This window comes from Numenius arquata, chromosome Z (assembly GCF_964106895.1).
Source record: "Numenius arquata chromosome Z, bNumArq3.hap1.1, whole genome shotgun sequence".
In the NCBI taxonomy this organism is placed as follows: Eukaryota; Metazoa; Chordata; class Aves; order Charadriiformes; family Scolopacidae; genus Numenius; species Numenius arquata.
Window position 1 is genome coordinate 44644111 of NC_133616.1, and position 144179 is coordinate 44788289.

At 40.0% G+C, this 144179-nt stretch overlaps 4 protein-coding genes across 5 annotated transcripts; 1 reads left to right on the top strand and 3 right to left on the bottom strand.

The window, feature by feature from the left end:
• Positions 1 to 457: 457 nt before the first annotated feature.
• Positions 458 to 31596, top strand: NAA35 (N-alpha-acetyltransferase 35, NatC auxiliary subunit). 2 transcript variants are annotated; one of them, XM_074165842.1, is made up of 23 exons: positions 458 to 534; positions 2480 to 2621; positions 3703 to 3736; positions 5581 to 5695; positions 6790 to 6864; positions 8094 to 8261; positions 9076 to 9142; positions 9785 to 9828; positions 10430 to 10480; positions 11305 to 11388; positions 13216 to 13330; positions 13858 to 14036; positions 17335 to 17394; positions 18559 to 18665; positions 18895 to 18961; positions 20233 to 20331; positions 21667 to 21845; positions 23628 to 23764; positions 25139 to 25206; positions 25454 to 25594; positions 26656 to 26778; positions 30383 to 30463; positions 31095 to 31596. In XM_074165842.1, the coding sequence occupies exons 2-23, from the start codon at positions 2498 to 2500 to the stop codon at positions 31152 to 31154; spliced, it is 2178 nt and encodes a 725-aa protein (XP_074021943.1). In that variant the 5' UTR covers positions 458 to 534; positions 2480 to 2497; the 3' UTR covers positions 31155 to 31596. The 2 variants fall into 2 exon arrangements, with proteins under 2 accessions (XP_074021943.1, XP_074021944.1); XM_074165843.1 differs by lacking the exon at positions 458 to 534 and having other exon boundaries at positions 2466 to 2621.
• Positions 31597 to 32155: 559 nt separating this feature from the next.
• GOLM1 (golgi membrane protein 1) lies at positions 32156 to 60156 on the bottom strand. Its single transcript, XM_074166559.1, has 9 exons — positions 60028 to 60156; positions 57454 to 57633; positions 48762 to 48816; positions 47616 to 47718; positions 42562 to 42697; positions 38579 to 38708; positions 37071 to 37355; positions 35034 to 35147; positions 32156 to 34713 (listed from the first exon to the last, which is right to left on the bottom strand). Exons 1-9 carry the CDS (start codon positions 60154 to 60156, stop codon positions 34649 to 34651), a joined length of 1197 nt encoding a protein of 398 aa, XP_074022660.1. The 3' UTR covers positions 32156 to 34648.
• Positions 60157 to 94384: 34228 nt separating this feature from the next.
• On the bottom strand, positions 94385 to 102603 carry ISCA1 (iron-sulfur cluster assembly 1). The gene is made up of 4 exons (XM_074166116.1): positions 102457 to 102603; positions 100757 to 100810; positions 98922 to 99027; positions 94385 to 97007 (listed from the first exon to the last, which is right to left on the bottom strand). Exons 1-4 carry the CDS (start codon positions 102535 to 102537, stop codon positions 96859 to 96861), a joined length of 390 nt encoding a protein of 129 aa, XP_074022217.1. The 5' UTR covers positions 102538 to 102603; the 3' UTR covers positions 94385 to 96858.
• Positions 102604 to 105469: 2866 nt separating this feature from the next.
• TUT7 (terminal uridylyl transferase 7) lies at positions 105470 to 137062 on the bottom strand. Its single transcript, XM_074165742.1, has 28 exons — positions 136573 to 137062; positions 131385 to 131560; positions 130704 to 130820; positions 129528 to 129705; positions 128947 to 129035; positions 127879 to 127930; positions 126005 to 126074; positions 125007 to 125133; positions 124185 to 124304; positions 123042 to 123173; positions 122105 to 122285; positions 120599 to 121737; positions 120326 to 120476; positions 119470 to 119556; positions 118515 to 118615; positions 117929 to 117986; positions 117096 to 117199; positions 116133 to 116222; positions 115914 to 116027; positions 115728 to 115805; positions 114912 to 115089; positions 114156 to 114203; positions 113952 to 114043; positions 113364 to 113479; positions 109747 to 110072; positions 107817 to 107893; positions 107578 to 107641; positions 105470 to 106489 (listed from the first exon to the last, which is right to left on the bottom strand). Exons 1-28 carry the CDS (start codon positions 137060 to 137062, stop codon positions 106422 to 106424), a joined length of 4623 nt encoding a protein of 1540 aa, XP_074021843.1. The 3' UTR covers positions 105470 to 106421.
• Positions 137063 to 144179: the final 7117 nt, after the last annotated feature.

Sequence of the window (144179 nt, forward strand, 5' to 3'; positions counted from 1 at the left end):
GGGTAGCCGGGCCGCCGCTAGCCGCAGGCCACCGACGCCATTTGGGACAGGCCTACAGGACAGACTCTGCGCCCTCGCTGAGCGGCAGGGTGTCTCCCCTGGTCCATCCCCAGGTCCATCCCGCCCGCCCCTGGTCACTGCACTCCGCCAGGCCTCAGGCCCCGTCTTCTTCCTCCCAGCCCGAGCCGGGCGTACTCGACCCCGCTCTGCAGAAAGTCCTGGGGCTCCCCCCGGGGCTCCTCCCGCTGCCTTTCCGACGCAACACGGGGCTCAGAGCACCCTCACCGGCACCGACCGCAGCCGAGCCGGCACCGCCTAACGCTGCGGCGCGACCCCAACCCGCCGTTGCTCCCCTTCCGCCCCGCCCCGCGCTGTCAGCGGCGACGGGCGCATGCGCGGCTGCGGAGGAGCCCTGCGCCTGCGCCGGGAAGGCCCCGGGACGGGTTCGCGGATCGGCGGCTGCGCGGCAGCGGCTGCGGCCCAGGCAGACTCGGAGGGCCGGAGGGAGCGGGCCAGTGGCGTGGGAGGCGGCGGGTGAGGGCCCCAGTGAGGCCAGGCAGAGCCAGCCCCGCAGGGGGAGGGCAGGGGGGAGTTCTCGGCGGCGGGCGGGTGGGGCGCGGGTGCCCCGCGGTGGGGCGTAGGAGCCGCCCGGCCTGCCAGCGGGCGGCCTCTCGCTGTACCCGGTGGCCGGGGCGAGCTCGGCTGCCTAGCGGCCCCTGTGCCATAGCAGGGCCCGGTGAGCTGCGGGCCGAGACGGCTCTGGGTGTGGGAACGGGGGACATGGTGGAAGAGGAGAGGGCGGGGAGGGCGTCTGGCTGCGCGAGCGTTAACGTCTGAAACCTCAAGCGTGATTTCCATTTATTTTAATCAGTTTCCCACGTATCTCCTCCTGTCTCCTGCCTGCGGAGCCCGGCAGTCCCCGCGGCCGCCTGGGAAGGGGTGACGGGGGGCGAAGGGAAGCTGAGCATTCCTTGGGCGAAGGAGCTCCCGGAAGAGTTTTCAAAATCCGTTTAATTGCCTCCGTGCCCCGCTTTATTTTTGTTAATTACCGTCGCCTGGGAGGTCCCATGTCACGGAGGCCTTTGTTTAAAGATGCGTGGCGGCTTTGATGAAGCCGTGTGGATCTCCCCGGGCTCGTAGGTGCCTCTTGCTGGAAGATGAGGAGAGATTCAGCGTTGCTTCTGTCTCAAAGGCAGGCTGACTGCCCAAACATGAGATTCTTCAGGGCCACCCTGTGTACTGTGAGATTGCAGAAGCATGAAAACAGTTCGAAATAACTAGTCCGTGAAGTTTAAAAATTATATTCGGGTCTGGTGTTGCTTAACATGGCTACTGTAATTTTGATATTACTATTCTGCTGAAGAAGTCAGAGGAAACACACCCATTTCCACAAATTTGTTTGGATATACTTTGTACGAATATCAAATGTGTGTGGTCAATGTTTTACAGCGCCCTCTTAAATTCCTTCACAGAGGAGGCATATTTCTGATGGTGTAAAACAAAAACAAAGTGATTTCAGCGTCTGCTGTAAGAAGTGATTTCTTGACGTTATTTCCCATTTTCCAGCTCTGTATTGCTAAAGTTTTGGTGTCCTTCATTGTTGTGGTTTGACAATATATATTGTCAAATTATAACAATTTATTGTCATTTAGACAATTATTCTGTCACCTGATGACCCCTCCCCACCCGGGAAGGGGAATCAGGGGGAAAAACAAAGAAACACAAGGGTTGAAATAAAATACGTTAATAGAATCAGACTAAGTAATTAACATCAATAATACTAAAGAACCAGTATTGATCCTGATACCAACATAAAATATGCAAGGATTATACTCAGCTAATTTTATCAGTAGGAAGCTGTGCACTCCCAGCAGTGGACAGCAAGTGTTTTGACACTCTGAGTGCTACAGCTTCAGGAGGAAGAGGTCTGGGACCAGGGTAAGAAGTTGCCTGGACTGCTGGCATTGAGGGAGAGAGAGAATTATGCAGAAAACTTTCTAATTGATATTGAATGTGACATTCATGGTATGAAATAATCCTGTTGGCCAGCTTGGGTGGCCTGGGTCTCGCTCCTCCTCATCCCTGCAGCTGGCATGGTTCAAAAACACTGAGACTTTGAATCCCACATAGCCTAGCTAGCTATAAAGTAAATATTTTCACAAATTCAGACACTAGAGTTTTCTAAAACTGCAGTTTTTCCAAGCATCAGAAGAGAAGTTAGTTCTTTGTGGCTCAAACCAGGACATTAGTTTTTGAGGTTTTGTAGCCTATAAGCTAGCTGTAGAGAAACGGTGAATAAGAGAACTTTTTTTTTTTCCTAAAGAATTTTTATAAATAAGTTTTTCTGGCTGTTTTTATGTAATGATAGCTGTTTTAAATGAAATCATAATCTCCCTTTCTCACCTGATACTTGAAAAAAAATTACTCCCATGAAGCACTTTCTCTAATTTGTGCATAATGTGCAGTGTCTCTGATGCAGATTTAAAGGTGCAGTATCATGGTTATGAAAGCTTCAGTAGAAGATGATGATTCAGGGTGGGAACTTGGGATGCCTGACAAGATGGAAAAGAGTAATACAAGCTGGATAGATATAACTGAGGATTTTGAAGAAGCTTGTAGAGGTGAGTTGTACTGCCTGTTTTCTGAGAAAACTTGGAATCCTTCAGAGGATTAAGCATAGCTCTTTGAGGTATTTTAAGCAATAGTTTGACCCGGGTTCAAGCTCCAGATGAATGGACTACATTGATTCTGTGTTTCCCTCTGTTTAACTTACTTGTGATGTTGGAAATATCAGAAGAAGCTGACCTTGCTTCGTCTTCTAGATTACATAAATTATCTTTCTAAAGTCATGTTTTTTCATCTTGTGCATTTTTGCACCTGCTTTTTTTCTTTGCAAAAGTTTCTTCCTATCTCTTCTGCCAAATGGAAACCTCATTCACCCATGCAAAATCAATGCTCTGTTTTTTCCTGTACATTTTTGGGTCTTTAGGGTCCAATGATTTATTCATTTAATTAGTCAGTGCATCACTTTTCATCTCTGAAACAAGGCCAAGCTTCTGAGGACATGCAATGCCTCCCGGTCATAGGGAAGGATCCGTTTAAGTAGTGCCTTTGTTGTTATTAAATATTAGTGCTAGTTTGCCATGATAGAGAATTTATTTTTTATGATGATATTAGGGAAATATAAAACTGCAAGTTACAGCACACAATATTACATAATGATAAACGCAATTTCCTTATGCTGTCAAATGATTCTTGTGTGTTAGTCATATAGTGTTTGTGTACACATCAAGTACATCTGAAGGCTTCATTAAAAATAATAAAAAAAAAGCAAACCTTTCAGTAAACTCCCCTGGAAAAAATTAGACATCTGCATAAAGGAGGAGCACAGAAAACTGCTGTTCTGTGTTCCAGGCTATTCAAATGCTACTACTTGGTACTTGTGAAACCCCTTCAATGGTTCAATGGTTGGTGTAACAGAGGGATGAGGAAAGACTGTGAACAACGGGGTTTTTTTAGCCTTTCAGTCTTGAAAGTGCTTTGTAAGTAAAAGGAAGTGAAGGTGGAGCAGAAATGTCTGGTCTGCTTCCCACACATTGTTCTCTTGTCGCATAAAACAGTTTGGTGAGAGACAAGACTATCCTGGGAAAGTTGCACTAGTAGGATGATTCTAATTATTTATCCTGTTCTGTTCCTTTGTAGAACTGAAGTTAGGGGAACTGCTTCATGACAAGCTGTAAGTATGCCTGTGTTCTGGTTTTTACACAGGATTGGTGCAAATATATTAATGTTTACTAATAAGCCATGTAGTATCAATGAAGCTTTTTTAAACTTTTACTTTAAATAAAAAAGTTGAAGTATTCAGCACTTCATTTGTCCTCAACAGTATGTGTATGATGCACCTCTATGAATACTGAACATTTCTCATGATGCCAGTATAACGTTGTATTTTCAGTTGATCAATGTAGTTAAGAAGTTTATAGCACTTATGGTCAGTGGTGTTGACACTGATGGGCCTACTGAACTATTTTATGTGGACATGCTTTTATAAAAAAATGCCAGAAAGACTTGTAAGCTTTTAAATTGTTGGCATCAACTGTCACTAACAAGTTTAGGATAAACAATCCATGTGCTTTAACGTAACTCTAAAATGACGTGCTGTCATGGTTTAAGCCCAACCGGTAACCAGGACCATGCAGCCACTCGCTCACTCCCCCAACTTGGGATGGGGGAGAGAATCGGAAGAGTAAAAGGGAGAAAAAGCCTCATGGGTTGAGATAAAGACAGTTTAACAGGTAGAGCAAAAGCCGTGCACGCAAGCAAAACAAAACAAAGAATTAATTCACTGCTTCCCATGGGCAGGCAGGTGTTTAGCGATCACCAGGAAAACAAGTCTCCATTACAGTTATTTGCGAAGACAAACTCCATCACTCTGAACGTTCCCCACTTCCTCCTTTTTCCCGCAGCTTTATGTACTGAGCATGATGTCATATGGCATAGAATATCCCTTTGGTCAGTTGGGGTCAGCTATGCCACGACACATGCTAAAACAGAAACTGAGAGCACTACAGACTAAGAAAAAATATATTTAAAAAAAAAATGACGTGAGATTAAAATATTTTAAAGATCAATGTAAATCGTTTAGCCACATGAGTCTGTTTACTTCCATAAAGGGAAAAATGCTTGTTTAAAACTCATAGCTCAGAAAACAGAAGCACACTACTAAATGCAAACCTGCTTTAAAAAGTGTGCTAGGATGTCACCGAGTATTTACTCAGTAGAATCAAAGCACTTTTTTTGAGGTGTAATTTTATACATTGGAGCATTTTAGAACAGATATCCTTTTCAGAATTAGAATGCGCCACATGCGATAACCTTTTTTATATAATAAAGGCTTGTGCAGAAGTTCTGATGAATATTGTATGTGCCAAAGGTGAGGCACTATATCCTCTCTTCTGTAGACCAGTCTTCATTTGTTGTGGTTCTCCTGCGAACTTTTATGCCCTGACTACAAGTGATCTGTTGTCACATGCTATGTTTTTTTTTAATCAGTTTTCTTAATGTGCCCATTTTAAACAAAGTTGGTATATTAAATGTATATTATTGTCAGTCTGTGTCATATATATTGTCTTTAGTTTGTGGGGGACGTATCTTACTTGGGATTTTGGATGTAGCATAATAAAGAACAGTTTGGTTAATAATCAGTTTATTATGTTATGTGAACTTTAGAAACATGCTATGTCAGTATGAGGTGTATAGAAACAAGATAGATTTACATAGATTTAGTAATGCCATATTTGGCTCAGAAGTGTACTTCAGCTTTAAAAAAAGGCTGAGTTTTGTTTACTTTTAGGCGTCTATTTTCTTACTTAGTTGTTGAGAGATCCTCAAATTCCTGAGAACGATGATCTCTGAAAATCAGTAGTAATGTTCACATACCTTACCTTATTGTCTGTAGTGAGAACTGTCTGTAGTGAGTGTACTCAGTTTGCCATCATATGTTTTTTTACAGTCTTTGTGAAGACTGTTTTATATAACACAATTGCATTCAGAACATTTTTTTTTTATTATTGTTCTTAGTTTTGGTCTGTTTGAAGCCATGTCTGCCATTGAAATGATGGATCCCAAGATGGATGCTGGTATGATTGGAAACCAAGTTAATAGAAAGGTTCTTAACTTCGAGCAAGCTATTAAGGTACACATGACTTTCCTGTTTTTGCCTACACTGTCTGTAAAAGCATGATGTAGTTTTATCAAATTGCAGTTATGCACGATTCAACACGTTTTCAATCTTTACTTACAATTGATTTTTTCTTCTTTATTTTGGACAGTTAAGTAAGAAATAGCTTGTGATGTTTACCTTTTTTGTTACCTACATTATCACAATGATGCTAACTCTTCCAGTGAAAAGTACTGTGAAATTGTTGGGTATTGATACCTCACAAAATAAATTTCAGAAATGGTTTTGCAAATCACCCTGTGCTTCCCCAAAATGTGTTGTTTATATGAAAACGTATTGGTTAGTCCCTCTTTAAGCTGAATGAAAATGAGCTTCCCTACAAAAGCTGGAAATTAACACTTCATGAAACTAGCAGTTCATTAGCATTGAACAGAAGCTGGGTAATTTAACAACACTGACAGTAATGGTTAACTTTTGATGCTTTGTCGAGATAAACTGGTGGAGGGAGGCTGAAAGAATTTCTGTTACTTTGGAAAAGTAATACGCTAACAGGGGAAAAAATATTTTTTTACTGTGGACCTGGTTTTGAATGGACTAAGAGAATTCTGTGTAAAAGATTGGCTAAGTCATGTAAAGTGTATGCAGAATCATATACACTGGACAAATAAAATGAAAGAAGTAGGGTTGCTGCCTTCTTGGTCCTGACCTTGAAGGCAGTGAAACTCTGCAAGGGTCTGTAGTGTAAAAAGCGGTCTTCAAAGAATGGGTCCTGCATATTTTTCCTTGTTCAATCTGTATTATGACTGTATATATTGTGTTGTAATTTAAGTGTTGACTGTTAACTGGTATTAAACCTTCATTGGCTACTTATAGATCAGAAATTTTATTTTAGCTTTCTCTTTGAATAGCTTTATATTTGGTCAGTGTTCAACAAAATGATGGGAAAGTTTTTCAGAATTTGAGGCGCATTATGAAGCTGAGCAATAAAGCTAGTGATATACAAATATTCTGAAGTCTTAACCAACAATTTCCTTTTTGGCTGTACAAATAATAAGTTGGATTTTGCCAATAGCCTTCAGGTTTTTTTCTTTTTTTTTTTTTTCCCCAAGGATGGCACCATTAAAATAAAGGACCTCACTTCACCTGAGCTGGTAGGAATAATGGATACATGTTTTTGTTGTTTGGTAAGCATTTCTCTACTCTTAATGTTAGATGGTTTTGCTTACAAAATATAGTCCTTTAATCCAGTTTAAAAAGGGGAAAAAACAGTAGAACTCAAGAAAAAAGATTCACCAAGTGGAAAATACATACCTAGTGTTTTAATTTCAGTTTACATACTTGCATTGTCTATTATAAGAGGCATAATTTTTATTTTTGGATTTTTTTTATTAAAGAAATCACTGTGGAGGAGAATTTGGTAGCATTTTGAATGATGTAAAAAGGTTTTGTAATTTGTGTTCTTTAAATCTATGGTGTCTGACCATCATACCAGCCTGCTGTATATTGGTGTTTGACTGTTGGAAAGTGAGTATGTAGTAACCTACAGCAATCTGTTGCTCACTCCTGTACAGCCAATATTGACACTGCTTACAGGGGTATTTTGAAGAAAGAAAAGAAAATACCTAAATCCATTCAGAAAGAAAATAAGTGAATTATCAGTTATTTGTTAGTTGGGATTTTTTTCTATGTATATTTCTTAATTTCCTCAGTAAATAATACGAATTATTTTCAGTTATTTTTTAAAATGACATCAGTAAAATTTATTGGGTTTTTAAAACAAAATTTCAAATTAATTTAGTCTAAAAAGACAGTAAAGACCACTGTATATTTGTTATGGTGTAATGTGTTTAGTCGTCTTCTTCCCCCCTTTTTTTGAAAAGTGACAGTGGTTCTATTAAAAATCTGATCCTACTGTCTTTTATGCTATTTTAAGGTAGAAGTAATTGTTTGAATTATAGAAGCTTTCCCTGTAACTTAAAGAGCATGTAAGTAGTAGGGAGAGGGGATTGTGAAAAGAAGCTGCAAATTGTAGAAGAGAACGTGCAGAATACTGCTGGGTTGTTTCATAGCCACTAGCATTTTTCATTCAGTATTTGTATAAAGGAAGCTTATAAATCTGATGTTCTCTTAACTTAATGTCATGTCTAAGTCACAGAAATTAGACCTGCACTTTGTGGAACAGGTTTATCCAACATCAGAATTAGTGTTCTCGGGTTTAGTAACGCACTGCCTGCCACAGCCAGCAGATGGACCAAGGTTAAAGGCTGAGAGACCTCGTGCCTTTTTTGCTAGATGGAAGATTGCCATGATAGGGACTCGATTCACTAAAGCACAGCAAGATGGAAAAAGAATGGATATAGAAAAATGAGGACATGGCTGTCATGAGTAAAACATTTTATTTTCTTTTCCCTAGATAACATGGTTAGAGGGACATTCCTTGGCACAGACAGTATTCACTTGCCTTTACATTCATAATCCAGACTTCATAGAGGACCCTGCTATGAAGGCCTTTGCTCTAGGGATCCTAAAAATCTGCGATATTGCCAGAGAAAAGGTTAACAAAGCAGCTGTTTTTGAGGAGGTATGTGTTTCCGTATCTCCTATGGTTAAATATGTAGCGTTATATGTAGGCTCCATAATGCAAAAAAACCCAGTATATTAGAGAAATTTATTACTGTTTTATTCGAGGATGCTGTAGGAGCATCAGTTCATCCTCCTAAAAGTATTATACTTGATCTCTTCAAAATGCTGTTCTCTTCAATGAAGGTGTTGCGTGATCTTTTCTGTATTTTGCTTGAGTATTGGAGTCACATAAATATTTTACTCAAGAAGCAATGGAAGTCTTGTGGCTAACCATTTGAAATCAGTTTTGTGATTTTCTTACTGTTTAATTTTTTATTTATCTACTTGAGATAACCATGATTGTCTTTTCTCTAAAACGTCCATCTAGAAAGGGAATCAGAGTATGGTTGTCCATGCTCAGAGAAATTTTTGTTTCATCTGAGCTTGGACAAGTCACTTCTTACTGACTATATTTAACATTGATTAAATAGTACTTTGCATCTCTAGTTCTTGTAACATTTTGATAGGGTGGCACTTGATGAAAATGTGAAGGGCATACTGGTATAAAGGATTTATGCAGAAAATAATTACCCCAAAATGGATTTGGCTAGGAAAGTCACACAAACCATGGGTGTATTCAGTTGTGCAGAATAAACCCAGACTTTTATACTTGGTGGAGTTAAACAAAAAGCACCCAAACAAACAACAAAACAAACCAAGAAAAAACCCAACAACAAACTAAACAAAAAGAAAACCCTAAACCCCAGCTTGAAAATGTAACCACTACTGTTTCTATTTCACTACATATTGCTGCTTTGATTTTTATTTTTTAGGAAGATTTTCAGTCAATGACTTATGGATTTAAAATGGCCAACAGTGTGACAGATCTTAGAGTTACAGGTACAGTTGGTTTTTTTTCTGTGTATCTGTTCATCAGTCTCTTTTGAGCAAGTTGGTTACTCTCAACCAAACCTAATGATTTGATAGGAATCTCAGATGTTGAGGTTTTTTATTAGTCTTGTGAAAATTGGTGGCTTGGTAAAAAGAGACATCAAATATTTTTCCTTGAAGAAAAGGTTCAGCTATTTATTTGTTAAATGCCTGACAAACAGAAAAAATGCTTTGAGATGTCCAGTCAGGTGGTGCGGCATGAGCTCATCCAGGACTGCTTGAATTCTGCTTCTCTGCCTCACAATTTGTTGTGATCTAAACAGATTGCTTTTGAAGAAAAAGCAATCTAGTAGTTTTAAAGCTATGAATACGTATGATATTAGGTACATACGTATGTATGTGAGCCTTTTGGTACATGCTTTTGTGTTTGTGAACACTCTATCTTTGGATCAGTCAGCCTATACTCTGATTTACCTATTGTTGCAAGACATCCTCACCATCCGTCACAAGAATATTTTTTGTCTGGTCTTTCGCTAATGGATAGGTAAAGCACTTCAAAACTTGATTTCTCCTCAAAACCTTGTACCTCTGAGTGGTGTAGTTGTACCTAGGAATGCTTCTCAGCTTTTAATTGTACTGTGACTTTTCCAGGTATGCTAAAAGATGTAGAAGATGACATGCAAAGACGAGTGAAGGTATTTTTCTCATGTTTGCCTTGTCAATTGTACTTCAAGTGCACTTAACATAGGTTTGGGGGAGGGAGTTGGATAATGAAGAACGCTGGGGTTTTGTATCATGGAATGGTGAGGTATTTTTGAAGAGCTGCTGTACTGGTTTGTGTAACATGCTGGTGGTTTGCCTTCTAGCTAAAGATGCTGAAGTCTTCAGACTTTTCTAAACCCTTTAATAGTTGCATCATTAGTAATAGGTGGAATCATGATGTAGAAGACAACACTGGGCCTGGGGCACAGAAAGTATGTGTTTAACTTCTGGCTTTTATGGAGATATACTTTGTGATGTTAAAGAAGTCACTTCATGTTCCTTTACCACAGTTGACAATATAAAACGTTCATACAATTTCCTTGCCTATTTGCAGAGTGGACTGAGATAGGTCTTATTACTGGAGGAGAGTCTTGAAACATTCAAGTACCTATATTATGCATTAAGAGGTTTTGAACATGACAAGTGATTTTTAGGGTTATTTAACAGATGTTCTGGAGAGGGTAAAGGGATTTTATATCAGTAGCTTCCCTTTGTGTTTTCTAATAAATTATTTGAAATTCCTTTACCTTGTAGAGCACTCGAAGTCGACAAGGAGAAGAGAGAGATCCAGAAGTTGAACTTGAAGTAATTAATTGTTTACTTTTTTTTCCCCTGGATTTCATGGATTAGTACATCATTACTTTAATCAGTAGTTAACAGCTTGTGAGCAATATATGGCACCAGTGTTGCTACTACTGTCATATATAAAGTGCTTTAAACAAGGCCCTGAGCAAATCTCAGATTAGCAGGTAGGCTTTTATGCTCTGAAGGGATAGACTTCTCAATTGATCCCAACAGCGATCAGAATAGCGATGCTGCTGCAGTTCTGCGATTTATACACCTACCTCTCAAGAAAAAGCCATTAGCGAAGTAGGTGGTCTTATCTGTGCTGTGCCTTCTTACCTCAGTTCCATCCCAGCAGCTTGTACTGCTGCTGGCGGTCTCACTGTCTGGGGAGAAAGTAGAAGATAAGGGGAAAGCATTGTAGCTCCTTCTAGAAGAAGTGGTAATTGATGTAATTGATGTGGTTGATATAGAAAGGGTGTAGGTTTCCTTTCCCGGTAATGTTATCTACAGAAATTACTTCTAACATAAATCTTCAGCAAAAAGGAGAGAAAATGAGTTTAATAATTTGTGGTTGTTCACTTAAGCTGAGATTTGAATGGCATTTGCATAGGAAGTAGCTCTACAGCCAGTGGTTATACTTCACCCAAATTATCTTAGTATTCTTTATGTTAGTGTTTTTCTGACAGCAGTACAGATTTCTTCTATAAATTCTATAATTTTTCTTCAGAATCATACTAGGTAACATTTTTAAGACTAGAGAGCATAATTCAATAAAGTTTTTTTTATTAAGTTTCAGGATTTAATACGTATTGCATAGTAATTTGCAGTATATTTTATTACAGCATCAACAGTGCTTAGCTGTGTTCAGCAGAGTCAAGTTCACCCGGGTACTACTGACTGTTCTAATAGCATTTACCAAAAAAGAGGTACGTTCATTTGGTGTTTCTGTGGGCGCATTGTGATCCTGTGAAATACTAATTTTTCATTTTCTAATATCAAGCAATTACTCTGTAGATTTGAATTGATATTGCTGCAGGTAAAGCGTTGGATAAGGCCTTACAGCGGCAACCATTCAGTTTTCATTCATTTTTAAAGATAACACAGGGTTAGTAGCTGACATTATTATGGCTGGCCTTTCAGAGAGACAGAATATTCATTCTAGAGCAGTTAAAGAAAAATGTTTATGGGTTTTGGATTACTCTTTCACACACATGAGCAAGACTTTTCTTTCTTGCGTTCAGTCTACTTCTGTGGAGTTACCTGACGTCAGGTGGTGTTGTGTCCATCTCTAAAGAATTGTTACCTTTTCCTTCCATGTGATACTGAATTTGTATCTAGACTTTTTTGGTCTGAGAAGAGGAATATAACAGCTTTCCATGCAATTTGCTTGCTTTTTTGAATATAAGATTTCCTGATTGTTGAGGGGGGAAGAAACTGCATGTTTTAAGGCAAAGAGGGTAGAATCATGTTACATAAGACAAAGCCTTTTGTTTGCATAGCTTTTTCTTTATATAAAGCATAAATATCTGTCTGTTGCTTATTATTATTATTTTCATTTTCATAAGGAAATAAACAAGTTTCTTGCTTAAGTGGCATGGAGTCTTTCCCACATATTTTGCTGTTGAAGCAGCTGCATACTGTACAGTTTAAAAGAGCTTCATTAAATTGAAAGTCAGGTGCAAGTATCATTGATAGACGTCAGTGTTGAGGAAAAAGCGATTAAGTGGTTGAGAATAATTGCATTCTGAGTATAACCAATAGTTATATCAGAAATCGAACTGTGACATGGCAGTGATCTACACTGAGGTACAACCAAATTCTGCCTGTGTTAGCTGCTCTTAGTTAATGATCTGTGCAAACGTAAATTAATTTAGTGTCACTAAAGTCTGATTACTTAAAAGTATAAGTTATCTACATCATGGACTGCTTTGATTTGAGTTAGATCTGCTTAACAGCATATTCTTCTAGTAGATTTATGGATCCTATAATACATGAGCATATATTATGCAGAATTACAGATCTTGTTCAGCTTCTGTTAGATGTTCAGGGGGTTTTAAACATCTTTTTTTCTGGGTAAGTCAAGCTTCAATTTGAGTTGAGATTTCAAATATTTTAAGTTCCATCAGGGTCTTTTAGTCCGGTATTTTTTAAAAAAATTTTAGATTTTACAGACAGCTATTTTCAATGGTACCCCGTTTGCTAACAGATTTGGATTCATAGGACATCAAAAAATTCAGTATGTCAGCAAATCATGAATCAAGATTTCTGATGGACATGTTCTAATGTCATATAGTGATTTCATTTCAGTTGATAGGTTGTGTTTGTCTGTATTCTCAATAATTCTGCATTTACTAATGACAGAAGATTTGTTTCCTCTTTGCAGTTTGGAGTTTTACCTCATTTGGCAGAAGAGTTTTGTGGGTTTTTTTGTACACATACCACCCTGCTCCCCACCCCCCCCCCATCAAAAGTAGAGGACTTGCATATAGTGTATACTAGACTTCCAGTTGTAGTTATTGTTAAGGCTTATCTTATACAGCAAAAAAATACAGTACAGTATTAAATGTATATATAGATATTTAAAATATAAAGACCAATTTATTGCATAAAAATATGTTGGATTTTTTTTTTTCCAGAACTGGTTGCATACCAACATTAGAATCCTAATATCATCCTTTTTTCTGATACTAGCATTAATTCTGTAGTCAAAATATGTTGCTTCATAATGTGAATAACTGTTACCTGCCTTTCAGACGAGTGCAGTTGCAGAAGCTCAGAAACTGATGACTCAAGCAGCTGACTTGCTTTCTGCCATCCACAATTCATTGCATCATGGTATCCAGGCACAGAATGATACCACTAAAGGAGGTATGTATCAGGTTTTACCATTTTTTTCCCTTTCTTAAATATGCTGTCTTGATGAACTTTTAAGATCTACATGTATTTTAAAAAAAAAAATCACTATTTACTTTGAATTAATAATACTTGTTATACAAGCTGTTATGGATTTGCATTGTTTGATCTTAATTTTATTTCACCAAATGATGGTTGTCCTGGAAGCAATACTGTCATTTCAAAGCCAGAGATAATGTGAACTTTTGATTAAGTCCATTGCACTTCAAATCAGCGTATATGCCATTTTAAAATAGGGAACACCACCTCACTGTCTGTACAATTACATACTGAGGTGTTGAGGCCTGGCTTTTTTTAAATAGTAGTCATGGTCTCAGTTGGGTAGTTAGCATCTTTGGAAGTTAACTGTCAGTTAAAAGCTCATTTTGGCTAATTTAATAATTTGTATTAGACTTTCAAGTTTGAAGTGAGTTCTGAAAACACAGCTTATATGCACCTTTTCTCTTTCTTCCTTTTTTCTCTTTCCCCTCCTACTTCATTAGATCATCCTATTATGATGGGCTTTGAGCCTCTTGTTAATCAGAGATTGCTGCCACCAACTTTCCCTCGGTATGCAAAAATAATTAAAAGGGAAGAAATGGTCAATTATTTTTCCAGACTAATTGACCGGATAAAAACTGTATGCGAAGTAGTCAACTTAACTAATTTGCACTGTATTCTGGTAAGCAATATTTCTTATTTATAGACAAAAATAAGATCTTAAAATGTAACTTGAAAAAATCATTTCATACATACGTGCTGTTGCTCACTGGAGAAAAAAACTGAGTTGTGTGTATAAACCTTCTGGTGTTTCTCATCATTGTTCTGTCTTTCCTGACACTTAGTATTTTTCTTTTTTTGACAAAGACCTTTTCTCCTCTCAAACCTGCAGTTTTTCCCATAATTTGTTAGATATTATGCATTTTAGTGGCAGAGCCCAAGCAAGTTAATTTCCTTGTAACTCTTGTCTTTGGTTGAAGAGCTGCATCTGCAGTAGCAGAACATAATTCCTTGCTGTATTCCTGATTTTCTCAGATTCAGTAAGCGGTATTCTGCATATGTGCCTGTAACACAAGGGAGCACTTAATACATGTTTAAGTATGCTCTGAATAGGCATAAAGTTAAGTACTTGCTTATGTTCTTCCCTGAATAAGGAATGTTATTCTCAGTTGCTGCCTACATCTATTAGAAGACACTTAAATGCTTGAAATACTTTTTACCATACACACATTCACTGACTGAGAGAAGAACCACCATTACATCAGTTTGAAGATCAAGCAAAAATCTGTCTTCCTAATTCCTGTTAAATTAATTAAAGCAGCGTTTGCATGAAGCATCTGCTACCAGTGAAACATTGCAGTTTTGTTACATACCTAGTTCAGTTACGTTGTGATTTTAAGTTTCACAGTATCTGTTTTCTACACTATAATCCTTCTAATTGTTGCATCTGACGTGCGGAAACAAACCTTACAACTCGCAGAGAGTTATAAAGCAGGTATGTTTATTGCGGCGCCGGGTGCAAGGGGGATTGCTCCTCCAAACTTGCACACCGGTTTGTAAAACAAGCGTCTATTTATGATGAAAAGCATACATATTCATTAATGTGGGCTGGGTTATTATAATTGATTCTAAGAAAAGGCATTACTATTCTAATTATTTCTAGGAACTCATTATCATAAGTCTCCTCCCCTTGCCGCATGCAGACTGTCACCTGGTGGTCGTGGGCTGGGGTCTTCTGGAGGAAGGCTCGCAGTCTTCTTCACCGTGTACCTTTACCTTTGTCCTAGAATGCTGGGTTGGCTGGACCCCAAACCGCAAAACTGGTCCCGACCAGATGGACACTTTACCCAGCCAGTTAGGTTCTTCCTTAGCATGCAGGCTGTTCCCGCTATCTTATACACAAGGCCATTTCTTTATCTTGGAATGCTGAGCTCCTGGGCTCCGAGCTCTGTTCTTTGCCAGGCTGTATTAAATCCACACTAACAACCTTTAACCATTCATTCTCTGAATTAAGTCCCCCCTTTTCTTTCACCTTTGTAAATTCTTTTACAATTGCCTATAACACATTTTCCTTCTCCATCTGATTTCTAAAATACTTCCCTGACTCCACTCGTTCACGGAGCTGATGCTTCTTCCATTGAATGTATTCATCTTTGGCCCCCCTTTTCTTGGAAGTTCTGAAAAATCAATTTGCCGGATAATTTCCCTTCCCTATTTGGCCAAACTGGACTCTGAGACCTGTCCTAGGGTTGTTCTGTAAACATACCTCATACTGCTGAGTGACTTGTTTGACAGTGGCATATAAATTCCAAGCACATATTAGCCTACTCAGGTATCTGTAAAGTGCCTCTGTTCCCCAATGGGATTTCTTATGTTCTGCCATGACTACAGCCCATAGTAACGAGAAAGGCACTATTATTTTTCCCTGTGGGGTTCTGGCCCATTTCCCTTCAATTTTCCCATTTAAGTCTTTGATCAATTTGTGATCGTCCTTAGAATATCTAGGTTCATTGTCAATTTGTATCTTACCATCTGGGACCAAGGATTGTACCTCTGCATTACCCATCTCTGCTGCTCTTTTGGCTTCTCAGTCCGCCAGTGCGTTGCCCAGTTCCATAGTGGTGTTCCCTTTTTGGTGAGCTTTGCAGCGCATGATAGCTACTTTGGTAGGCAGTAATACTGCATCTAAGAGCTTGAGAATTTCTTCAGCATGTTTTATGTGTTTCCCTTGTGTAGATAAGAGTCCTCTTTCTCTCCAGACCGCCCCGTGAGCATGCACCACCCCAAAAGCATATTTAGAGTCTATCCAGATATTTATTCGTTTTCTTTTGGCTAGTTCCAGTGCTCAGGTTAGTGCTATTATCTCAGCCTTTTGGGCTGATGTATTTGGGGCCAGGGCTTTGGATTCTGTTACCTTCTCTGTGGTGGTTACCGCATAGCCAGCTTTGCGTATCCCCTGTTGAATGAAGCTGCTCCCGTCGGTGAACCAGGAATCCTCTGCATCTTCCAGTGGTTCTTCTTTCAGGTCAGGTCGACTGGAGTACACAGCCTTGATTGTTTCCAAGCAGTCGTGGGTCATTGATTCTCCTTTGGTTCTGCTGAGGAAAGAGGCTGGATTGACAATATTAGTTACTGTTATTTCTACATCATCTTGCTCTATCAGGATAGCGTGGTACTTAAGAAACCTCTGAGGTGAAAGCCAATGCCCCCCTTCTAGTACTGCTGAGACGGTATGTGATACCATAACTGTGATTTTCTGGCCTGGGGTGAACTTACGGGCCTCTTGGATGTTTATTACCACTGCTGCCACTGCTCGGAGACAGCGGACTGTCGCCTGGTGGTCGTGGGCCAGGGTCTTCTGGAGGAAGGCTCGCAGTCTTCTTCACTGTGTACCTTTACCTTTGTCCTAGAATGCTGGGTTGGCTGGACCCCAAACCGCAAAACTGGTCCCGACCAGATGGACACTTTACCCAGCCAGTTAGGTTCCTCCTTAGCATGCAGGCTGTTCCCGCTATCTTATACACAAGGCCATTTCTTTATCTTGGAATGCTGAGCTCCTGGGCTCCGAGCTCTGTTCTTTGCCAGGCTGTATTAAATCCACACTAACAACCTTTAACCATTCATTCTCTGAATCACACCTGAAGAAGAAAATTCAGAAACCATTTGTTCTGTTAAATAACAAGTAATTGCAGAGAAAAATAGATTTTAGCTTCATAAGATGTTCCGTTTTGTTCAAATTACTCATGCATATTTTCTTACAAGTTATGTAAGCTATGCTATGTGTATGTATGTGTATTTGTGTTTACACAATATAGGTGTATTTACATAATTGTGTATATATGTGTGTGCATATATAAAAATGAAAATGCGTATGTGTGTATAAAACTATAAATGTGTGTGTGTGTAGATATACATATTTTTTTTAAATGGATTATTAAACTGAATTGTCTTTTTTTTTTTTTCTCCTAAATGTAAATTAGGATTTTTTCTGTGAGTTTAGTGAGCAATCACCATGTGTTCTTTCAAGATCCCTATTACAGGCAAGTCTTAATATATGTCTTTGAATAAAATACTTCTGCATTCATTATAAATATGGATTCATCTTCTTGTTTCAAATATTTAAATTATTTAAGATATAAATGGTAAAAAATCCTCTGGAGATACTTAAGTATTAGGCATATGGAGGCTTATGTTCTGATCTAATTTTTTTAAGCATTTTTAAGTACTGTTTTTTAGATCATGTTATTACATGCTAAATAAAATAGAAAGTGTTACCTTTTTTACCTGCCCTAAAGCTGGGCCAGTGCACACATTTTTATGTTGCTGTCCGTATGCTGTTTCAGTTTGGGTCTGATATTTGCATTCATCCTCCCTGTTTGGACTGGATTTCATGTATAAACTGGTTCTATTGCAACAACAGTAAAACTGATGGTTAGGGCAGAACAGGCTACTACTTTTGTTCTCACTGCTTCACTTACCTTGAAAGTATATTATATACTCCTTAATTCAGAGTAAAATATGCTTCCTTATAGGATGTTTTGATTTGATTAGGGTGTCCCTGGATGTCAGAACTCCTTTACATTTGATTCCAATTAAATCATATATAGAGCTGATGAATATAGCTATTGGCAAGCAAAATGTGTTCATAGAGTGTGTGTTCTGACTTTCCACTCCATGTTGTTTGTGCAATCCTGTGGGTGCTTGACAGCAGAGCTTTTTCTCCAACTGCTGAAGGACATGTAAGAATGGGACACGGCGCTTGTCGGGGAAAGTGAAATGGGCATCAGACACGACCAATGAAAGCAGTAGTGTCTATAGGGTTAGAAAAAAGTCTGCCTTAATCTGAAGATTTGCCTTTGTGTGCCTCCAGGGAATCCACATAACCTATTTTATGTTAGTCTTCGGAAGTATCTGTCTGATTAATCATCTTTAAAGTCCAGGAAATTAAAAAATTTTGCATACGTTGTCTTATGAAAGAAATAGAGCTGTAGTTTGCGTCATGGGCATACCACAGAAGCGACAGATCTCAATATGCCTCTGTTTCTGAGCCTGTAATCTTGTACCTTGCTGAACCGTTTTAATTCTTAAAGGAATCTTACAAGTTTCTGATACAATATAGATACCGTAAGAGCTTTCTATTAGTAATTTCTGAAGCATTACTTTTAACTTAAAAGATGTTTCTAAAAACACGTTTTCATTTTCAGACAACTTTTCTGGTAGATAACAAGAAGGTGTTTGGCACTCACCTCATGCAAGACATGGTAAAAGATGCTTTAAGGTCTTTTGTCAGTCCTCCAGTACTTTCCCCAAAGTAAGTGGATTTTGAATTTACTTGGATGTGTTTACATGTCTGATGAAAAACTGTTTCTGCGTACAAAAGCAAGAACAGACACATAAAGAACACACATGTTTTTTACTTATTGCATAGGAATGAAGGAGTCAGTAGCTGTTGCTGCACTAATGTTTCATTTTTAATTTTGTGCTACATGTACTGGTGACATTCATAAACATATGTATGTATGTGGATATTTCCCTTTTAGATGTTGTCTTTATAATAATCACCAGGCGAAGGACTACATTGATTCCTTTGTGACACATTGCGTTCGGGTAAGCGTTTATTCCAGTTACAGCATGTTTACGTGTATATGAATACTTTAAAGATTTGCTTACATTTGAAAATGAGACCAGTTTTTTAGACACCTGTCATGAAGGCAGAATTGTAGAACTTGGCCATTTTACAATGGTAACACTTTTATAAAGCTGGTAAAATTATTGCTGTTTGTTTCCTGTATTATGCTTCCAGATTTTTAACTAACATTTCACTTATTTAGAAATCTGTACCTAGTACCTTTTTACAGGATAATTTCCTGTCACAAAAAAATTGCATAGCACTAGTAAAAACAAAATAATTTTTAAAAAATTTAAAAAATTGTTTTAAAAGATTCAGTTTTTGAGTGTGGCACAATGAAAATCTAAGAAAATCATAGAATCATTTAGGTTGGAAAAGATCCTTGAAACCATCGAGTCCAGCCATTAACCTAACACTACCAAGTCCACCACTAAACTGTGTCCCTAAGCACCACATCTGCAAGTCTTTTAAATACCTTCAAAGATGGTGACTCAACCGCTTCTCTGGACAGCCTCTCCCAGTGTTTGACAACCCTTTTGATGAAGAAGTATTTCCTGATACCTAAACCTCCCCTGGTGCTACTTGAGGCCATTTCCTTTTGTCCTATGACTTGTTACTTGGGAGAAGAGACCAACCCCACCTTGCTACAGCCTCCTTTCAGGTGGTTGTAGAGAGTGATGAGGTCTCCCCTCAGCTTCCTTTTCTCCAGGCTAAGCAATCCCTCAGCCACTCCTCACAAGACTTGTTTTCCAGAGTCCTTCACCAGCTTCATTGCCCTTCTCTGAACACATTCCAAAATCTCAATGCCTTTCTTGTAGTGAGGGGCCCAAAACTGAACACAGTACTCGAGGTGGGGCGTCACCAGTGCCAAGTACAGGGGGACAAACACTTTCCTAGTCCTGCTGGCCACACTATGCCTGATAGGCCAATAGCATCCTGGCTTCTTCTTGGCCACCCAGGCACATGGATTTAGGCATAAGAAATATCTCTCTTACCCCAAGCATTCTGTTCCGGTCATATTCCTAAAGGATGATTGCTTAATCTCTTGTTGACTTGTGTACAGAGAAATGGGCTCCTGCATCACTCCGAAGAGCTTGCTTGCCTGCTGGCCTGCACTCTGTAGGAATCCTTAAGGAATCCACCTCCTAATACAGATGTATAAAATAGGTGCCTAAATAGCCATCATAGTACTCCCCCTGTACTTTCAAAGTTGTGTTGAAAATTTAAAACTACATTTTGTTTCTTTCAGCCGTTCTGTAGTCTGATTCAAATCCACGGACACAATAGAGCTCGTCAGAGAGATAAACTGGGTCATATTCTTGAGGAATTTGCCACTCTCCAGGATGAGGTAATGTCCTAGGCCGCAGGCCGGCAACCTTTTAGTTCCAGGTATATAGCTACCAGGGTGGAGCATGTGGTATTAGATTCTAGATGAATAAAGCAGCTCCTCCCTTTGTCCTAAAATCTTTAGGACAAGGATTTCTCAAATGCAGCCCAGGAAGTCTGTTGGATGCACCCAAAGACTTTCTGTTAGATCTGTTGAACACAAAGGTATTATGTTTTTAAAGATTAACTTTGTTCTATAAGTAGACTTCAGGGAAACCTGCAGTGATGCGTGTAATATAATAGTAATTCCACTGCTTGTAGTATCTGTCCTGCTTGTAATTGCCAGTCTGCCAGATGTAACCAGGGAAAGATGGAAGAGCCACATTTACACGACACCTTTGAAAATTCAGCATTATAGCTATGCAAGATGTAAATTGCAAAATTTTATAATGGTTTTAAATATATATGTAAATCCAATAATAACTCCTAAAAACGTGTTCTCCTGCTGATTTTGAATATTTCTCAAAAATGGGGAGAGAAAGATAATGGGGACGGTTTATTTTCACTTGCTGGAAATGTATTTCTTCAGCAGAGAGAGGTATGAAGTAATAAAATATTTTCCAAGATGTGCATGCTAAAGAGAACAGTGGAGGAACTGGGAGGGGAGATTCTGTGTGCAGCAGCTTCTCTCAAGATGGTTTGGTTTAGCGTCTGTTGCAGTACTGTGGCTGAGACACACTGCTTTCACTTTGTAACAAGTTATATGGCTTGATTTGTTCAGGACTACTTATAAAATTCCAACTGGGAGACTTCATGGCTTCCACACAATTAGTTTTTAAGACTTAATTGGTCTTAGCAGTATCTTAGTTTCTCTAGTGGGCCACGGTGTGTTTCTTTCATGTTAAGCTTATAAATTTAATTTTTCAGTGCAGCTAGGTTGTTATTTGGTTTGGTTGTTGTTGTTGTTTTTAAAGTAATTATTGCCAGTATAGCAAAATGGGTTCTGAGTTTCCATGCTCATGTGACTGCTAATAATCTATATATAAATACTTTTTAAAATTTTAAATAAAAAAAAACCCTGATGTTATTCCTGTATTGCCGTATAGAATATTATTTTTTTTGTCTGTGCAGCAGAATTTACTTATGTGAATAACTTTTCTGGGTTTTGGACAGTTTTAGACTATAGAGGTGGCAGTATTTGTAAAAACATATTTCTATCCTTCAATCTGGAGCATGACTTTAGTGACCCAATTCGTATTCAGATTTTGTTAAGATTTTATTTCTGGCGGAGCTTGGATGTTGTGTCAGTCAAATGTTCTTCCTTCCCTGTGTGTAAATGTGCTCTCTTTTTCAATAGGCAGAGAAAGTAGATGCAGCACTTCATAGTATGTTACTGAAGCAGGAACCACAAAGGCAACATTTGGCTTGCTTGGGCACCTGGGTCCTATATCATAACCTTCGCATTATGATACAGTATCTTCTGAGTGGCTTTGAGTTGGAACTTTACAGTATGCATGAATATTACTACATCTATTGGTAAGAAGGTGCTTTATTGACAACTGTTGGAGGAGGGGTGCACCCACAGAGCTAAAATTGTGCAAATATTTAAAGAAGGGAGTTCAATTATGATTTTTTTTTAATCTCAAGCCTGCTCAACACAGTATTTAGTTTACCTATTCATAAAATTACAAGTGGAGAAAAAAAAAATCAGTTGGTCTCTTTACTAGACTTACTAAACAGTGTACATTTTTTTTTCTGAAATAGTAATTTGCTCTCTATTTAGTACTTTAAAACATTGTCTTCTAATGACAATTAATGAAAAATACGATGATTTTGGCAGATGAGAATGCAAGGGAAAAAGAATTTTCTTTATTCTTTTCAGTCTTTGTATTACCAAGAGCAGTAGTCTTGTTGATCTCTAATATTTTTAAAAAGATCTTCAGTTTTAAGTTGTGACCATAATCTGAAAGTTGACTAGGTAAAAATAACATCTCATTCTATGAGCGTATTTGAAGAGACATCTGCCTTTAGTAAAAATTATTGCATTATATGGAGTCAAAATACTTCTTTTTTTTCCACTTCCATTCACGTTAATTATTTTTCATAGTTGATGGCTTAGTCCAGAAGATAAGTAATCTTAGGTTATTTGGTTTTGATTCAGCAGTAACAATTTAATGTTGAACCTTCCTATTTTAAAGTGCTTTTGTACTTTGGTGTTTTGTTTTGTTTTCTGTAAAGCTACTGATAAACTTTTATAAGGTAAGCTATAAGCCTTCTTTCTGAGAGGTTAGACTGGTTCAAATGACTTGAACTTCAGTGCATTTCTTTATGTTTCTAAGCTGTTTCCTTAGTGGATTAAGCATTAAGTGAGAAAATTAATCCGCCAGGTAGTTACCAAAAGATGGCAATATTACTCTTCTTGCTAATACCTCAAAAAGTGACACCACGTTTTCTGTAAGACGGTATTTTTTACCTGCCTCTATTTCCCCCCATCATTTTAATAAAATCACTCTTAATTGGGACTGTCATTTGAACTTCTTTATCTCCTGACTGTAGGCGAAGAACAAAACAGAGAGGGAATTTCTGAGAGGAAATGTGCATATGAAACTCATAATTATTTCTCAGTAACTACCCTCTGAGTTACGATTTATGAAGTAGTATTTCTTCTTCACGTGCTCCAGATTTGTAATTTCTTTTCTCTTTTTTCCCCTACTCCTTTTGATTTGAAGTCAGTCAAGCGGTTTATTGAACCTGCTTCCACTTACTAAGAAATTGCTGTTAAATAATATTTACAGATTTATTTTAAATCTTTAAGAATTGCACGTGGGTCTCATGTTCCTATGGGCTTGGCCATTTTATTTAATAATTCTTGGGTTTTTTTAATGCTTGAAACTAATCAGTAATAACCTTGTTTCTCAAAACAGTAGTTCCTAAGAAAGTAGAAAAGATATTAATATTTTTTTAAAATGCTTCATTTGCTGGAGGAAGGAAGAATTCTAGAAAAATTTGCTCTTCTATGTGTTTTGAAATAATAAGAAACTTAGACTTCACTTAGTAAACATGAAAGAAGCTTGCATACTTTGACCTCTCTATGGTTGAATCTGTATAGAACCTCGTTTAAAAGAAAACCAAACAAAATCAGAACAGAGACTTACCTGCTGATTTCAACCATGTGAAACAAAGAGTTTTAACTGCCTTAAAAGTTGTCCTTTACTATTAGTTCTTTGAGTAAGTTACTTGGCATTCAGTGAGGATGTGTGCTTTACGAGTATGTTTTCTGCTGTAGTACGTAACAGCTACATACTGTTTTTACTGTAGGTATCTATCGGAGTTCCTCTATGCCTGGTTGATGTCAACACTGAGCCGCGCTGACAGCTCTCAAATGGCGGAGGAAAGAATAATGGAGGAACAACAGAAAGGCCGTAGTAGTAAGAAAACAAAGAAAAAGAAAAAAGGTATCTAGTTGTAGAGTGTAACTAGGACATTTTTTTTTTCCTCTTCATGCAGCCATGTAGAACTAAAATTAGAGAGTCAACACTGATGTGTGTAGGAAGAATGTCCTATGAAAGTTTATGGAGGCTGAATATAAAACTTTTTAACTGAAAAAGTTAGTTGCTATGTAAGAATTTCCCGTTTATTTGCTTACTTTTAAATAGGTCTTTCAGAAAAACCCAAACTCACTTATATTCACAGCTTCACCAGTTGTGTCATGTTGGATCCTATGAGATGTAATTAATAGGTCCAGAGTAATTACTTTTGAAAATTACTTCCTTTCTAGAGTCTCTTATTCCTGCAGAATTATGTTTTTTGCTACTAGCTAGATTCAAAGACTAAACTTGCAATGTATTTCTCTAATTTCTCTGGCTTCAGAAGATGTTCAAGCATGTTTCTTAGTTTTACAATGATGAGTTGTCCCGTTGCAATTCAGTGGCAGTACTGTTGTGTGAAAGCCCCCTTAGAAACTCATACTTTCTCTGGTGCATATGTATGAGAGAAAATGAGACTTTCCCTTCCTACATCTTAGCAGTCTGGCTCTGTGATCAGAACTGAAAAACCAAAAGGCTACCAAAAAGGCATCCAAAACCAGTGTCTAAATAGCATTTGATACAGATTTGCCATGCCTAAGTGGCTACTAAGGTTGTGGTATGTTGGAGTTACGTCATAACTGACATTGCAAATAAACACCATGCAGAAACTCACTTTCATTCTTCGCTGTTCCTTCTTTTTTGTGCGTTTATCCTGGTTGTCTTTTCAAGGGAAACAAACGATGAGATATGAACAGCTCAAAGTCATATCAGCTAAATTCCCTTGTCTCTAGAAATAGAGAATACTCTACCGTGTTGTATACTTTTTAAAAAGGTGCCAAGTGTGGGGCAATTTAGCATGAGTTAAAAACTGGAAGCCAAAGGGGAGCTTAAAGGAATATTATCTTTCTTACTGGAATAAAACTGCTTTAACATTTTAGTGTTAAATGTTTTAAAGGATCCGTGAACTAAGCAAACAGGCCTCTCAACTGTAAGCTTTAAATTCTAGGCTGCTGCTTAGTGTTGTATAGTGGCATGCTATTACCATTGCCTGTCTGGAGCACTTTATATCATTGGTGGCAGTATGGTATTCATGTGAATGTTAAGTTTATGTCTTGAGATATAAATCAGGAGCCAAGTGAGCAGACGTGCATGTCCATGCTTTTTATGCTTCAGTTTTCATTCATTATTTTAAAATACAATTGAGAGTTATGTCACTTTCTTAAAACCTGAAAGAACTGTTTTGATCTGAAATTAATGTGTACTTACGTTGAATAAAAAAAAAATTTTTTGTGAAATTTGCAGTTCGCCCTCTCAGCAGAGAGATCACCATGAGTCAAGCATACCAAAATATGTGTGCTGGGATGTACAAGGTAATTTATTTGTGTTTGCTGAACAACAGCTTCAGGTTTTTTTGTAATAAGGATCAAGCATACATTGCACGCCTTCTTTGTTTTTAGTGGGACTAGAAATGAAGTTCAAGTTAATAATGTAACATAGTTGATTCTCTTCTATTTTTCTGTCCTTCCCGTAACAGCTAAGTCATAACTTTCATCTTGCTTAGAGCAAAATATGACATAAAGCTAACACTTTTCACTCTATTTACCCTTTCCTTTTTAGACAATGATCGCATTTGACATGGATGGCAAAGTAAGAAAACCTAAGTTTGAACTGGATAGTGAACAAGTTCGATATGAGCACAGGTTTGCTCCATTCAACAGTGTTATCACACCACCCCCAGTGCACTACTTGCAGTTTAAGGTGAGTAATCTTAAAACATGATGTCACTCACGCTTTTGTAAAAGTCATTTGCTCACTTGCTTTAGACGTTGTTATTGTAAAAAGAGCCTTTGATATCTCAAATTTCATATTGAAGCATAAGTCAAAATTGCAGGGAGTTCTAGCTTTATTTGTGTGCGAGGAAAATATTTAGCTTTGAATTCTTGCTAAAATTAGGCTTTTAGACATTTAAAAACCGGTTCTGATGTGGTGGTTTACGAGATGCTTGTGTTAGTTTGCATGAAAAGGAAATATCTTGAAAGTCTATTTGACAGACATTTTGGCTGTGGTTTATATAGCAGCATGTTTTTATTACTGCAGCAAGGAAACAGGGAAATGAATCAAAAGTAATTTTGAGTGTTAAATCACAGAAGTGTTGGTTGGAAGGGACTAGTGGAGTCTTGTCTTTTCCAGTCTTCTCGCTGGAGCAGCATTATAGATCATATCAGATGTGTCTTTGTCTAGCCAAGTGTGAAAAAAATTTGAACTGAAACTATACTATTTTGTATGCCAGTTACTCTCCATTCTTTAGCGTTATGAACAGATGTAGTGGAAATTAAGACTATTGTGTCTTCCTCCTTGTCACTGAAGTTTTGGGGTTTTTTTTATCCCTAATAAAAAAATAAAATTTGGCAGTATCAAAATTATATACAATGAAGTTTTGAATATTGTCAGTATCTCCCTTGCTTGATTTGAGTAAACAATGCCATATGCTTTTTTTTCCTCCTATTTTTCCCTGTAATTTCACACCTTGATGCATGGCGCTACTAAAGCACATGAATGACAAGTTGTTCAGGAGAGGGATTGTTTGATAAAAGAGTATGAGAAGTTTATTGCACTTCGTGACACTATATTCATTAAGCGCTGTATTGCTGCTTGGCATTTGCCATTTTAAATAAATGTTTTTGACTTCTGTGTTTATGTCAACTAAATATTTTAAGAACAACTTTTTTCTTGAGTAATATGTTTTCATTTAAGGTGCTAAAAATGATTTGTTGGTGACTGATTTTAATATATATTTATATATTTGTGTAATACTCTAGGAAATGTCTGATTTAAATAAGTACAGCCCACCTCCTCAGTCATCAGATCTCTACATGGCAGCTAGCAAACACTTCCAGCAAGCTAAAATGATTCTTGAGAATATTCCTAATCCAGACTATGAGGTAAGACTGAAATTCTGAAAAAAAAGAGTATTTGATCATAATAGGGTGTTTGTTTTCAGCTGGATCTGTTTGAGATCTAAAGTGTACTTCGTCAAAATGGACATGGACAGGTGGGAATTAGTGCCTGCCCTCCCAGAAAAATAGTGGGACGATTAGCCCAGCTGAAGTGCATCTACATGAATGCACGCAGCATGGGCAACAAACAGGAGGAGCTGGAGGCCATCGTACAGCAAGAAAACTATGATCTGGTTGCCATCACAGAAACGTGGTGGGAGGACTCGCATAACTGGAGTGCTGTGATTGACGGCTATCAACTCTTCAGAAGGGACAGGAAAGGAAAGAGAGGTGGTGGGGTGGCCCTTTATGTTAAGAGTAGCATTGTATGCCTAGAACTTGCCAATACACATGAAGACAGTGTTGAGTGCCTGTGGATAAGAATCAAGGGGAAGACCAATAAGGCAGACCTTGTGGTGGGAGTTTGTTATAGACCCCCAAACCAGGATATAAAGACTGATGAAATATTCTATAAGCAGCTGGCAGAGGCCTCACGATCACTCTCCCTTGTACTCATGGGGGACTTCAACTTCCCAGATATCTGCTGGAAATACAACACAGCAGAGAGGCAACAGTCCTGGAGATTCTTGGAGTGCATGGAAGACAACTTCCTAACACAGCTGGTGAGGGAACCAACTAGGGAAAGTGCCATACTGGACCTGCTGATAGTTAATTCAGAAGGTCTTGTGGGGGATGTAAATGTTGGAGGTTGTCTTGGACAGAGTGATCATGAAATGATAAAATTTTCAATTCTTGCTGAAGCAAGGCGAGGAGCCAGCAAAACTGCCACGTTGGACTTCCGAAGGGCAGACTTTGGCCTCTTCAGGAGCATGGTTGAAAGTGTCCCTTGGGAGACAGTCCTGAAGGGCAAAGGTGCCCAGGAAGGCTGGTCGCACTTCAAGGAGGCACTCTTAAAAGCGCAGGAAAGAGCCATACCCAAGTCCCAAAAATCAAGCAGGAAGGGAAGCAGACCAGCCTGGCTAAATAGAGAGCTTTGGCTGGAGCTCAGGAACAAAAAGAAGGTTTATGATCTTTGGAAAAAGGGCCTGGTAGGCAAGGAGAAATACCAGGAAGCAGTGAAGATATGTAGGGGGAAAATTAGAAGGGCCAAGGCTCAAGCTGAACTCCTCTTGGCCACTACAGTTAAGAACAACAAAAAGGGTTTTTTCCAGTACATAAACAGAAAAAGGAAGATTAGGGATAATGTGGGCCCACTGAGGAATGAGATGGGCACCCTAGTGGTGGAAGATACGGAGAAGGCAGAGTTGCTGAATGCCTTCTTTTCTTCAGTCTTCACTGCTAAGGCTGCCCCTCATGAACCTCTGGCCTTGGAGGCCAGGGGGAGGGTATGGAGAGAGGAAGTTTTTCCTCCAGTAGAGGAGGACCAGGTTCGGGACCACTTGGCCAAACTGGACATTCAGAAGTCCATGGGCCCAGATGGGATACACCCGCGAGTGCTGAGAGAGCTGGCAGAAGTTATCGCTGGGCCACTCTCTATCATATTTGAAAAGTCATGGAGAACAGGAGAGGTGCCAGAAGACTGGAGGAAGGCCAACATCACACCAGTCTTCAAAAAGGGCAAGAAGGAGGACCCTGGGAACTACAGACCAGTTAGTCTCACCTCCGTCCCTGGGAAGGTAATGGAGAGACTCATTCTAGATGTCATCTCCAAACAAGTTGAAGAGCAGGGGGTTATTGGAAGTGGGCAACATGGGTTTACCAAGGGTAAATCATGCTTGACCAATCTGATAGCTTTCTATGATGCCATAACTGGTTGGCTGGATGAGGGGAGGGCAGCAGATAGCATCTACCTTGACTTCAGCAAGGCTTTTGACACTGTCTCCCATAACATCCTCATTGGAAAACTAAGGAAGTGTGGGCTGGATGAGGGGACAGTGAGGTGGATTGAGAACTGGCTATGTGACAGGACCCAAAGGGTAATGGTTAATGGAACAGGCTCAAGCTGGAGGCCTGTAACCAGTGGTGTCCCCCAGGGGTCAATACTTGGTCCAGTCCTGTTCAACATATTCATCAGTGACCTGGACAAGGGGACAGAGTGTATCCTCAGCAAGTTTGCTGATGATACCAAGTTGGGTGGGGTGGCTGACACCCCGGAGGGCCATGCTGCCATCCAGAGAGATCTGGACAGGCTGGAGAGCTGGGCAAGGAAGAACCTCATGAGGTTCAACAGGGAAAAGTGTAAGGTGCTACACCTGGGCAAGAAGAATGTCAGGCACCAATACAGGTTAGGAGTGGACCTGCTGGAGCCAAGCTCCGAAGAGAAAGATCTGGGAGTCCTGGTAGACAGCAAAATGACAATGAGCAAGCAATGTGCTCTTGTGGCCAGGAAGGCCAACGGAATCCTGGGCTGCATAGGGAAGAATGTGGCTAGTAGGTCGAGGGAAGTCATTCTCCCCCTCTACTCTGCACTGGTGAGGCCACAACTGGAGTATTGCATCCAGTTCTGGGCTCCCCAATTCAAGAGGGATAGGGAACTACTGGAAAGAGTCCAGCGAAGGGCAACAAAGATGATTAAGGGATTGGAGCATCTCCCTTATGAAGAAAGGCTGAGAGAGCTGGGACTCTTTAGTCTGGAGAAGAGAAGGCTGAGGGGAGACCTTATTAATGCCTATAAGTATCTGAAGGGTGGGTTGAAGGAGGAGGGAGCCAGACTCTTTTCAGTGGTTCCCAGTGACAGGACAAGGGGCAACGGGCACAAGTTGGAACATAGGAGGTTCCACTCGAATATGAGGAAGAATTTCTTCACGGTGAGGGTGACAGAGCCCTGGAACAGGCTGCCCAGGGAGGTTGTGGAGTCCCCTTCTTTGGAGATTTTCAGGACCCGCCTGGATGCAGTCCTGAGTAGCATTCTCTAAGCAATCCTGCTTCAGCAGGGGAGTTGGACTAGATGATCTATATGGTCCCTTCCAACTCTAAAAAAATTCAGTGAAATTCAGTGAATTTCTGCTTCTTTGTCCATAGTCTGTGTGTCTGTATTTTGGAGCAAGGAGGATGCTTATTCTGTCACATCTGAGCAGGTTAAGAACAGTTACGGGATTAAGTCCTCCTGAGAATTTAGGAATCCCTGCCTGTTCTCTGCATCCTGGTGGTACTTACTCATGAGCTCTATGATGGAGGCTAGCCAGGGTGGTTAGAGGTATTTTGAGTGTGCCTGGAGCACTTCCATGCAAAAAGCCTCCAGTTTGATACTTGAGTTTCCCCTTCTTATCGTGTCACAGTGTTGGGGGTAGATGCCTAGGGTCTGTCTAAACCTTTATTTGGATGAGTGCCTCAGAACTCTTTCAATATAAGTACGGAGAGGAGTGTTTTCTATGGTCTGTTGAATAAAAAAAAGTATTAAAATAAATGCCCCCTTCATTAAATTTCATTAATCGAGCTATTATACTTCAAAATGGCCTGATCTCTATTAAACTGCTACTATAAGAGGACTGCTGTATTGTTAGAGTTTGTAAACATTTGAGTACTATCTTTGAAGTAATTCTGAGGTCATATGCTTTCACTCGAAAACTTCTTGCTGTTTTGTATTTAGGTCAATCGAATTCTAAAAGTTGCTAAGCCCAATATTGTCGTCATGAAGCTGCTGGCAGGAGGCCACAAAAAAGACTCTAAGGTAAGAAAACGCCGGTCAAATTGAATGTGAAATGTGTAATTACACCCAATGCTATCACAGGTCTCCTACAGCAGAATGAAGAGATTCAGGTGTAGTTACTCTAACTCTTTAAAGAACTGGGAAAGTAACAATCCATTTTTCCCTTGGAAATTGTTGTAATTCTTTAAATGTGAAAAACTCATTTCCAAATGGTTTGGAAAAAACAAAAGGGGAGTGCATGTGGCATGACATGTACCAGTATGGATGGGTAGTCTTCGAGAGCAGGAAGAACTGGTAGCAGTGTTACCAGCAGTTTGTGCGAACACAAGGGGGGAGAGTGCTGGCTGCCAGGATGAGTGGGTGCCTGCTGGGCCAGAGGGAGGAGAGGGCCTTCAGGCTTCCTGCTGAAGGCTAGGCCCAGAAGAGCAAGGGACCACACTGAAGAGGCACAGCAGCACTCAACAGCTTTGTGCCCATCGCTACTGGAGAATGACTGGCATATCCAGAACTGGGTTGGAATGTTTTTCAGGTATTAATTCAAAGAGCTAAGATTATTTTTTTTTTCAGTCTTTTGCTGTTTAAAAGTTTTTCTTCTATCTGCAGGGTATCCATCATTCCGAGTAATGCTTTAAATAAAATATTTTCTTCCTAGGTTCCTCCAGAATTTGACTTCTCCCCTCATAAATATTTTCCAGTTGTGAAGCTTGTTTGAAAGACAACAGATTATTATTAGGATATCTGAAGAATAACCTGAGTATCAGATACATAGGATGGAATATCTAGTGTTGTACCCAGACTGAGACGGATCTCCAGGATAAAAGTACTGTTACGTGGAATATCTATAGTCTGCCTTCTTTATGTGATACAAATGAGAACTGCTGTTTTAAAGTGGTTTGTATAAAGCTTTACTGGTGAAGCTGATTTTACTCAACTGTACTGTTGAATAATGTTTTACTTTATTATTACAGTTTTAATCATAAGTAATGTTTCTCTCTGTGAAGCTGATTTTACTCAACTGTACTGTTGAATAATGTTTTACTTTATTATTACAGTTTTAATCATAAGTAATGTTTCTCTCTGAGCGCTGATGGAAGGTGGTGGTTTGGGGTTTTAATAACATTTGGGACTGAATAAAAATGATGCAGTAGAGCCTCATGTTGGTCTGTGTTTCTCATAACATAGAGTTGTACTGTGGAGTAATACCACTTCAGCTCCATCATTTAAGCAGCAGCACTGCTGAGCCAGATCTGGAAAAAAGTGAAGAAACTCTGAACTGGAATACCCATGTCTCTGCCAGCAATTTGCAGCTTCTTGAAATAAGCAGAACTTACTGCTCTGAAGACATGCTTTTCCTGACTTCTCTGCTAAGTAGGTTGTGTAGCATTTTACATGTTTGTTTATCGTGATTAACACCCTTGAATGCATCTGTATCGTTGCCAAAGGAATGAAAATGCTGGAAAACGTAGTTGTAAAGATGGCAAACTGGTTCTAGTGCAGCGCACTGAGAATTCATCTGGCTTTTGCTGACTTCTTGTGACCTTGAACTACATGACAGCAGCTGAAGGACAGTATTCAGTATTTCTCCAAAGGAAGCGACACATAAAAGGGAAAACAAGTTCAACATCATTTATAGAACTAAGAAAACAGGAATGATCATCTTTCCCCTTTTCATTAACATTACAAGTGGATGAACTATACAGAGTAAGGTGAATACGCAGTAGAGAAGATTATTTTTATTGTAAAATGCTTATCTGAAATGAATCAGGCTTAGTATTTAAAAACCATCAAGGACAAGTGTTAATTTAACCCTGGGATGATTACACAACTAAAAATTTTAGTGATAGACAACACTATGTAAACCACAGTTCCAACTGAATCTTGTGTTTTGTTCAACTAAAAGCCCTTTAATTTTAAATTCTATATAGTAGACATACAGGCCCATTGTCTACTAGAAATCTACCACTCTAGTTACATCCCTGTAGTGCTTGAAGCCATTGAGAGTGATTGTATTCCTTTGTGCTTTTGAAGATTGCTCTTGCACAGGTTTTCAGAGCCCCTGCTGTCAGAGGTGTAAGTGCGCTTCATACACTTGTGGTCTTGTGTACGGAGAGGACAACATGGAGTTGGCCAGGGAGAAGCCCACTCAGGTTTGAGTCCTGTACAGAAATACAGCCAATAGAGAAGTCTCTGGCAGTATATTAATTACCTTGAGGATTTTGTTGTTTGGGATTTTACTAGTATCAAGTTAAAGCCATTCATTCAACTTGAATACAGTATTTCACTGTACGTTTTATACTGGTAGGATATACACTTTAACAATCACTTTTAAATTCCTGATTGTCTTAATCTCAACTATATAACTGTTTACAGATTAAGTCCTAAGAAAATGCTCCTTTTACTTGGAATATGGGTAAAATTTTGATGCTGAAACATGCCATTATTTGCAACAAACAACCTTAGTAGCCCAAGTTTACCAACACTTGTCAGAAGAGATGCTCATACCTCCTTTTCTCTCCTGCTTACAAGCATTTTTCCCTGCTTGAATACTACAGTATTGACTGTAGTAGCCCACACCAGTTAAATCTGACTTAAATGGTGAAAAAAAACAGAGTAACCAAGAAAGTCAGTGCTTTTCTTAGAAGAATTCAAGTTATATGTGGCAAGTCTATCAAAGAACTGTTTACGTATTTAGGCTTAATAGGCACCATTTGACTTGAGCTCTGCCTTTCAGTGATGACAGCTAGTACTCTCTTTACACACAAAAGAACCAACCTTCCACTGGCATATTTATGTCATCTGAAGGTACTGAAGTTGTAAACCAGTACACTGAGGAATAACACATCACGAAAGAAGTTACAAAATGAAGTGCGTTAAGAGAAAGCCAAGACGAAGTTGTATTTTCTTAAATGGAATTGCAGGTTGGGAAATTAGTCATGTCTGTCTGCTCCCACGCTGTCTCCACAGAGGTCGGTTCGCACTCATGCAGATTTCTCCAGGCATCTCGTAAACAGCTAGCGACACGCCTTGCAGACTGGACTGCACTGAAGGGTGCTTCAGTGGTAGTGGAGAGTGTTTCTGGGTTACGGCAAGTAAACTAGTTTCTAGTTTACATTCAACAAGTTACAGAAAAGACAATACAGAACATTACCACCACGATACATTGTGTATAACATAGGACTTCACAACAACTACAGCTTCACCTGTGGGAGACGCAGACGCCTGGTAAATGCATAGTCTGGTTTACCTTCCTCAGAAGTCTGGCAGAGAAGATCAGTCACTTGGAACAGCTGAGATGACTGCTGTTCTACAAGGCAAGCATTTGCCTTTCTACTCTTTAGCAGAAGATAGTGGCTGGGAGGAGTAAAGGAAGTTGTAGCACTTCGTAGCCATTTCGAATGCCTTCTGTCATGAAAAGTTCAGGAGCCTGAATTTTTACACTCCTAACTTGTGCAAGTTAGTGTTAACTGAACCATGCCGGCATACTGATCTTGTGAACAGGAGTCCAGCAAAGCTTTCAGAAAAATATTCCTCCTAATCTCTTAAGGAGAAGACAGTATTGTCGGAGTAATTTTTTTTTTCCTTAGCCTAAAAGCTAAGAACACAACCAGGACAGTGTAGGCCCAGGAAAATATATCATACTGCCTAGTATCTGAGGACTAAAAATCATCCTTTCTGAGTCTATCTACCTGCAGCAAAAATGTGCCAGAATAGGCACACGGGTAGACTGCAGCATGGACCATTCTTCACCCCTCCCATGTTTTGTCAAGGTAACTTAGCTCCTCTTGAGGTCGGCTTAAAACTCAGCTGGGGATTTCTCTACTGCATTGCTTAGGGGAGAGTTCCATCCTTGGCAGAGGACTCTTTCTCATCTACCAGCAATCCACACATACTGTTATTGTAGTAGGACTGTACAAGTTAGCCAACTTCAAAGTTACTACACTTACTGCTAGGTGGTTTCAATTTTGTAATTGATAGGAAAGAAAGAGTCATTCCAGAGGTCAAGCTGCTTAAAACAAGCCTTCTGAGATTTGAGATTACTTCTTTCACCACTGAAACAGTACTAAAACTTCACAAGAAAAAACTACTTCATTTGGGCCCTTATTGAAGCCTTGAGAAGACAATCAAAACATTCTCAGATCACTTTGCTCTCATCGTTGCTGCATTTATATGAAGAGGAGACCAAGCTGCACCATGAACCTCCTTTTTTCACAACCTCTGTCGTTCTTCACCGTGCTCATGTAAGTGGTTCTTCACATCTTCAGAGTTTTGAACTAATTAAGAAAAACGCAAAAGGTAAGAAGCCAAAGTGATTGTTTTCTAGATGAAGAACTATCTAGAACACAGCAGAATAATTTTGAAAGGACTGTTAGTTACTGTATAGTAAAGCTACAGATACTGTCCCTCCCCACCACGTTAGACAGTAGCTTCAGTGATGCTATGCAGAAAATAGGCCATGCTGTCAACATGAGGTAAAGCTCAAAAGACAGAAAGAAATTAGCTAATTAGCTAGCTATATCTGTTACAGGATACCATTCAAAATACCATCTTAAAATTTTCAGCGTGTGGTACTTTTAGGATAAAACTTTTTTACCATTTTCAATCCCTGCAAGTGCTGCTTGCTTGTCTGTTTCTGATTCAGCTTCATTCTCATCTACATTGTAATCGACACCCTTGTCCTGGTTCAGTGCTTCATGTTCCTGTTTGCCTGTAAAAATGTAAAAATTACTTAGTTTTATGCTATACCGTGAGGTCATCTGCACAAGAAACAGTTACTGTAACAATATTCCACAGAATTTACTTTGCTGCTGAATGAATTGCTGTTAGAGTATGTTTTCGTATTAGTTTTCCTTTTGAACTGTTAAATTTCAGAGCAGCTTTCGCTGTAAATCTTGTCTAAAGAGCTGAATAAGAGACAGAATGTTTGGGGATTTGGAAAATGTAATAAAATTCAGCCAGCACTCAGATGGACAGGGAGGAAAAGCATTAAACAATTTCAGAGCACAGTAAAGGACAGCCTAAGGAAGAGTAAAACCTGATACCAATGCTGAAAGCTTGACACTGGTGTTGCTTTAAATGTATTACCACCAGTGCTAAAACATATTTCAGCTTCCCCTGTTTTAGTTTGTCCACCAAACATAAAGCTGTGAGTATACCATTTTAAAAACAAACAAAAAAGAAAAAGAGTATTTTATGTGCTAACTTGACACAAAAGTGCTCTTCTGTAACAGATTTTCTTCAACCAATCATTTAAGTAATCTCAACTTTTATTGACTATCCTAAGATTTCTTTATATAGAGAGCTCAGAAGCAAATGGAACAATTATTTCTGATTTCCAAACCACTACCCTTATTTTCCAGTTAACCAGCCAGAAAAAAACATAATGGCATAGAGGTATAAGCGTATCCCAGTTAAGAGAGATCAGTCTCTGGTTCTGAACGCTCTTAAGACACGCCCTCTAATTAGTAACTGGCTGTTTTAAAAGCAGCTGTTACTGAAAGAGAGAGGATACTCAGAGAATGCAGAAGGTGGCTCCTTTGGCTATAAGGAACCTATGCGGTAAAATATGCCACTTTTGTTGAACCATCAAGCCTGAAGAACATCCTGCTAGTCTTTCTAGCTCAAAGAAACTCTGACCGTCCACAGGCTACACATGATTACTTAATTTCCGTTAAAATGGAAGCAGTTTAGGTAACTTGTATTCCCATCTCTTTGGGGGACAGCCTGCTCTGGCCAGCATCTTTTTGGAGTATTTAGAAAAATATTACTTTAGCAATGCAGATGAGATTTTATCCCTGCCAAGTTATCAATGGTGTTAACATCATTACTTATGATTCCATGGATGCATTTACTAAAAAAAGCATTAAAAGCATTTTTGTGGGCATCAATTCCTCCTCTGACTGCCATAAGGCTTCTTCTTGATTACTCTGTGCTACCAAGACTGAGTTCCTCAAGACACACAGAAGGACACCTAGATTCTGGGCAAGTTTAGGCACATCAATACTCTGCTGTTCGGTGCTGTGGAGACATGTGGTTGGTTCAGGGTCACATGTGGTAAGTGCCAGAAAGGGGCACCTTTGCAACATCTGATCTGCAGTTTTACAGACTCATAATAATAAACTTTAGACACCTGAAGTCTTAGGTTGAGTTTTATTCATGCTAGCTTAATTTGAAATAGGGATAAATAGCATTTGCACATTGACACTATAAAAAGACTACCTGCAAAACGTTAATATGTAGTATCTCTCTACTTATCAATGCTTTGGATGGTTAACACCTCATCTTTTCAAATGTGTCATATTCTTATAAAGCCTCACTACCAAAAAGTTTCGGGGCTAACTTCCCCAAATGCCTCATACAGCCAATGGAGAGAGAGAGAGAGAGAGAAGGCTGCTATGGCGATGCAGAAGAATTCAGCCTGGTAGCTCCATGTTGCACAAACCCAAGCCTCCATCTTTACCCATGGACTGTAGGAGACTGCTGGGAACTGACTAACCTTTTATATCTCACACTAACCTTTATGAAACCTTATACTAAGCCTGGCCATCTGCCACCCCTGTTGCAGAAATTGTGCCCTATTCCACACTTTTATTTTGTTACTGATCTTAAAAATATGTGACGTGTTACCAACCAGCCTTTCCGGGGGGCGAGTCATCCTCCTTAGCATCAAAATTTACTAGCTGCTCCCTCTCAACTTCCTCACTCTCAGCCTGCTCTGCTGCTGGCTGTAACGCATCTTGCCCAGCTACTTGTTTTTCATCTTCAGAGGGATTCAGCTTTTTCTCTGACTCGGGCAGTATCTCCTTGTAACCTGCAGCAGCCTTGAGTGAATCCTGTGGGTTTTTCAGTTGACTAGAAAGCTTCTCTTCTGCCTTAGGCTCCTGTTTTCTGATGTCAGCTGGGTCGTTTATTCTTTCTGTAAACAATAAAAATTATTCTCAGTAAAAACCCTAATGCCTTTCAGTGGTGGCACAAGTTAAAAACCTTTAATAAGTACTGTTTTATCTTTCTCATTCAATTCTTGTTTTTCCTCTGAAAGAACATCTTTTAACCACATCAGTTCCAAAGATAAAAAGAAAACAACCCATTATTTCCTACCGGGAGCAGCAAAAGGATGAGACATTGTTTACTGTCAACAGATTCACACTTCTACCTACTTAAAATGTTGATATGTGCAGTTAAAAAACTGGGCAGGTGAAACAGAGCAGTTTAAATTGCAGTGTCCCATAAAAGCATCAGGTTTGCGTGTGTGACGTTTCATTACTAACAATAAAACATGCGGTGTTCAAGAGTAGCTCAGGACAAAGCGGTCACATGGGCAGATCTGCAAGTAAATCCAGGCTTTTAATACTTTTAAATATGAAGAGGAAGTGCATGAGAGCTATTTCTTTTAGCAGATATTACCATATCTTTTTTGTGTATCTGTATTTTTAACCAAAAAAAATCATGATAAAATTTCCCTGAATAAACTATACATAGATGTTGTCTTCAATTGCTAGCTCTCTAAAATGAGTTGCACGCTCCCGAGATTGTAATTTAAGATAGCACGTAAGAATTATGAAATAGGCCAACTGAAGTTCTATCACACACAGTACTACACGAGACTGATGCACAAGGATACATCCATTCAAATTAATAGTTTCTGAGAGTTTAGAGCCAAAAGCAACCATTAGGTTTACTAATCTGTTCTGCGTATCATATCTCTTACTTGCATCTTGCTCAGGGACCAACACATGGAAAGCATGGATATGTGTTTGTGTAAAGCCTAACTTTCAGCTGTTTTATAGGGTTGAGTAGCAGGCTACGTGTGTCAAACTTATTAACAAAGCAAATTTTAAAGATGCTTGAAAATCATTGCTTCCAATAGCATGGTATTTTCTCCATATTAAATGAGGAATATGACTCCAGAATTGTAAATACTCGTATTTTCCTTTGCATGCAACATGTCAATTACAACAAAACTGAAACAGTAGAAATGCCAATAATGACACCTATCCACAGCTGAAAAATTTATTGAAGTTCAGTCTACTGGTGTTGCTTTTTCTGTCTTAATCTTGTGTACAATAAATGTTTTTCAAATGTTCAATTAAACTACAAACATTCTTCACCAGTTGCTAGCAAGAGTGATTTCCATCTCACCTTTAGCCTGCAGCAAGTCTGTCTTTTTTACTGTAGGTACTGCTTTAGGTACATCTTCATCGGGTTTCTGCTGTTCCAAGTCAGCCTGCTTGAACTCGGTTTGCTTCATGGCTGGCAGTTGAATATTGACCTATAAAGCGAGTGTACACAGATAAGCATTGGTCTATGTAACTACTCCTGGATTTAGAAAGAGAAGTGGAAGTTAGATAAGAGTACAGTAGGGGGAAAAAAGTCCTAATACGCTCAGAAATATTTGGACTGAAATTTTTATTGGTGATGGAAGTACCATACAAGCTTGAACATAAAGTGATGTTTCTATTTAACAGCACAACACATAAGAAGAATTTAACACACCTTCTTTAATCTAATTACAGCTAATGATGAGGTTACTGCTTTTGCTTAGTGTTTCACAAGAAACACTACCTGTTATTTTCTGAGGGTCACAGAACTGTAACACCACACACTTCTCCACTGTTGCCCTGCTACTCTGTCAGGGTCAGCAGAGAAAAAAACCAGATGGCGTCAACTACTGCTAGTAATCTACAGAGACAGGTAAACTGAGTTTAATTACGCAAGCCTGTACAGAACTAGTCTAAAACGATGTTGAATGCAGAATTAAGAGAAGAAAAATGTAAATTGACCAACTAGACAACAGTATCTGTTTAACATGATGGAGCTTACTTAAGAATGTATTAAAAACTGGTACTAGACTGCTCTCAGCATTTAACCTGCTTAAAGATGAATGGCTAAGATGTACACCACCTTGAAGATCTTCCAATTTAGCGAATAAAATTCTATGTACAACTTTTACACCTATTGGCGTTTAATTGGCTGAGAGCTGTGTCAATTCAGTTCACACAAACACTGAACATGAAATGTGCCTGGAGCCCGTGCTGCGCTTTACCAGCTTCGGCACCAAAACCCACACTATTATGAAACTGTTTGTTCTGTAGGGATTTTTTTGTTGGGGTTTGGTTTTGTTTAAAGAAAATCAAAAGACACAGAGAAAGAAGCAGCACACAGGCATTCAGAGACATAAAGCTTTTCATACGTAGTACTATACAAATGAACAGGCACCCTTATGGTATCGGAAGTCATACAGTCAGCAGAAAGCCTTTTGTTACGATTGTTGCTCAGACTGTAGCTACCTGTTGTTCTAAGCAGGTCAATAAAACACTAGGTTGTCAAGTATTCATACAGTCATTTGGAAAAACATCTGCAAGAGAAGTGGTTAAATAACCAAGAAGCCAAAATCACAGATTTGTAGGATATGATCACTTGGCTGCTTTGAAAATGTTTAAGCTCAGTCAAAGCCAGGCAGAACTAAAGACCTTGTTGAGTCAACACCATGAAGTCCAACATTAACAACAATTAATATAACATCAACTCTTATGAAAGCTTGAGAAGCAAGTATTACCACAGCATATTTGGTTATTGCAGTACGGATATTCAGAATAACTTAATCTTCCTTCAGTCATTAAAACAAAAATGCTGTATTGAAAAAAATTTCTGTTTTCTAAGTAATTCAGCCTCTTGAGGTCACTCTCTACAGTAGAAATCATCAGAAACTGAACATAAGACCATTTTTCACTTTATGCTGGGCATGAGTTCTTCTGTAAAAATACTAAACCTGCACATAATAGCAAGAAATTACCTCTTCATTAAACATGCAAACTTATATTATATTATCTTAAATTTCAAGCTCAGTAATTTTTAATTATAGTGTCAAATAAATTAAAAGTGTCTATGCTGAAAAATTTTTAAGTTGAAGTGGGTGGATGAAAAGGTAGTAATTGGAACATGTTGTATACTCCTCAACTGAGAATTATACATTATTCCTTAAAACACAGAGCTGTAAGAAAAGCTGTATACTTACTAATCGTCCAAAACTCCATTTTCTTTCTCTGCTTTATTTTAACTCTGACTTTTCTATTACCTAAGCATCTACATCTTACAAACAGGAATTAGTCCAGGTAAAAACTCTGGCTAAAAATGTATATAGATTTCTTCAGTGTTGCTTTGCACTAACAATAAATAACAGCTTTTGTACAAGCAAAACGTTGCAGTCCTTGGGCAAACAAAAAACTGAGAAAGTTACAGCTTGACATAAGAAACACTGTCACAGGTACTAGGAAACATAAGCAGACAAAATTTATTTAGGCTGTAGCTGCATTAGTGGTTATCTCATCTGGGACCATCCTACCTCTACATTAAAAGGAGAACAGGTAACTTGCCCTGCTTAACCTACTGCCTGCTTTGAGTTAAGATTGCCTCCAGCTCTGGGACTTGCTTCAGGAGACTGAAATTGTCCCTGCAGAGGGGCTTCAGCCAAGCTCTTCAGGTTCCTTCTTGGACGATTTCCCTTCCAAACTGCAAATGGTAAAATAAACAACAAATCCCAAACCGCAAAACAAAACAAAAAGCATCTGGTGCAAATAATTGTAATGAAAATCTGCTGCAAAGCCACACAAGAAATTAAGTTGACCACCTCTCTAGTATGGTGTTTCCCGCGTCAACTTTCCAAATAGTATTTTGCATTCTGACACTAAACATCGTTTGACAAACAAATGTATTGCCTCCAAATGATGGGCTTTTTTATTTACTTATTATTATATATTTACTACTAGTATTATTACTGTTTATTTACTTGACATTGTTGATAGAAATTATTGACAAATAAGAGATTTCACTTTTTTTTCTTTTTTTTTTTTAAAAAGGGGTAACTGGCCAGCATTTCCTGTCTCTAATGCTTCATTCACCATGCAGTTGTCATACAATACAGGTTCCCAGGAAAAAAAGTGACAAAACTTCAGCAGTTTTCTCTCCCACCGTTTCACATGAAGGACTGGACACAGACTGGAACCATTACCTGAAGGGGTCTCGGGGCAGATTTTTCAGCCATCTTCTCCCACCCATTTCCAGCTATTTGCAAAACCCGGCTTCAATCCTCACTGCTTTACCCTTTCCCCTTCTGAAGTCATCATTTCCTAGCCAGAGAAAAAGGCATATACCACCAAACCCCTACTGCCTTTGCAATAAGAGTTGGACACCCAGGTATGGGGGAAAGGCCCCATTGCAATGAGATGTCAAGAATGTAACATCTGTAACTGGTGTTCATAGTCCTGAAAAAAGGGCTACTTCAGTACATAGAAATAAATTAGCTGCCTTCTCACCCAGGAGCTTCATTGTGCATTTCCAGGGTCATCTGTATCAAGCTTAACTGATCAAGTCCTGTCCCTGTGCGAATCCTGCTTCACTGAAGAAGCATCCATAATTCACATGCCAAGACAACACGATGACCTGAAATTTCCTTTTCTCAGGATTTCCTCCCACAGTCTGTACCCCAGGAAGAAAGAGTCAGCTGGCACACAGCCCCCCTGTGTGCCAAGCTTGCCACATCCTAGTGAGCCTTCTCGTGTCATGTACAGCAATGCCTTTTGTGGTTCTCTGACTTGGAGTATCCAAAAGCAAACAGGTAAGACATTTGATTCTCCCCTCACTCCTACAGTAAAAGGCTGACATTGGGATTTCTGTGAAAATTCATAGCTGATGGCTAAAGACCCTTGGACTACAATATCATAGTCAGGCTTGCTGCCACTCTGACATGACTCACAAATTATGCTCATCTTCAACAGACACCTTCAACACGCAAAGCAACGATGTCCTTTAACAAAGTCAAAAGGAGCTGTGAACCAAAGCTCAGCAGTGTAAATATTCTTTAATGGGCTCTGCATCACTGCCAGCATCACCTCTCAAATTCTGCCCGCCTCAGAGACAGTGATTTGGAGCCTTCTGCAGGACCTCTGCCTGTTCTGTCCTTGGAATCACTCAATTTCCTATAGATCTCAAACATTCAATAAATGTGAAGGAAAGTAGTGCAAATTTAATGAGATGGGCTAATGTTACTTGGGAGCAGCAGAAAGGTGGAAAATCCCTTAAGAATTACAAAGAAAAAGATTTTTAAGAAATTACCCAAGCCATACCTGGCTTTTTTTTTTTGATTCTTCTGAGTCTTTGTTTTCTTTGAGTTGTGGTACATCACTACCCTTTTTTGTAAGCTCATCTATCCTTTCTTCACATTGTTCTTTTAATTCTTTCATCTGGCTGATGCACTGTGACCTGGAAAAAACACAAACAAGTGAGCAGTTGTTAACTTTCATCCACACTCTTCTAAAACTTCTGTAAAATGAGTTATTCCTTTTTTTTTCCCCATTATATTATTTTCTTAATTCTATTACCTGTTCTTACATTTGAGAATTCAGTAGGACAAACCAGTGGTGCAGTCAGTCCAATTTCTACCCAAAGTTGTTAATTTAAACTGCTTTTGTTAGACCAGCTTAACAAGCTACATGAATTTTCTTGTCTTCTACTGACCAGTCAATTTCAGTTAAATCAAAATCAATTTTGATCCTTGAAGCATTTCTAGTATGGTAACAGAAATGTGCATTAGGATTTTAGCTAGGAAGTGAAAACAGCAAGGTACTAGTTGAAATAAAACCCAGGTGTAAGCTACTGTTAGCAAACTAAACATCCTTTCTCAGTATTTCACCAAAGTGCAGTGCTGCAAGACGTAACAAAAGATACGTTAGAGAAATGGAGTTCATCGGTAGTTATTTTAAGTTCCAAAAAGGAGTTATTTCCTAAACATGCAAGTACTGTATATCTTTTATATACTTTTAATAGTTACACAGTGCCATTAGTGCCTCAAAGTTCGTGACACCAGGGGCCTGCCTGTCCCTTACAGCTCCGTAACCTCTAGGCAAGCCCTTGGCTGTTGTGGCAGTGTTTTTCCTGAAGGTGCCAGTGCTTTCCCCTTTTGTGGTTGTGCTGAGGATCCTGTGCAAACTCCAGGAGTGTTGTCCAGCTGGGTTCCTCAGGGAAAGTGGCTGTCACCAGGGCAGGATCACCCTTTTTTCTCACTCTCTTCATAACCTGGTTTTGTAACTTTTGGTTTATATTAGAGGAAGAATAAGACCTAGTGAGTAACAAAGCACATAAGCATTACCCTGTAACACACATGTAGGAGGCTTAGAAACCAGTCATCATATGACCCCAGGTATGCTTTCGTGCCACCGTGAGCAGGAACAAGCAATAGTGGTTTTGAGTGAATCCTGATGAGAAGTGCATCATGCTAGAGGAAAATGTGGTGGAAAATCATCATGGCTGTCAGCACCCACTGCACTGGAGCATGTCCAAGGAACAGGCTTGTCTGAGGGCCATACTGTTTCTCTTCCCTGCTGGCCCCAGTGGCAAAGGAGTTTGTTGGGGTTTTTTAACCCTGTTTTCCTTTCTCTCGCTCTCCTTTTTTTTTTCCACTCTAAGGTAACTTTGAGTTCAATGTCTACCATCAGCTACAGACCCTGCAAATGCATCTTTTTGCATGCAAAACCTCTCTCAGCATCCTTTGTACAACAACATGGTCAACATTCCCCAAGTTTTAGCTTCCCCTCACTAAGACAGAAGGGGGACAAATTTCTTCTGAGCTTGGCTCTGGCAGAGTGTTAATACCCCCATTCCAAAGCAATACTGCTTTGGAAATTTTGCTACTTGTAAAAAGGCTGATAACTAGTTTGGTATTTGCAGCCCTGACAAGTGTAAAGAGTGTGAGTGCATGAGTAATCTTTTTTTGGCAGGGGTAAAAGGAGCTGATGATACATGCTCCTGGAGGACAAAGATGCTCTGTTTCTCATGGTGGGGGTGGCAAACCCAGCAGCCCAGGAAGAGGGAGACTGCATGTGTGTTCCTGTGCCCACAGAGCACACCTGTATGTGGCGAGGTATGCAGGTTAACACAGACACACAAAGCACTTGCACGGGCAGGAGCACCATCAGTAGAGCCTCATCCCGCTCTCCTGAGGGCTGAGGTCTGCTCGTGAACATACGTCCACATACTGGTATTGGCTGGTGGCAGTCCCTGCACCACCCATGTGCAGCCCTCACACCCCAGACTGACTCCAGCTGCTGCACTCGCACCCCCTGCAGGCACATACACACACTGAACAGAGAGTCTCTCTCTCAGGAAAGAGTTAGAAAGACATTTAATAAAAATGGGACAGACTCTGCTGATCAAGGCCAGATGAGCTCACTGACCAGAAACGTGTTTACATGCAACTGACTGTGTTTATCCCCTTATGTCTCTCTTTTCTAGTGCTCATTCCTGCCAGAGATCCATCCCTTTCCTTGCCTTTGGTCCCATAATAAGTCTTGTGCAATCCTGACATGTTCTACCCCTGCCTCCCATAATGCACCCCCCATCCTGGGCAGGAAACACTTTGGTCCTATTGACTCATCTTGCTGGGTTTCACAGCTGGATGCGGGGGCAGAGGCTGACCTGAGGCAGCCCTGGGGCTGTGGAGTGGTCTGGGCAGGGTGTCCCTTCGTCTGAGTCTGTAGTTTAGGGTCCCCTCTGCGCTCCTTTAGGCTCATGCAGGTGGGCATTGGATGGGTTGATGGCTCCAGTGATGGGCCTGGGAGCAGCTGGGGAGGCTATTACTTAGGATGTGGTGTGTGTGCACAGGTGAGCTCTTTATCACAGAAACTAGCTGTATTTAATCTTGGGAGAGAGAAAACACGCCACAGAGACTGAATTTAAGAGCACTGTTTTGCACATTTTAAGGATGTCATGTCGATGTGATAAGGTGGAGAAACTAGTGTTGTTCTTGTGCTTCAGAAGTTGTTATATGCATGAGCAGAGTATTCAAATGTCCAGAAATCTCTTTTACATGAAGGGAATTCCTTCACAGATCTAAATTAAAAATGATGAGGATTAGTCACAGATATTAAATGAACTTTAGTTTTATGTGCAGTGTGGGATGAAAGAGCATTTGCGAAAGGTTGCTGTATATCCAGTGTTAGCTTGTCTGTGTACTGCATCTTTCTGAAGCTCACAAACTGAGGGGCGGGCAATTCTGATGTCCATTTATTTCCTAGAAATTAGTGAATGTGGGCATAACTCAAGCCTATCTTGTTTTATTGTCTCTGATGTTCAACTTAGGAATCACTGCTTATTTTGATCACTCTTCTGCATATTAGCATTAGCAAAATCAGATGTTACAGTAATGTCTAGTCAAGAAGAAATGGTAATAAAGGTAATTAATTTGTCAGTTCATAAAGTTAATTAATTTGCCAGTTTATACCATATCTATCTGCCATTGTTCCTTTCTAGGTGTGAACTACAGGACAGACTTCTTGATTTTAAAAACTGAGGGTAGAGGAAGATGAAAGTGCAATAAAAACAAGTGACTTGCTGTCATAGAACACGTCCTGAGAACTCCTCTGGATTGGGTAGTAGTTTATTTGCAGTTTGAAAAACTGGAACTTGCCCATCTGAACCAGCTGCTTTTTAACCAGCTGTGTTATTCAGCAAATCTAGTAAAAAAAGCATAGTTCCTTGACTGAGATAAGTGCTTTTATGGAGTCACACGGAAAGACTGCAGGAAACAGTGCACCTGTCTCAGGACCAACTAGTCCTCATTCAGCTAGCACAGGGCTGAATTATCATGCCTGTCTCTACATCTAACCCGATGGAAGCAAACCCATCTTCATCGCTGTAATTTGTTCAGCTCTTCACCTTGAGCCAGCCATGACCCTGGAGCTGCACCCTCTGGATCCAACCTTCTTCTGTTAAACGAAGAGGGAATCTTTACAGTACACTCTCATGATGCTGTGTCGGTGATTTCCTCAAGAAAGCTGTACTTGAAAACGTTGCACCAGACATAGGCAACAAACCTGAGTTTTCAGAAACCAGACTCACTACGTTTGCCTTTGTTTCACTTTCGTGCATGTGTATATCAATCCACTGTTTCAAGGATGTACCTCTCATGTGGAGCACAACTGTAGAGCACACACATACACCTAACAAGAAAGATGCTGGCAAATACATACTTTATAACTAGCCAAGAATTATCAGCAGAAGTCCAGGAGTCCCAGTTCTGTCATCTAACTAAACAGCAAAGAGATGGTGCTTAACAACCGTGGTATGTAACAAACTTAGTGGCTTAATAAACGGTTGGTACAAACTTAAGTCTCCAACTTCCTTCTACTTTGCTGTTAGAAGACCTAAATAATTAGAAATCCTCTAATACAATCCATTTGGGTCATCATTATTAAATGACCAATAATGCCTAAAAAAAGAGTATACAACCAATTCGTAATCAGTAAGTACCCCAGAAGCACTAATACTAATTAATTCTTAAGCAGGAGGGAAAAAAAATGAAAAAAGGTATTTCAAGTTTGGCCTGCAGAATTCAAGTTCTTTAATTGCCATGTCAAGCTTTTACTCATAATTCCTACAAAATCTGGCTAAGCAGTGGCTGCTAGAAAAATGCATATCACTACAGCAATTATGTTCTTGATGGAAAATCATTATGACAACATGCAAACAGCAAATTCTGTTGGTTTTCTGTATCTATGCACCAGAGGGAAGATACAATAAAATATGAAGACAGGTAGGGGGAACAAGAATGTTACTGAACAGAAAGAACCCAGGAAAAATTTCTAGAAATACCAGAAATGTGTATTTAGTGTAAGGATATTGATAGGCACTTGTCTTCAATTAACCATGCCTTATAATTCAGTAGGAGTTCTCAACAAAATCCTGACCAGGCATGAACTGTAATACAGAACATATGGCTCTGACCATAACTGTACCAGAAATTTTCTGAGACCTCTGGCAGCTCAATGAGGTACAGCTTCTCATTGGTACTCCCATATCTTAATTCTTAAACTTCTTCAGAGTTTAGCCTCTGTGTTTCAATTTTTGCCCCAACTCTTAAATGTGAATATTGCTACCTTTCTCCTCCTGCAATGGAAGGAACACCAGGAACTGTGGGAGAAGTCTGTGGATACTGAGACGCTAAGCACTGCAAAGTCTACGTTCTTCTCCAAGATCAACTGTGAGCAATTTTAGAAGGCATGTCAGGTGTTACTTTCTCCTTAAAACTGTAAGTTGACTAATTACATTAGCTATCACAAGAATACTCTGGGTTATAAACAAGTCACCTACAACCAAAGCCATCTTGTAGAAAGAACATACTTACAGGTCATATGAGAACTTCTTCTGAAGGCTAGTCTGGTTCTTCTGAAACCAGTAAACATCCAGCTGTAGCTTTCCATATTCTGTCTGTAACTCTTTCAAGTGTTCTGACCAGAACAGGATTAAAACATATATTAAAGTAGACACACAAAAATATACCTACATATAGTACAACAGAAGTGTCAAGTAAGAGACAGTAAGCATGCTCACTTCATCTGTCATGCTTACTAAGTTTTTTATAGAATAATAGTTGAATAGTTTGTATAATAGTTGAATTCATTCATCAAAGATGCACAGGATTGAGTAAGGATAGCCTTTCAGCCTAACATATTAACAAAAATGGTGTAACAGATTTTTGACCTCCTTTTCTTCACGAGGAATACTCCAACTTGTTTGCAAACCCTTGCTCTGCTAGGTTTCATCCCAGGAAATCTTTAGGTCTATGAAATATTAACCAGAAAATAGTATGAAATGGCATTCAGGTATATTAGCCATCTAATGACAAGCTTACAATGCTCCTCCGAATAATACACAATTTACAGTTATGTTCCTCAAAAACAGGCATCTATGATTTAGAGTTTTCTTCCTAATAGAAAGCTTTGTGTGAGGGCATCAGAAGAAGGCACCATAACTTATTTACTTGTTTATAGAACTTAGGATCCATTCCCCAGGCTTCCCGAGGAATAAATTGCTAACAATAATTTTGAAGTACCAATACGATAGAAATGAATTAGACCAAGTTTTCTTATTAAATACAGGAGTTTGTGAATTCCCTTCGTGCTAAAATGCATAACCCAAAAACCCCAGGGAGAAACGCGAGAATACGCTGCAAAAGGTAGAATAAAGAATAAATATAACAACAATACACATAGAAGCTAGTTTTATTCCATATTATTTTATATCGTAAGGGTCAGGAGCCCTACATCAAGCACCACACAGACAAATCCTTCAACTGTTGAGGGAGATCAGTCTGACATTTCACTGAACTGGAACTTTGCAGATGCAGGATCTAAGTTACTGCAGCTCCTGCACCATCCCCATGACTTGAAGAAAGGCAGCATTCTCAGAAGGCTCCAGAATAATGCAAGTTTTAAAAACAGGGGGCCTGAAAACTAGTATGAGAGAGCTACAGAAGGCTATTCCAACATACCTCGTAGATTCTGGATCAATCGTTCATTTACTGTGATGTTACTCATCAGCACTGCCTGGAAGGAGCAAAACAGAAAACAGTGCTTTAATTGCAAAGGAGCTGTGTTACCATTAATACTATAAACATCACCAACAAAAGCACTTGTTAAAAGATCTTTTCTTTGTGAAGTGCTGGGTTACAGCCAAACAAAAAATTTAGCTCCTCTAGAGAGTTACTACTGCAAACAACAAACACTCATTTTAACCCAGATTTCCCAGTAAATGGGGGAGAAGATATTACTGCACTTAAATAAAAAGAGGAGGAATTTAAGGAGTCCGCTACTAAAATAGCTGTCTGCTTTATTCTGGTTTAATCTCACAACTGCAATCACAGCCAGATTTACTGTATCTATCACTTGAAGGAATAATACAGTGTACCACAGCTCGCTATCAACTATGCTCTCACCAGGCAATCAATACACCTGCATTCAGGCATGCAAGGATGAGCTACAAAAGCATTAGTTGTAGAGCATAAAGGAACTCAACGAAAGCAACGTGAAGCCCTTGTATGTATCGCTTTTCTAACTATCCTGTCCCTCTGTCCCTCTCTTTGATAGGAAAGTGCTGGAGTGACTTTCTTCCATTCCCTCACTTTGCCCTCTCTCTCGTTCTGAAGTGGGAGTCAACACAAGAGCATGTTCTGTCCGTTCTTTCATCAATCTACCAATGCATATATATACATGCCCCAAAACACCTGAATATTGACAGAACTAAGACAAGTGTAAAGGAAATTAATTCCTGTGAGCCAGATGTCAGGATAACTCGGATCCATATTTAACATTTTGAAAGTCTGGTGCAGAAGAGTCTCTTAAGACTACAAAATGACGAGATCCACTGACCCTTCAGAAACCATCCAGCCCAGTCTTAGGAGCATATTTCCTACGCTTCACTGCCAGTTTCCTTCTTACCCTTCTCCCAGGAAACCCCAGTGTTCTGCAGGGTGTCCCAGGTCAGGATACATCAAGTCCCCACTTTCCTGAAGTTTCTGCTCAAGTACTGATGTTTTCTTAAGTCCAAAGTGCAAAGAAATAAATGCATCCATTCTGTCTGCCCAAGTCACCCTGAAACGCTGACAATGCCGTCAGTGCCTTTTTTCACAAAGGCTAGAGTAGTAAGTGCAGCTTGATGAGGAAAAGCAACACTTTCAATCACAGTGGGACAGCACATAGCAGGGGGACGGATTTGGCTTTTGTTGACCATTTAAGGAGTCGCAGTTCAAAGAGGCAATCATTCATGTGTTGATGAAGAGGCAGCCGTTCTCAGCCCAATAAAAGAAATATTCCTACACCATTCTATACATACAGCCCTCCATGAACACCACGTGAAACCCCAAGAGCAAAGGCCTTGCTCCTTTGTTAAAAAGAAAAAAATAACAACAACATAAACTTTGGATAGTTTTATACCTGTCCTCTCGTTTCTCATAGGACAGGTGAAAAAAAACAGTCTGGATTTGTTTTCATTTGTTTATTGGGGAAAGGAAGGTAATGTTTTGATGGAAATGCCCAGTTTTGCTAATGCATGAGCAACGTAATCAGGTTGTTCCATGATTATCACCTCCAGGTTTTCCAGCATTGGCCATTATCAGAAACTGGAAAAAATCAGTACGACATGACAACTTTATGTTCCTACAGTTTTTTTTGTTGTGGTGTGTGGTTTTTTTCTTAAAATGAAACTCCCAAATACCAGGTCCACCTATTTGACAGGAAACTAGACAAGCGTTAAATGTTTTGTACACATTAGGAAAATAATAACTGTGATTAACTGAAGTGAATACAGGGATATGCCATGTGGAAAAGGCTTCTTAAACACAACAAAATAAAAAAAACGCATGCCTTGGTCTTTCTGGATTGCATATAAAACCTCCGTTTAGCAATGCCACACCTAGTTCCCTGAATTTGTGGGTAAAAGTCCAGGAAAAAAATAAAATCATCTAGTTCGCTGTTTAACTTGAGCAGGAAATACAGTTTAATCATTTACAGGGCAGCACTCCAACTGCCAGCTTGCAATCCAACTGTATCAATAACGTCAGGTTTTCTGCTCCTCCTTCTGTTAACCAAGTGATAACTAATCTTCACCTCATGGCTGTGAATTAGGCAGACATTATTTTCTTTTGGGGTTTTGTGCTGGTCAAGAAAGCAAACTGCCAGGAAACACTCAGCAAACGCATGCCAAAATTCAGTTCTAGGAAGAAACTCTCATTTTAAATCTTTCTCAGCCCAAAAATCAGTACCTATGATCCCTAGGAGCGAGAACCTAGCTTTTGGGAACTCGCTATATCACAATCTGACCTTCTGTGACAGGGTAACTCTGTAACATAGAACCAGCTTGTTATATGTGCAAACACTTCTTGCACAGAAGTCCTTGTGACTATCACAGAGGAAAAGCCAGTCTCCTTATTGGAGTCAATGGTGAGGACAGCAGGTCTTCAGAAATCAAAAATCAAAAGCCACACTGCCACTAGCAATGATGGAAAAATCTTGCTCCAACTGAACAGCAAAATTTTTAATGACAACTGCCAGAGATGTATTTGGTCTTTTTATTCACCGCAGAACATGTCTACATAAGTCATACTCCACTTACGAAACGCAAAAGTTAAGGTTATTGTTTAAAAAACACCAAAAACATAATGCATAATGCTTCCTGTGAGGAAGCTTTGAGATAAATTATTTCAGAGCTTATGTTTTGAGCACATATTCTGAACTATGTACATGCATTTGATCCAATTAACACCTTACACAGTAGCCTCCATAAACATATTCCTTGGAGATATTACTACAGTAACTCCTTCAGCATTTGCTACTGTAATGTATCAAGCTAACCCAAGCACACTGAACTGAGATATGTCCTTTCTAAGGCTGACTGCACGTGGTGTACATAAAAGCATAATGAGATATTGCAACAGTACTGCAACAATAAAATGTCAAAGAGCTTGATGAGAGTAAACACTGGTTTCAGAATTAAAACCTAAGAAAAAAAAGAGACTTTGCATTCGCAAATATAGCTCTCACAAGGAGAAAAATACGAGCCACAGCATCAGTAAATCAGCTGCTAAGAACAAAACCAACTGGGAACAAAGCAAGCTGGAAGGGTAAGATTTATACATGCAGAAAACAGCAGAAACAAGCATTTATAATTAATGAGAGAGAAGAAGGACACATTTCATGATTAACTCAAACTGATCAAAGTCCTTACCTCAAAGATAAGGAGCAGTTCTGCCTTGCATGCTCCTACTGTTCCCACTATCACGATGGCAGCACAGCACAAGACATATTTTGATTATCTGCTGTTCATTTCTTAATTATATCTCATGTATACTTCAGTGGAGGAGCACCAATTGAAGCAAGCCTCACACAAATTTCAAGCCCAAAATGGAGGAGACATCATTCATTTAAACCTATTTCTCACTGAACTGAATTCCATTCAGAGATTGCAGGCTTTTTGCATCCTCAATAAAGGGAAAAAAAAACCCAAATAGAGAACAAAAAAACCCCCTCAAAACAAAACGAAAAGCACAGCTTTATTCCTAAAAAGTGATCCTGGTAAAGATCAGGAACTCTGTCTTGTTTCACATCCTCTCCTAAAAGCAATCTAGACCGTCTTTTTTTGCGATGAAGGACACACGCACCAAGGCACGCACCTCAAAACTGCAGAAACCACCAAACTGTAAAGTTATCAATTTCTTACATGCTCAGTGGAAAAGAGAGGAAGTTGACACACATGAATAACAAATTACTTTTACAGGTGCAGAGCAAGAGCAAGTGGACTGGAGAAAATAAGCCCTGTGTAGCTACAGGACTTTCATGACTTTGTTATAGTTAATTAAAACCCAAATAGTAGGCAGTGTAAACAAAACAGAATCCTATGATGTGAGAATATTAATATAAAAGCTGTACAGGTATATATAATCTACCTCCTGCTTTCCTTTCTGTCCATTCATTTTGCTATGAAGGCTTAGAAACGTTCCAGTAGCTAACTCCTAAGCTACACATACTCTAAATCTCCACTGTTAGGGTGCCTCCAGTTCAGGTAGTCCCAGACCATCCTTTTTTTTTTTATCTTCACCCTGTAAAAATGCATTTTAAACAGAGGTAGTTTTCTAGACCTATGCTGTACCCGTTTTGAGTAAGCAGACTGATTTCTCTTGCTAATTTAGTAACACAATGCTATGGGGCAAGAAGAGTGGGGCACAAGGCAGTGCTTGCTATTCCTTAAAGCCTTTTCAAAACAAGATGATGCAACACTTTGGTTTAAAAAACACAACCACCACACACATAGGCACCTTCTCTTTTTCACAGCAAGCTTTCTTCTCTTCTCCCCTACCGCACAGTGTCGTTCCTTTTGAGCGGAGCCAACTCTCTGCATACCGATAGGTATTTTGTCTCAGAAGGCTGTGCTAGGAATTGAAATTTTCCCGGAGGGAGCGGATCCGAGAGCAGCTGTGGCCAGTGTTAAAGGACAGTGAAGTGCTTCACATAAAATGCACAAAGCTTAGCCCCCCTCCTCAGTAAAACAAGATGTGGGCTGGGAAAGAATTACATAAATCCAAACAAAATGACAAGCTACAAAAGCATGTTCTAGCAGTTAAAAATAAGATAGATTACACATATTGTTCCCCTGCTACACTCTTCAAAAAGACTATCATGGCTGTGTGTATCCCAGAAGCTATGAGTCCTGAATACCAACCATACAGAATATTGTTCTTTAGAAAATTGCTTACAGATTAGAAACAGCCCTTTTGCACTCCTGATGCCTTATCTGTTATTACTAAGAGTTTGTGTAAGCTCTCTTGATCTCTTCAGTCTATTTCTGTATGGAATTCCAGAAGCCATTTGCTAAATCTACATTAATCCTTAAACATTCAGCAGATTTTTTGAAAGCAGACTGGCGATAGAAGTGTTTTATACGTACTCAGACCTAAGAGAATAATTACGACAGGAATTTCCCAGGATTCCATCGCCTTAGTGACTGATGGTCACTGGGTCTATTTCAAGCTCTGACTACCTCCTACCTTCTATGCCCTCGTCCTTTAAGTAGCACAGAGACAGTCTGACTAGAAGGAAGGCAGATTTACCTCCAAGTGACTACCACGCTGCCAGCAACAATGACTTTAACATGGCAAGTATCTTATTAGTGTATTTGTTGGGTATGAAACTAAAACAGTGGCATAATTATTCTTTATTTTGTCAGCAGAATAAGACACAGTGAGCAGACATGAAATGTAATTAAGATGGGTCTCAAATGTTACTTGAGAGTTGCTTTTGATAAGGAGTCCAAATTGTGAAAGTTTGCTCCCATATAGATTTCTTCTATAAACCAGAAGAACCATAATTTTCCCCTGAAAAATAGGGGGTTTTGAGACAGACCATTCATTCCTACACATCAGGTGAAAGCATTTGATTTTTCTTTAAAAAACAACAAGAACTAAACAAAAACCCATTTATCACCCAAAGATCTGTCTAGTTAGTTAAACAGCTTATATTACTTGTAAAGCAAGTTAAGAGACTCAGAGTTTGGATTTGAATTCATCGTTGCTGGACTAGGTAAATACTTGCTGCTAATCCCCACGGGGTAAATGAAGTTCAGTTCAAGGACCAAGCTTCCTTTAACCAGAAAGGGCGGCTTCATTATTTGCCTCCCAGGAATCCTGGATTCCACTGGAATCCATGGAGCCGAAAAACAAGGATACGTGTGTGCCTGTGTGCGTATACAAATATGTATGTATCCACATAAGAATATACAACACACACTTACACATGGATATGGATATAGACACACACACAAAAAAGCACTCAGAAACAGTCTTTTCTTATATGCCACATCCCTCTGTGGAATAACCTCTGATTTTGGACAGCTTCTTCAGATCAAGGTCTTCAGTGAGGAGAACTAGGCTCTCCCTCTCTTCCCTGCCACTATATCAGAGGCATTCCTAAATTAGAGTGGATGAATCCATGGAGCTTGGCTGATGGCATTTTTTGATAAATACACAGGTTCCCAGGAAAACAACTCTCCCTCTTCTTAATTCACAGAGTTGGAAAACAAATAACATCTCTGCAGGATATTTGCTCACGTTTTGCAACAAGAGCAAATTTTGAATTTGCCACACGAAGTGGTGCACAGGCACATACACGCTCATCCTACCACTTCAGACTCCTGAGGCCTGCTCTTCTCCAGTCACAAAAATCAGAAGACAGGAAATTAGTCCATTGCACCACTTTTATCTAATTCTTCCTGCAGCACCAGCTCCTCAGGTTTCAACAGCAAGCTTCATAGACTATTCCATTACTGAACAACTGCAGTTTAGGATGATGGAAGAAGTACTTAAGAGGAAGGAATAACTATAGTAGTTGGCCCCAAAATCCACCTTGACCAGCATCCTGTCTCTAACACTGGATGCCAAATGAACACCAAGGCAGTCATAAAGCACAGTATTTTCCCAAGGTGCAGCTATATCTTGCTGATGAAAGCTTGGAGCCAGAACGAACACCTTTGTATTGGGTGGTGGGGCAGGTGTTTGTCCAAGGTTATGCAGTTGCTTTTTAACTCACACAGACCCACTGCAACTGGGCATTATGGATGTCACACGCGTGCAGCTTCACCAACTATTGCACGAAGAGCACTTCTTCTGCCCAGTCTCAACTACAACTTGCTGACTGCACTTGAAGCCTATCAGTGGATGGAGAACACCCCTGCCTTGTCTCTCCCAGCCACGAGCACTTTCTGCGCCATTTGGGATCCTGGAGATGTCCATGACAGCTCTCCTCAGCCTGTAATCTACACTGTGGATTCCTGTAGAGAAACTACTGCATGGCTTTGGTTATCCTCCTTGTTTTCCTCTGCATGCCTTTCCCAGCACTCCAAAACTCCACCAGTGACCTCCACACAGTACAACAAACTAACCCAGTTTATTTCTAAGCTGCTTTATAACTTTTGCCTTATCACATAATCATACAATGGTTTAGGTTGAAAGGGACCTTAAAGATCATCTAGTTCCAACACCCCTGAGGGGACACCTCCCACTAGACTGGGTTGCTCAAAGCCCCATCCAGCCTGATCTTGAACACTTCCAGGGAAGGGGAATCCACAACTTCTCTGGGCAACCTGTTCCAGTGCTTCATCACCCTCACAGTGAAGAATTTCTTCCTAATATCTAATCTAAATCTCCTCTCTTTCTGTTTAAAACCATTACCCCTTGTCCTATCATTTTTATTTTTTTTTTTTACCTCATGTATGTGCTTTCACACCTTGCAGGACAGAATTGGAATGCAAAAAGATGCCAAAACAGAATGATGGGTTTCACCAACATGTAAACTGGGATATCTTCCCAGAGCATAGTAAATTTAAACAATTCCCACAGCACTCAGCAGCAACACCAACACCCACAATTAGGAGGCAGAAGTGACAACAAGACTGATTACTCACTGGGACACTGACTGTCCTGGGGTATCTTTTTAATAAATATATACATTTTCAAAAAACAAATACATACACAAAGTATACCTCACCGTTTTTAAAGTATACATGATGACTGAACCCAACAAGAAGAGATATTATCGAAGAAACAGGTTTGTTTCAAAAGAGGTAGAAAGAATTGGTTTATTATTTCTTTGAAGACCTTGGATAAACATTCAAAATACATTAGAAATATATGCCACTGATATGATATTAATGAAACAATTCCACCTTCCATTTTTATTCAATTTTCCTCCTCTTAAGTCATTCAAAGATTATTCTGGTGATATTTTGTTCATGCACTGCAAGTTTTGAGCGGTGAACTGTCACCTAATGATGAACCCTTTACCCGAAGGGCACCTATTACCATCATCGGTTGTGTCTGTTCAGTCTGATGAAACTAATAGTCCTGGAAAGACAATCTATAAACTTCAGTCAAGAGACTCTACAGGAGAAGCAATAAACCCAGAATGAATACACTCAACTAAATACTTCTGGCAACAGTGAGAAAAGTGATATTAATGACTAACAGCCACATCTGAGGTGGTACCAACAACATGAGCAAAATACACAACTAAACAGTTTGCAGGATACTACACAGCAATCGTACACACTGCCATTTAAGTAGGTATGTTCACATTGCTCACAAAGGATTTCCATCCCTCTGGCACTGCTGCACTGTCAGGAGCACTGCCATAAAAGGCTAGCCTAACCTTGTGACGTCTCCCAGTGCTATTGGGTTTTGGAGGCTGAAGGCCAAGGTGCCACAAAATTTGTAATGCATTTAGAAATAAACATCAACCATTTATGCCTACAAATATATAGAAATATATTTGGGAATACAAATATATCTGTTAGTGGAGCTGCTTCTTTTCCATAAGTTTTAAAACTTTAGTATACAGGAAAGAAAGCCAGAGGCCAACCCAACGCTAGTAACAATGATTGACAGAGGGACTAGAGGTTTTATTCAGAAGTGCTGTTACTTACAGCTTCTAGTATTTCACGTATTATACAATGATTGTTATAATGTGCATTCAGTGTTCATTTTCTAAGTATTATACAATGATACATAAATTAAATGCTTTGCCACACCAACACTGACTGTATGCCCATCAGCTGGAACATTTGACCAACCTTACTCTGTTGCAGACAGTATCTTGGTAAACCAAAGTCTCACAGAAATCTGTGTCTAGAAAAGGCCCTACCTTCTCTTCCTCATGTACTCTGTTGGCATTTTCCATCTGAAAGCTGTGCAAGGACTGGATTTTGTCAATCTGCTGTCGCTGTTTCTCTAGCTCCCCTTGGAATTCATTCTTTTTGAGCTCCACAGCACCCCTCTCCGCTGCTGCTCTGCGGACCTTGCCTTCCAGATCCATGATCCGACCCTGAGGAAGAGCAAATTAGTCAAAGCAAACAGAAATGCTTCCCCTTTGCCAGACTCTTCTCCAATACAGTCAAGGAATACCAAATTTCACAGAACTAACAGTGCTAATGTCAAAGTCAGCTGGTGATACCTGCCATACACACCAGTTTTATGTAAGTTACCAGTAGAGCATATTCTGTAGAGACTATCAAAATTTTAATTAAAGAGATAAGCACTTGAGCTTAAAGAAACCCAAAACACGCTCCCCTCAAGAAAAAACATAAGAAAAGATTGCAGTCTACAATCTCTCTCAAGTACAAGGTCAAATAATCTCTTAAATTTAATTCAGACAGTTCTGACATCACTGCATTTCCCAGTGCTCATCCTAAACTAACTCAGAGGGAAAACTCATCTCTCAAATGAATACATTTTCCCAGAAGACCAGGGAAAGAGGGGAGGGAGGAAAACACTGACCTACTTTTATGTAAAACAACTGACATGTGGCTGTTACACAAAGACACATGAGAAAAACTCATTTATAAACCAAAAATCATCATTCTTCTTGATTGCTCAAAGAGCAGCGACAATCAGAGGAAAATTCAACACCATCACATATTGCACATAAAAACACAGAGACATAAGGTAAAGGAATCAAGCCTGATACTGCCACAGCTTTTTTTTTTCCCCTTTCTTTTTTTTTTTTTATTTCTTTTTTTCAAGTACCAATTTGCTTTTGCAGGACACTGCTTCTAAATATTTCAGGTTAAAATGGCTCTTCAGCAGGAAGGAAAGGTATAAAGACACGTGGCAGGAAGTGGGGTGGGTTGTGGAATATCAACAAAATTTACCCAGGTAGAAAGACCTGGGGATTCCAAGTGGATTAAAAAATAGGTACTATAAAAACTCTACATCTTCCAAGATTCCAAGAAAATGGACCAATTTTCCTAACGCACAGTATATTGCATATTACTGCCTACCTACTCTGCTTCTCTGCCACAGAAAGCAGGAGAGTAGAGAGGTGGCAGGAGTCAGGGGGGGTTGGTGGGGAAAAGGAGAAGCACTTGCAGTTTAGCTGCAAAGGAAAAGCAAAGCACTTACTCCATTTCAGTCATAATAGCTGCCAAGTCTTGCCAACAAACGAATGGGCTGAGAGAGTGCTTTAGAAGCTCCATCTGCACCTTCAGCTACACTTTTATTTCATTCAGAGTGCATGAATACGCAGACATTATTAAATGATTTTTCAAGCTAACTTTGGGAGAAACATGCAAGATGATGGAGTACATCAGTAACAGTAAAGAGGACCTTATGTCTCTAGGTTACTGAGATCAAGAATAAGCTAGTATGGTAGCTTATTCTCCTCACAGCCATGCAGCAAAACTTTCAGCAGTACTGACATAGTTGCTACCTGCTTGTAGCCACCATCCCGAGGCCACTGACTAAAGGGAACACAAGGGATGACCAGAGTTCCAGAAGACAGGGCATCATACCCTACACCAAGGGAGAGCTAAGATACACCCTTAAGAGCACGGCCAGAGACAAGCGTCCTATTTGAATAGTGCCCACTCTGAGGTGAAACAGGAGTTCAAATCTTACAGCTGTCAACTCAGTCCTGAAATTTGACTCAAAGAGGATACAAATTCAGTGGAAATACTTGGGAGCAGCTCTTACCAGCCACGTTTAATCACCAGACTGTTAGTTTTAAGGTTTGCTTGGTAGAAAAAAAAAAAAAAAAAAAGAAAAAGAAAAAAAGAACCATCCTGCATGCGTTGTCACAAACCAGCAACTTTATTCACATACTCCTCAGCTTCAGAAGGCACACTGCAGAAAGGATTAAAATCCAAGCTCAACAGTGACAGAAAAATAGCAGACAGGGTATTTATTCCATGTGTGTTGTGTGTCCCCTTAGGAAAGGTTTCTAAGAAATACAAATTCAGATTTTTGGACCGTGTTTCTGAGCAAGCCAGATTTCCCTGTACTTGGTGGGAAAACACACATACATTCTTATGGGTCATGTAAGAAAAAAATTTTAGGGAGATGAGCAAATTGCAGATGCCCATTCAGATTAAAAATGGAGTGCCAGTCTCAATACACAGGTAGGAAAAAAAGCAGAGGATAGTATTTGCCACATCAGTAGAATGACACAGTACAAGACAGCTGAACGCTTTGTGTGAGCAGAAGTGACAAGTACCACAGAAGCAGGTCTTCAAGCTTTGGATCCCCCTCACCTACAAACAGGCATTCCTCCCATTCCCCCATCTCCAACTACTGATAAGCAATAACTGTAATATTTGTGAAAATTCCTACAACAAGCTGAAGCTCCTGGCCCACCACATGCAGCAAAAGCATCTTTCTGGTTGTGGACCATGTTTGTTAAACACGCAAGTACAAGACAACACAAAGAGCAATAGGAAGTTACCTGCAGATCCACGCTGCGAGAACTTGCAATCCAGTAATTGAAACCCAAAACAATGATGCACGCCACAAGCGCAGCCACAAGGAGAGGTGGAGACTTCATCCCTCGGCAGCTGTTTCCTAGTCCTACCATTTCATGAAAAAAAAACAAACCCAGACAACCACAACAGGGTGGAAACCTGCAATTTAAAACAGACACATTATATCGCATCCTCCACTATAGCTATTTTATGCACATAATGAAACTTTTACTGCAATAACGCAACAGCTCTTAGATGAAGGGACTATGCCCAGCAAGGAAGTCTAGATACTTCCATCTGAAGGACAAAGGCCAAATTAGCAGACACTACATTGATTTCAGTGGTAAATTGTATTAAGTGATGTATGTTTTGATCCTCAGCTGCTTTCTCTGCTGCTAACAGAAAATAAATAACCTTGCTTTAATGAATGAGCAGTACCAAGGGTACTACTGGTTGCTATTGAGACTTGAGTTGTTTCTATGGAACAGCCCACCTTAACAGAAAAGCAGCGGCAAAGGGCAGCTGCAAATCTATTTGAAATAGCGCATATTCATCCTATGAGCTGACAAAACCTGTTAATAATGAGTTAACAGCACCTAGCTCAACGAAATCTCAAGCTCCACTGAGAATCTCGGCCACAGTTTGCAATAGATTGCTCGCTCTCTTGTAAACTGAGAGCAACTTTTTTTTTTTTTTTCTTTCTGCACTCTGCAGACAAAAGCCAGCAAAAATAAGCACAGAACATCAAACTGACAGCAAACACAGATGCATCACAGGACACTAACTAAATCTGAAATGGGTACATTTACTAATAATACATTGTACAGTCTCTTAAAGTGCATGCTCTTAAATAAACCAACTTCTTCCCTACAGATGCAACTCACAGGCTTTGAGGTATTTAAAAATTAATAAACGGTAGTGACTCTCAAAGGGTTTACACATGGACAGATGCTGTAATCACAGGGGAAGAAGGTGATGCCAGCAGTTAGCAGGCACCAGAAATGCCGATTCTACTGTATGTCCAGCACTTAAGTCCTTCAACAGCTCACCTATACCTAAGTGTGCACAGAAACCCTCTGCAAGATCCCCTCTTTGCATTCAATTTAATATATAACCCATCTTCCTCGTTTATCAGCAGGGAGTGCAAAATACTGCCAGACTGGCGAAGGTTTCAAATCTATTTGTTCATTTGAAAAGTCTGTGCATTTGTTTATATTTGGGGATGGAGTATAGATAGAGCCTGAGAGTAAGACACAGCTTCCTGAAAATGTTGCCTCTTCGTGTACATACACACACACATACCCAAAAACCAAACCCAAAGCAAACACAAAAAGGTGCATGTAGCTGCACAGGTCTGACACCCGAGGCCTGAGTTTCTTGTCTAAGGAAACCTCAGCTATGGAGCAAACCAATGCATGCAGCACAGCTCCAGTGGACACCCACGGGGCGACGTACAGCTAAGGTGAGGTCAACAGAAAAAGCAAAGGTAGGGGGAGGAACCATGCATTTTTGTGGTACAGCAAAAAAAAATCAAGATGCAGTAGACTAAACCAGATAGAGATATGCCCATATTTCCAATACACAGCTAAGAACCACAGAAGCACCTACATCTTGCACAAACAGTTCTCCTGCTGTGCTATCCTAAGAGGAGCCCCCTCACTAGTACGGAGCCACCTCATCTTACACAGATTCCCTGAAAACCAAGAATCACATACCTCCGGAGTGGCAAAAACAGGAGGTGGAAAACGGGGATGATCAGGACTGACACAGCAGTTAAGAACAAGAAAATTAATTTACTTTTGCTTACTGGAATAAAACACTACATTTCAAAAAACGTATCTCAGAACCAGTCATGAAGTAATTCGTATCCTGGTCTTCACTGTAGGAGTATTAGTTGGTACACTTGAGAACATGGAAAAATAACTAAACATAGCACTGCAAGACATCCTGGATCGTTCCAAGTGTTAGCTGAATAAAATAACTGGTATTTTCCTCCTGGCAGTCAGAAATAGAGAAAGCAGTTCGTGTTAACCATCAGTAACTACTTGCGCTGGAATTTAACTACCAGATTAATATATGGGACTAGCTGTTTAGCTCAAAAATTTTCAGAGGTAAAGCAATGATATTGTTCAAAGGATGAATGATGCTTCAGGTACAGGAGCAAAACCATGTTAAAGTAATGCTGACACACCTACCAAGTACACAAATCCAGCAGCTGTTCTGCTGTTTTCAGCTACGAAAAACAAGCAGGCAAGAAAGTGTTGCTTTCACTAAAGAATGTTTGACTTCAATACATTGTTCTCTCTAGAAAATCCAACGTTGCTTGCCCTTAAATAATTTATGTTAATTAGGAGTATAATTTTATACTCAAGAGAAGGAAAGGCAAAATGAAGAGGAAAGAGATGAAACAGAAGGATCTTCCATCCTAATAGTACAGACTTAAAACACTACCTCATTTGCAATATCGATAGTCTCTCTCTCATCAGTTTAAAAATTAAAAATGTTTAACTTTCTATCATGGATACACACAGGCATGTATTCTGGACAAGAGATAAGCAAATCAGCTCAGTAAGTACATTTACATGGAAATGTATTTGTACATGCTGTTTTCCAGGAAACATCTGGTTTGGCACAGTTATTTGAGTTGAAAATAAAATATGTTTCTGATTTGATGGGTAAGAAAGTGATTTTACTTAACATGAAGGAATCCATCTTTCATGAATGTTTACTACAGATGTGAAAATGAGATGCTGTATCACATGCATAATGCTCTACATTTGGTAGCGCATAAAATTCCTGACTTCTGAACAGCAGATTTTATCCTTCTGCATTGCCAACCTAACAGCGTTTCATCAAGAGGGAGATATTTCAGACTCCGAGATATTCAAGCAAATTATCATATAGCATACTTCTGAGCAACTCCTTCTTTTCCTACATTTAGCTGGTATCCAGCAATCTTCCACTATGGACAATTAACAACTGTGATGACTAAGTCTCAAGACTAAGACATTAGAGGCAAACACAAAACAATTTATATGTTTCAGACTCCCAGAAGGACAACCAAGTCTCTCTGCTCACAAAGTCCAGCTCTGGGTATTTACATGAGACCCACTGAGCGGGAACAAGCACAACAGATGAAGAATTCAATAAAAGGAGCACACAGCTGACGGGGATGCAAAACGGGTCACTTCTCTCCCACCTGCTTACCTGCCTATCAACCATCTCCTCCACATGGTATGAAGCCAGCATACACCAGGGCAGCACACGAAAACCAAGAGCAGCTGGAACAGCTACTGAAAAGCAAAGGTGCATCTTACTTGGAGGTCTGCACCTCCGAGTAAGGATGGAGCCTTAGGAAAACCCCTTTGGAAAGGCCGGGCCATAACCATAGACAAAAAGGAGGAAACAACAAAAAAAAATAATGATAAGGACCGAGGGCTACCAGGCAGCACTGAGAGGATGCACATCCCCAGCCTGGCCAGACAGGCCAACAGGCGACCGCCGGGGAAACCTCCTCCCATTGAGGGACCCCCAAAGATAGACAACAGTGCTATCATCACCTTTTGCAGATTACTCCCTAGTTTCTCAGTGAGATTCTGGATTAAATTACCTGTGTTTCTTCAGACATTGCCATGAAATTCCTATGTCTTATTGCTTGCATAAAAATTTACCAGCTTAACCAAGGAAGCGAACCAAAACATTTTCCATTGACAACAGTTAGTTAGTTACACCCAGACTTGACTAAATCAGACTAAAAGGTACCAGAAACTGGGTTTTGTAAACAAACAACTTTTTAAAAGTAATCCTTAAAAAAGCAAATCAGCAAACATTTGTGCACCCAGTCTTCCAAAAAGAGGTGATGGTTTGGGGACAGGTGGAAATAGGTGACCAAAATAAGTCAAAACCTTTCATTTTTAGTTTCATATATGGTTAACATACAGTAGTGATTATCCTTGAAAGAAATCCAGTTGTTGGTTCTCACTCACAGCTGGATGTTATCCCAAAAATACTAGCACTCGCAGTCACATATTAAGAAGCAGTTACTGCCAGCAGCAACCTTTATGCTTTCAAGCGTGCACCAAACTGGGTCTAATACACTGTCACACGTCAGAAACTCGGTCTAATAAATCTGTTTGCCATGTGTTGTGACAGTGTCTTATCATCCTCTGCAGCAACACTGATTTGGGGTGTTTTTTCTGAAGTTCTCAAGTCAAAAGACGTCAAATGAACATTTTTCCAATAGAGACTTAAAGATTGTACAGTGAACTCAAGGCTGCTGACCACGAACTTTCTAAACACCTTTCACAGGAATCCACAAACTACAGGCTGAAAACAAAACAAAAAAAAAACCCTGAAAACCTCTGGAAACATTCAGCAACAGTCACTTTTCAAACTTCTGTACTTTGGTTGACCGGCTCTCTTCAAAGTGGCAACCACCCAATTTAAAAAAAAAAAAAAAAAAAAGAATTCAAACATAGATGCCGCAAGATCTTACTGAGTCACTATTTGCCCAAATTATTGTTACACTTTTTACAGGAACAGGAAGGGCAGAACCACTTACAGTACAACACATTCAGGAACTGCACTCAGGAATAACCATCATTTGATACTCAATTCGGATCTTAGGTCTTCCTTTTCTAATGCATTTTAGACTAGAAGTAACAGAACAGAAGAGTATGAAAATACTGAAAAAGCGTTGTCTGCTCAGTGACTGTTACCACTCGCCACTAATTATTTTTCATAGCAGAAAGTAGCTCTTCTTTCAAAAGTCTACTTTACAAGAAGCTAATAAGCAACCACCCACAATGACCTGCCCTTTATCTAATTAAAGGGAAATCCCAAATAGGCCTGGAGCTAAAAAGATGCCAGAGGTTTAAGGTAAGTATCTGTTCTGATGAAGCAGGTTAGGTAACCAAAGGTAACTTGACAAAACCTTCTAAAATTCCCAAAGTTTCCAGACATGCTATCTAGGTGTACTTGTAGACAATACTACTACCACCTGAAAATACTGTGTATGAAAACAAAGTTAAGCAAGCAAAGTTATAGACCAGAAGGATTTCAACAGTTAGTCAGATTGTTCATTTCTTTTTAGCAAAATAGTTCATTGTGGGTATTTTTCCCACACAACATAAAATATCTTGTCAGGATCATAATTAATATGACACCCACCTGATGTTAAAAAAAATAATTAGGAAATTGAATACAAGTAAGTTTAGATATGTGGCGAGTAAACCACAAAATTGCTACCATCCCCCCACTCCTGTAACACTACACATAGGGTTTCACTGTAAAACACGCAAACCTCCCCTAGGGAAAAAAAAACGAACATTGCAAATAGTTCTCTACGAACAAACTGCTGTCAAGACGTAAGATGAAGGGCCACTTAAAAAGACTCAACCCAAGAGCAAGGTTAATTAAAAACCCAATCGACTACTCCGCTCTTCAAGTTGAGACAGCAACATGGGAACCCAATGAAGTGAAGTGAGGTAAGCCTCCTGGGCGCAGGAAATGAACCCAGTATTTACCGTGTACCCAACAGCTGAATCAAAATTTCTGAGGAGGTGGGGGAAACACTTTTCCAAGCAGAAGGGGGAAGGCCTCTGGAAGTGTGAACTTAGGAAAAGCCACCAGCACCCCAGCGGGACTAAGAAAGAGAGCTCTGGAGCTCTGCCCGTGGGAGGGAGCGCAGGGAGCCAGCCGAAGCAGGGATGGCTCAGAAGAAGGAGGGTGAACTGCTTCAGGTCACAGCCTTGGCTAGAAGTGATCTCGAACGACCACCTGGTCCGACCTTTCCCAGGAAGGAGAGGCAGCCTGGAGGAGATCATCTCACACCCTGCCTTGTAACGAGCCTCTCTAACACCATGATTTCTACCTCCGCTGTGCATACCCAGACCCGTTCTGGGCTCGATGCGCTTCGCTGTGCGGAGGACCCAAAGAGGGAAGACTGACTGAAGGAAAACGAAGAAGTACTACAATAAAACCCTGTTAGTGTCACGTATGCAGGCAAGCTAAGCGCCGACGAACCGCCCCGACGCCACCGCTGGCAGCTACCCGCGGCCGGTGGGAAGGTCCCTGGGGCACGGAGCCCGCCCGGGGCCGCACCTCGCTGCCCGCTCCGCCGGCCTCACCGCCCACCTCCCGCCGAGACCAGCGGCTGCCACCCCACCCCACCCCCTCACCCCCCGCGCCGGAGACGGCGCTCGTCGCTCCTCGGCTGCTGGAGCCGGCCGAGAGGAGCCAGCCAAGCGGCAGCAGGCCGCCCAGGATCCCTCACGCCGCGCCGCACACCCCGCGCCGGCCTGCCGGCCTCCTCCGCTGCAGAGGCCGCCGTGCGGGGGGACGGGGGCTCCCGGCAGGGCAGGGCAGGCCCGCCCGCACCGACCCCCAGCCCCGCGGGCAGCAGCGAGGGCCGCGGCCACTCACCTCACCTCGCCTCGCCGTGCCGCCCCCGCCCGGCAGGAAGGCAGCGGCCGGTGCCGCGCCGCCCGCCGCGAGAGAGAGCGGCGGCGGCAGGAGGCGGGGCGGGCGGGGCCGGGCTGGGCAGCGCAGGAAGTGCGGGGCGCGGAGGAAGTCTGGGGGCAGCGGGCGGCCGCCCCCGGCCCTGCCAGGGGGCGCCCCTCGGCGCGGGGTGGGAGCGCCCGGGCTCCGCGGCGGTGTCGGGGCTGCTGCGGCGGAGCCCGGCGGCCGCGGCTGGCTGCGGGGCAGCGCCGGGTGAAGCGGGTGTTCTGATCAGTCCGAAATCTCAAAGCGAAAAAGTTGGGCGACGTGGTTGTTAACTCAGCTGGACGCTTCCCACCGTCGAGGTCTGGATGTCGTTTCTGCGCGTTAGCCTTTGCAAGTGGAAGATAAACAGTCGGAGGGAACGCAAAAGCATTTAGGAATCTTTGATAGCAGTTATTATTACGAGGTCAGTTTCCTTAATAGCATGGTAGATTTTACAAAAAATTGAAATTTCTAACTGAACAATAAGCACAAACTTAACAAAAATTATCTTCCATGTGTCAGAAGACAATGTGAATGTGAACCTTTCTTCCAGTCTCTGAAGCCTGTTTAAAAATCGATCAGTTTAAGGTCTGCATTTTAGCTTTTTCATGGGAGAGAATGGGTTGGGTTTGGTTTGATTTGGTTTTTAAATAGGAGATACAATAGCTTTGTCTAGCTCAAAACCAGCAATTTTTCTCACAAGTTCAAAGCCATGTAAGATCGCATCACTCTAGTTAGGGAGATATGTGATTTCCCAAGTGGGAGATTTTTTTCTCTTCTTTTTCAGTTTTCAAGGAAAAGTGGATCCTTCTTTAGTAGCACAGCACAGCACAAGTCTAGAGATGTAATTTGACTAAAAACAGGGTTTCAAATATTTAGGGAGCTGAACTGGTTGTTGAGATTCATAAAAACACAATGAGACTCAGAAAACGACTCCTTCATCTTTGTCAGTAAGACAAGATGATAAAATGAACACCAATAAAAATATTCATTAGAAATAACTGTGCAAGCAGAAGAAAATGAGGAGTCTGCAGCTGCGACTACCAATTGACTAATTTTGCCCTGCCTGCTTACAGGCAGCTAAAAGTTCTGGGGACATAGTTCCATTATTTTCTCTGCCTCGTGAAGTTGTCTTGAGGAAAGGCAGTTCTGTCCAAAAGATCACAGAGGGGGGAAATCAGTTGGGTATAGAAATTACTGACAAGTCTCAAAAATGTATTGACTATAAAGCCTATCTTTAATAGGGAGAGTGAAGGTTTTACTAAGTCCAGCGTTGTCTGCAGTATGAATCCAATGAGAAGAAATTAAAAGAACTAGTTCAAAATGTATGTTGGGAGTCATCACTTACCAGTGTTTCAGAAAATATCAGTAACTGATACTGACAAAGAAGCTGTGAAAAGCTTAAATGCTGCAGAGCAATGGTTCTTGCATAAAAACCACCAACTCCTCTATTTAATCTTCACGGCTATCGTTTCTTTCCCTATTAATTAAACTACAACTACAACCACTCTTGCACAAAAATTTGTAGAACATGCAACATTAATAAAAAATATATCTTTATTTTAAAAACTAACAGTCATGTATTTTAACAGAGAACTTTCAAGTTTTGTCTTTAAATGTAAATGTGGTAAAAGCAAAGAATTCTTGAAAAAACCCTACTCTTGTTGGTTTAGAAGAACAAAATGGATGGCATATAGCAGCCAGACCACTCAGCATTGTTTCTTGTTTGCTGTATATTCACAATCTTACAATGGTCTTTCAGAACTATCTTCTAACACTGCTCTGAAACCAATAGGAACACACATCTACATACTTTAAGCTGCAGAAAGGTTGAGGATCTCTGCAGGAGCTGTCAGGGCCGGTACAAGAAGCAGTACGCTCGATAAGGGATTGTTTATATGGGCTTTACAAGACAGTGTTGTGACCCTCAGCCCAGGACAGAGCTGGCCTTGAGAAGAAAGCCAGATTTGTACTTGAAAACACTACATACTAGGACTGAGTGTTAGTGACTTACTGCTGCCAAAATACTGTGTCTGACAAGCATGGTCTAGAAGTAAAGCAATTTGCGGAAGGCTGCTGGAGGTGGGTCGTCTGCATAATTTGTATCTGTTCCAGAGGTATTTGTGAAAATCAAAACTACTGTTTAAACTAAAGTAAGGAAATTAGATGTGCTTTGAGAAAGACGGATTAAAAGCACACAAATCTGTATAATAATAGTTATTTATCATTGGATTAACTGGAAACGCAGCAGTAGGTTGTGATCATTGACAGATATATATATAGCTGGCATAGTGCTGAAACCGGGATGCATTTACATGCAAAAATTGAAAGTCAGCAAGTTAGTTAATGCCAAAAGAACAAATACTGTTTTGCCTATGTCAGAAAAATTAAAACTGATGGTGGTGCACATTTTTTTAACATTGAGAGTTATCCCATGAAAGATAACAGTATTCAGCAGGTGCCTTTATTATACAAGTTTTCTGATGTTAGGACTTGGCACAGAAACTTCATTATAAGCAGTAGGTTTTGATAGATGTTAAAATGTCCCTAAAAAGAAAATACCTGAGGTACAAAGTACTTTGCAGTTGTTGCTATGTAAATAGTACATGTGTTTTCTCTTGAACTGCTGGACAAATAGATCAGGAGAGTTAATCCATGAGAAAGATTGTTCTGAAGTGTGGGCATACTGCGTTTCCAGGGAGCAACTGACACATAATTGCTTGGCATGTACAATCTACAGTTTTTAGATATTACCAGCCCAGTGTTACGTATCTGTGCTTTATGTGGTGGTTCTGATACCTCCACGCATGAAAAAAACTAATGCTAAAAACCATCAATACCTCTTTCTCTTTTTTATTTTAGAAAATATCTTCTAATTTTGTGTTGTGCTTTTTTCATTAACTGAAGTACAAGGATGCTAATTATTTACCTTTCTAACATATGGGGAAAGAGCTATAGTATTTTTAAGTGGCATGTTTTGACTATTAAGAAGGAATACATCAAGCCCTGCTGAATAAGACCTGCTTGATTAGTTCAGGCCCTTCTGAAAGTTTTTTAGTTAATCTAGATGTATTACCTCAGTGGCTTGGATGTAGAGTTCATCTCAGTCACAAAAAGTATTGTCTTTTCTATGAGTCCATGCAATCTTCTCTGTTACCTGAATTCCCGAGTGCCTGTAAAATGAATTGTAAACTGTAAACTGTAATGGTAAGGTGTGTTGATCATGCGAGGAGCTGATCTTTTTTTAGCTTTCCTATCATATGACAGAGAAGGAGCAACTCTCAAAACTTTGCAGGAAATAGATTACCTTGAACCATTTTTTATTTCTTAACATGCTTTTTTCTGCTAAATGTTAAGTTAAACAATTCAACCCTCATTAGCCTTCCACTTAAAAAGAAATAATCAAACCAGAAAAATCCAAAACATCATTCTGCTTCCTCAAAGCTACTGAAAACTTTCTGGTAGAACAAGAGCATCAGAACCAGTTATGAGATCACCCTCTGGACACCCATAGCTATAACAGTGTCAGAAGATCGTTATCAATCTGCAGAGGTACAAAAATTCAAACTACTTGAGGAAGGCATTTGCCGTATATTGGTGAGAGTAAGGTCAACTGCTTTACTATACTATGATTCCTAAAGATCCCAAGCAACAGGAGTCTAACTCTCCACAGTATCCAATGAAGTCAAAGGTTTAATATATTCCCCTTTTTCCAAACACCATTAACTTAAGTTGCCAGACATCTCCCTCTACTCTTGATAAGTCTCATCCATGCAATGTCATGCATTGCAGAGTTTAAGGATCCTACTTTTGAAGGTGTGATTCTCTTGAACACCTGATCTAACCCAAAGAAATGAAGTTTTGTAGTCTAAGCTTCCAAAAAGTTTATAAAATTACCAAGAGCAATTAACATGAAAGAACAACAAGGTTTCATTTTAAAAATTGCATTAAGTCAGGGCTATACACCAAAACCAGAGGGGGCTGGAAAACTGAAGGCAGCTGCTGGGAGATGGATGATATCCCCTGCCTCCTGTCTCCTGCTCTCAAGGGAGGACATCTTAAATCCACGTTATATGCTTCAGAGGTGCTGAACATATTACAGAATATGAAAGACCAAATTTGCAACACATTTCTCAGTAGCAGAAAAAAAAAGTAATACAAATTATATCTTTTCTCCTGGGCAATATGTATGAGTATATTATTTGTGAATGCACACTGACCTACAGGTACATTGAGGGCCTGATCTTTTATCTTTTATTTAGCTTTTGGGCTATCCAGTCACTGGATGTCATTCTATTCTATGGCCTGCATTTTACAGTATGTACACCTTAGTGATATAATTTGACCTTGAAAATATATATCCAATGAATCTTCAACTAAAATGGGTGAAAGCTGAAACATTGAATGAAAACTAACCCTTTCACAAGCCAATGAATCTACATAAGCTTTGAAATGCACTTATGAAGTGAGAATTTTCTACTATATATACTGCAAAAAATCGACATTACTGTACACTACTTAGGTCAAGTAGCATGCCTAATGTTATGCATGTTTTAATTCTTTAGAACTGGATTTATGTACAGTGTTTTGTATTGAGTTGGAATGCAGTTGCAAATTGGAAATGGGAGTAATTATGTGCTTATCTAGGAATTAGTATTAGATGGTATTTTCTTCTTCCATATTAAAAGAAATCCTTCTGAGAGCTTCATCTGGATTCCAACTTATCTGTGTGTTTGCAGAGATAGAAACCTTCTATTTAGGTAATGTCATGTTAAATCTAACCAAGGCATTCACAAACAAAACAAGCAATAAATGGGAAGCGGGGAACAGTTCATTTGCCTCTACAACAGTTCTCAGAGGAACTGCTAGCTGAAATCTGACCGTAGTCTTGCATTACTGAAGCAGAGACATGTTACCACAGATCAATGATAAGGGGTTTTCTTTGCCTTTCCCAGCTTTTGTGTGCTCTCTCTGAGTAACCCTGCATGCTGGCCCTGGGCATAGCTTCTGTAAATGGCAGCATCATTCTGGCTCCTTCAGCTCTGCAGAGGTTGCCTCAAAGTATCAGCTCTCTTGCTTAATTGCACAACCTTGTTTAGAGAAAATGCCCGATATGCTCTGAGAACATACAGCTTCATGGGAAGTCCAGGCTAACTGTAAGAGTTACAGTTCGGCAGGCTGGTCTTCCTAAAACAAAATCAACTCTACTTACCATCTGAAAAGGCCATAAAAAGCCACCTTAGCAAAGAAGATGTTGGCTTGGAGAGCTGAATATTTCTGACTGAATATTTCTGTCCAAGATCCTTACCAGATTACCTGCCAGCTTCACTGTGTGACTTCTTTCTGTTCACCTTACTTCTGTGTCTTTTGTATGTTTACAGTTCCCTTGTCCTGCTTTGGGAAATAGTTTTTTCATTCACAGGCTATCTCTGAAAGTTGCTTCAGAAGGTTCATTGATTAATGTTACTCTTCAGCATTGGTTAGTGACATTTTCTTGGGAAAAGTAGTACCTGCAGGCAATGGCTGTATTCACTTTTGAAGTTTCACCTTGAATACCTGTGTAGCCAGAATTGTCATTTTTTTCTCTTCCAGAACAATATATAAAAGACCGAGTTCCTTATTTTCAACCTTTTTAGCTTCCATATGTGTAAGCCAGTAAGAAGAATGCAACACATTCTTTTCTACAGATGTTATACTGATGGACAGATTTCTGTGATACCGATTGCATAGGCAATAAAGGATGCCAGATTTGCAAGCATTTGCTGCAACCTTGTGCATACGCATAGGGTCACATACACAGGTCATAGACTGAACCTGTTTTTTTCCTAGAATGTGTGCTGCCACTTGCAAAATTGCAAAATTGGCCTATTTGACTGAAATTCAGAAAGTGCAGTTTCTAGCCTGACCTCGGTACACAGTTAAAGTGCACGTCCATCTTCTCTGTTCCTCAATAAGCCAGAACAATAATGTTTTTTCCATGTAATGAGGGCACCAAGAGGCTTAATTTATTAGGAGCAGCACACAGCTAGTCCAATACAAATACATAAAACAGGGTAAAGGTTGCAAAAGCTCTCTCAAGATCTCAAATGTCCACCCAGGAAACAGTGGTCTTGGTCCATCTTTTCTAGAAAACTGTCAGTGACACAAAGCTGCAATTCTGCAGAGAAGGACAGTGGTAACTAACAAGGTAACTCTTAGTTAGCATTTTGACTAACTTGTCTCACTTTAGCTTATAGGAAGCTAGAGCATGTAAGGATCATTTTATCACTTCTGCGTGCCAGGGTTCACGCTAGGTTTTGAGATATGGTAATCTCTGATAGACTGTCTGTGTAATTACCTGTCAGCTGCAGTATTTAGCTCTGATCTATTTAGAATCTTGCTAAAGGGGTCTGATCTCTGTAAAGCACAGGCTGTTTTACAGCTCTTTACTTGAATTCTGCACTACCTTGTACACAATACATGTACTGCATATGCAGGTATAGGGCAAAAATGCAAACAATGGTAGTCACATGGGAACTTCTAGAAGTACTTTGGAAATGCTTGTGGGAAACAGGATTATCCATCAAGGCAGTCTATTTGTAAATGCAGGAGTAGTAGCAAGACAAAAGAAAAAATATTTTCTGTTGAATTTACGGAGGTTCAAAGCGCGAATTTCATAGAGTGGTATTTGTTTATGTGAAGACAATGCTATGTTTTCTGGGACTGGTGCCTGTGTGTCAACCTGATTTTCCATCTCATGGGTCTCAACAGGGAGCTAATAGAGAATGACAGCCTTACCAGTGATTTAGCACCAAGACAAAGCAAGGCATTTCCACTAGAGCTGCTAGCTAATTGTCCACACGTGGGCTTAGATTGCTGCCAACATGAACTCACTAGCATACATTAATGAAATTTCTTTTTGAACCAGCAGTTCAAAGATGGTACGTACAGGACAATACTGAAGTTGAGAAAATGATGTTTCTACACTCCCAACATAGCAGCAGGAATAAGAATGCATCACCTTTGGAATGTGTCACATCAACAGCATTTCCAGCTTTTGCACTGTAAAAATATGGGTAGCACAACAAAATCTGGACATTCAGATTAAACACAGACTCTACGACAGTCTGTTGCTTCTGAAAACCTGCAAGAGTTGATACTGCACAACAGGCATATTTAAAAAAAAAAGCCATTAATTTTGCATCACTGTTATTTGAAGGGACAGAAACAATTACAAACAAAATGCAATGTATGGAGATAGCCACCAGATGGTAGCAAGCACAAAGTATGGGTATCTGTTGAATTTTCTCAATTATACTGGATTTCTTGGAACCATGAACACTCATACATGTATTTATACATGAGCTCGACAACCTGTTCTGTAAAAATACTACATAAATTGTGGACAACTGCTCAAACTCTCCTACATCAAAAAACATCAGTGAGAAACATCCTCCACAGTCACTTTGGTCCTGTTTGGAGGACAAACAGGTGAGACAAAATTAGGGTGTTTGCTAAAATCAGCAATATGGTTGACAGCAGTCTTCAGTCAACTGGTTGTGGCATTTTCAAATTTGATTCTCAATCTAAAGTCAAGAAGCCTCTGGTGCTTACTAAACGCTTTTGCCTGATAGCTTCTGCATAAAGGTTAAAAAAGTGAATAATGTGCAGTGGAAGAACCTTTTTCAGGATATTCATCCACTATTGTCTTTTTGTCTCAGTCTTCACTGGCAAGGCCTCTAACTACCCTGCCCAAGTTGCAGAAGGCAAAGGCAGGGACTGGGAGAATTAGGAACCGGCCGTGGTAGGAGAAGACCGGGTTCAAGAACATCTAAAGAAACTGAAGATGTGCAAGTCCATGGGATCTCATGGGATACATCTGCAAGACCTGAAGGAATGGGTGGATGAAGTTGCCAAGTCACTATCCATCATATTTGAGAAGTTGTGACAGTCCAGCATAGTTCCCGCTGACTGGAAAAGGGGAAACATAACCCCCGTTTTTACAAAGGGAAAAATGGAAGACACAGGGAACTACAGGCCGGTCAGTCTCACCTCTGTGCCCAGCAAGATCATGGAGCAGATCCTCCTGGAAACTATGCTAAGGCAGATAGAAAATAGGGAAGTGGTTATTGACAGCCAACGTGGCTTCACCAAGGGCAAATCAGGCTGGACAAATTTCTTTCTGTGGTGGGGTTACAGCATTACTGGATAAGGGAAGAGCAACCAACGTCATCTACTTTAACTTGTGCAAAGTGTTTGACACTGTCCCGCACAACATTCTGGTCTTTAAATTGGAAAGGCATGGATTTGATGGCTGGACCACTCAGTGGATAAGGAACTGGCTAGACAGCCACACTCAGAGGGTTGCAGTCAATGACTCAACGTCCAAGTGGAGACCAGTGACGAGTGGCGTTTCTCAGGGGTCAGTACTGGGACCAGTACTGTTTAACATCTTTCTCGGGGACATGGACAGCAGGATTAAGTGCACTCTCAGCAAGTTTGCTGATGACACCAAGCCATATGGTGCAGCCAACATGCTGGAGGGAAGGGATGCCATCCAGAGGGACCTGGACAGGCTTGAGAGGTGGGTACATGTGAACCTCGTGAAGTTCAACCAGGCCAAGTGCAAGGTCCTACGTGTGGGTCTTGGCAATGCCAGGCACAAATAGAGGCTGGGTGGTGTATGGATTGAGAGCAGCCCTGAAGAAGAAGGACTTGGGGGTGTTGGTGGATGAGAAGCTCCACATGAGCCAGCAATGTGCACTTGCAGCCCAAAACGCCAGCCGCATCCTGGGCTGCATCAAAAGAAGTGTGGCCAGCAGGTCCAGGGAAGTGATTCTGCCCTTCTATTCTGCTCTGGTGAGACCCCACATGGAGTAATGCATCCAGCTCTGGAGCCACCAATATAAGAAGGACATGGATCTGTTGGAGCGAGTCCAGAGGAAGGCCACAAAGATGATCAGAGGATTGGAGCATCTCTCCTGCAAGGACAGGCTCAGAGAGTTGGGGTTGTTCAGCCTCCAGGGAGACATTATACCAGCCTTTCAGTATGTAAGAGGGTAGGAGAGATGTACATATACAGGAGAGATGGGGAGGGACCCTTTATGAGGGAGTGTAGCAATAGGATGAGTGGTAATGGTTTTAAACTGAAAGAAGGGAGATTTAGATTACATATTAGGAAGAAATTCCTTACTGTCAGGGTGGTCAGACACTGGAAGGTGTGGATGCTCCATGCCTCAAAGTGTTCAAGGCCAGGTTGGATGGAGCTTTGAGCAACTTAGCCTACTGGAAGGTGTCCTTGCCCATGGCTGGGGTATTGGAAACTCGATGATCTTTAAGGTCCCTTCCACCTCTAACCATTCTATGATTCTATGCTAATACCATTTCCTCACCAAAGCAATAGTGAGACCCTGGCCTCTAGACTGTTCTAGGGCAACATAAAATCTTCGCTGTCCCACAGAAAAATAAACACACAACTCCTAATCAAATACTGTAGTTTGTTATATTTCTGCTGACCCTGATTTACACAGCTACAGGGACTGCATTGCGCTTCTATAGTCACAATCTCCCCAGACATCAGAACAATGTATCATTGAGGAAACAAGGCTTTCCAAAACTCTATGTACAAGGGAGAGGGCATCAGGCCTTCTGGGAGTTTCTTCTACCATTTGTTTCTAGGTGAAGTGCAAAAGCTTACATCTACATGGGTTATCAATATGACGTGGCAAAAAAAACCCCAACCCACAGAGTCTTGCCAGAATTCAAATCCTGTGCCATGACCATGGTAAGAATTTCTGTTATTTTGTTTCTGAACTTTCTGGCTTAAGAGTTGAGAGATTGACTGTAAAGAAGATGATAGATTTTGAATCACAATGTATCAGCTCTGCACAATGGATAGCAATGCTACTTTGCTTGTCAAGTGACCCATGCCTATAAAAGATTGACATTTTGCATCAGAACCATGCGATTATCATTTTGGATCCTTTGCTTTTAAAGTAGATAAAAACAACAGGTTGGTTTTTTTTTTTTCTATACTTATTGGTAAACTGCTGTAAATTGGCTATCTCTAAGTTCTTTTTGGTCTTCACACTCTTTTGTGTCTCATCCCTACATCTTCCCTTGATACTGTAGTTGCAGCCAGTAGAGCTGTCATGGGAATAGATATCCTCCATTACAAGATCCCATCAGAGCCTCTGCATTAAATAACTCTCTGTCTGGATGCTTTGCTTTTTTCTGAACAACGATCATAGTAGTGGAAGTTGGAAAGATATGGACTTTACTACAGATTATCCATTGTGCCTGCTTCTACCACCTTCCTTGTCATGACAGAAATTAAAGCATATCTGCACCTGTTGTATACTCTTCACCAGTGGCTACAGTTCCATTGAGAAGAGGGATTGCTTAGTATTATGTTCCATCTTTCCCCTAGAAGATTAGATTATTTCATGGGGACTACTGATACAGACAGAAGCAGTATAAGGCTAGCAATGGTAATTCTATCACTGAATTTGTATAGGAAACAGCCAGCCAAAGACTATTTGGAGCGGCTGTGATGAGTATATCATGCATGGCACAGAAATGTGGTCCTTCTGCTCTATCTTGGAAGAGGAAACTGTGCAACAGTTGAAACACAACTGTGTGTAGGGGCCCTGCTACCTTTAGCCTGCTTATAGCATGCTAAGGCTCACTCCTGAAGTCAATTCATACTCCTTTGCACACCCATGGACTGCCTTAGGTCCAACAATAAACTGCACATAAGCACTTTTTGTGAGCTATCTGCCCTGCAGCGCAGAAAAGCACAGCTGGCCCAAAATAGTCCAGGAGCTCATTAGGTCTGCATGTCATCCACTGCACTACCCTGAATAGCTCTTTGTGGCCACCGCTTTTAGAAGTGCAGTCAGAGCTGGCCCTGATCCAATATCCACAGGCCTTTATAGACTTGAAGGTTCTAAAAATAATGCATTTGAAATAATATACTCAAAGCAAGAATGTGACAGCTCTCTGGAGCATAGCTCAGCACAGACTGTCTCTCTTGGTGCCTAAGGAGCAGTAAGTGAGGACTAATTGCATTGATCCATTTCTCTTCCCTGATTGTATGAACATGATTTCTAAGAGCTTGGGATCAGCTGCAAGAAGAAGCGCTTAGAGACCTGAGAACCATTTCTCAGGCTATTGCTGCAAACTGACTTGTGCCTGTCTGAGAATACGCCAGGACACAGGGAGAGTGCAAACATGTTCTCACTTTTTTTTGCAATGACTGCTCAGTAGTGCTTCAAGTCTGCAGAACTACTGTTGGACATGATCTGTGCGCCACTCACTCTGCTGCTATTACTTTCCCATCTCACAAAGAAGGAACTTTTCAAAAAATCTTCCCTTACAATAAAACTACCTTAGTAGGAAAAAAAACCAACAACCAACCAAACCCCCAAAAACCCAAAACCAACCTCCCCCCCTCAAACATTAAAGAAAATATGGATTTCCTAGCTAGACCCCTAATACTTTCCTATGTCTGTTTTCCAAGTGATTGCCATTTCAAGTGGCAAAGAGGATCCAGACTTTCTCAAGGTGTCTCCATTCAAACGTAATCGTCCCCCTTCTCTATACAGAAGGCAACCCCATGAAGCAATTGGAAGAAGAGCTTAGCAGCTGTCCTTTTGTGAATCTCAGTGCATCTCCTGTGATTTGTGCCACATCTCCAACTCTTGCCGTGCTTCAGGCTCCAGTGTTTTTTGCAAAAACCTGCAGCCTTTTACTCTATTATCTGTAGTCCCTCAAGAAACCACAGACAAGGCCTTGCACCTGCATTACGTAGAATTTATAACTGTTAGTTGTGACAATCATTTACATGTAGTTCATGGTACTCTGGCAATGCACAGGGACTTCGGCAATCAAGAGAAGTGTAATTTGTATCTGCTTTAAGACAGTGCATGATTTACAAGGCATAATAAAAGAGACTAAAGCCAATGGCTCTTCAATATTATTTCCAGCTGTGATACTTTGTCTGTGTGACCTTGGAGAGCATACTCTCTATATATAAAGTTTCCGTGCATGTGTTTTTTTCCTAATAGTTGCTCTAATGCTTTTTAGCTGGTGAGGTCAGTAGTGGTCCAGTGTTTGTATGTGCGCTATGCATATAACACAACATATATAACTAATGTTAAGCTACAAAATCATACAAAACAAGTAAATTAACAAGCTAAAATTAACAAGACATAACTACTTAGTTGTATATTGGGGAAACAACAAAAAAATAATATTACCTTGTAAACGTTTTTTAAACTTTCTCTTACACTGCCCTGTTGATGCTCACAGCTTGAGTCACCAAGTGCCTGTTTCTGAGAGCTTGGGAACAGCCAGTAAAATCCTCACTGTGATTTCTAAGCAGGCGCATGAATGCAGGAGAACACTGTCACTGTCAAGCATTACTTAAAAAAAAATCACACAAACTAACAAACAGTGGAAACTTGTTACATGTTAGAGCAAATTGTTGCATATTGTAACGTGTTAGATATTACAGCAAAACTGTACAAGGCGAATAGTTACTCCACTGCATGAGAGAGGGAAAATTCTGCTGCATCATGACACCACTGCATGTTACTTTTAAAACATAAAGTAATATTTCAGTGAGGATTAGAGAGTTCTTGTGGGGATGGACCACTTCTTTTCAACGTAAGAAATGTATCTGGTCCTTTGTGGTTTACATATAATTCACAAAAGAGCCTGGTCTTCTGTTCTCTCTACTGTATTATTGTATGGTGAAGCTGTGCTTCAGATGTGAGAAAAAACAACCCTCTGTGACACAGCCATTCCTAAATATGCAAGCCGTTAACAGTACTGATCGCGGAGCAAAGAAAACTGGTGTTGCTGCATTGTTAGATCAGAGACAGAAATAGCCTTTAAAGGACAAAAAAAAGCATTTTTGTTTTACGTATTCTATCTGTTTCATGAGACCCCACACACAGCTGTCTGAAATGTCAGACAGCTGATGAAAACTTGAGTAGAGTGACTTGAGGGGAAGGAGGGAAGAGGGGAGGGGTTTAGGATTAGGTTTAAAGATATAACTTCTAATCATCTTGCTGCATAGCAGAATTCAAAGATCCACACTAGACATTGAGGCTTCCCCTGCAGCATGCAAACAGAGTGCTGTGGGGTAGCTCCAGCACCCTGCATAGAATAAAGCACTTCAGAATTAAACATCCAACATCACAATCATCACTGAAAGTTAGACTCCCACTTCTTTTAATACAGGTAACTACGGATGAGGGGTAATAGCTCAAATTACTCCACAAAAGGTGCAGCAGAAAGCTTGGAAAAATAGACTATATTTCTCCTACATAGCTTTTGGTTACTCAGCTTCAGCAATCATGTTAGAATAATTTGTATTAAGTTCTTCACTGTAAAAACTACTACATCAATAAAATCACTGATAAAAAACACAGTTTAGAGTGCATTCTTCCTTCTCATTTACTTTCCCTCCATGGACTTCTCCAAAGACTTTTAAGAAATTGTACTTGCTTTAGCTTGTCTGTTAATTTTAGGCATCATAAATACAGACAGCCTAAGCTGACTTCCTGGAAATCATGCAATCTTAGTTTTATACTAGGAAATCTGTCTTTCCTGCAAATTATAGACAGTTAACGATTATGATAGTGCTACAACTGAAACACAAGCACTAGTTCCTTTTGTTTTGTAGGTACTTGTTCTAAGACCTACACAAGCTTTAATTTGTGTTACATATTCTACTCCAGCAGTATTAGTTCACCTAAATAGAAATAAGATTCATATTTTGAGTGTGTTTCTATGTGCACAAGGAATCAGAGGTATAGTCTGCTTTATCATTCTGTAGAACACTTTACAAGGGAAGGACACTCTCCAGTGTGGCACTACCATCAGCCTGAGATGCAAGAGTCTCCAGGAGCTAAGGCACAGTTCTGCCTTTGGGCAGCATTAAAATACCCTATTTTTTTTAAAGGAAACATTTCTACAGCAAATTTATCTTACCCTCCTTCAGGTAGAACCCTTTTGCACACTGTTTTTCAGAGGCAGTACTTTCTGACAGCAGTACCGGTCTAGGGAATCAAACTACGTACCCTTTCAAACTAAAATTCTAAAGTGTGGACAGCTATTATCAGAAAATAGCCAGGATACTCACTGAATAGTTATCTTTCTTGTGTCAGAAGAAACCCATTTCACACTTTGGTCCTAATCCAAAGTTCACTGTAGCCTTGGGGATTTCATTAACTTTGATGGGTTTCAGATCAGATAATTTTAAAAAAAAAAAAAAACCAAACCAAACCAAAACCCAAAACACAAAGTAGTACTTCACCACCTAGCTGCCAGCTTCTGGGTGGGGATACAATTAAAGCTGGGCAAGGTAGAACCCAGCTGAGGTTTTCACTCAGCTCTTTCCCACACCCCTTGTGTTTCTGAGAAGCATGCTTTACAGCTTTAGAGTAAATCTGAAATTCTTACATAGCTCTCACCCAGTGGGATTTCTAAGAGAATGACTAGTGGCTAAGGCAGCTTTGGCATTCTTTTCTCGGGTATCTTCATAAACACCATGTGGTGCAGCAGGACTGCATCCATGCTTGGTATCTCATCCTTGAAGAAATGACTGTTTTCATCTGATGTGTTTAAGAGTCACATATGCCTCCAGGGAAAAACTTGCTGGCATGGTTAAGACAGAAAAAGAGCACAGTTACCAGGCAGCTACCAGCAGTGTATCCATAGTGAGTGGCTTGAAGAGAATGACTGTGGCTGTTGTGGGCACCTGTAGAGAAGAGAGTCTTTTTGGGGAGGCAACACCACTGGACTAAGGCATCAACAATGACAACCAGGCAAGCCAAAGATGTTGCTAACACTTGGGAGACAGGGCAGAGACATCTCTTCCATAATCAGGACTGAGGGAATCCTGTCATAAAATGGGAGACTCTGATAGGTCAAAGGAGAATGGAATAGGAGTGGGGAATACAACTGGGAAATTTATCCCTGAAACAAAGCAAACTGAAAGAGTTTCCCTCGGCTTTTGGAAGCAAAGGCTGGTTCATGACTGAGAAGAATGGACTCTGAGAGAAAAAGTGACTAAAAAACCCCAAGGGGTTATTTGGAAAGAGGGTAGAAGACAATGGAGAAATATATATAGAGAGATGGATATGCAAAAATAAGGCGAGAGATAAATAAAAGGATGAGAGGAGGAAGGACAGACTTGAGTTCCTTAGTCTGAGCAAGGCACAACTGGGCTGATTAATTTAGAACATGCCTAGTCTCAGGATCACATCTGACCTAGGGATATCTCAGACAGCAATTAACAGAGCCAAGCTCTCTAGACTGGGAATTACATTGAACAGAAAAAGACATACTACTTGTTATGTAAACAGCAACTTAGTATGTGTCTGCAGAGACAAAGAAATACATATACATTGTTTGTCTGAAGGCTTATGTTTCCCTGCAGTTGCTCCACCTCCAAGGAACAGTAAAACATTTGGGGAAAGTGTCATTTTGTTCTGCCGTGTTTGTACAGCATGAGGAGGTCATGTTTCAGGCTCCATTTCAAGCTGCTACAACTACAGTCTGAAGATTAATTAAAAATAATGATAACTTTTTAATTGCCTACAGCAGTTACAGTTTTATTTGCTTTCTTGCTTCCGTCAAAAAAAATTGGAATGGCTCTTTCTTCTTCACAGTGCCTTTATATAATTTCCATTGCAGTCTCCTCAGATTGTGGAAAATCACATATGGTATTTCTGATACTGGCAAAAAAGTATGTATAATACATATATATTAACACACATGTAATACAACTTCTTCTCTGAAATAAGTGGAAGTACACTGTAACAAGGCAGAACACTGACCTCTGCATCCTATAATTTAAACTGATGTTCAGGACCCAACTGTTGCAGTGAGGTATCCACACTGATAAACAATTATGTTGTTTGTTCTTGTTTTTTAGAAAAAAAAAAAAGGCCTAGGTCTGCTTCCGCTGAGATAAGTAGAGAGATTTTTACTGATTACAAAGTCAAGAGAAAAAATAATTCACGTCATCATCACTGTTTGTCACATTGCCAGTCTCTGTTACTACACCAAAAAGTGACTAGACGTCAACAACTGTACGCTCTCCCAGATATGGGTTGCTGGCAGATCAGAGAATATAGGTTTTTACTAGTGCTGCCTATGTTGCATCTTCTATTTGAAGTAAAAAAGCAGATCTTATTTCAGCTTGGTTCATTCTGTCCCCATGCTAAAGCCTCCTTGGTCATCTAGGCATGGGTTTTGTTGCTGTTGGCCTCTGAGGAATATTTTTGGTAGACATAGTATGAAAACCAATTGAAACTAGCTGCCTAAACAGTTGTCATCTTCTTGAGGGACATGAGAAAGTGGATACTGTAGCAGTCTTGAGGTGCAGAGCCACCTACCCAAAAGTGTTGTAATGGTGGAAAACACACAGCCTCCACCAGATTGTTCCTTGGAGACTTGAGGTTGTATCTGAGAATACAGAAACCACAAAAATTGGTTTAATTTTTCCCAAGTTATGCAGGAAAACCACTTGCAGCCATTAACTGGTGTTTCCTTAGATATGCATGCGCACACGCACACACCCACACAGAGTAATATATGAGAAATTGATAGGAAGCCCTGAAGTACTTTGAAGTCATGAAGATAGGGAGGAGGAGAGAAATATGGAAAGTGTTGCTTTGGCACAGATTCTCCCCTCTGTTGTTCAAGTGAGATCAAAGATGCTCTGGTGTGGTGGCCTCTCCACACAGAATGGTCACAATGTATGCAAGCCATTAACTGTAGCAAATCCATAAAAAAGCCTGTTAACACTCTTCTGAGCAGATGTAGAGTTAAGAAACCAAAATGCCAATCATTTGAGAATCCAGTGCTTTGCTCAAATGAGGAGAAGATTGTTTACATGAATCCAACTCCCACCAAAATCCAAGCCAAGTCTCCCACTGAATTCAATGTCAAGAGCAACTACAAAGCTTGTAAGAATTTATTACCTCTATGCACGTGTATCTGAGAGTTCCCAAATGCCCGTCATGATTTTGTGTGTTTTTGATAATTCCTTTTTGAAGAAAAAGAAATACTTGTTATAAATAAATGCAGCAGATCATTTGCCTGCTTTTGCTTTGACAAGCATCTTTCTCCATGTCCCAGATATTCATGCTTCCATTATTTGGAAATGATTTCGGAGTGTAATATCTGAGTTCTTATATTCAGGAGCTTTCTCTTGAAATTCAGGCTCAATTATTTTCATTCTTTTAATTTTTGTTCTGTTGTTCCTGGCTAATCCCATTTGTGTTTCTGTGAGACATCCACAAATAATTGTCAGTACAGACTGCTCACCATCAGAAACGTGTAATGTAGAAATGGAGGAAGTCTCAAATGTCGGCTGGAGCCTTTTCTCTTTCCTGAAATGTTGTATCTTGCATAATATCTCCCCATTGAAACATTTGTCTTGGATCAAAGAAACCAGCATAGGAAGGCAATTTCTGATCAGAAACACGTAAGGGAGTATAAGTTTTTGCAGAGGATCACAAACATCAGCTTTTTTGTGCCCTCCAGCAACAGATATTTTTGTCTTTGATTTAGACAGCATATTTTCAGATATGAAACTGTCTGGGATTCTCATTCCTGTTCTTGGTGATTCAGCATTTTCCTTTTCATCATCTATTTGTGAACAACTACTACTAATAGACTCATTAGAAAGAAAGCTGTGTTTGTTACATGCTGCAGCATCCCAATTGCTAGATCTGTATAGTATAGAAGAGGCAGATGTGTACTTGCTCCAAAAGTAATGGGTACTTTTGCTGCTCATTTTTAATGTTTGTGAGGGATGACAACAATTTGGGTACCAGAAAAGAATATAGGAAATTTTGTGTAGGACTGTAAAAATAAATTATATGACTGACTACAAAGTTTTCTTTTATTAGTGTTACTATTATTACTTCAGTTTTCTAATGACTAGAAGTTTCAATAAGAGTCACAGTTTGGTAGCCATTGATCTTCATACAATACAAACAAATTATCCTTGCCACAAAAATTTTACAATCTAAACATAGTATAAGAAGTAATCATGGACTAGGTATGAAGGTAGATGCCAGATGATCACATAAGAGACAATGTCATTATTTCAGTTGGGATAGAGTTAACATTCTTACTAGCAGCTTGTTTAGCATTACGTTTTGGATTTGGGATGAAAGTGATGTTGATAGCACACTGATGTTTTTGGTTGTTGCTAAGCAGTCAAGGTCTTTTCTGCTCCTCACACCATCCCACCAGCGAGTAGGCTGGGGATGTAAAAGAAGTTGGGAGGAGACATAGCGGGGACAGCTGACCCCAACTGACCAAAGGCATATTGCATGCCATGTGATGTCATGCTCAGCATATAAAGCTGAAAAAGGGGGAAGAAGAAAGAAGCAGGAGGGATGACATTCGGAATTTGTCTTCCCAAGTAACCATTATGTGTGATGGAGCACTGCTTTCCTAGGGATGGCTGAACACCTCCCTGCTCATGGGAAGCAGTGGATGAATTCCTTGTTTTGCTTTGCGTGTGTGCACGGCTTCTGCTTTACCTATTAAACTGTCCTTATCCCAACCCACAATTTTTCTCACTTTTACTCTTCCGATTTTCTCCCCAGAGAAAACTGCAGGAGAGCAAGCAAGCAGCTGCACAGTCGTAGCTGCTGGCTGGGGTTAAACCACAAAAGACAATGAACTTTGTTCCCAGCACTCCGCAGTAATGAGAGAACACATTCCCTTTGGACTGATTTGTAACCTTATGCATATCTTTTATAATGTTTATAACAGACTGTAGATGTCAACTGCTTCATGAAAATAAATCTCTAATTTTCCAGATCATGCCTTGATTAATAAAATTGTCCAAACTAGTTTAAAAATGTAATTTGTCTGGAACAACATGTAAGGATACATGTATAAAACAGATCACTAGGAGGGAGAAAGTGAGCCTAAGGAAGCTGTAACAATGTGTATACCTCTGCATTATGTCCGGCACCCAGTGCCAGCCAATCACTTACTAGGAAGTTGCAAAGATGATGCACCAAACCATGAGAAGGATGTGCTATTTGTTTGCTGTCTCATATTTTTAAGTACGGGATCCAAATATTATGCATTAAAAATTATTTTGTTTTACTGAAAACTCATGAAAAACCGATCATTTCTGTATAGACGTAAACAGCATTGCTTAGACTAGAAACTAGTTCAGGCAGAATGCCTGTTGTTGGGTCTTTGGTTTATTCAAAGAGTACTCAAAGTTTATGAAAGAATGCAAGTGAGCTGTTTTCATTAAGATAAATGACTAATTAAGGCCACACAATCCAAAGGACAAAGCAGAATCAGATACCTGCCTCTTACTGATCTTCTGACCAAGTATACTGACCACTGACAAGCAAAATTATCTTTCGATTTATGCCATGAAGATAAGGCAAATACTTATTTTTTTCAGAATAGTGGCAAATGATAGTAACTGAGGTTCTGTGCTCATGAATACTGAGCACACAAATGTTAAACTGCTATAAATTCCAGTAGCAAAACTTTTTTCACAATTTCAAAAAATTCAATACAAATGTATTTGTGACTTTTAGCTTACAATATCTTTGCACTCTGAGAGTTCCACTATATGTACCAAATTGGATTTTGAACAAATACAAATTTGGTACTGTAGAGCTACTTCACCAATTGGTTCATAAAAAAATGAGGATAAAAGAAAGCAGATGACACAGAAAACCTATAAACTGTTTTTATACCGTTATGATACTCACTTTCAAACCAAGACAGAATGACTGTTTCTTCTGCTCTGGATCTTCTGGCAGTATATCTTTCCCATTTTGATCCATCGTGCCTTCACTGTGCCAAAAAAAAAAGAAAAGAATTTTAATTAGTAATCAAAAGACATGAAAATGATAGAGAAACAGGATTAAAAGGAGAAAAGATGAACAGGAAAAATCCAAAAGCCCAGGAGGGAGTCAATTCCTTGCTCCCCAGGGCCTGGTGAGCTAACCATAGTGCATCTGTATTATGCATCACAGTAGTTTGCCCACTGGAGTTTAAAACCTTCTCAAAGATGGCAGGATTTCTCACTTTCCTTGTGAGGCAATTCCCAGGCCAAGATATTTCAGCAGCAAGCTCATCCTAAAACACTATATTTTCCTTACTTATCATAGAATCATAGAATCATAGAATGGCTAGAGTTGGAAAGGACCTTAAAGATCATCTAGTTCCAACCCCCCTGCCATGGGCAGGGCCACCTCTCACTAGACCAGGTTGCTCAAAGCCCCATCCAGCCTGGCCTTGAACACTTCCAGGGATGGGGCATCCACAACTTCCCTGGGCAACCTGTTCCAGTGCCTCACCACCCTCACTGTAAAGAATTTCTCCCTTATATCTAATCTAAATCTCTTCTCTTCCAATTTAAAACCATTGCCCCTTGTCCTGTCACCACTCTTCCTGACAAAGAGTCCCTCTTCAGCTCTTCTGTAGGCTCCCTTCAGGTATTGATAGGCTGTTATAAGGTCTCCCCGGAGCCTTCTCTTCTCCAGGCTGAACAACCCCAGCTCTCTCAGTCTGTCTTCATAGGAGAGGTGCTCCATCCCTCTGATCATCCTCGTGGCCCTCCGCTGGACCCGCTCCAACAGGTCCATGTCCTTTCTGTGTTGAGGACTCCAAAGCTGGACACAGTACTCCAGGAGGGGTCTCACGAGCGCAGAGTAGAGGGGCAGAATCACCTCGCGAGACCTGCTGGCCACACTTCTCCTGATGCAGCCCAGGACACGGTTGGCTCTCTGGGCTGCCAGTGCACACTGCCTGCTCATGTTGAGCTTCTCATCCATAAGCACTCCCAAGTCCTTCTCCTCGGGGCTGCTCTCCAGCCATTCTCCACCCAACTTGTATTTGTGACTGGGGTTGCCACGTCCCAGGTGCAGGACCCTGCACTTGGCTTGGTTGAACTCCATGCAATTTGCACGAGCCCACCTCTCCAGCCTGTCTAGGTCCCTCTGGATGGCATCCCTTCCCTCCAGCGTGTCAACTGCGCCACCGAGCTTGGTGTCATCAGCAAACTTGCTGAGGGTGCACTCTATCCCACTGTCCATGTCACCGACAAAGATGTTAAATAGTACTGGTCCCAGTACCGACCCCTGCGGAACACCACTCGTTACTGGCCGCCACCTGGACATTGAGCCATTGATTGTAACCCTTTGGATGCGGCCATCCAGCCAGTTCCTTATCCACCGAGTGGTCCATCCATCGAATCCATGAGTTTCCAATTTTGAGACCAGGATGTCGTGCGGGACAGTGTCAAATGCTTTGCATAAGTCCAGGTAAATGACGTCAGTCGCTCTGCCCTTGTCTACCAAGTCTGTGGCAGTATCGTAAAAGGCCACCAAATTTGTCAGGCACGATTTGCCCCTGGTGAAGCCATGTTGGCTGTTTCCAATCACTTCTTTATTCTCCATGTGCCTTAGCAAGGATTTCAGGAGGATCTGCTCCATGATCTTGCCAGGCACAGAGGTGAGACTGACCGGCCTGTAGTTTCCCGGGTCTTCTTTGTTTCCTTTTTTGAATATTGGAGTTATGTTCCCTTTTTTCCAGTCAGTGGGAACTTCACCAGACTGCCACGATTTCTCAAATATGATGGAGAGGGGCTTAGCAACTTCGTCCGCCAGTTCTCTCAGGACCCGTGGATGGATTTCATCAGGTCCCATGGACTTATGCACCTTCAGGTTCTTTAAGAGGTCTCGAACCTCGTCTTCTTGTACTGTGGGTGGTTCTTCATTCCCAGAGCCCCTGTTCTTGCCCTCCGTGACTTGGGCAGTGTGGTTAGGGCCCTTGCCAGTGAAGACTGAGGCAAAGAAGTCATTCAGTAGCTCAGCCTTATCCATATCCTGGGTGACCAGGTCTCCCGTTTCCTTCCGGAGGGGACCCACAGCTTCCCTCGTCTTATTTTTATCCCTGATATATCTATAGAAGTTCTTCTTGTTATTTTTCACATCCCTGGCTAGATTTAGTTCTGCCTGGGCTTTCGCTTGCCTGATCAGGTTTCTGGTGACTCGGACAGCTTCTCTGTATTCTTCCCAGTCTACCTTTCCCTGCTTCCACCCTCTATAGGCCTCCTTTTTGGTCCTGAGTTTGTCCAGCAGTTCCTTGTTCATCCACGCCGGCCTACTGGCTATTTTGCCCGATTTCTTCTTTTTTGGGATGCACCTCTCCTGAGCTTGGAGGAGGCAATCCTTAAATACCACCCAGCTTTTTTGGGCCCCTCTCCCTTCCAGTTCTTTTTCCCACGCTACCTTACCAATCAGATCTCTCAGGAGATCAAAGTCTGCTCTTTTGAAGTCCAGGGTAGCCAGCTTGCTGCGCACCCTCCTTGCTGCCTTATGAATCTTGAATTCTATCATCTCATGGTCACTGCAGCCGAGGCTACCCTTGAATTTGACATTCCCGACCAGCCCCTCCTTGTTGGTGAGGACAAGGTCCAGCACTGCTCCTTTCCTCGTTGGTTCCTCTATTATTTGTAGAAGAAAGTTGTCGTCGACACATTCCAAGAACTTCCTGGATTTCCTGTGCTCTGCTGTGTTGTCCTTCCAACAGATGTCGGGGTGGTTGAAGTCCCCCATGAGGACCAGAGCGTGTGAGCGCGATGCTGCCCCTATCTGTTTGTAGAGGGCCACATCCTCGCTGTCACTTTGATCTGGTGGCCTGTAGCAGACTCCTACTGTAACATCACCTGCCCCCGTGCTCCCTTTAATCCTGACCCATAAGCTCTCTGTCTTGTCTTCATCCATCCCCAGGTGAAGCTCCATACATTCCAGCTGGTCATTCTTAGTGTCATTCTTTTTTCCCCTGGTTTTCCTTTTCCTGCCGTAGACAAATCCCCTGCTTGCTTGCTGCCTATACATGTGGTAGACCAGCATTTTTCACTCCTTTTCTTACATTTCACCAAGACACACTGGTGCCTTCTAAGCGCACTTTGTGGGTTTCCCCTAGTGGCCTTCCCACTGTTGCTACGCTCCCTCACGCTCCCAATTCATCTTCTGCACCACAGGAAGGCAGAGAGGAGACCCCCGAACGGGTTCTGTCTCAGGGGGATGCCCACGGGTTGTCATCCTGGTGACAACCTGGGCCCACCTCACCTACCATGCCCTTGGTAAGCCCCACTATGGGTGGCAAATGAGCCACCACGCTCCTGGTGAGATGAAGTTCATTAGAAGGAAAACAAGGGCTGCCTGAAACGCCTGCTGACCCCTCACCCCATGGCCTGTGAGGGAGCTGCTGTGGGGAAGGCCCACGGCCACCTCCCTGCCCTCAGCAGCCTCTGTAGGGGGGGCCGCTGGCCTGAGAGAAGATGATTGGTGGGCTTGGCAGGTGGGGCGGGGACAGACATTAGCCAATAGTGGCTCAGGACGTTGCATTCAGGGAGTGCCAGAGGGCGCTGAGGAGCTGCAGGGCAGCGGCAGCTGGGTCTGGGGAAGATGGCTGCTGGTGGCAGGGCTTCGGCTGTCCCACTCCGCCGTTTCTTTGTCTGGCTCCCCAGCATGAGGGAAGGGGGAAGGCTTGGTCCTTCGCTCCCACCCAAAGGGGAGAGGAAACCCCTGCAGTGGAACGGCAGTCCCTAGCGCTGATTTAGCAGGTACAGCCAGAAGGAAAGGCTGGTGTCAGTCACTGGCTAAGGCTTGGGGCCTCTGGGCCGTGAAAATGAGCATCAATAAATGGCAGCTCAGGCTGGCACGAGGACATATGCATTACTTCATGATTTCAACAGAAATTCTGTATTTATTTGGCTACATATTCTACTAAATGTTTTACCTCAGGTGAACAATTCCTGGTTTTCTGCTTATTTTCACTCTTACCTCCTGCCCGAAAGGCCACTTCCTTGAATTAAAAGTACACTTGCACATTAAAAGTACATTAAATAAGTACATTAAAAGTACACCTGTGGTGCGCTTGCTTTAAACAGTGGGTGACTACAAGGGAAGCTTCTCGAGCTGGCAGGGCCAGGGGTATCAAGCAGAGCAGAAACAAAACCACAGGCTTTGCAGTGCACCAAAGCATCCCCCATACAAAACTCACTGCTGGCAGGTTCTCAGCAGAGTGCTGTTTTCCAGGAAATATTTTTCCAATTCATAATAAACCAAGGTTTTCATTTTTAGAAGTGTGTGCATGCACAAGTCTTTTTATTGCAGCATATGGCCCTAATTATAATGCAGGGCTGTATTAACCAGTTTAAGTACAGCCCTAGTGGCACAAACTTCAGTAAGATGCAGAATGGCAAATGCCACGTAGATTTAACATGAAGAGCTTGCTTTGCAAGTATCCAAACCTGGAGTGGAAAGCCATTTTTCTGAATCTTTCTAAACTGCTTCACAGTCCTGCAGTGGGTCATTCCCATCAAAAGGGAACAGCAAGGATCCATGTTACATGTTTAACAAGCTTTGGGTTTAAGGGCTGCAAGAGCATTTTAATGTTCTAAATTATTTGTAGAAACCATAGGTTCGTCTTGAAAAGAGCATTGTGGGACTTACAATATCCTTGCAGCGGGTATTTCAGGGTCCCTAAGACATGGGCAGATGATGTCTGGTTCTTCTTGATAGGGTAGTTTAAGTAAACTACACTCACTATGTAACCATTTGTCACGTTTCTGGGGTTTTCCCACATTTCACCAAGAGTAAACAGGTTCCTTTCTTGGAACAACTAAGTGGACAGTGCAACACATTAACGTCAACTCACCCTCAACAGTGGAGGCTCAGGCATTTGTTTCACAAATCTGCCATAGGAGTGGCAGCCTCTAACAGGGGGCTCAAGTACACCGTAACTTCCTGAAACCACTTCAGCAAGACTTACCAATGTTTTGTCTGGTTGAATCTCAGTTCACAGCTCAAATAGTAAGGGCAGAAATTCAGAAGGTGTATCTCAAGGAGAAGCAATATGATTGCTCTTTTCAACAAAGTTTCCAGATGGCAGCTTTATATTGTCACTTCTTATACCCAAGTACTGAATTTTCCATTTATTTATTTTGGGAGAGTATTCATTAGATATTTGCTAGAAATAAACGTTGACTATACAATTCAGCTGGCCCTCATTTGCAAATGGGAGGACTGCACTCTGCAAATCTCTTGTGAAAAAGGAGGTTGCTGGGACGGACTGGTTCCCATTCCCTGAAGCACCTGTGTGCTTCATAAGATCCCACATTACATTCATCAGCACCTTGCCTTTTCCCCTTATTTGAATACTTGCTTGCATTTAAGCCTCCTATGTGAAACAAGCACAAGGAAGGAAATAATATAACTAACAGCAAAGCAATCTAATTTAAACACAGTTTTGCCACACTCCATACAATTATTTAGTATTTAATCAGGAGTACTGTGATCAGGAATGGAAGGTCTATGTAAATGACTCACTGTGAACAAATTAAAGATTAAAATATGTGGTTGAAAAGGAAGTTGCTGGCTGCAAATCCTTTATATGAATTGAATTCTCAGCTTATTTCAAATTTTTGGAGGCTGTCTTGTTTCATTAGCTAGTAAGAGGAACTTATTCCTACTGTCTGGACTTAGCTTTGGTAGACTACAGAAGGAATTTTTCATTAAAATCATATGCAATAGAATCATTATGCAATCAGTAAAAACCCCAGATAAGTAAGGCATGGGAGATGAGAGTACTTCTGTTATAAATGGAGACTATCCTGTTTTGTAAGATTTTTTGTCCCATTGGACTGTGCCATCCCAGCAAGGAACTTCGGTTACCCTAGAAGTTAAAAATAACCATCAGAAACAAATCTGCAATAACTTGGAGCTGGACACAACATTGATAAGGTTCATTAGCACACTGGTAGCAAGGAGAAGAATGGTAAAAAAAAAGCAATGCTTCAATAGCCAGAACTGAACTTTCTGCTGCTTGGCTTCTCTTTGCATCAGAAGCTCTGAAATGATTTGGCATTTTGCGTTTCTGCGGTCACCGGCCATCCTTCAGGAACAGGAAAAAGGCACAGAACAGACCACAAGAAGGACAAACAGCAGAGCTGAATGGTAGTTTTCACCAGTATAAGCAAAAGTACTGCCGGTGTTCAGGAAGTGCGACAGGGAACTTGGAACACGGGTGTCGGGAAAGAGACGATTCGCCTTTCAGGACGCGTGGACTGGAGACTTGCTGCCACCCAGTGGCAGTAGGTATCTGTTACCAGGAACTGGCATTTCCAGTCGAGCCCAGGGAGAGAAGGAGGGCTTAGGGCCCTGCCCCTAGGCAGGGACGGTGTGGGACCCTCGGGTTCCAGCCTGTGAGGGTCTCGGGGGGCGCCGCCGCCAGTCAAGCCACGCTCGGGCCGAGAGACGGCCCACTGAAAAGGACTGCAGAAGAGGAGGGCGAAGACCTTGCTTGAATTCAGTGCTTAATCTTCCTTTGTTGTACCTCTCTTTAAGAAAAATGCCAGCTATTGCATACAAAAGTTCCTATTAAAAGGCTGCTCAAACCCAAATGCACGTGGAATTGTGCCAAGTAGCTGCATTTCTGCTCCCCATGTTGAGGCAGCATATCTCACATATGTTAAAAGTGGCAGTAAAGATCAAAGCAGGCTGAACTGCTCACTGGCTGGCAGGCAACATTATAGACACAATGCTGTATTGGCAATGACAAAAAGTAATTTTTCAAGTACTGTTTTGAGGATTCATTTGGGATGAACATAGGGATGCACACTCTGCCACATCAGACAATCATGGAATTCTTCTGTCGGAAGAGACTGCAAAATTGTAGCATCATAAAAGTATCTAAGATGTCCAGGCAGCCAGCGTAACCTCACTAGTAGTATAGTTGGAGAATTTTTCCACTAATGAAAGTGGTGATTTAAACAAATGGGGAGAATGATAATTACAACAAAAACCTCAAACAATAGAAGCAACCTATACCAGATAGGATTTAACTCAAAAAAAAAAAAAAGTTTCCTCGCCATTAAATTTCACGGTCCTGCATCTTATTTTTTATTTTGGAGTACAAATTCATTTTGTCCCATCACCTGTTTCCAAGATGACTTTCGTATTGAACTGTTCAGCATTTTCCTAAACAAGTTGTTCTTGGGCCATTCAAGGAGAGCTATAAAAAGGGGTGGATCAGGAATACCGACTTGCTGGTGCAAGCAAGTGGGTTTTTTTGACAGGTTCTGTAAGAACTCCAACAGAAAGGTAACTGTTGCATTTCCAGACTCCTGACTGAACAAAAGATTTGGTTCTCTCTCTCCAGCATCATGAATATGCATGAATATATATATATGCATGAATATGCACCTGTAACAACAATCTCTAGCATTTTTCCAAAATTTGTTACTTCACCCCCTATCATTCAGAATCTTCACATAACAGGAAAAAGGAAACTTAGCTTTAAAGGTGGAAAGACCGTACCCAAGAGAAAAAGACAAATGTGTCATAAACATAGTAGACTATGGCGTATTAGTGCCGTGATACAGCACTGAAGTGGCATGGCCATGAATGCCCTCTGACTCTCACCCTCAAGTTGCCTAGCCAATTAAAAACCATTTACACCAACAGTTACTTTGATCAAAATCCTTTTCCTGCATTAAAACATAGCACAGTGACTTTTGGCATGTAGAAGCCTTCAAAATAAGCATCTCGCCTGTTAGGATTTTTACCCTGAGAACAGCATGTCGTGAAGTTTAATAGATATCTATGCATTAACAGCCCCTGCCACTGGTGTGGGTAAATACCTTTCTGTACATAGTTATCTTTTTTTGCCATATGTTGCTATGCTATTCTGATGCTGTTAATATTTGGAAATGTTTCATATTTCTGAGAAACATTAACTCAGGTAACAGTAATATTGTATCTAGTTTGTAATCCCAGCACACAAACCTATTTTCTCACAGTGTTTATTACTGTAAATAAAATCATTCAAGATAGGAATATTCTATGTTTACCAACAGGCAATATTTATTATAATAACTGAGAACTCTACATACAGCATTGCACAAAATTATAACGACCAGTCAACAAAACCATGTTCCTATGCAACTGTAAATAGCACTTTAATAGAAGTTTAACACATTGTGCGTTAGGTGTCTTAGTAAAGTGACAATTCAGAAGATTATTTCACTGGAGCACGAAAGTGCAAACTTTCATTCAAGGCATACACACAGAACACATGAAAAGGATTGTTATACGTGCCACAGCTCTAAAAAACCCCCAAACAAATCCCTCCATCCCAAACCACACCGAATCAAGGTAAATGAGTAAGTACTAGCGCTCTTAGCAACCACCACATTCAAAGTCTTATCCTCTATCAAGAAGCGGATAAATGCATTCTGAAGAAATGTCCTTAGCTCGGGGCTTTTCATATTAATGCAGCTACATCACATTAACTCCATTTTTTCATTTGGCAAGACTGAGAGACTTATGGCACTATAAATGCACCTAGCCAGTGTATTACCAGCAATTCCTGAATTACTATGTAAAGTAACTGTGTACAACAGTAGACTGTTGAAGTAAATAGTGTTTTCACATCAAAAGGTGATACAGTATTAAACCAAAATTCAAGTATTTAATATTAAACTGTAGGTGTGGAAATTCTGACCTTCTGTTCCTGTGCACTACATAAAACAGATCAAGAATTATTTTTTTCATTTTTATTCTTCCCTCTACAGTTAGAAAAAGGCACAGAGGAAAGAATAAAAATGTAGTTGCAATCCTATGTCTTCAGCACATTACTGTTCTAAAGTGGTGGGTACAGGCACGTGGGTACAACAACTGTCCAGATCAACATGACCTCTGGATTTCCCACACGCAGCCTTACTGCTCTCAGTTCACTACGATCTCAACACCTTCTTGTCTTTTACTGCGAGATCCCAGTCCCTGTTGTCCCCTGCTTTTTATTTGTAACCTTTTCAACAGCTGTTCTGATCAGCTGCCTGGGCAGACAAGTTATCTTCCCTTCTGCACAAATGACCAGCCGAGCTGCACAAATGTCATCCTTGGACAACCAGGGAAACATGAAGATACAAGGATGAAACAGTACTTCTCTCAAACCAGTTTGAGGGAAGACCTGGAGAGACATTTACACTTCTGCCTAGGCATCAGTGAAGAAGAGCCAGAGGCTTTATAAGCTCAAAAAACACTGCTTTACAAAACCAAAATTTTGATTAAGAGAATGCAAGTTTAAATTAGAAAGAAAAAACAGCCTCCTATAAATGTAGTATTTTAATTACTGCCTAGATTTATTTAAAACAATTATGATTTACTAGGGCTTTTGAAATTATAAATGCTCTTTCTCCTGTTACAAAGTTAACTTGAAGTTAAACAGAAGTTACCATAAGCTTTGGTGAAAAACCCTAGTACCTACAGTTACAAAACAGTTCAAGCTGTATCAAAATCAGTAGCAGACATGACTACACAAAAAAAAAAGGTCATGAGAAGTGTAGGATTTCTCTCTCAAAAAAAGCATTCATAGCTTTTGGTGCACAGACAGCACATTCTGTGAACATGGGGAATCAGAATCTGGAGGCAGTTTTACCAGTTTTGCAATTTAAGAAAGGTAAATGACAGAAATGTGAGGAACAAGGCCCATGTGTATCCTGCTTTAGTACTCTAGTGCCTGAATATATTTCACGTTATTGAAAATGACTAAGTATATTGAAAATCTCTAAGTATAGTAGAGACTGTGCCTTCAACAAGGAATGGAACAGAATTAAAATTGGGTTAGCCCATTTTGAAGTATTTCTACAAGCGTTGCTATGGTAGCTCACAGCTATATTAACACGTGAACTTCTTTTTGGACTTCCCTGGATTTAGGGGAAAATAAACCACCAAAAAACGCACACGTGAAAAGATGAAAGCATCAGAAAAACTACAAAAATAAAGCAAGCACCTACATAATCATAGTGAACAGTGATGCTGAGGACTGTGTGCCTATATATATAAATCTTTACAAACACATAAATGGTTAGGGTTTTGGTTTTTTCCCCTACATCAAAGCAGAACACATGCCATATATTATTTCAAATGGGTTTTGGATGGAGCAAGTGTGAGTAGAGGGGACAAAGAAAATGACAACAGAAAAGAACAGTGAGATTTTATTTCCTTGGCATGTACAGAGTACAGAGATGTTACTACAGCACTTACTGTTCTTACCTTTTGGATTCCAACTCATCACAAATTACAGCATAACTACCTCAGTGGTGCAATTTAACACACAATTTACATTTTCAAAATGATTTATTTTTTCTTAAAGATATCCCCAGTTTATGCAGCCTACAAACCTGAAGAAAATGCATTTGCTTCCAAAAGCCATAATAGTAAGTGTTTTGGGGTGTTCAAAGTCAAAGAAGCAGTCCTGAGATTTCAGATGTTGAAACTTTCTCCACAGCCACATGTTCCTTTGATGTTTGGATTATTGAAGACAAATTCACTGGACAGTTTGTCTTCTACATAGTCCATTTCAGTTCCTAGAAGTGTCAGCTGTGCCTTCTTCTCAATAAACACTCTAACCCCTTGAAGACAACAAAGAAAAATAATTATGTACAGCAAAATCATCATTCATTTTGAAATTCTCTTTCAACTAGTAATAAAAAAATGGGAGCTATGTATTGGAAATAAACTGTAGAACTTGGGAACAAACCTCAGCTTCAATACTTAATTCCCAGGCATTACAGTCAGTAACCCATCTCCTATCATGCTTAAAGTCTGTGCATCCAACAAGACGCCCCAAAACCTTGAAAACCCCAATGTTCCTCTCTCAAAAGGATTCTTTTAGCTCTGCCACAAGTGTTAGGTCTACATTAACTATTAGCAATACAGAATCCTATAAGGCAGCAAATGTGTGAACTTTCAAAGATATCACAGCCTTTAAGGATTAAGAATTAGTAGTTCATTCTAGGGAACTAGATAGAGCTCCCTTTTCTGAAGTATACAAAGTATCTACCTCTCTGGAAAGCTACCAAACTTTCAAACTGCAGATCTGATACAAAGGCCCGAGTGGCCTGCTTTAGCTCTTCACAGACTACCAAATAATAAAAATAAAAACATAAATCGTATTGGTAAACAGCAACAAGAACTCATTAAGTTGTATGAGAGGTTGCTGGAAAGCTGTTTCATCATAGTAGACATTGAGACAAAACATTACTAACACAAGCCTGTGGGTAACTAAGTTGAATCTACACATTTTTGGGGTCAATTAGGACAGTAAGCGACAGTGAAGGCTAAGCCTAATGAAAGATTTTATGAACCTGGTCCCTGAAGCAGTTGCTTACTATAAGAAAATTTGTGCTGGGATCCAAAGCCACCAGCTCACTGAGCACAGAGCTATATAAAAGTCAGAGACTTCACTGGAAATCTGTCCAAAAGCAATGAAAACCAAACAGAAAGCACACAGACACACCTGAAATGCTGTCTGGCTTTGGAACTTAAGGTCTCTGACCTGACTGAGGGAAACTGCTTTTATCTTCCTTAAGATCCAAACCAGGAAAAGCCTTCTGAAAAATCTGTTCAGAGTTATGATGTTTGTCTTCCCAAGTAACCACTACACGTGATGGAGCCCTGCTTTCCTGAGGATGGCTGAACATCTGCCTGTCCACGGGCAGCAGGGAATGAATTCCTTGTTTTGCTTTGCTTTGCTTGAAAGCGTGGCTTTTGCTTTACCTATTAAACTGTTTTTACCTCAACCCATGAGTTTTCTCACTTTTACCCTTCCAATTCTCCCCACTATCCCATGGTGGCAGAGTAAGTGAGTGTCTGCGTGGGGCTTAGTTACCAGCTGGGGTTAAGCCATGACAGCAACTCTAGCAACAGACCTACCACGGGGAATTCAATGACATTATCAGGCAGAAAGCTTAAATACCAGCATATGAAAACAATTTTAAAGATACTCTTAAATTAAAATCATAGAACCTGTCATTACAAAGCAATGTGAAGGTCAAAAGTTCAAGGAGATTAAAAACAAGTTACAAATTAATGAAGAGTAAGACTAGTTAGACAGTCTTACTCTTAGCTAGAGTTAAGTCTATCTAACTTACTTACTTAGATAGATAATTGGGAAAATCCCTTGAAAATAAAATCTTTACTTTGCCAAGCCTTGCTTCAGGTGTACTGATAAAGTACCTCTTTATACATGCATTGCTCTGTATTATACTCTAAATATCTGCTATTAGCCACCTCCAAAGACAAGAACGATGGACTAGACTATCCTGGTAGAGTAGTCTCTGATGCAGAGACTGTAAAACTGTAGATTTTAACTAACTGCTTACTTCAAAACAGAAACTAAGGCGACAACAATTCTCATAACAAAACAGTAGGACCTCTTGCTGTAAGTCTTTACTTCAAGTAAGTTCTAATCTATACCTTGACAAACTTGTAATAGGTTATTCCCCACCACCACAGAAGTTTGTTCTGCTGCATCAGAAACTCACCATCTTGAACTACTTCTTCATCGGAGTCTCCTTTTGATTTTGTATATTCTAACGTGTAAGAAAGTCCATTGCATCCTCTTGTACGAACACCTACTTTCACACCTACCTAAAAAAGCAAAAAACAAAACCCAACACCACATTTGCAATTTTTTAAAAACCTATTCTGGAGCACCAAGATAAAAAGTATGCAACAACAAAGTCCTGGCATTTATTATTCTCACTGCCTCAAAGCAGAAGCAAATTACTTTAACGGATTAAGAGGTAACATTTTTTTCATTTTACAAAATTGACTGCCAAGGTAAAAGCAATCGTCAGATGTTTGCTACTGTGGATCAAGCCCTGAAGTATGATAAATTTTTGAAGTAATAAACCATTAGCACTCCTGTAGGTGCCTGGTGTCTCAGAAAGAGTAAAATTTCAAAGAGGTTATTTTTGTGACTTCAAATTGAAGTTCACTCAGATGCTAATTCAGGTGCTATGTTAGGATTATTGACAGTAATGTAATTGTGAAGCTGTGAGGCAAAGACAAGAGCAGTTACTAGATATTCACAGAACTCTTCTAATGACATTATCAGAAAACCTACTTGAAACCAAAGTTTTGAAAAGAAATTCCTTAATTTCTTCATTACCTCTATTGCCAGTCTCACTTACAAAACAATCCTCTCCTTAAATCAAGTATGTTTATTTGCTTACTGTTTTAATCATTAAAAGCCATTTTAAGCCAGATTAAAAGCCAAGTCAACATGTTTGTAACATTCACAGTATCCAGTAAGTCTGACAAAAAGAGCATCTGTGTAAGTAAAGAACTGAGAGAAGATTTTAAAGAAAGAGAAAACTTATTTGTGCACAACAATCTTTCAAAACTATCTGTACCACTTTCCACACACCAATGCTTCATAACTGAAGAGAAAAATTACATTGTTTATCTCTGTAATCAATGTTATGACAAAAATGTATCAAAACATATCACTTGCCATCAAGTGGGATCTCAGACAAACAGCATTTGATCTTTTCAGAATAAATACCTTTCTCTACAGGAACTGCTACAAATAATGGACTGGAAGATGCAAACACCACTTACAGCAAGGGGCTGACTGACCAGCTGAGTTGTAGGCTTAGGGCTTCCTTTGGGTGGTTTAAAACATTAAAACAAAAAGTCTAGTTAGTTGCAGATGTGCAGGAAGCAAAAGAAACAATGGGCCATGTATGGAAGTTAAAAGAGAAATATTCTTCTTGAAATAATACTTGCTGTAAAGAAGAAAATCTAATGCTTGCTTTTATAATGGTTAGAAAGCAAGACTCTGCATGTTTTTCCCCAAGAAGAGAAGATGAAAAGCTCAATCATTTATTTGGAGAAATGCTGATTACCTAAAAAAATACGTTGTCTGGCAAGTTTCTGAAAAATGAGATGTTTTCCGATGGGTATGAATCTAACTATTATTATTATTACATACTGCACAATGAGAATTCCTACAAGAACTTAATTAATAACACCTTAATTATTAACATCTTGCCTTACCAGAAGTCACCACTATACTGCACTAAAAGGCTTCATCAAAATACAGCTCAAAAATATTTTGAAGCTTGCAATTTTTTCAACTTTATCCACATACAGTGAAGTGTCATTACAGTCAGTAATTTCCTGCATTTCATATTATAAAGAAATGAGGCTTGATATATAAACAAGCTTACACATTCCCCTCCAAAAAAAGATGCCAACATCTCTAATAAACACCTCAGCATTTATGTCAAACTTCTAAGTCAGCCAGAAATACTTTGTGATCATGAACCGTACACCTTAGCACATTCTACAGGCTGGCCCTGTTTATACTTACATGCTCAGGTTTATCTTTAAGAAGCTGTTTTATCTTCTGAACAGCTGATGGAGTCTGAAAAACAAAAACATATACATCAATTTGAAATGGGTTTTTTCTTGGTTTATTTGCAGCAAGTGCTTGAACATATTGGAGTGTGCAATGTATTCAGCTGTACTATAAAAAATTTTTATCCCAATTCCATGCACTCAAATTTTCTCAGTTAACATTTGCCTCTTATCTGCGAAGTCCACCTTCTGCATCACCCACCTGTCAGTATTGACTAGCCTGTGTTCTACTTGAAAATGATGAAGATCTAAAGAGACTCACTCTGCTGCAAAACAGATGATTGCTGAATCTAATCCATACAGAACGCAGTACCTCTTCACTCCCCTCCTCACCTACACTGCCAGCAACATATAGCTCAAGAAATGCAGTCCTTAATATTTGAGTGTTTGTTTGGGTTTTTTTCCCCCAACAAAATCACTACCACAATTCATTTAAGTAATTCTGCTCTTGTGAAACTTCTGTCATGTACACATTCCAGACAAAAATCAATTAGGCACAGAAGTGTTTATGGCCTACTTCTCTTGCTTCCCACTAACCTCAGAGGGAAACTGACTTTACAGCAGATAAATTCACTGTTCATGCAGATGTAGTTGTTACAGAAATGCAAGAACACAACAGAGGCATAAGAACTTCCATTACATACTTACAAGTTTCTAAGCCACTGAGAGAAGGAAAAACATTAGTAATGTGAAGTTCTTACCACGAGCAGACTTAAACACACAAAGCAAACTAGAAGTAGACCAACAGTAAAAAACCTTTTCCATTTACCGCTATTAATCTTCATTTGTTACAGAACCACTCCTGAACAGAAATTACCTGCTCTGACAAATGACTGAACTGTACGTGCTTAATCTGCCCCTGTTCCCGCAGGGAACTGACTGTACTTTTCTCCACAGTAACCCCTCTCAACAGGGATACAGCCTCCCCAACACTCCCCAGAGTAGCCAATCACTTCCCCAATCAACGAAAGGCCACAAAGCCTCCTTGGAAACAACCTACTCACCAGCTTCAGTAGATAATACATTTCCTTTTTTTATTTTTTTTTTAATAAATACACTTCGAGTGACTGTGCAAAAAGCACCCCCGCACGTACATCCCCTCCCCCCCGGCACGAAGGGGCCGCGCTGCCCTGTCCGCCGTCCTGCTGCCCGCACAGCCTGCGGCGGGGCGCGGGGCCTTCCCCCAGCGGCACCACCGAGGAGCGGCCGCTGCCCCCCCGCTAAACTCACCAGCGGGCACAGACCCCTCCAGCCGCCCTCTCCTACCCAGCAACGCCCAGACGGCAACCGCCTAGGCTTAACGGCGCCGGCCCGCGGCCGCGACACGGGCCGGGGGCGAGCCCCACCTCCCGCCGTCCCCCGCACGGTCCGACGCCGCGGCGCCTCGCCCGGCTGCCAGCTGGAGCGGGCAGCAGCAGCGGCGCCGCCGCCGCCGCCGCCAGGTCGGGTGGCCCGTCCTTCTTCTCCTCCCCCCTCCCTCTCTCTCTCTCCCTCTCCCCTCCCGCCCCGCTGTCACCGCCGGCCCAGCAGCGGCCGCGCACCACCTGCCACGGGGCGCGGCCCGGCCCGTGGCGCAGTTCTCGCAGCCGTGAGGAGGTGAGGGTCGGCGGGGGCCGAGCGCTCTCCGCCCGCAGAGGCAGCGGCGGGACTCACCAAGGTGAGGGCGGCGCGCGTAGCCTGGATCTTGCGCTTGCTGACGGCGCGCACGGTGGCCCTCACCACCGAGGACGCCATCGCCCCCCGCCGCCCCGTCCTCTGCCCTCTGCCATGGGCCACCGGCTGACGTCACGCCGCCACGGCGGCGACGCGCTTCCCTATTGGGCAGGGGCTGTGATCGGCACGCAGTGGCGGTTCCGCCCCCTCTCCCCGCCCTGCCTGTGCCCGGAGTGTGCTGCGGGCGGGCGGGGCCCGGCAGGCCGCGGGGCTGTTGGGACAGATAAGGGGCAGACTCGGGCAGGGCGGCCGCGGCGGGAGGCCCTTCCCTGGGGAGGAAAACAGCCCTCCTACCGCCAGCCGCCTCCCCTTCCCGCTCGCCGGGTTTGTGAGGCGACCGAGGCCCGGTCGCTCTTCTCGAGGCCTGGCCCAGTGCGCCGCCCCGGTGGGCAGGCGGCAGGGAAGCTGCTGGGAGAAGCCCAGCCGGTGCCCAGACCGAGAAACCTGGGCAGCCTGGGCACAGGAAGACTAATCCCATTACCTTAAATTGAATATTGGGCCGTGCTGGAAGGAACACAAGTACCCGTTTCTTGTTTCATATTGACAGCATCCTTAAATGCGGTAGATAATACTTTTCACCTGTATTTACCCATCTTTAAAAGTCCAAGCACAAGCAACATGTCCACATCGCATCACCACATCTGTTTTGGGTACCCGATTCTGGGCTTGGCCATTTGGAAGAGCTTCATAGTAACTGTGCAGATGTTTTGTTCTGAGGTTTTTGGGGGTTTTTTTTAACACATAATTATGCCACTATTCTTTAATGAGGCACAGTACTTTTTCTAGACATCAAGTCTACAAAAAGACGAACTTGTATTTTCTTTCGCTACACAAAATGCGTCTTTCACACACAATTCATGCAACGTGGGCACACATCCTCAACTAAGACACACCTGCTGGAATGCACTGTCAGCCAGAAGCCCAAGTCAGTAGTTTGCGTGCTCGGAGGGGGAAGCTTGTCTACGAAGATAACTAATACTGCCTTCGTCATGCACAGCATATCACGCCGGCATGCAGAGCTTTACCCTCTTGTATTTCCTTAGGGCGCTTCCAACTGTGGCTCCTCAGTCACCTCTCTGCTGAACAAATCTCAGCATGAAAGACTGGGCAAGAACAACAGCCTTTTCCTAAACTGCTTTTCATCTTCAGTACATCACCAAAAGAAGACAAGAGCAAAAGTCAGTATTAAAATCTAAATAGTTCAAGTGAACAAGAAATGTTATTGATAACTTGATCAGTATAGGAAAACAAAAACATTTTCTTTGCAGGCGAGCTCCCATTGTAAGCAGCTATTTCAGGGCCCCAAAAAGTTACTACTGAAGAAGTTACTGCAGCTTCTGCAATTCTTATAAAAATGTGATGTTTATAAAAGAAATCATTGTGCATTAAATACATTTAAATAAAAACTTTTAATGGATCAGAAGCTCAAAATATAGTTTCAAATATAGCTACAAAACAAATCTCACCAGAACAATTAAATTGAGATGGATGTCTGTTAATCTAGTAGCTACATAACTAACTGAGACTAAACTGCCTGTTCAAGAGAGATGTACTTAGAACTTCGTCCTCCTTTTTTTAGTACTGGTAACTAACTCCTCATAGCACAAGACATTTTCCAACTTTGGAAATGGGACATAAAAAGCATATGAAATTCCTGTGAAATATGAAAATAGCACTTTTCATTTTTTTTATATAAAAATCAGCACAAATAAACAGTGCTATCAACTCGGTGTCCCTACATATCATTAAAGGGACTGAGTATACAGGTGGTTCAGAAACGGACTTTAAAACTATTAGTTTATTAATATTTTTTATTACATTTTATTAGTATGAATTTAGTTGTAAACTATTATTATAGTTTATTACTTGTGATATGGTTCTAGAAACTCTTTATTAATGCAGTGTGTTCTTTCAGAGTTTTTCTTTGCATGTGGAAAATTGCTTGAGACTACACTCCCATAAGGCAAGCAGGATCTTGGATATCAAGAATTATTATGAAGAACTTCCTTCTCTTCAATTCTAATTTTCAACCCATTTCCTAAATTTTACAACTTAATCCAGCAGATATGCATGCCTCCTCAACTGTGTTTATTCTGTATCACCTATCATTCTGTAAGTTATGACTGTGCTCTTTAAGCAAAGGATTTATTAGTTACTGGCTTAATGCTTGAAACATATAACCCAAGTTTGGAGGTTTTATTTTAGGGCTATGAGATTAGTAAATATATAGAATTTTTTGTTGCATAAGGAAGCAGCAGCTTCAAAGTGAGAAGACTGGTCGATCTGCAGAATGAGCATTCATTCAGATGTGAGTTCAGAAATTTCACAATTGAAAACTTCACCACTAAACTACAAAGTATCACAAACAGAAGAGTATGCACAGATCTGATATTTTTATTTTTAAATAATTTCTATCTTCCAGATTATGCCATAGTCCCTTAGAGGCTTACATACTTCATTCCCATCAGTAAACCTGAAAGTAACTCTCAATAGAGGGCTAAATAAGGCATACAGAAGACATGTCAGCCTTTCTTTTTTTTTGGGATATGAATGAAAAACTAGAGGAATGAGCTTATTTTTGAGGGAAAAAACAACTGCATTTCATGGGATGAAATATGCTGTAGAAGACAAAGTTGGAAAGTTGTTGCTGGCTAATATTTTGCTTGAAAGTAAGTTGAGGAAATAATACAAAATAAATTATTTGCCAAAGTTGCACATCTAAAATTTTACAGATAGCTCACTACAGATGGGTGAATACCAAAACAGGACTTAGTATCCCAGTTCCCTAAGACCACTTTGGCATTTCTAGCTTTCAATTTTAATAATAATACATGGGTAAGGAAAAAAATAAACAGGACATTTCTAAAACCAGTTAATTCTAATAAGTTATCATTAGTTCTACATATAAGTCAGGAATACTGAAAACTACAACCTAAGAAGAAATACAGAAACTGAAAGGCGGATTTTTTTATTTATTTATTTAAAAGTCATAAATAACAGTGGTTTCGATTTTACCATTTAACTAATTATCTCCTGAACAAGGTAAGACGGTACATTACCAGCTCTGGAAGGACTTCAAGTAAAGCTCAAGTTCATACTACTAATTAAATTTCTTGGCTGGTACAACGATCCTCTTCACATTTTATGTAAAATGGAGACGTGTTTTCCCCAGTAGCCAAATATAATACCTCTGTTCTTTAAAGCATTTTGTCTGTATCCCCAAGGCCTTGAAAAAGATTCTTAGCAGCATCAAACAGGACTGACCTGTTTTTTAGTCTTTCTTTCTTCTTGTACACAAGCACAGCAGCAAATGAGCTCCCATAAAATCACAGAACAGAAAAAACCCAAGAAATCTTAATGGCACTGCTCGTCCAGAGATTGTTTTACGTATGTTTACTAGTGTCTATGTTTTCGGTTCTCTACAGGGAAAAAAATAATGTAGCAGTCTACAAACATTTCAAACACTTTTACACAAGGATTCAGTAAACAATCAACATTAATAAATATTATTTGCTCCTTCAAAAAATCAATTTTTGAAGAAAATATAATGTATTTGGCTTGCACACAATTTTAGTGCATTTTAAAACAGTCAGGTGGAACAACAGAAACTTGAAAACAGTCCATTTTTAGTACCTGCTCTTTTCTACATGACTTACCTAGGAAACAAATACAAAACATCATGGCTTTCTATTAAAATGCTCAAACAATCTACTTTAAGAGCAGGAGTCCATATTAAAATCCACAGTTGCTTTTACTAGCAATGTAAAATAAACCATCCGTATTTCATTAAAATTAACTCAAAGGTTGTCTGTGCTGCTGTCCTGTGAATCCAGATGCTTTAGCCAAAGAAAAAATTCTAAATGAATGAAGGGCCTGTATTGCAATTTAACAGTGCTTAATATCCCTTATGATTCTTGTTGGGTCCTCTTCTGTGAGGCTTTTCCCTGAGTCATGTATTTATTGGAAAGGCTGCCTAAGATTGGGAGGAAAAAAGCATGACACTTTAAAGGTTTTTTTTTTAAAAAAAAAAAAAAAGAAAAAAAAGAAAAAAGACAAGACATAAAACAACGGAAACAATTAGGAGAAAATTACAGTCAAACTGTAATGAAGGTATACACAGATCAACTCTAGATCATTACCTGCTGCAGGACAATAGAAAATACTGAAAACTAGCATTTTCTTCAACCAAACATCCAATGACAAATCACCTTCTGTTTAAAATCCCCAAACTTAGATGTGAAAAAGCCTTGCACTGAAAACAGAAAATACTGTGTCTTCCCAACAAAGCTGAGAATTTAATTTGAGGTACTTACCTGCAGTTTAGTTTTCCAAAGTTTGTAAAGACTACTTAGGTCCCCCTTCATGTGCCACAGAAGAGATTTATATATTTTATTGAAAAAAGGTTTGCAGAGTTTCACTAGAAACTCAAAATAATTAAAACAAGCAGTTGCTTCTAAAATCTTCATTGTACCTGTTATTAAGTGTGTGAAATTACTTTAAGGAAGCTACATTTGTAACTGTGCACCTAACACAAAACATCTCTGGTCCAGAGAGAGTACATAAAGGCCTTTATATTATCATCTGACTGATACTTGTAAGTGTAATTTAACTTTCTTGCATTTTGGCAGCTCAGACCAAGGACATGCTTTGATAGTCTCTCCTAAGTTAGTTGATCATGTGGAATTCTAGACAATGACTCTGAAGAAGCCTCACTCCACATGTTGTCCCTGAAGAAACACAAACCTCCATATATGCCAGAACAGGAGAGAGAGATGAAAATCCACCATATCCTTCTGTAAAATAGGTCTACCAGAGTTAAAGAAAAAATGCCAGAACTGACATATCTAAGTTTTGCTTCTAAAAAAAACCTGAAAAATTGCACACTTTTCCAGTAAAAAAAAAAAAGGGGGGGGCTTCACTTCAGAATTATCTAGCAACCTGTCCAGACTGCTGCTGTGTTCAGCAAATTAGCCAGAGTTCCCATAAGGACTGATAGAGAAAGCAAGTTAAAAATACATGCTTTTATGCAGAATTTCCAAATTGAAATGAAGATATACAAACCTGATTGGGGACTCAAAAATACTTTTCCTTTTTGTTTCTTTTTTTCTTCATGTATAAGCACTCCCTATAAACAACATGCACACATTGATGAATCAACAAAATTGAATTATGTCATTCCACAATAAGAAAATAGAAGGTTCTTCTCAAAAGACTAGGTAAAACTATTTTTAATTACTGTATATTGATTTTAGAACATTTAAAGAGAAAAAGATCAAAGAAAAGAGACACTTGGTGTTTACCTGATTTAATCTACCAGCATGTTTGGCAGCACTGGGTAAAGAAGGGGATCCACACAACACTTCTGGTTTTGAACCACCTGAAAAGATCATAATGTAACAAAGATTTCCTGATTGGAAAGTAGTTTCCATTTCAGGTATCATAAGATATAAAAATACCAAAGTATTTGCAATCTACCCTTCATAGTACATAGAGGGTAGGACACTTATTTTCCTCAAATTTTTAATGCAGAAAACTGGCACAATGAGGTGAGACACATCTATAGTTAAGCATCTATGGTAGGAACCTACAAAAAATTAAGCTCTGTATCCTCCTCCAAAATCAGAGGGAGACAGGGTACTTCAAAGAATGAATGAAAATACAGTGATAAATGAATTGTCCATAGTCTCACAAAATGTAGCACAGCAAAGAATGAAGTCTGATCTCTTAGTCCAGTTGTTCATAGTTCTCTATAGAGAGAACAACTATAGAACACTTCAGACACTAAGCAAGCAAAAACAGACAAAGCCCAACCTACAGCAATTCTCTTCAAATTCAAATATAATAATTCCCAAAATACAGAAAACAGACAAAAAACTTACTCCAGAATTCATGATTTTAGACATACATACAGCCTCAGCATTAGTTCTCATATAATGAATATTATAAAATACAACGTCATTGACTACAAAACAGTCAGGCATATTCCAGCTCAGCAAACTCATGGCAAACGGAATGACAGAAATGCTCAATGAGACAAGGTCAAAGATAAAGAAAATCAGAAGTTAAATTTAGACTTGAGATAGACCTTCAAAAGGTCAGAAGCTGAATAAAATATGGCTTCAATTTTTAAACATCTTTTCTATCCACCCAATGCTTCTAGGTCTACTGAACTAAAAATACTTCTAAATACCTTGAAAGTTCTGAATATATTTGCACCATTTTCCTCCACTTATAGTCCTTTGTTAGGACAGTCTTATGGCCCCTTCCATCATTAAAAAGACTAAGAAGAGACTCCTGATCTAAGCCAGACAAAACATTTTTTGCTAGTAGAAAAGAGCTGGTTTGAAATTCCATTTATACAAAGGATTCGTATTTGTTACTTTAAGAGGTCAAATCTGTAGAGCAAAATTTTCCACCATGAATTTAAATGCTCCTAGGTTTACCTACAGGGAAACAATAATACTGTGTTCCTTTGGAAGCTAACTAAAAGGACCCTTCACTGTCTTAAGGAGTCTCAGTTTTATCTTAGAATGATGTTCCTTTACAATACAGATGATGAGAGAGCTGTCTTACCTGAAGGATGACTTATATACTGCTAAGCAAGTATTTCATTATTTCGTTCTGGTCTGTCAGTCAGGATCTGGATTTGGGGGCATTTTTGTAGGGTTTTTTTTTTTTTTAAGTCAAAGTTGCAAACTGACTCCATGAAAAATAAGACAGATTGCTGTATCCCTCTGACTGCTGAGTTGGTAAGAATATTCTTTATTTCATTCACAGTATTCTGTCTGAGCAATCTGTGCACTTTCACAGTGACATTAGGGTCTTATGGAATAATTCTGGTTCAGGTGATGTGAAAAGCTATAAGGCTAGCTTTTGTTATAATTACGATGTACTGAAAGAGAAGTTGTAATTTGAAACGTTAGCTAACTCAAACAATGAGGACAATGGGAGCAATTTCAACATACTAGACGCTCACACCCTCTCCATCACAAGCATCTTATCTGCCAACAGAAACCATGTCAGATCTCTCGGGATACAGCAAAGTTCTGAAAGGTAGGTAAGGATGAAGGGAAAACTGACTACATGTGACTATATTTGTTTTTTTTTTTTTAAAAAGATAGGATTTACGTGATGCCATTCAAAGCAAAAACCTTACCCGTTAGTCAACTCTGTTAAAAATACCAAAAAAAAGAGCTCTGTTCAAACTACTCAGCTTGATCAGTTTCATACCTGCAGCTCCTTTATACTGTGGGCATTCCTTTTTAATATGACCTTCTCTTCCACAGATAAAACAACGTTTTTCTCTTAAGTCTCTGTCTTCCAGGCGCTTCCACTTCTCTGCTGATTGCTTGGGAGACTTTTCTCTTCCAGTTTCTACTATTACCCTTACTAGTTTCCTCTTCTGAGGTGTACATAAATGAAACTTTCCCTCCTTGATTGAGCTCTCCTTTTCTGTTGTTTTATTCTGAGTTTCTTTGTCCTCTTTGCTTCTTTTCTCTTTGCTTTCTGTGTACCTCTGGTTTTTGATATCTTCGTAATCACGACGCCGTCTTAGTCTGCGAGAGCAGAAAAATGCTGCAGAGTTCATAGGCCTTACATACATACATACAGAGTTAAAAACCAAACAAACCAAAACCCAGTGCTGTCTATAGACAATTGATGTATTTCATGTGTTTCTTTAGTGGGTTAAATAAACTAAATTAATATACCTGTCCCTTTGACTCTCCTACCAAACAGTGCTACGCTGATGTAAGGTGTATATAATAACTTAAGTTTCCAATTAGGTTACAATACAGCCTTAAATTCTAATAATTATATCTCAAAAATACAAACACAACATAAAATCTGGGTGCTAGAGTTGCAAAGACAGTGGAAGAAAAGAAACACTGATCAAAATGCTAACAAAGTATAAAAAACAAGGCTATAGTTCTATTTCTTTTCATACTTGTACAATTCAATCAGAACTCACTCCTTCCTTCTGAAACTCTGTATGTTCGCAATATCTCTCAAAGTCTCTTCCAGTGGGAGAAACTTCTAACATTCTATGTGACTTAAGAGATCTAGCAGTGGGGAAACAGCTACCACTGCCAGACTGGTTTTATCTAACCTCTTTATACATGACCTAGAGAAGGAGACATCAGTGAAACCTTCAAGTCTGAAGACAATACTAGGCTCCTTCAGTCAGTCAGATGCAGTGCCAATGGCAAGCAACTTGAAAATACCTCACAAAATTGAATGCATGGGCAGAATGGCAGATGAGCTTCAAGGTGACCTTCCTTTCTTTTTAAACAGGGAAAAAAGGGAGACCTAGGGAACTACAGGCTGGTCAGTCCCACCTCTGCTTGACAGGATCATGGAGCAGATCCTCCTGGAAACTATGTTCAGGCACATGGAAAACAGAGAGGTGACTGGTGACAGCCAACATGAATTCACTATGGGCAAACTGTGCCTGAAAAATTTGGTGGCCTTCTACAACAGGGTTATAGAGTTGGTGGATAAGGGAAGAGTGACTGACGTCATCTACCTGGACTTGTGCAAAATGTTTGATGCTGTCCTGCACAACTTCCTCCGCTCTAAATTGGAGAGACATGGATTTGACAGGTGGACCACTCAGTGGATAAGGAACTGACTGGATGGTTGCACTCAAAGAGTTGTGGGCAATGGCTTAATGTCCGTGTGGAGACCAGCAATGAGTAGTGTCCCTCAGGGAACCCTATTGGGACCAGTATTATTTAACATCTTTGCCAGCGACATGGACAGCGGGATTGAGTGCACTATCAGCAAGTTTGCAGATGACACTGAGTGGTGTGGTTGAAACTCTAGAGGGAATGGATGCCATCCACAGGGACCTTGACAGCTTAGAGGTGGGCCCATGTGAACCTTATGAACCTCATGAAGTTCAACAAGTCCAAATGCAAGGTCCTGCAAGTGGGTCGGGACAAATCTCAAACATGGATACGGGCTGGGCGATGAGTGATTGAGAGCAGCCCTGTGGAGAAATACCTGGGGATACTGGTGGATGAAAAACTAAATATGAGCTGGCAATGTGCATCACAGCCCAGAAAGCCAACTGTATCCTGGGCTGCATCAAAAGCAGCTCGAGGCCAGCAGGTCAAGGGAGGTGATTCTACCCCTCTACTTTGCTCTCATGAGACCCCACCTGGAGTACTGCATCCAGCTCTGTACAAGACAGACATGGATCTGTTGGAACGGGTCCAGAGGAGGACCGCAGAAATGATCCGGGGGCTGCAGCACCTCTCCTATAAGAACAGGCTGACAGAGTTTGGGTTATTCAGCTTGGGAAATAGAAGGCTCTGGGGACACCTTACAGTGGCCTTCCAGTACTTAAAGGGGACCTACAGGAAAGATAGGGAGAGACTCTTTATCAGTGAGTGTAGGGATAGGATGGATAAAACGCTAAGAACAGGACAGAAGACATCATTTTGTTGCTATGTAAAATCATGGTGTGCTTACATCGGAGTACGGCATGTTGGTCTGGTCTCAGTATTTTAAGAAGGAAATAGTACAGTTAGAGAAGGTACAGAGAAAGGCAGTAAAGTGATGAAGGGAGCAAGTGTTTAAGGAACAGATAATAATAAAGCCAAGACTCTCCTATCTGGATTGAAGCTAGAGGGTGAACACAATCATGGTTTGCGAAATCATTGCCAGTATCATTACTAACTAAATCCCACAAAGCTATGCCTATGGAATGCTTATGAAACTAAAATGAGAATGGCTTTAAACAGATGAAAGAAAGTACTATTTTACACATCATAGTTAGCATACTGGCTAGATGACTGGGCCCAAAGGGTTGTGATGAATGGAGTTAAACCCCGTTGGTGGCCGGTCTCAGGTGATGTTCCCTAGGGCTAAGTACTGTGGTCTGTTGTCTTCAATACCTTTATCAGAGACTTGGATGAGGGGATCGAGTGCACCCTCAGTAAATTTGCAGATGACACCAAGTTGGGTGGGCGCACGGATCTGCTTGAGGGTAGGAAGGCTCTACAGAGGGGTCTGCACAGGCCGGATCGATGGGCTGAGGCCAATGGGATGAGCTTCAACAAGGCCAAGTGCTGGGTCCTGCACTTGGGTCACAACAACCCCATGCAGTGCTTACAGGCTTGGGGAAGAGTGGCTGGAGAGCTGCCCAGCAAAAAAGGAGCTGAGGGTGTTGGTCGCCTGAATATAACCCGGCACTGCGCCCAGGTGGCCAAGAAGGCCAATGGCATCCTGGCTTGTATTAGAAGTAGTGTGGCCAGCAGGACTAGGGAAGTGATTGTCCCCCTGTACTCAGTACTAGTGAGGCCATGCCTTGAGTACTGTGCTTAGTTTTGGACTAGAGAAGGGACAGTGAGGTGCTGGAGCGTGTCCAGAGAAGAACAACAAAGCTGTGAGGGGTCTAGAGCACAAGTCTTATGAGGAGTCCTTGCTGGGAGTAGCAGGATCCTAGAAGTAGGAGCTATTAAATGAAAAGATATGAAATGTTTTCAGAAGTGCTTTTCACAGCACAGTTTGGATTCTCTTTGACTGCTGCTTTCCTATATAATGAAGTGCAGTCAGCACTACTACCTTAAGCTAAAGAGTTTTGCAGTCTTCTATGAAAAGATTCAGTTAAAAAGCACTACAGATGATGCTGGCAAGAGTTAAGTAGTGACTCGACACAGACCAAAAATTTAAAAAAACACCACCATCCACCACTGCCAAAACTGCTATTGATACATTTTCATTTCAACAGTAAAGGAAATAATCTGCAGCATGTACAAGTTCTGCTTTAGCATTACTACCCTAATGTTTCTTCTAAACAAACCTAAGGAAAAGTCCCACACAGATGCCAAAACTATACTCACTTTCTTCTCATGGGACAATCTTTCATGAAATGGCCAATTTTACCACAAATTCTGCAGCATCTATCATTTGGCGCCAATTCTCCTTCTGTTAGTACCTCTGGATCAAAAAAGTACTCCTGAAGAAGAAATCATGCATTTAAAATGAAAACCCATACACTTGGGAATTAAGACAGATAAGCAAGTGTTAAACAGCAGTACGAGTTACTGAGAATAATAAACCTGGTGTGTCCAGGTCCTGAACAGCTGAAGTCCTGAAAGACCTGATGACTTCTTTACAGGCAGCCTGCTGACCATCAGGTCTGCAAGGTCTTTCTTAAAACTGCAGTTTTAAGAAACAGTAAGCTGGTTTTGATAGGAACTAAAATATGTAAGCCTGTACAATGAAGCTTTGACTCGATTAGTATTCTGCATGCCAACACGTTTTACATGCAAACATGAAAACAGTAGTCAGTAATAACTCCCATAAAGATTTTTAGAATACTGCTGAAACTTAAGAGAGAAGTGCGTAATGAGAGTGAAACCATACTCCTGCCAGTGGCAAGTTAAACACCCAAGAGCATGCACATATTGGTCTTACAAGCAACTTACCATTTTTGATGGATATTCTTTAGGAAATATTTTTATAGGGGTACCAAATACCCTTCTACCATTGATAAAAGCCTTCATTATAAAATTTGTCACTGGAGAAGGAAAAAAAAAAGAAAACATCATCCAAACATCAAACAAGCCAGTAAAATAAGATCTAAGACAAGATCTTCACTTTGTACACAAATTTCTTAACAGGAGACTTACTTTTTCTTGACAATCCAGCTCCAAGATTGTGATTCAAATCAAAGGGGTCTGTAGAAAAAGCATTACAGGCGTTACTCAAGTCCAAGGCAAGATCAGCAATGTATACGTACATACGATCAACCCAAGGCAGCTATTCCCAATGCAGAATTAATATACTGAAATTGAACTGTTTGCAAATTTATTGAAAAGAAAAATTAATTCCATGGACAAAGGATCACAGCTGTCCAGCTCTGAACTGACTAAAGTATTATAAAACAATAAGTTGAATGTTCAGGCAAGAAAATAGAAATTCTTTCCATGAAAATCATATGGGCCAGAAAGTGGTTTAGGGAACACTTCTAAAATATGTCACTGCATTTTCTTGATAGATACCATGGTATTACTTAAGATACTTAATCATACACAGGATTAAATCGGTCATGTAAATACGGACTCAGCTCAACCTAGTATTTGTGAGAAAACCTCAATTGTACTACAGCTAATTTATTTTCTGAAGGATTTGGTTAAAACTTTTTTTTTCTGTCAATTACTGTCCTCATGAAAGTATGAAGTCTGCTTTGCATCTTCTTTTCAGTAAAGAAAAAAGTCCCCAAGAATAATATTTAACACTACTGAAACTCAATGGGAATTTTGCAATAATTTCAAAAAATGAGCAAATAACTTATAAACCAGTAAAAGAAAATAAAGAAGCCTTGTGGAAAGACCCAATTTTTTATGTAGACATTAAAGAATTTTCACATATTCATGTACATGTACCTTCAATTACAATGTATTTGGAAGTCCACTGCTTCTTGAAAGTTGTAAGCAGATTTTTTCTCCTAATGCAGATGACGTGCTCTTTAAAATCAAATTCTTCTGTATAGAAACGGAGAAGTCCCAGCCACAGCTGCCCAACAGATTCAGTGTTTTTGCCACAGTCTGGCCAAACAACTGACTGAAAACGACAGAAATATTTTTACTTCCAGCACTTAAGTTAAGCAGAATAATCTTCTTAACTCTGAAACTCAAACAATGCAGGTCTTATTTTATAAAGAAACACAATTGAGGTACACCAGAATACTTCCCTTCCTTCCGTGATTGGTATTAATAATCCAAAAATAATTTTTAAAGGATGCATTTTTTAAAATATTAACAACAAAAGTGGAGAATTAATAGAACTTTTAACATGAGGTTTTGCCTGTTATAAAAAAATAATATTCATTTTATGTGCCTATTAACACAAAACTATTCAACAGGTTTAACCAGCTATGACTAGATGTGCAGCTGGTATTTGTAGGAGTTATCTCCACCCAGTAATGTGACAAAAGAGCAATTAATCATTGCTAAAACCTTAAAATAATTTTTTTAATCTAATCTATTTTTTCAGTTTTTGCAGATTTCTCACAGCTGAATTACAACCAACCCTACTCTTAAAGCTTTACACTATGAGATTAGGATTTTCAAAGCAATAGCTACTCCACTTCCATTTCTGTATTCAACCATCACATTTGAGGACAACATTTCTTAAAAGGAATTCTTTCACATTTGCAAAGCTACAGGTAACACCATTTCAAATTAACCTGATTTACTCACCAACTCCTCTATCTTATCAAAGAAATAAACGTTCCAGCCATCAACTAAAATTTCGGGCTTTTTTGGTTCTTTGTAGATCTAAAAGCATAATATTAAACTCATTAGAAGAGCCCTTCGGATTCAGCACTGATATTCTATTGTTTAATACTGTGCACAGATAATAATTTCTTTCTTGATATACTGTACCTCTTGAAGAACAGGGATGACAGGTGGATTTCTCTGCTGCAGAAAATAAAGCACCATAAGAGTATATGCATAAGAAGAAAGGCTACCTCGAGATGCATCTCCAATGTCACATATCTAGAAAAATAAACATAATTTGTATCTTTCACGGTTATGTCTCCATGTCATTTATGTCTCTTGTTGCGGGCACTACTGATTCTAGAATGTCTGAAGTACACTTACCTTTGTAAAGACTTTCATTGTGTAACACAGATATTTTACTCTAGGATCAATGGCTGCATATGATGACAGGAGTCTTGTGTTATGCAAGGCCTATAAAAACAAGAAAGTCATATAGAAAATACAGAAGTTCCAAAGAAATGAAGGAATAAGCTGAAAACATGAAAACTCTTAAGTTGTGCACTTAAGAAATGCAGATGTGAAGCCTTGCACAGTAGAATATATATTGAGCAAGGAAGCATTCAACAATGAAGTTATCACCCGCTCTCTTAAAAAGCTGATCATAATCCTGAATCTGTGCAGAAGTGGTACAAAGCAGCATTCACACAACAGTACTTCACAAAGGGAAGTGTTAATCTACTACTGCGTTTTAAAAATAATTGGTAGAAGGTAAGTTCTTGAACTAAGAGATTTCAGCCTAGAAATGTGAGAGCTATCAGCTGACCCATATGGATGCATAACTTCAAGAAGAAAACTTTCAGACTTACTTAGTGGTTGAGGTATCTTCCTCATAACTCCCCTTGAGCTCACACAAAACTTCAGAAAGCTTAATACTTGGCTCTAAAACTCACTTTTCTTTGGTGTTTCAAGGAACTGGCTTTTGAAGATCAGAGACATTGAAAAAAACCAAAAGCTTGTTTTTAAAATATTTGGCCAAGAACTTGTGATTTTCTGTAAATTCTAACACAACTTCCAGTTCAGGCAAGCTGGCTTCAAAATCACTATTCCAGGTCTTAAGGTTAAGCAAGCACCATGACGGGATGTGGAGTATAGACAAAATAATACAACTTCAGCTTTCCTTTCTCATTTACAGAAAGACTTAAATACCTAAGTCACTATTTCTTACTATTATTGAAGAACTAATATATTTTCTTAGGGAAGTGACAACACTGAAACAATCACTTCAAGCTCAAGAAGCAGACCCACATTTTTCTGTTAAAAAAATAAAAAAGGAGACAACCTTACCAGAGTATTATATAAGCTGATGTCTACTTCAAGACCACTTCTGACATGGAAAAATTTGACAATTGGGACTTTAGCAGTTGTTATAGGCAAGACATTTCTTAAACCTAGGATGAAATGTTTAGTTACTGAATGACTGCAACAGAGTTGTAATAGTACCAAATACTCTACAAATAATTCAAAAATATAGTAAAAAGGCTACAAAATAAAATCTTAGTTGACACCAAAATTTCATTACAAGTTATATTTTAATATTGATTTTAGGCATTTATCAAACATGATGAATTGGCTAAATATAATATATACAAACACACATTCAGCCCCTTAATAGAACAAAGATCAGTCTAAATGTTATAGAGAAATAAGCCTAGGAGGTCATTGTTAGTTCACTCCAATTACATTAAATTCACGTGACACACATCAAACCAAGCACTATAAAATCATAATTTCTTGTAGAAAAAACAGCATTCCCATTGCAAACTTGTACCAGCCTACCTTTTACTCTTAACTTATTAGGCACTCAACATATAAATACAACATAACTACTAACTTGAAGCCTCAAGCTTTAACAAGGTTTGTTCTTTGCATGTAGGTTATAAATATACTATTTGTCTAATTCAGATGTGGTCCTGTAACATTATAACCTCCTAGACCTACGTATGCAAACAAAAATAAATCCAAACGTTCACAACATATAACCTCACTCTTACTAGCATTAGGCTCTTGAATACAGTCTTATCTTAATGATTTTCTTATACAGTGCCCCAGAACATTCTAACAACAGCAACTGAAGTCACATAAACAGAACCTCTTTTTTTAATTTTCAGAAAAGTTACCTGACTGTTTCTTGAGAACTTTTGCTAAATCCTCAATGATTCTGATGCAATCAAGTCCCTAAGACATTAAGAAAAAAAGTTGAAATGTGTATCTGCTACAAGAATTTTAGGCAAACCTTTTATTACTTGACATTAAGCTTAAAGTTGTGTAACTGAGAGTTTCATATGATACAGAATTATGCAAATACCAGAAATTGTTTCAAAATAGCACATGTGAAATCAACACTAGATAGTATCTTAACATAGGCTTTAAAAAAGTTTATATTAGTCATGAAAGGAGTTTGATGTACTGTTCCACTGTCTCCCATTCCTAGTTTATAATACAAAGCATGTTATTTATCTGCACAGCTAATTCTAGAAGTAATGGTAGTGCAGAATCAGTGGAAAACTACTACCGAGAGTATTTCCTAAACTCATGCCTAGTCCAACAGCAAAACCCCAAATAATCTGCCTTTGTGGCACCCATTTGTGTTTTCTTCTAATCTGAAAAGCTTTTATGAAAGAATAATTTTGTTACACTATATACACAATATAGCCATAAAATTTTGCATTTCTTAAAAGAAAAAAAAAAATCTTTTCAAACTACCTCAGCAGTTTCCAGCCCATCCACTGTCATACAGATATCAAGGTCACTTTGTTTGAAGCCAAAGCCATTTTTTGAGGAGCCAAACAAATTCAGCTTGGTTCCTGCAAGAGATGTGATAAGTTATAACCACACAGAGACACAGAATCTCAAATTGTATATAGCTTCAAACCACTGAATGTCTTTTAATAAAGGCATGAAAACATTACTACCCTTCTATGGTACATCAAAACTTATTTTCTTATCAACTTTCCTAATGATCCTCATCATCAATAAAAGAATCTCTCTTATTGATTCAAATGAGCAGTCTGACAGATCCAGAAACAAGTTAGTTTTTCCAATCATTAAATCATTGGCATGCAGGTCTGAGCTGAAATCTGATTGAAAAAAAAAAAATTAAGACTGCTCTCTACAGAGATTTTCACAATAGGGGATGTAAATCACATACCAGGCTCCAGCAAAAAGTCTTTTGCTAATTTTAAAAGACTATGAACCAAAGCCAAGATATTACAGGTAAGAACTCCAGAAACAAACAAATTCCATGGATATGTCAGATGCTGTACCTGTATTTTAAAATATTCCAAAACCTGTAAGTTTCAGTAGGAAGGACTACAAAATGCTTGTTGTTTGTAAGAGCAGGTACAACAAGAAGTCTAATTAAGAAGTCTAAAATAACAACTATAAAACTGATCCACCACTGCTTTCATTGTTTTCTGCTTAACTTGCCTTTGTTCCTTTCTATTGTGTTGCACATATGACTAAATCAAAAAAGACTTAAGCCAAAGACTTGAAAGTCTTAAAACAGAAATTAATGTAGTGAGGTACAGCAATGCTGAGCAACAATATAGATTAAATGTTCAAAACGAAAGTCTTTATTATGCTGATATATGTCTTCTTGGAAAATATTCAAGTATGAACAAACCAAAGTACAAATGTAAAGCTACAACTGCCTAATTACCTGGGAAATCCTGTCTAATGAAGTTTTCTAAATTTTCTCTGATATGTTCCCGGGCCTGATCCTCTACAATATTTGGAGCAAAATCATCTTAAAAAAAATAAATAAAAAAGACAATAATTTAGGCAAACTGATCTGTAGAGTGAGTCTACAGCAAAGATTCAAATGAAAAAAGTGAGGGGTTTACAGCAGGGGAGGGGGGAGAAAAAAAAAGCAAGAGAAGATTCACATGTGAAGGAAAAAAAGCAAGGATGAAGTAGAAGAGAAATACCTGTTCAAAGAAAAACATTAATTAGACAAATAATGCATTTTGTCTGGTCAGAAATGGCGAGAGAGAAAGGAGGAAAGTTGGGTCACTCTGAAAAGAACAAAAGTGGAGAAGTGTTACAAAACAGTATTTTGACTCCATTTTTTTCTAGAACACTGAAGTCTTTGTTTACTAGAAACCACAAGTTAAGGAACAGTAATGAAATTCAATGTAGACAGAAATGTAAAAGCATCAGTCAAAAAATCTACCTAAAATTAAACTCTTAGAAACTATATTGAGATGCCTAAATGAGTAATCAGACAGCCAATGCATAAAAGATAAGCCTAAACATCTTGTATTTCTCTAGATACACACTACTCAGTAGTCCTATTAAAGCCCTTACAATTCTAAGGTTTGTATCTAAGAGTTGGATGCAGTGAAGCAAATCACAGAATCATAGAATTATCTAGGTTGGAACAGACCTTTCAGATCATAGAGTCCAAAGTCCAAATAAACCAGCCCCCTTTATAACACCATTAGCCTGTGGTTATTTCATTATTTTTTTGCAATTCTTTTTCTATAGCACTACAATATTAAAAGGAAAAAACTTACGGTAACATTGGACACAAACTTGATCTAGAACAACTGAAAATTTGGGTGTTAGCGCTGGCAGTGGATCAAGCTCAATTTTCTTGAAGTCTTCTGGACAATCCCTCTTTAAATGACCTTCCCGTTTGCACAAGCTACACACTACTGTAGGAGACTGCATGAACAGAAAGCAAGACTGGTTTTAAAAAGTATACTTGAATGAATTTGAGCAATACTTTCATATAACTGATAATAGAACATAAGCAATATGTTTATGTTCTGATACAGCTTGCTTACCTTGCCCCTTGTAAAAGCTGGTTGACTGAATTCATAAAAAAGTTCTGATTCTAAACACTGTTCTGTTGCTGTGTTCTCTTCAAAAAGGCTTCCCTTCTCAGTAAGGTTCTCTTGACTCAAATTGATCCTCAGAGGTGCGTCAACATTTTCTTCAAAATGTTTGTTCTCATATTTACTGGGGATGGAAAAATCATCTTCTTCCTCTGACAGTGCATCATCATCTCCAGATCCCGTGTATGTGTTATCTAGTTCATCTCCAGGTCTTATGATAACATCACACTCCCTCTGGTTTAGAAGACTTCTTTCTTCCTCCACTTCCTCCTCATCATCTGAATTAATCATTTGGGATATTTGACTCTGTGCCGAACATAGGAATTTTTGGGGGGATTCATCCAGTTCATCAGTACCCTCAGTGCTCTCCTCTTCGATGTTAATCTTATCATCCATTACACCACTGCACTCTAAGCCAAACTCATCACTCTCTGTAAGCGCAGCGTTTTGAAAACCTTCTAAGTCTGAAGTACTACATGTCTCTATTTCATGCTCATTCACTGTAACAGGGAGATCTCCACTATCACTGTCTTCATCTATTCCCTGCTCAGTAGTCAAGATATTATTCCATCTTTTTTGTTGTTCATGTTCTTCCTCTTCCTCCTCTTCTTCGTCTTCATTTCCACTCTCTGTCTCTTCACAGCTTGGTTTAAAATCCTCATTATCTCCGGAAATAACTTCCTCAATTATACAGTCTGAATCTTCATGGGCAATTCCCAAATGACTGATATCATCAGCCACTTCTTCTGTGAAGCTTTCTGAGCCATCACACAGGTTTGAAGGATCAATTCTATGTGCCTGGGGCATACCTGTAGTCTCCATTACATAATCTTCCACTACTGCTGTGTTTGTTCTACCATCCAAGTTTTGCAACTGAGAATTTTCATGCTTCATAGCATCTTTTCCATGGTCCAGCATTTGGGATTTCTCTTCATTGGTATTTGGAGAGGATTTTTTGCTGAATTTTGCATTTTTTTTGTGAGGCAATGCAAAATACTTGTAAGTTGCTCTCAAGCAGTGAAGAATATACTCATACACTAGCTGGCTGTTCAGAGTTCTTGCCACATTCCTTTTGACTGAATATGGGTCTAGTAAAAAGAAGTAAGCAAGCAGTGCAGGAGTTAACTTTTTGAAAAAAAAAGAATACACTTACATCCTTACAAAATTTGAATATAGTACTGTTAGTTACTCTAAAACATTGTTTAGGGACACAGATCTATGAGTTGTGCTGAAGACAGTTTTTAGGTTCACTTAATTACTTTTGATAATGCGGAAAAAAATACCCAAGAAACATATTAATTAAACTGATTTTTTTCAAAACATATTCTACTATATTATTTGGAATCACGGTCCAATATTGAAAAATTCTCAGTTATTACCCACTATGTCAATAGCCAAGACAGTATCCTAGAAAATTAAAAGTAACAGTTCTTTGAAGTTTGTTGATACATATACCTTCCACAGCAATGCGCTTTTTAGGCCAGTCCTTTGATTCGCGAGACACTGTTTCTTTGAGTCGTATGCTAATAACCAAATCAGCCATATTGAACTCCAAGGCATAGAAACGAAGCAGTTCTACCCAGAGCTGACCAGCAGGTACTGAACACTGCTGTCCTGAATCAAATACTAAGGGAACCTGTAAATTACAGAAGAAAAGCTTAAATGATATTTAATGCACAGGTGTTTAGCTGTTACACTTCCTTGTATTTCATCTGTAATGTAATATTACAAAATGTATAGCTGCTTCTATACTCCTGCAATTGCAATAAAAACTGCAAATAAAAAAATGGAAGAGATTGTATAAACTCAGATTATAAAATTTACAAATGAAAGACTGCAGCAATGGTAAAGAATAGCATCAATGACAAATAGCAATTGCTTATTTAAGTGTTTATGTCATAGTTTATAGATTTCCAAGAAAATATCACATCTAATCCAATTGGACAGAACAGATTATATACCCTATTTTTTAGCAAAGCCTAAGCTGTATTGTTAACTGTCATAACATGCAATCATACAGTGATACCATTTCTTGCAATGTTGTTATTAAATAAATAATTTGTAAGAATAGTTCAAAGCTAAGAGGAAATATTTTTCATATGCTTAACCTAATTCTGAGATAAAATTGCTTCAACTCTATAAACTTTATTCTCCCCTGACAGATTAAAACCCAGGATTTTACCAAAGAGTTTGAAATAACACCTAGTTTCCTGCTAGCTTCTTAGCACCGAGAGGTAAGCATAGAAAGCCTTGTACCAAGCAGTCGTACAATCTTTTAGTTCAGCTCATGGTTTTGCAACATAAACATAAAACAAAAATAGAAGAGGGTTCTTTTTTTCAAGAACAGCAATGACTGCTAGACTACTACAGAAGTAAATTAAATAGTTCAGACCTTGCCCCTTCTAGGGGAAGTTTCTTGTGGCAAATCAGAATCATCAATGGGGTTATGCTCCCAAACCACAGCATCATTCTCGACTTCTTTCAGATGAAAATGAGTTAATTTGTTTAATGAGAATCCTCCAATCTAAAGGAAACAGATAAAGAAACATACAGCTGAATATCACCTGAACTTTAAATCTTACTCCTCCCCTCTCATGGTAGTAAGCCAAATTAAAACAGAACAAAGTTGAAAAATAGCTGTTCCAGGCCTCGAATATGCTCCAATCTGCTTATGTCTTCTCCCTATACCTCTCTGCAAAAAGATCTCAAGAGGTCAGTGCTTTTGGAAGGGTATTTTTATGTCATAGAAACTTGTCTTATGTAAAAAAACATAAATATGTATTTTTTAGTTATACGGCCATATATATATATATATATATTATAGCATGTTTCTCTCATTCAGTGCAGACAGTGGAGAGGCTTTGGGAATGAGTCAGTTGTGTACTAAAGGAAATTGTTAACTGCAAGGCCCATGTAATTGGTTATGGAAACTGGAACATGCACACTATATATGCTGATTATAAGAACAAAAATGGGTGCCATAAATGTAACAACTGAATGGTGTCCTAGAGAGCTAGATATTGGATGTGTCCTTCATACAACTCCTGATATTAAGATGCATTTCAGCTTCTAAACCCAAGAAATACATGCTCTAAACCTCTAGTCTGATCCTTTGGGCAGATAGCACACCAGTGTGCTCCCCAACTGTGGTCTAGATTTTGAAGAACTAGATGTCAAAACCCAAGACGTTTTTTTTTGATGTAGCTACAAAAATTCAGAGTTCTCAAGAGCCTGGAAGAAAGGCTGAAGAAATGAGGAAGAGACTGTTATTAAGTGCATTAGTCAATGCCCAGTTCTCCTTACTCACAAAAGGGGCACCAGAGCACTTAATTCAGTAACTAGGATTGTGATTTGCATCCTTACAGCCAAGCATACCAAGGTTAGATGTAGTCTGGCTGAATTCACATTATTTCTGAATTCCTGAAGAAACAGCTGGCTTGTGGCTTGCTCAGAATAGCAAAAAGCTGACAGGTTACACACCACCACAAGGGGTTGGTCCTCTCATTCATACTATCCAGTGTATTAATACACATACCCATGATCCCAAATAGACAGGTAGAAAAGGCTCTTTCCTCTGTTGTAGAAAGAAAATAACCATTAAAGCGAATACATATGGTGACAAGCCTCCCTCTTCAGGACGATCAACACAGCACAACTGTAAAAATAAATTCTGCAGTTATTAAGGTTTCAAGTGATAATGTGAAAAATATTATTTTAATTACTGTTCAGAGGCCAGTCACATCAAATACTGACAGAAACTCAGCCATCTTTGAGCTCTTATGAGTTGGACTTTGTTCTGAAGGCCTATGTATTTACTGGAGTCACGTTATTAACATAGTACTTTCAGTGTGAGAGCCATGGATGCAGACTGGCAAAACAGCATACAGCACCTTTGCAAAAATAACAACTCATTTTATGTAGTTATAGTACAAGTCAAAAGTTTTTCAAGCTTTTTCACAAATCATATTTTAATTGCAGGCACACAAAGCTTTGGAACAAGTTCTTTACATTCACAAGAAAATTTTCATCTCCATATGGAAACAAGCAGCTTTTTCCTTTCATTTTTTTCATGATGGATTAAATTTATGGGAAACTGATAATTCTATTTCATGTATATTCCTCTGACTTGTTTGGTAACAGAGCAGGATACTTACAGTCTGCATGCCACTGGCTGAAGCTTAAAATTACACTTTCATTTATAAAATTTAGGATTTATAAAAAAATTAAATATCCTTTTTCCAAGTCTTTCTCTAAAGACAGTCTTAACAACTGTTCTAAACCATACCTAAAGTCTTACCAGCATATCAATGTTTATTCAATATTTATTCACAGATGGGGGAATACAAATGACTCCTACCTTTGCCCAATACCTGAAGGCAACCACTAAAGGTACTACAGTAGGTTCCAGTTTTCCAAGTGTAGCCAAATGGTTTGTTGTCAGACAAGCATTCTCATTCCCCGCACTCACTTTACAAATAAGGCCACTAAAACCCAAAAAGAAACAAAGTAAAAGATCTTGGAGGTTTTGTAAGAAAAGCCGTAGGTCAGATAACATCTCACAAAACTGCAAAAGGCTGTTAAGGAAAGACTTGGCAGCCTCTCAAAGACACTATGTCTACTTTAAAAGATGCATGAAAAACCGATTTGATTAATGGTTAGGTTGACAATATGTGTGTTATAACTTTTTTTCTGTAAAAGTGTTTTCAAATACAATTCAAGTTTAAGCATTTTTTTTCTAATGACATTAATTCACTGAACTAAAAACCAGTTACAGTACTGATTTCCTTCATGAATCAAAAACATCTTCCCATACCACACCCACCAGAAAACAGGTTCTATGCTGTTTCTATAGAACAAGAAATATTTTCACCAGTGAAAGATCAAGGCATCAGCAAATAACTGGTAACATTTATCAGTAGCTGTTTATAGAATGTTTCATGAATCTTAAGTGATATCCATTAAATGGGCAAAATAAAATGTCTTTCACTTCTTCTCAAAATATTAGCGAAGCTAAGTAAGCTGATCTTGCCCTTGTAGAAATCCTAATTTCAGTATGGTATCTACATTACCCATAAAGAAGGAAAGTTTCTGCTTAAGCAGTTATCCCAAATGGAAGGGTAAGGGTACATGCTGGAAGCCATAATGGTTGAAGGGATTGGGAAATACACAGCTGAGGACAGAACAACCCTTACCCTCTTATGCTAGGCTAGGAATGACTTGCCCATGAGTGTTAGTTTGTGTTTCAAGATCCATGGAACTGTAATAATTTAGTACAGAAACGTCATTTTTCAGATGTTGGTAAATATAATTTACACTGCTATATACTATTAGAACACACAAAGTGACAACTGAGACCTTTGCTTTTCTCTGCACACCACCACTGGTATTCTAGCATGGAAATCGGCATCAACTTCCGTAAAAGACTCTAGACGGGAGAAACAAAAAGAAGAAACCACATTAAGCATGGTATTGACAAAATATATGTTGAACTGGATGGAACTAAAGGAGTACAGCTAGAACCTCGACTTCTTAATAGAAGCACTAATTTTGAAACAAATAACTCGGTGTATCTGACAGTCAAATCCTGTCACTTTTAAAGCAAGTTTTTCCATATGTGATGGGAAGAGTATGGTCTGTATGATAAGCACGGGTAAGAAAATTCTCAGAAAAAAAAAGAACTTCTCAAAATTCATATACACAGTAGGTATAATTAAGTAGGTATATTTTGGTTAAGTGCTGGCTTCAGTAATCCAGACATACAGAGAGACCAATAACGTCTATAAAACAATGTTAGTTTGAAAGATGAAAAGAACCAGAGTGTTATGTCAGTACTAGGCAGAAAGAAAATATCCAAGTTTACTTTTGCTGGTAATCTAGAAATATAAGTATAGAACAGGCTGATTGACAAAATGTAATGTCTTCTTGCGATGTTTAACTGTTTATTTTTTCCATCTTATTCTTTATACAGGTTTCCAGATACAATTCAGCTACATTTTTATCTTAACACTGAAAAGGTAGAGATGCCACTGCCGTCCTCTCTCTAAGTGGGAGTTTATTGATCCAAATTGGGCTTACTTTTTGATGCCTCATTGTTTCACTGGGCCAGGTAGAGGGGAAACTATGAAACAAATTTAGACACCCAACTCAAAAATTCTGAAATAACAAGGTTTTTTTGATGTTACCTAGCCATTTGGACACCTGCCTTCTTTGATAAACACCTTACTTTTGCAACTGGCGTACCTCCAATGCCTAATGTATCTTCTGACTCATAGAAAAAGGCTTTGCACAAGATGTTAATGCAAATATTGCTTGCTTTCAAAACACACTGGAGATCCTAAGTTCCTATGGGATCTGGGTCTTCGTTCCTCCAGTGTGGCTGAATAATAACACCATTCTCAAAGACTATAATGGTTATTTGACCAGACAAGAAGAATGCACATACAATGGGAGTGGGGGTGGCAATGAGAAAAAAATAGGTCAGCAAATATATGCATGTTTAATATACACATTTGGAACCATATGGTCAACTGTGGGCATAAAGCAAGGCAAGAAAGTAGTAAAGCTACTTTTTGCAATCTGTATTTAAAAGGACTGAGTTTCTTTCCCATTTTTTCATTTTTAGCCTGCATACACTTGGACTGGTTTGACTAAGTGCATTTTTTTTAAGATCTTAGACTTCACTTCCCTGTATTAGTGCATAGAGCTGTATTCATTACCTGAAAAAACAAATGTGTCTGTATGCAGTCATTTGTACACAGCCTTACTGCACTAGCAGGCATGTGTGCAAAATTATAGGAAAAGAGACTACCATAAGAAATTACGTTACCAAGTTTCTGATGACATGTCAGGAGAGCTTAGGCTACTTTTTGTACTATACATAGCTGATAGAACAGTCAGGGAAAAGAAAAGCAGCACAGTCTACTTTAAGTTTAATGACATCTTCTCTTATAATGAAGAAGAAAACTTCCCACCAGGAATTTCTCATATCAACACAAATAATGACACTTCAGTCATCATAAACTGAATACCAAACTACAGTTAGTTCTAAAGTTAGTTCTGCCAATGCATTATTTCCAGCAGTATTTTTCAGTCTCACATCACTCTAAAAAAAAAAAAAAAAAGAAAAAAAAAAGAATAGCACATGGTTTACCTGTTCAACAGAGGTGGAATTCAACAATACTAATCAGTAACAGTTTAACAGAATTGTGAAGGCAGCAATTTTTTCTTACCACTGTTCTGGAGACTTTCTTGCATAAGTAAGAGAACATCCGGTTGAGCCATCTGTCAATAAAAGTAATAAAGCTGTTTTCATAGCTATAAAAAAGGTGATTTCCCACAACTCAAAAAAAATTTAAAACATTCCCCCTAAGCCACTTCTGTTGTTCTTCCAGAGAGGGCAGCAAGAAGGTAACAGAACAACAGAAACTGAGAAAAAACTCTTAATCCTTGGCTACTGCTAAATTCTATCAAACGGAGCATAAACTCTGCTTATTTTTAAGAAAAAACACCCCAACCATGAAGTAATTGTAAGTCAAGCTATTTTCACCTCTACCAAAGACTTGGTTGTGGAAAAAAACCACCAACAGAAACACTGCTTCAGTATGCTTAAATATGATTGCCTTCTGACATAGTGGATCTGACATGAAAGATTGGAATCATAATTTTTTTAAATTATATGCACTTTATGAACTTGGATCTTTTTCCGTACAACATTTCCATCTTTGTTTCCCAGAGGAAATGCTAAATTTTAACTATGAGACTGTCAAATCAACTACAGCAGGAATAAGTTTAAATATGAAATCAAGAGCTTTTCACAGTCTTTTTCTTTTCAACGTTCAAGCACAAAGATGTATAGAAACAAGTAGCATGACAAATCAAGACTTTAAATTACTTTACATATAAGTGACATAAGATGGCTTCACAGCTCAAAAATAACCTAGCAATCAAAAACTCTGATGTGCATACAGAAATAAAATCATGGAAGTGCCATTTAATCCAGCTATAAGAGAAGATAAATAATGATCCATCTCACAGGACTGCAAGGAGTATGGACATTTTAAGTGTTTTCAGAAGGAAGATTCGATAAAACACAAAGCTGTATTATACTGCCTGACCATTACTGATGTATGAAGCAAGAAATGCTATTTTAAGACCATTTTAATGTGATAGCTATTTTACCCAATGCATTTCCATAAGAAGTGCTACTACCACACTAAGTTATATTTAAACTATAATCTACATAAAGGTGTAAACATTCAAAACCACTGAGACATACTTAATAAAATGGTCTTACTTACACTGGCAGGAAACTGGATATCTATGTTTATGTCTGAAGTTTTGAAACCAAATCTGCTATATGAGGAGCCATACAATCTTAATGAGCACTCTGCAACAAAAAGAATGATACTGCATTTACTCTATACCTAATTCCAAGTCTGTAGCTTCTTTACAGCATTGTCAGTAGATCTTAAACCTACATCTAGTTTTGATAACCACAGGAAATAAATAAGGGTCTTCCAACAGCACAGAACTGTGTTAGTAACTCCTGCTTTCCATGCTAAAAACTCTCCGCATCCTGTCCATTTTCACTTTTTACTACAGGTCTGTTTGGGTCATGAGCAACATTGTAACTTAATTCAGGGTTATATTGTCACATCATGTCATTCAACTGATTAGCAACTAAATACACTGTTTTAGAATTTAGCTAGCCAAAGTTTTTAATTAAGTTTTCACTTTATGAGCTGTTGTGAATTATCCGTTTTGTTTTGGTTGTGGTTTGGTTTTTTTTGTTTGTTTGTTTGTTTTGTTGGTGTTTTTTTTGTTTGTTTGTTTTTTAAAGTTGCTATATCTAGCATTTAAAACAAATTGCAAATAATACCTGGCAATTTTTGACGCAGCAAGCTTTCCATCACTGTTTTAATGTTGAGCCTTTCTTCTAGATCTTCACTATTTAAGCCAAACTCCTGCACTACATTTTCAATAGCAATGCCAATAGCTTGTATCTGGGAAGGTGTTGGAGGAGGCAGAGCGGTCAGCAGCTGTTCTTCTTGCTTTTCCTTTAAAGATAATAAGACTGATGTTTTAATGATTTTTTTCTGAGTTGCTTAATGTGCTAGAATGCTTGCAATTCATCCCAAGTAACATCACCACACGTTTTCCAGATAATGGAGGTAATTGGAAGCAAGAACATCAAGAGCGAAACTGTGACAGGAATGAAGAATTAGATATTCCAGGAGGCTTCAGTAACATGCCGAGGTATATATACATGTATTTGGAATATTAAAGAAAAAAGTCACCAATTCTTTCATCACCTGTGAAGTGGCAAAGGGTAGCAGTTAAAGAGGAAGAAACAAAAAACATGCATTGGAGTTTTGTCTACTCCAAGCTGAGAAAGTAGAAGGAAAAGAAGATCTTAAAAAAAGTAAAATCAAGATTTTCTATAAGTTATTTTGATGTTTATGTTCAAACCAAACCTTTTTCCTTTACATATAAAGAGGTCTGTAACACTCCACAATTCTTAATTTTTACAGTATTTCTGAACTGAAATATTCACCCTGACATACAGGTTGTAATTTCTAATTCTGCCATACCAACTGCATTTGCTTACTGCTACTCCTCATTGCCCTTGAGCTAATCAAAACTCTTCACTGTTGAAATATGCCAATGAAATATACACCAAGAAGAATACACTTAACTCATCTACAAGAAGAATTATGGAACAGCAAAACCGGAGAGTCAGTTGGTACAGCATTCTTTATTATACTTTAATCACCAGCAACAAAATATTACTGAGTTATACTTTAAATAAGGACTTCTTTTAATAACAATAGGCATGAAAAAGTACAAATTAAATTCCAAAGCTGGGAGCAGAAGCAAAGTCCAGGTCCCAAGTTTACTCTTTTTACCAGTATGACTAAATAATAGTTTTTAAGATTCAAACACAGTAAAAAATAAATGTGGAATGATCTAGAAGCAGTACAGTTTCATTGTCATTAGTAGGGTAAGGACAGTTTCATAAATCTGCATTTTATACTTTTTCTTGTCCTTAACTCACCTTTAGGCTCTTCTTGTGTCTTTTCTCTTTAATATGCTTATGAGCAAAAGGCACTGACTCAATCAAAACGTCACACAATTTGCAGGTATATTTTGCTGATGGGTAGCTTCGAGGTTGCTAAAATAAAGATAGTAAAAACCCCTAAAATATAGAAAGATATCACCTTCATTTCATTCAATACACTTGCTAAGTTGAATGACTAACTTTAAAATCCAGAAATACTCACTTTAGCTTTCCTAACTCCATCTCTACAGTTAAAAGTTTGCATATCAAAAATAATGCCAGCAGAATAATGGTACTGGGTCAATCAAGCCCAACACCTTGTCTTTTACAGTGGAAAATACCCAATGCCCATGGAAGAATATATTAACTAAATAAACATACAATAAAACTTTTCAGTCCACTGCCCCAGCATCCAGTGATACGTTAATTCATAAACTAAGAGAGCAGCCATTTTTTGTGCTAAACTTGCTGCCAAACCAAGACTTATTATAGTAAAAAAAACAAAGAATAACCTGCCTTCTCTTGACAATTCATTAACAGCACCCATTTTGTACGTTACATCAATTCTATAACTAGACTTTTCCACCACAGTCAGAGAAATTGTTAGAAGTGTACCCTCTATATTGTATTTACAGACAGGAAAATAAGAGAGGACTATACAAGTAAAGACAGTGGCACCTTCTTCAGTCTATAAATGCAGTCTCGCTTCAGTCGTTCTTCAGCTTGCTGCAACCCTAGAAGTTCTTTTGCTGACAGCACAGATTCATCTATGACTGGACCATCCACTTCATCTTGATCATACTCATCTTGTCTAGTTCTTCTTGATCTTCTTGGTTTCCTAAGCTTCTTCATTTCTTCTAAAGAGTTATGAAAGCAAATATGTCAAATAACTTCAGAGTACTACAGAGCATTTCATTTGTTGTTTTTTTCCTTTAATTACCATTCTACTTATGTGTGAGTCAAATAAGATACAAATCATCTACCCTGCATAGTTTCATAATATGTTCCGTGAGAGTTTTATAATAGGAACACTGCATACTTATATCATAATCTATAGTACCTTTGTTCTGAACTACTAAAACCCACTGATTTCTCCCATTCAAGTCACCAACCTTAATTAGATAGCTTTGTTAAAACTGGCAAAAAAAATAACACTGAATACAACAGATTTTACTGCCTAGTTAAGACACACCTGTTGTCATTATGATGAAAAGGTAGAATAAATCCAAACATTTCAGGATGCCTGGTCAGTCTTAGGGAGATGAACAAGCTAGAAAGCGAACTGACCCATAGACCACTACGAATATCACAGAATTAGTAAGCATAGGCCAATCTGAATGATTTGTAAGAGCTAACAGCACTATGATATAGCACTGCCATGGCTTAGCTGACGTACAACAATTTATTATCACCAGTAGTAACTGCCTGTTAAGGCCACTTGCCTTTCAGTTAAACCGGCATATGAATCAGTATTGCCTTCACATTATTAAATAAACAAGTGGAAAAAAATTAATAAATAACCCCTACTGGCTACTTAAGTCAATAAATGAACTTGCTAAGTATTTGCATACATTGCTTAATAAAGCTATAAAACTGGAAGAATAAACATGCTTAGAAAGTTTATTATGTTTAGAGCAAAAGTTGTGGAACAAATTAATATCAATGCCACTTATACTTTTAAGCAAACTTTGCCATCATTTTGAAGTAGGAATTGCTACTGGTCCAAAGAATACCTGTAAAAATCACCTCAGGAATTAATATACACAGACCACATTTTCACATGTGACTTCAGATCGCATCTTACCTTTCACTTGAACAGCTATACAGCATGTTCAGATGCATGGTGTTTCTAAATTTCACTGCTTCTGACAAAGTTTATGCAACTTCCTTAGACTCTAAAACCCTTATCATAGCATGAGGTTTTAATTTGTAATAATTATTAAAAAAAAAAAGAAGATAAAACACAACTGCTCTACCAAATATGCTTACAAAGTTCATTTCCTGCCATCACAATTTTCGCCTCTAACAATTGGCAAAAGGGAAAAAACCTGGTTGTTTCCTAAGCAGCATGCACATGGTAGCGTCGTAATGAGGACCAGAACAAGAATGGCAATATAATTTCTTTCAGTATCAGCCCAAGTTTATGGTGGAATAAACAGAACTAAGGCGTAACAAGTTGCAGGGACAGTACTCCAAATGAAGCTCCAAGGAGCAGAAACGGAAGTTTGAGTCTCAGAACTTTACACATCCCTTCCATTTTCCATGCTGACTCTCCAGCACAAACTCCTAAGACCTACCATAGCTGTTCAACTACATTTTGACTGATCAGTATAGACAGAACTTGGAGAAAAAACTTGTATTAAATGAATGTCTTTGCACGAAAGCATGTGACAATTACCTACTTGCCAATTATTTCTGTAACCACTAAGTAACTTAAAAAAATTATGAAGTAAATAAATATTTGGCAGTTACAGTAGTGACAATCTAATTATAAGTTAATGACTACATAAAGTACTAAAGACAAGTTAAAGCTACTGCAGAAAAATCAGTGTCTCAGAGATTCAGTAAACTCCTTCCTTATGAGCTGAAGTAAGAAGTTGTAAAGGAAAGGGACAACTGCAGAAAAGATTTCAAGTAAAAGGAAATGCTAAAAGAAACATTTTTAGTAATTGTTTGCTCCTTGACAAAGAATTAAGAGCTTTTGAAAGGACCTCCAGAATTGAGCTATGCCATGCCTGTGCTTCACAGCAGGATGAAATTAACTTTGTCAATCCTAAGCAATGCTCACCTAACCTGTTCTTAAAAGCCTTCAGGTACATACTCCATGAGATGTCCAGAAAAACCTCTCCAGTACTTCCCCAGCTTTACCATTAGAAACTTTCAGTTTATCTCCCATGTGAACCTTTCTTGCTCAATTTTAGGCCATTGCTTTCAGTCCCATCTACTGGAAATATGCAAGCCAGATTACTGTATCACCTTTTAAATACCTTTCTAGACAGCTGAAGACTGTTATCATGCCTCCCTACCCTTTCCTTTTGCAGAAAGACTGGGGTTGTTACAGTTTGCGGAGCTTCTCTTTTCTATGGCATTCTTCTTGGTCTTCTTTGGACTGTTACCATTTTGTTCATTCAAGTGGGGTGCCAAAGCTGGACAAGAGTACTGCAACTAAGTTTACCAAGGACTTACAGAAAAAGGAGTACTTCAGACTGTGAGTCTCTTTTCATGCCTCGCTATACCATGACACTGACTACTCATTGTCATCTTCTGATTCACTATGATTTCAGATTCTTCTCTGAAAAAAACCCCACTATTTCATAATAACTTTTCCTCTTTTACTTGTACAGTTGACATTTCTACTTAAACAGTAGCATTTGCACACATCTTTCGGATTTCATCCTAGATGTAAGTCATTTCTCCAATTGTGCAAAGCTATTTTAATTGACCTTCCTGCTTTTATTCATTCATATCCTACCAGTTTCACAGCATATTCAAATTTACAAGCACACAGTTAATAAACATGCTGTCTTCATTCATCATCAGAATAGTATAATAAACATTGAACGGAATAGAATCCTCACGGATGCTTGCTCAATGCTTCCTATCGTTTAGACAAATCTTTGTTAAGTATTTTCTGAGTATAATTACCTAATTAGCTCTGCAAGTCTCTTGTATTAATTTCATCTAGAGAATTTTCCTCTAGTTTACTTACAGAACTGTCATGCAAGGATGTCAAAAGTACTACCGTGCTAGAACTAGCAGTATCTACCAACCGCTTCTCCCACATCCACAGAGGACTGATCACTACTTTAAAGAAATAAATTGGAAGGACTTGACAAATTGGCATTGGAATTTCTTGACAAATCCATGTTTACTGCTACTCATCTCTTTGTTAGCTTTCAAATACTTATCACATATTATTTGTTCCAGAATGGATTCCCAAGAATAAAGTTGAAAACCATTTTTTTAAATTCCACTTCTAAGAGACACTTGCCCTTTCCTATACGCCAGTACCTCACTTCTCCTGAAAAAGTTCCCTGTTCAGAGATACTAGTTGTTTGGCTTAAATAAGTAAATTTTAATAAGAATAAATTACTTGAGGTCATAATATGGTGTGATTTATGCTGTTTGCTTAGCTTTACATAGCACAAGTAGCTCGATTTGCTGAAGCTTTTAGTTCTCAATAGAGTTAATTTTCCTAATAATTTTTCTAGCAGCTGGTATGGTGCTGTGTTTAGTCTTTTAGTATAAGAAAAGAAGATGAGAAGGCTACAATCATCAGCAGAGACTGCAAATCAACAAGGTAACAGTAGTCAACAGTCTGCCTGGCTGGACATAGAAAAAGAATCAAATAAGGTGTTAGAAGACCTCAGACCAAAAATCACCATTGGACTAAGAGACATGTGAACAGCATGTGAGGGGCAGGTGTATAGATTGCCAGGGTATAATTGCTCAGGGATTTCTTTGTTCGAAGCCCCTCCATTTTGGGAGGCACCCAGCCTGTGCTGACCTTGCTGCTGTATTTTTCAATTAAGTTATTTTTAATGAAATCTGACACCTGAGACTCTGCTGCAGGTTGAACCTAAAGAAGGAAGGAGAGCGCCTAAGAGACAGTGTGCACGGGTGTGTATGTGTATATGTGAGGATTTGAAAGGGGCACCCTTTGGCCCACTGGGGCCACCTGCTGCAAAGGGACCCTGATCCTAGCAGTTAAAGACTTGGGTGGCATGTGTGTGACTCTTTGAATGGTGTGTGAATGCTTGGGCAGTGGCTTCTCCTTCAAGATTCTCAGGTATGATTGATAGTGGTTCTAAAAATCTACTTCAGTGAGCCCCTGAAGTTTCACAGAAAAAAGTTCATTAGACCCAGGAAATTCAAGAACAAACTTGCAAAAGCATTCTACTCTGCTCTCTCCTCATCTGAGATTGAGCTTACCTGTGCAACTTACTTCTAACAATGAGAGATGCTGGCCACTTGCTCACAAGTGACAGCTAATATCAAGGAAAAGGGTATTTAATTCCTGGACTTCCTGGTATCAGCCAGCAATGGCTTTCCTTCTCAGTAGGAGGGCAGATCAACACTGTATTTGGCCCCCAGTCTTGACTAAAACAAGACAGATTTCTTGTTAACAGGCAGTGGTTCCATGTTATCAGCACCTCCTCTGTGCCTTAGCCTTTCTTATTTTATCTAATTATATTCTCTCCCTTAAAACTTCTTCTTTCTGCTTTTATCTACTTACACTTTCCTCTAGTACTCACACTCAATGAATATCTTACTTATGCTATTGATCAACCACTTTATCCCTCCCTAACCTATTCTTCCTTGCATTTCAATACTTAGGGCTTGTACTCTGATTAGTACCAATTGCCCACAGAGAAGTTCAATATACATGGAGAATTAGTTTTGTGCTATTCCTATATTACTGTTGCTAGTATTATGTTCTCACAACACCTATGAGGCATTGTTTTCAATCTTCATTAAGGTATGTTGTTACAGACCTCATTGGTGACTCCAAAATCTTATCCTGTATCAACTTAGATGAAACATCACTTATCAGCCTTGACAGGTTCAATCAAATTGTACCTGGAAGACTGCAAACAGGGACACCACACAGATGTTGCCATCTACTTACTCCTACTACTTACGAAATAACTTACAAAGACAACGTGATTTATAATACAACTCTGTACCATTCACTGTAACAATTTGTTTAAAGTGTTGCAGTATAGCACAGTCAACAGTCTGCAATATAGGACAGAACAAAAGTGGTTTTTTGCTTTAACAGTGAATCTTGAAATTGTACTTTTCAGTAACACACAGAAAAAGATACTTTACTGGATAGCTATATAAAATCAAACATGCTGATTACCAGAGCTTCCTTTCTGCATGTCTGGCGCATCTTCACTCATTAAGTCTTCCTGAAGTTGTCGTCTTACATTTCTGTTTCCAGCACCTTCAACCTCATGAAAGGAGTCCCTTCTTGTCCTGCTGTGCGCAGGAACCCAGGCAACAGATCTGTACTCTCTCCAGCTGTCAGAAGTGCCGTGGTGGTCATCCCGCTTCTTCATTTGGTCTCTATGGATATCATTTAACTTTGACCCTTGACTGTAAGTTGTGTTTTTAAGTAAATTTGGGCTACTTAAAACACTACGTGGCCCTCGCCTGGGACTGCTTCCATAATCACTTGGTGTTCCCTTTTTCTTTTGCAGGCTGGTATCTATTTTATTGCTATGGCCATTTCTGTATTCATCCATGACTCGGTAGTCTTTCTGTAAGGGACTTCCCTTTAATTCTTCTGGATGAAAAATTTCCTGTTCCTTATTTTGTTTGGCAAAGCAAGGTTTTGCAGCATCTCCCATGGTTATTGCTGTTCAATTTAGTGATCCCCACCTAGGAATTTAAAATTTAAAAGTTGTATTTTAAAATTAAGCAACCTATAAGCACCAATTATTATTTGTTATAGAAATCTCAACAATCAAAGCCCTGGCTCTGTAATACCATCAAGGTGAGCAAGTCTTGCTGAAAAGCAAAATTTGCTCCAACCAAACCAAAGACAGTGCAAAACTCAGCTAAGTTTGTTCTCTTAAAATGTCTAAACCCTATGGATGATTCACAAAACGCAGAAACAGCCTATGGCTTTCTTGGGCATTAAGGTTTAGATGCCTTTAGGACAGATAACTACTTTTAAGAGACCACAGAGGAGTCTCATCTCAGTACAGGAAGGTTTTGAAAGAATGACAGAAGAAACTTTGTAGCATGTAGAATACGTAGGCGGCAATAATGAGGATGGCCCCAAAACCACTCAACATCATCTGAATATTCCCCTTTCTCCCACAGTAAACACTGTTCACCTTTTTAAGAATGAAAACTATAAGCAGAGAAGACAGAGATGTAGAAGTTGAGTAGCAAATACGATAAAACAATTAAGAAATTATGCTGCACTCCCAGCGCACTCTGCACATTTCACCTAGAACAGCATTCTTAGGTTTCCCATTACTCGATATTAAGCACTCATTTTTCATACTATTTTAGTTTTCTCTAAAACACCTGGGCTACCAATTCCATCTCCTCTGCGCCCCCCCAAAGTCACATCCATGTTCTTAGTGTAAAACACTTCTAGGGAGCTATAACTCCAATGTCAGCATAAACCTGTGTGGATTGTGAAATGAAAGTTAGCTGGAAGAGACTGGTAAGCAGCCACAGTCACATCCATACTGAATGTTGTTTGATTTAAATATAGCCATATAAAACCAAATAAAAAAGGTTTTCTCTTTCAAAAAGAAATGTATGTGCTTAAGGATGCAGAGAAGGTTGTAAGACATTTACAAGAAGCATTTAAACAGTGTCAAATGCCCTTCTGTTGCTGTTAATATGGGAGTAGGGTACCTGCTTTTCTTAATTTTTTTTTTTTTTTTTAAGTTCTGCAGGTCCCAAAGACACTCTTAGGCATCTTAATGTCTGCTTTCTACAGGCTTGAGGCTTTTGGTGTTTATCTCCCTCCTCAGCAGAAAATGTTTTCTTGCTCTTACATGAGTGACAGAACAAGTAGGATTCCTGTCCTAAAGACCTGAATTCACAGCCGGTTACAGACGACTGTGGAGATGCAGCTATTCCAGCTCAGAGATGAAGCAAAAGTTTCAAATGCACAAAGTGAACCCGCTTTCCATTTTAGGAAAGAAACTGCCGTCACATCTTAATTTTCAGAGTGACCTAAAACCAGTCTGTTTCAGAGCCATCCCCAGAAGCAACGCCCACACCCGGCCGCCAGCCTGGATGACGCCGCGCTCCCCGTCGCCCTGGAAGGCGGCACAGAGTCACAGTTTACGCTCGCCCCTGGCTCCCCACCCCGACGGGAGGTGCTGGCCTGCCCGGCCCGCACCAGCGCGGCGAGGGGCGAGGAAGGGGAGGCGGGGGCCGACACGGTTCCCCGCGGGTTCCCGGCCGCGCCGCCAACGGGACTCAGACGGTGGCGTCACGATACCTGCCCCCGCCACCACCATGCAGGAAAACACGCTTCGTGGGTCGCGGCTCCCTTGCTCCCAGGCGGCAGCTCCCGGCCCGCTCCTTCCAGCCCTCCTACTGCCTGGCGAAGGCCCCCAGCCCAGCCCCCTGCGGCCCGCCCCCCGACAGACTGAAGGCCCGACGAACGGCGGGGGGGGAAGGAGAGGCGGAACAGCCAGGCGGTCGGTGCGGGGCAGCGGCGGGGGACTGCGGCCCGCTGGGCCCTGTCCCGCCGCCTCAGCCAGTCGGCCCACGGGCCAGAGGCCGGGACGGCGGGGGCAGGCGGCCCGCAGCCCAGGCCCGGCCCCGGGCGGAGGGAGAGGACGCCGGGGGACAGCGCCCGCTACCGGGGAAGGCCTCGTCCGGCCACCGGGCCACCACCCGCCGAGAGAAGGGGACTCACCGGCCGCCGGCGGCCTGCCTGCCACCGCCACCCTGCCGCGGCGGAAGCGGCACGGGGCCCTCCGCCCCGCCGATCCGCCTGGGTCTTCCGGCAGCCCGGCACCGCCCCGCGGCGGGGCGTGGCCGGGAGGGAGCGGCGCGTTCACGAGAGGCGTGGGTGGTTGCGCCGTAGCTTCGCCTAGGGCCGTGGGCTGGGGCGTAGACCCTGGCAGCTGTCCCCGGCCTCCCTCCTTCCTCCACACCCCCGCCCTTCGCGGCGGGGTGGGGGCGGCAGCGGTCGTGGGTCAGCGGGCAGGCTCCCGGTGGCATGGGCGTGTGTCACGGCCAGCTCTGCCAAGGCAGGACCCGCGAGTGGGCGTGGAAGGGCCTTCCCCGCAGCTGGGAGAACGCGGCGATTGAGCGTCCTGTGGAACCCGGCTAAAACAGAAGAGGTGTGTGGTGTGCGCTGCAGCCATTCTCCTGGAAATGCAGTGGTAAATAGATGGACTGGCATGAGCAATCACAAAAACAGCACAAGATAAGCGCCGCTGTGGAATAGTCCGGAATGTAACATGGTTTGCTTGTCCGTTGGAGAACTGAAGACATGGACACGCTGCTGGGTACCAAACCCAACTGCGTGTAGCCTGGGTGTCTCATCAAACTAACCACCTGTGTGAGCTGACGCAGGCAGGGCGAGGAACAACCACAAACCCGTGGAGATGAAATACAAAGAGTAAATTGAATCTTGGTACCTTGTGCACCGGGGAATCCCTGAAGCAGCACCTGGGCAGAGGCACGCAAGGGGGAATGCAGGCTCCACAGAGCTCAGTCCCTGTTAGCAAGAGAGTCCTTGTTAGAGATTGAGAGAGAGAGAGAGTACAAACCCACTGTTCTCACCTCAATTTCAGGGATACACACAGGTGTTTCCACTGTCCTTTCATTTTTTCTGAAGCAGGGCAGGCATCTCAAGCATGTTCAATAAGCTGCCTCTGAGTCCATCACAGGCCTGTGTTAACCTAAGTGCAGATGTTCTACTTATCAAGTACACAAGACTAAACAACAATTGGTGTGATATATATGTTTTCTGATACCCCAGGTGCAAGTCACTTGAACATATTAACAATCATCCTCACCAATCTTTCACTACACCACCCCAGTCAAAGTAGCTAAAGTTCAGAGCAAATTACTCACAAGAAACAGAAACACAAGTTACAAGAAGTGGGAAAACCTTGGTCAGGTGGGGAAGTGGACACACACCTGGTTTCCTGTAGAAGAAACACTTCTACTTCCCTTGTCACTAAATTACCCTTCTCACTGACGCAAGTGACCTGTGTATTTTGTGAATATTGCTTGCTCTTGCTCAGCCTCTTCCTCTTACAGCTTCCTCCTGCTTCTGCATCCCCTCTTCATTACTTAACTAATGCGTGGTTTAGGAGGGTCTCTCCCTACTGCTCTTTTACATCCATATCTATGGAGAAGAGGTGCTCTTAACCCACCTCATGAGATGGTGCTCATGAGAATTCACCTTCCTGTTCCAATCCAGACCTCCATAGCAAAATGTGTACCTGTACAGAGATATTAAAGGGAGGTAAATAGCAGCGACTTCCCAAAATTGCTTATGGTACCTTTCAAAGATAGGACATTATAGCTTTATAGTCTAGTGCTTTGTCTGCATCAGCACTTAGAAGTTACTTTTGCCTTCCCTTGTATGACCCCTTCAAAATAAGAAAAGCTGCCTGGCAAGACACTCTCTGGAAACAGCCTGGCATGGAATCGTAGAATGATGGAATGGGTAGAGTTGGAAGAGACCTTAAAGATCATCTAGTTCCAACCTCCCTGCTATGGGCAAGGACACCTCCCACTAGAACAGGTTGCTCAAAGCCCCATCCGGCCTTGTCTTGAACACTTCCAGGGATGGGGCATCTACAACTTCCCTGGGCAACCTGTTCCAGTGCCTCACCACCCTTACATTAAATAATTTCTTCCTGATAGCCAATCTAAATCTATCCTCTTCCAGTTTAAAACCATTACGCCCCATCCTAACACTACATGCCCTTGTAAAAAGTCCTTCTCCAGCATTCTTGTAGGCCACTTTAAGAACTGGAAGGCCGCTATAAGGTCTCCCTGGAGCCTTCTGTTCTCCAAGATGAACAACCCCAGCTCTCTCAGCCTGTCTTCATAGGAGAGGTGCTCCAGGCCTCTGATCATCTTCGTGGCCCTCTTCTGGACTCATTCCGACAGGTCCATGTCATTCTTATGTCAGGGGCCCCAGAGCTGGATGCAGTACTCCAGGTGGGGTCTCACAAAAGCAGAACAGAACAGAGAGGCAGAATAACCACCCTCAACCTGCTGGCCATGCTTCTTTTGATGCATCCCAGGATATGGTTGGTCTTCTGCACTGCAAGGCACGTTGCTGGCTCATATTGAGCTCCTCATCCACCAACACCCCCAAGTCCTTCTCCTCAGGGCTGCTCTCCATCCATTCTCTGCCCAGCCCCTATTTGTGTCTGGGATTTCTCAGACCAAGGCATAGGACTTTGCACTTGGCCTGGCTGAACTTCATGAGGTTTGCATGGGCCCAGTCAAGATCCTTCTGGGTGGCATCCCTTCATTCCAGCATGTTGACCATACCATATCAATGTGTTGGTGTTGTCAACAAACTTGCTGAGAGTGCACTGAATCCTGCTGTCTATGTTGCCTAGAAAGATTTTGAACAGCACTGGTCCCAGTACCAACCCCTGAGGAATGCCACTTGTCACTAGTCACCACTTGGACATTGAGACGTTGGCCACAGCTCTTTGAGTGTGATCATCCAGCCAGTTCCTTATCTGCTGAGTGGTCCATCCATCAAATCAATGTCTCTCCAATTTAAAGACCAGGGTGTTGTGCAGGACAGTGTCAAACACTTTGCACAAGTCCAGGGAGACTTGCCTTGGCTGTCACTGATCACCTCCTTATTTTCCATGTGCCTTAGCAGAGTTTCCAGGAGAATCTGCTCCATGATCTTGACAGGTAAGACTGCCTGGCCTGTATTTTCCCACGTCTTCCTTTTTTCCCTTTTTGAAAGTGGGGGTTATGTTACCCCTTTCCCAGCCTGTGGCAACCACACCAGACTGCCACAACTTTTCAAATATAATGGCAAGTGGCTTAGCAACTTCAGCTGCTAGCTCCCTCAGGACCTGTGGATGGATTTCATCAGGTCCCATGGGCTTGTGTACCTTTAGGTTCCTTAGATGGTCTTGTACTTGATCTTCACTTACAGTGGGTGATTTTTCATTCTCACAGCCCTCGCCTTTGCCTTTTCCAACTTGGGCAGTATGGCTAGAGCCCTTGCAGGTGAAGACCAAGGCAAAAAAGTCATTGAGGCTGAGTACCTCAGCCTTCTCCATATCCTGGGTGACCAGGTCTCCTGTTTCCTTCTGAAAAGGGCCTACATCTTCCCTACTCTTGCTTTTATCACTGACATATTTATAGAAGTTTTTCTTGTTGCTCTTAATGATAGCTTAAGTTACCAAAACCATTGCTGTGAGCAGATGTGGCGTGCCAAACACAGAAATGTTTCTGAGCCCTGTCTTACCTGTCTTACCATAAAATTGTTTGAATGGCTGCAGGCTCAGCACGTTTCATGGCACGTTGACTGGGGTGGGTCAAACAATGTTTAGCCTTATGGAAGCTCCTCACTAGTGCACCCATACACTTGAAACCCACGCACTTGAAACCCACTGTTTCAAGTTCCCATCGTCTTTATGAAACTAAAATTCCTGTTGTTTTTATGAAACTCACAGATTCTGTTTTAGAGTTCAATTAGATGGATAATTGTGTACTCAAATACTAGCATTTTCTATGATCAGACAAATACAAGAGGAAGTGAGCTAAAAGGGTCATATGTCCTAAATACACATGATACTTGGAAGACTCAAACTTTGATTAGCTGGGATTTTTTTTCTAAATAGGTAGCATGAAGATATGATTAGTCAGCTTTTGTAAGAAAAAAGTAAACTTAGTGTACTGAGTACAAATATCATGAAATGGGACAGAGAATTAGCAAGTCTTGCCAAGTTTACCCAGAACAAAAGAAAACAAGAGAGAGAAATTGAAAATTATTAAGAGTACAACTCACTAAATCAAACAAGATGAGCGAGACATAAATTATAAGACAACTTAAATGACAGATCACAGTATTGGGCATCACAGAATAATATTGAATTTTTTAGGAGATGTAATGCCTGGAATTTATTGAGTGCTGACTTTGAATCTGCCATGGACTTTTTGCTCCAGCTTAAAGCGAGTAATTACATTTCCAGTTTCTCTGTAACATTTACTTATCTCAAATAAGTATTTGGCACATGTTTTAAGTAACTTTTTCAGTTATTGTACGACAGATACTGTTTTCCTTTAGAAGAGCTTGCCCATCAAGAAATAAAAAAAGATGGAAGTTTGCTGTAGTTTTGTGACATAAAATGAGTCAATCTGGGATCAGAAACCTGCCACACTGGTGCTAGTGGGGATGAGATTGCCCAGGTGTAGGAGTGGTAGGGAGCAGAGGTGGAGTGCCTGTTTTGACTGTGACTCAGCCATTTCTTGGAGCCTCACCCCATATCTTCTGTCCTTGTCACCTCAGCATTTCACTGTTGTAACATTCTCCAGCTTGAAAAGCTGCTAAGAAGTTATTGAAAATGTTGCTGCTTGTCTACAGCAGTGGAAAATTGCGTCACTTGCAGGTAAGCCAGAAAACCTGTCTGTCACATTTTAAGGAGAGACTTTCCTGAAGACAGTGGAGCTGACCCATTTACACCTGAAAACAACTTCGCCCAGTGTCGTGTCCCCTCCAAACTTCTTGTGCACTCCCAGCCTGCTTGCTGGTGGGGTGATGTGAGAAGCAGAAATAGTCTTCATGCAGTGTAAGCACTGCTTATCAGTAACTAAAACATCCCTCTGTTATCAGCACTGTTTTCAGTACAAATCCAAGACATCCCCATATAAGCTACTGTGAAGAAATTTTAACTTTATCCCAGCCAAATCCAGTACATTCTCCACCCCTTATTCCATACTATTTACTTCATGCTCAGGTCTTACCCTATTGCAATACACCTT

Bases quoted from the DNA above. Each gene is read 5' to 3' on its own strand.
- NAA35 (XM_074165842.1), top strand. From the start codon at position 2,498: ATGGTTATGAAAGCTTCAGTAGAAGATGATGATTCAGGGTGGGAACTT. The intron at 2,622-3,702 runs GTGAGTTGTACT...GTTCCTTTGTAG, and splicing joins TTTTGAAGAAGCTTGTAGAG to AACTGAAGTTAGGGGAACTG. The intron at 17,395-18,558 runs GCAAGTCTTAAT...TTTCATTTTCAG, and splicing joins TTTCAAGATCCCTATTACAG to ACAACTTTTCTGGTAGATAA.
- GOLM1 (XM_074166559.1), bottom strand. From the start codon at position 60,156: ATGGTAGGACTAGGAAACAGCTGCCGAGGGATGAAGTCTCCACCTCTC. The intron at 42,698-47,615 runs GTAAGTATGTTC...TGTTTTTTCCAG, and splicing joins AAGAAGTTCTCATATGACCT to GTCACAGTGCATCAGCCAGA. The intron at 37,356-38,578 runs GTGAGATGGAAA...TATTGTTTACAG, and splicing joins AGACTTGCTGCAGGCTAAAG to AAAGAATAAACGACCCAGCT.
- ISCA1 (XM_074166116.1), bottom strand. From the start codon at position 102,537: ATGGCGTCCTCGGTGGTGAGGGCCACCGTGCGCGCCGTCAGCAAGCGC. The intron at 100,811-102,456 runs GTGAGTCCCGCC...TTTGTTTTTCAG, and splicing joins CGCGCGCCGCCCTCACCTTG to ACTCCATCAGCTGTTCAGAA. The intron at 99,028-100,756 runs GTAAGTATAAAC...TTGCTTTTTTAG, and splicing joins TTAAAGATAAACCTGAGCAT to GTAGGTGTGAAAGTAGGTGT.
- TUT7 (XM_074165742.1), bottom strand. From the start codon at position 137,062: ATGGGAGATGCTGCAAAACCTTGCTTTGCCAAACAAAATAAGGAACAG. The intron at 126,075-127,878 runs GTAAGAAAAAAT...TCTCCCGTCTAG, and splicing joins AGAAAGTCTCCAGAACAGTG to AGTCTTTTACGGAAGTTGAT. The intron at 114,204-114,911 runs GTACATGTACAT...CTTTTTCTACAG, and splicing joins CAAATACATTGTAATTGAAG to ACCCCTTTGATTTGAATCAC.